Source organism: Grampus griseus, assembly GCF_964374135.1.
Source record: "Grampus griseus genome assembly, chromosome: 2".
Lineage (NCBI taxonomy): Eukaryota > Metazoa > Chordata > Mammalia > Artiodactyla > Delphinidae > Grampus > Grampus griseus.
In genome coordinates, this window is record NC_139018.1 from 91,994,645 (window position 1) to 92,138,823 (window position 144,179).

The 144,179-nt window shown below is 40.4% G+C and overlaps 2 protein-coding genes across 4 annotated transcripts in view; both read right to left on the bottom strand.

Moving 5' to 3' along the window:
• Positions 1 to 19,750, bottom strand: part of SHC4 (SHC adaptor protein 4) — a gene marked incomplete at its 5' end in the record, with an annotated part of 124,300 nt that extends 104,550 nt beyond the window's left edge. For 2 of the 3 annotated variants that reach the window (XM_082647512.1, XM_082647511.1), the window contains one exon: positions 19,133 to 19,717. In XM_082647512.1, the coding sequence (XP_082503638.1) occupies positions 19,133 to 19,717 (585 nt within the window). Of the gene's footprint in view, positions 1 to 19,132 lie in introns of all 3 variants that reach the window. The other variant, XM_082647513.1, reaches the window with a different exon arrangement.
• Positions 19,751 to 54,405: 34,655 nt separating this feature from the next.
• Positions 54,406 to 116,672, bottom strand: SECISBP2L (SECIS binding protein 2 like). The gene is made up of 18 exons (XM_082648219.1): positions 116,475 to 116,672; positions 109,048 to 109,226; positions 106,736 to 107,060; positions 105,033 to 105,168; positions 100,161 to 100,390; positions 99,842 to 99,866; positions 99,386 to 99,501; positions 93,522 to 93,656; positions 91,973 to 92,053; positions 91,262 to 91,429; positions 90,979 to 91,120; positions 87,511 to 87,680; positions 86,608 to 86,740; positions 84,659 to 84,821; positions 82,430 to 82,650; positions 72,398 to 72,552; positions 65,446 to 65,665; positions 54,406 to 58,731 (listed from the first exon to the last, which is right to left on the bottom strand). The coding sequence occupies exons 1-18, from the start codon at positions 116,496 to 116,498 to the stop codon at positions 58,049 to 58,051; spliced, it is 3,306 nt and encodes a 1,101-aa protein (XP_082504345.1). The 5' UTR covers positions 116,499 to 116,672; the 3' UTR covers positions 54,406 to 58,048.
• Positions 116,673 to 144,179: the final 27,507 nt, after the last annotated feature.

Here is a 144,179-nt window from a genome sequence, read left to right on the forward strand (position 1 = left end):
TCTGGGTCCCATTTACCTTGCATCCTTAGAGTCCCGCACAGTACATGGCACACAGTAGGCTCTCAATAAATGGTCACAGAATGTCTGATTATAATAACCAAATTTCAGGCCACCTAAGATTGAGTGTGATGCCAATTTCTCCTCATTCTTCCGTAAGTTTCCAAACAACACTTCCACCCGGTCCACTTCACAGACCGAAATAAATACAAGCTAAAAATATAGCCCAGGTCATGAATCATAAATGAGATGGAAAAGCAGTGACTCACCGAAGTTAATCTGCTTCCCAGGAGAGTGCTGCTGGATGTCCTTTGCTCCGAAGGTGAGGCAAAACGCCAGCACCATCACTGCGCAGATACAGCTAATGTAATTCCCAGGTCTGCCATTGGGTGCTCATCTGGTATTCTAAGGCTCCCATTCAGAGGCGCCAAGGGGCAGCAGCTCTGTGCGTCCCATACAGGGCAGCAGAGGGATGGGCCCTGGCACAGAGGCGGAGAGGGTACTCTGGGTGTGTGCTCAAGAAATGGTGTAGGCCCCTGTCTACTGTATCAATGGTCCAACATGTCCACCATCTTTCTGGCTATGGCCTTAATTTGGTTATTGCCACAGCCAAGGCAACACCTTCGCAGAATGGCTTAGTGGATGACTTACCGATATATTTGTATCCTTGTCTAATTAAGAACTTAATATAATCTAATAATGATGGCGTGTGTATGGTCTCTCCTGTAAACCTATAAATCCCCTTAAAATGCTACAGCTTTGAGCTCTTATGTCCTTATTTCTCAGTTCTGAGCATCTCAAAAAAATTAAAGTATAGCCCACACCCCCAAATCCCACAAATCTGACTCAGCCTTGAGTACTCAGGACATAGAGTTTTTGTAAAATTAAACACTTATTGAAGGAACACTACACACTCACAAATGAGAGCATCTGCAAGTACTACCACAAGGTAGACAAACTTTAGCAGCCCCATCAAAGTTTCTCTTCTTTTCACTTTTCTCCACCGAGCAGTGTCTGCACCCATCCCAGGAAAGACTCAAAGACCCCTAAACTTTTGCTCCTGCCCCTGCCTGTCAAATTGAATCTTACCCTCGATAAATAATCTGAAATCTCGGATAGCAGTACATCTAACTAAACTACTATGAAAAACTGGGTACCATTTAATTAAGTATTACTGGAAAAGGCCAATTGAAAAAGGCCAACATTTTTGTCATCAGTTGCCATGTTTAGTCAAACATGATGTCCGCAGTAGAAGCATCCACGTGACCGTGGTTTCCAGCTCTCTAGGACTGTAACCATGCCCAGTGTGTGGTCATGTCTGGAGGCCATGGTGGCCAGAGAACCTCATTCACGCCACCTTCCTTCCCAGTCACGGCACTGAAGTCCTATATGAATGGTCAGTTGTTCAGTTATGCTGAAACCACAAACCACATTTGTCAGTCTCCCACTTGGTGATAAACTGCTGAATGATGCCATACTAGTTTTCAGCTTTTATGATTTCTCTGAAAAAGAAGCAGCCAACAATGTGCCTTTGCAGAACGGCAGCCCAAATGTTAATAATCTCTCATTACACTTCTTTGTACATGAAACACAAGAGTTTTCTGTAGCTCAAGGCAGTGAATTCTGACTCCAGATAATATGACTAAAAGGATACGAGGGCTTGAAAGGAACTTAGAGATTATCCATTTCAACCCCTCTACTTTTCATGGATAAAAATATTAAGTGGTTTATCTGATGTCACTCAGCATTTAAAGCACAGGAAGAGGAAAGTCCACTAAAGACACAAAACGAAAGTCAGAAATGTACAAGGAGAACCAGAAGAGTATGATACAGTAGACATCGAGGGCACAGTGAGTTTTACAGAGGAAGAGATTGTTAACTGAATTCAGGGCAGCTGAGAAAACCAATAGGCTAGAGGCTGGAAAATGTCCACTGGAATTTGGCAATTATTGGTTTTAACTGTGGGTTTTAGTGGACCAATATCAACAAAGCAGAAGAGTAGAAGTCAGAGAGCAGGACACTTAGAGGGTGGTCTAGAGGTGAGGGAGTAAACCAACGAGCAGAGCGCTTTTGTTGTTATTTTTGTTTTGAGAACTTTCTATTTTAACAGAAGAGTAAAGATGAGCTAAGGGAGGAGGTCACTTTAAGGATGGAACAGACTTGAGCGTGTTCATGCTCATATGACAGAAAGGTTGACAGTAACAGAAGAAGGTGAGATCATGGTCCCCGGGAGGCAGAAGTGTAGACTACCCAGGAAATATGTAAGGCCTGATTCAAATAATTTCTTTAAACGAGTCAAAGTCTCCCGAGTACCCAAATTAAACAGCTTTCAAAGTTGGAAGAAACATTCTCCCTTTTCATACGTCTGGATGTTATTTGGAGATTCTTAAATATTCTTTTAAATAGTCAAGACCAAGCCTAAATTCGCCTAAGTGGAAACGCCGTTAATGTTGGACAGCAGCAAGATCTTACCACTTCAGCAACCACAGGGTTGCTTCAGAATTAAATCACAGGAGCATTGTGATTGGATCGAGTCAATGTTTGAAAGAAAAAAACAAAATAAAACAAAACCCTAGACTCATAAAACTTTTGCTTTGGAAAAGACTGTTTTTCCCCAACCCCTTATTTAAGTGACTTGAACAAGGTCACAAAGCTCTAAACAAGTATAGACATTTGCTGATCTGTTCATGATCATAGACATCATGTTCCCAATGAATTCTAATGTAAATTTGTGAATCAAACTCAAATAATGCCTTTAGACTTCTTAAAGTGACACCTTCAGAAAGCAACTCAAATAGACTCTCAGATTCAGTTTGCTTATTTTATAGCTTGTACTTAAAAAAAAAATATCTCAGAATTTTTAGTTGAGGAGAAAGAAAAGAGAGCAGGAAGATCTATACTTTCCTTTAAAGTCCATTACCATGAGGTGGCTCATTAGTACCATCGGTTATTAAATTAAGTAATGACTTTCTACAAGAATATATAGTTCATTGTAACGAATCAAAAAAAGGGAACAGAAAGTAAGATTCTAGAGGCAGGGAGAGGTCAATCAATAATAGCTAACTGGGCTTCCCTGGTGGCGCAGTGGTTGAGAGTCCGCCTGCCAATGCAGGGGACACGGCTTCGTGCCCCGGTCCGGGAGGATCCCACGTGCCGCGGAGCGGCTGGGCCCGTGAGCCATGGCTGCTGAGCCTGCGCGTCCGGAGCCTGTGCTCCGCAATGGGAGAGGCCACAACAGTGAGAGGCCCGCGTACCGGAAAAAAAAAAAAAAAAATACAGATGAGAGAACAACCTCATTTACCACAATCCGGGAAGTCTTTGCACCCGTAGGAGCACCAGGCAAATAAGAGTTAAAATATATCCATTTTGTTGAGTATGACAAATAGCTATGTAAAGCCAAATTGGTTTTTGGTAGAGCACATTTCTAATACTTAATATTGTTGCACCTGAGAAAGATACGTATTTTTTCCAAGTGACAAACAAAAGCTACTGAGAATAAATTACATCTGCCCTTGTTACAAACTTATTCTATTTGCTTAATGTTTACAAAATTACATGGAGATGCAAAGCTCATCCTATAAAATGCAGAACGTTATTAAGAGAAAAAAAAAGAGGGCCTTCTTAGTCTCAAGCTGGTAAAAATGTTGATAACAGTGAGGGGAACTCAAACCCCAAGTATTTTCTGGTTTTCTTTATAAAGGGAAAGGCTTAGGGCCATAGATGAGTTTCTAAATTTAAACTTCCATCCCCAGAGATACCCTCACAGTTGCTGATTCAGTTTCATCTCTTAAAAACAGGGTCTTGAATGGGATTCTGCATGGGTAGTCAGGATATCTGCCATATTCCTAGCTGTGGTTTTTATTTCCTAGTTTGCCTTCGGACACTCTCTGTACATCATTTTCCCTGAACAGAAACCATTTGGAGACTAAGTACGACAGAATTCATTAAATGCTGTTTGCTCTTCAAGGGCAAGATGTTGTTGTCAAGTTTAGTAGGAAAAAAAGTAGAATGGACAATATGCTCACTGATTACAACCATGCAACAAAGCGTTTCTATGTGATGACAAAAATTGGAAATGCATTGTGAGACATATCAACAAACCAAGATGCTGTACTGTTAACACACAATACTACAATAAAACTCTGCTAACTGGTTGCCACTTAACTAACTTGCTGCAGCCAGCAGGGTACTGGAATGTCCACATCTTCTGCTGCCACCATTTGAATTGTGGACTGACCAAGAACCCCATTGTATTTGTGCCATACCTGCATATGGAAGTTGTAACTGCTATTGAAATCACATCATCTAAGTAGATATTAAACAAAATGATAAAATATGATTTTTAAAGGTTATAATTTATCTGAAAATTAAGTCAAAAGCTTTAGAAAGACTTTATGAAGACAAAATGCTTTTAAAAATAACGTTGGGCTTCCCCGGTGGCACAGTAGTTAAGAATCCACCTGCTAATGCGGGTGACGTGGGTTCGAGCCCTGGTCCGGGAAGATCCCACATGCCGCGGAGCAACTAAGCCCATGTGCCACAACTACTGAAGCCCACGTGTCTAGAGCCTGTGCTCCGCAACAAGAGAAGCCACCGCAATGAGAAGCCCGCGCACCGCAACAAAGGGTGGCCCCTGCTCACCACAACTAGAGAAAGCCCGCGCACAGAAACGAAGACCCAACACAGCCAAAATATAAATAAATTAATTTAAAAAAAATAATGTGAAATTAGATGTGGATAAGACAACTCTAAAAGATTTTTTAAATAAAACTGATTCTGTACTCAGACTGATTTGAAGATGTCTCTGAGAACTCACCTCACTTTAAAAAAAACTGAAAGGAGGAATGTAGATGAGAAACTATATAAATTCTATGAGTAGAATTTATGCAAGAACGATGAAAAGGGATATTAATCGTTGTATGTATAAAACTGAGAGAAAAGACCTTGACTCTATAACACAAAAGCACATTTATATAATTTTAACTTGAGTCAAAAGTATATATGAAACATTTCATTACAGAAGGGACCTTCTACTATATAACATTAAGAAACCCTCCATTCTTTACCACTCTCAAAAATCACCTAAACTCTCTCTGCCTCACTGGGACAATTGTCAGATAAGGACGCCCAATTGCTTGGCTTGACTCACATAGCGCACACCAGGCCTGATGCTCTCCCCAGCTCTGCCCACCTGCAGGACACCTCCCTCTTGTCTAGATAACTCTCAGCAACTTCAAGCTTCATGTGTCGGCAATTGAACCTCTTACCTTCCCTCTCAACTCTGCTTCTCCTGTCATCCTCCGTGTCTTTTACTGGCATGTCCTCCCATTCCACCCTAAGCCTTTTACCTCAAAGCCTCAGGCAGGTTGGATTGGAATCTGCCCTCCTTCTCTGCCCTCTTCAAATTTTTCTTCTACAATGTCTCTACCAGTGTTTCTTTATTTCACTCCCTCTATCAAGACCCTAATATAGACACTTCTCACCTTGATTATTGCTGTAATAAACTTTGAAAGGGCTTCCCCACCTCCAGTCACTCCCTTCTCTAGCACAAATGAATCCTCATGCCTCTGCTTCAACCTCTAGACTCCTTAGCCTGATATTCAAGCCCTGCTCAAATAATAATAATCTGGCTCAAATCTCAGTTTACCATCTACTGGTTTTTCCCAAGCAGCCTCTACTCTAGCCAACCTGAAATCAGTGCTCTTTCTTATATATAACCTATATTTCCTTATCTACATCCCCTCATCTGGAGTAACTTTTTTAAAAATAGTCCCTGTGGTTAGACTTCTATCCAACCTTAGGGACCATCTCAAATGGCATCTCCCCTGGGAGCCTTCCCTGACCACCCAGCTAGAAGTTGTCTCTGCCTCTAAGAGTTCAGTACACTGATGTGTCTATTTTCTATGGGTGTATATCATTTCCCACCTTATATTACGATTCTTCATCTCCTAGTTTCAAGCTACAACAGTAGAGTTTCGCAAAGTGTGTCTCATAAAACAGTTCCATCAGAAGCTGATCATTGAGTCTGAAAACGCTCCACCTTAGAAACTGCAGTGGAGGTGGAGAAAAACGGATGTGCATGAGAAGCGTCTTAAAGGTGGAGTTGACCGGACTTGATAATTGCAGGCTGTGTGGAGTAGGACAGAGTGAGTAGCTCTGACTTGGACAAGTGGGAGATGCCACTCACTGCGAGGGCAAGGGGAGAGAGTGTGAGTGTGGGGCATCCAACGCCGTGCTTGGCGGGCAACACTTGAATCTGAATACCTTAGTGGAGAGGGGGAGGAAGAAGATGAAAGGACACACCATGGCTCTTTCTCAGTTCTTATCTTCCTTGAACCCTTCATGGGCTTGACACTCTTTCATTCAACCTCTCTCTCCTCGGAACTCTGTCCTCCTTCTCCCTAGGTGACCCTGTCCCCTCTCCACCCTGGTCCTCATGCTGCTAGTTCCGTCATCAAGGCCTGTTCTTCCTCCCCCTCCACAGAATACTTCAATGTGGCATCCCCGAAACCCTCTTCTCCCCCTGCTCTACACTCTCCCTTTGGTAGCCTTGTCCATTCCCTGGGCCTTGATGCCAACAGCAACAAAGATAATTTCTCCTCAGTCCTAACCGTTCTATTTTCTTTGGGAGATTTCCACCTGGAGGCTTTGAGGTCACCTTGAAAGCAGCACATGTGAAATGGAATTCACCCCTGACGCCCAAACCCTTCCGGCCTCCGCCCTCCCTCACCAAGTGGCTCTCACATCTTTCCTTGTTTCTATCGTTACTGCCTTTGTTCCCAACCCGCTTCTCACCTGGGCTTCCTTTCTTCAGCCTCCCTCCTTTTGGGTCCTCTCTGAGCACTGCAGCCCATAGAATCTTTCTAAAACATACCTCCGAGTTTGTCATTCCCCTATTCAAAAAACTTTCAATAGTTTCCTGTTGGAAAACCCAACTTTTCAGATACTATACAAATTTGTTATAGCACCAGCCCATGCTCTGATCTCCAGCATATACCTAACACACCGTCCAACCGAATCCAATTACTCTCTATTCCCCAAACACATCCTCCACTTTCCTGCCTCCATGCCTTCACCCCGTCATGTTCTTTGCCTATAATGCTCTTCCTCCATCTCTGTCTATGGAAACTCCACCCATTTCTCAAGACTCAGTTAAGATGTCTCGTCCTTCAAGAAACCTTCTATAATCACCTCAAAGGAGTCCCCTTTCCTCCCTGCACTCCCACACGTTTTACTCGTGTCACTTTGGTGTCATCTATTATGCCCTACCTTATATTACAGGAACTTGTGTGGACACCTTTGCTCTTCTTTCATACTGTAACCTCCTCATGCAAGGTTACATCTTATTCACAAAAGGTAGTGAAAAGAGCCCTGACCTGGGAGTTGGGAGACCTGAATTGTAGTCCTTGGTCGACCGCTCATGAGCCCTGTGAACTTGGATCACTTAACTCACTGTGAAACAGAACTTTGTAGTCAGTGAATCAGTCTGAGTCCTGAGTCCAGGGTTAAAAGAGCCATGCTGTAGCACAGGGAGATCAGCTCGGTGCTTTGTGTCCACCTAGAGGGGTGGAATAAGGAGGGTGGGAGGGAGACGCAAGAGGGAGGAGATATGGGGATGTATGTATATGTATAGCTGATTCACTTTGTTATACAGCAGAAACTAACACACCATTGTAAAGCAATTATACGCCAATAAAGATGTTTAAAAAAAAAAAAAGAGCCATACTGAGAAGAGAGGACAAGGAGGGACAATGTCTTTCAAGGACCTGGAGTTGGCACTAGGTAAAAAAAAAAATTGAATTATACATTTCACCATTTCCCAGTGAATGACTCATATAAATTATTCTCTGATGACACTGAGGGGAAAAATCTAATTTCTGGGGTTACACTTACAGCATATACAGAATTTTTGCTCAAGTTGCTTGCTTTCTGGAACTTCCTTCCCTCTAACTAGAGGAAGTTTCCAATCCCAGACAGGCTCGGTTCTTAAAATCTGCTTGTAAGTTAGCTGTTAAAACCCTGAAGGCATTTCCCTATAGAAATGAAGGTACAAGTAATGGTAGGATACCCTGGTGAGGATACCAACTTAGCCTATAAATGCCACTTGGCCCAGAGCACACCTGAGTGTCGAATCTGCTGCCAACGTGGACATACCTGATGTACAGCTGAGTCATAACAACGTAGCCCCCCCCCCCCCGCCCCGACTCTCATTCCCACCATCTGAGATCCTGATATGGAAGCCAAAGGAGTATTGCCTGGGTGGAGGTAAGAGAGTGAACTGTAATTTTAGAGACTCTGTGGATTTAAGAGAGGGTAAAGGAGAAAGCCTGAGAAAATTAGAACTACGTTAGGTTAGATTTTTACAAGTCAAATGCTGAATCAGGTGTTGATTCTTTTAGTCATAATTACCTCCTAATGCACAGCCCAGGTTTACGTGCTTCATCCCTCTGACTCAGGGTTTCTCAGCCTCAGTGCTGTTGACATGTCGGGCCTGAGAATTCTGTGTTGGGGGGGATCTCCCGTGCACTGTAGGGTGTTTAGCCCCCATCCCTGGCCTCTAGTCTCAAGACCAGTAGTGCCTCCTCCCCCTCCCCCGTTATGACAGCTAAAAATGTCTCCAGGAGTTGCCAAATGTCCCCTGAGTGGCAAAATCATCCCTGGCTGAGAACCACTGCACTAACTGGACTCAGCAGAGGTTCCCAAATTTTCTGTGCATCAGAACATTTGTGCATAGGAAGCTTGTTTAATATGCAGGTTTCAGGGCCCCAGCCTCAGATTCTGATCCAGCAAGTTCAGAATGGGGACTGGGGGGCAGAGAATCTGCACTTTTAGCAAGTATTTTTGACTGATATAGTTGGCTCTTGGCAAACTTTGGGAAATAATACAATGAAGATGCGATGAAGTAATAAATATTTTCCAAAAGCAAATGCTTTTCCCTCTGCTGCACTGAGGGAAGAGGAAGGCTGACTAGTAAAGGAATACTAGGCAACTTTAGAGAAGAGGGCAGGCCTGTCCTGGTGAGCACCGTAGGAAAGGCTTAGGGAAGAAAGTTCCATGGGGGTGGCACTGCTGGCCGGGAGAAAAGATGCCAAAGGGACATGGTAAAACGCCAAAGTTAGTCTATTTCAAATTTCTTTTGCCCAGAGGCACACCTAGACCTTTGAAAGTGCATTCTCCTCCCTCCACCTGGGACTTACCACGTGACAAGCTCTGCGCTAAGCTTTGTACATATATACCTTCATCTCATCCTCTCCCTAGCCAGATAAGAAAACTTTATCAACCTTTAACATTATTTCTCTGGGAAAATTCATTGTAACAAAGAACTGATATACAAACCAACCTTGCCTGACACATCTTCACAAAACAGGGACAGCCTGTACTAGTCCTGGAGCTCCACCGCTCTTGAAAACCCTGCAACTTCGTTAGGATGGGAAGAGGCTCTCTGAGTTGAGAAGGCCAGATCCCGGCCTCCTGGGTCTCACCCATTCCCAGTACTCTGTCCCATGCCCTGCATAAAAGAAAGAAGCCCTGCTATTTTGCCCACGAAGAAGCCATTCTCGGCTTCTCTCCCAGGTATTCTGAATTGGAAAATGAAAGATAACGTTACAGGTGGGTATGCAAACTCAGCCACCTTCGCGGCGGGGGGGGGGGGGGGGGGGGGGGCGGGGGGGCAGACAGGTGATGTAAGTGAGTGAAACTGGGTGGGACCGTGGCTCAGCCCCCAGCTCTGGTCATCCATGACATGTGGTCAGCCTGGTGCTGCCAGCTCTTCTAACAAGCCAGAAATCCAGAGTTTTATATGGAATGTCTTCGTTTTTAAACGTTGGCACTAATCCAAAGAAAATTTTTTTTTCTAATTTGGCCAAACAAAATACATCGCTAAAATGTTGCTTTATGACCTCTGTGTTCCAGATTCTTTTCTGGGTAGGCACTGCCTGTACTCTGCATTCTTTTCCCTCTCTCCCTCCCTCTCTCAATCTCATGAACCTCCCACGGGCAACAAGATTTCCAATTCCTCCCAAGAACTGCCTTCGGCCTCATTTGACAACTGCGGTGTCTAACCCTGACAAATGCGAGCAGCTCCTTCGCCTTCATTCCATCCTTCCTTAGCCTTAAATGTCTGCCCTCTCCTTCCTGCCCTTGTGCTGTGTCCTCCCACAATCACATCCCTTTGGTTGCTGGTTGCTTCTGGGTTTCCCATGAACTTGCTTTAGCCATCTGTCATCCCTGTTCTTCAGGGGCATAAATGGGAAGGTGATGGGTGGTAGATATTGGTGGGCCTTCTAAGCGTTACAGACCCCCAACCTGCATCCTGGCCAGGCTCCAGGGACGTACAAGGCCTCTGGAGGGGAACGGCTGGAGGTGCAGCTAGAGAGGCTGGATTCTCAGAAGGGGCTCCCAGAATGAGTAAAGATCCTAGTGGACAAATGGAGGTCTAGATGCAGGGGTGCTCCTGCCTTTAGGGGACCATCGATAAACAATGAACTGAAGCTCAGAGACCTTTCCCCAATTTAAGGGTGCAAAATAAGCCCCTTGATTCATTACGTGATCCTGAGATTGGGGAACAAATAGTGATCAAAATTGACAGTATTGTCAAACAAACAAGAGAGGGCTTGGTGTTGGATTTCATGTGATTTTAAATATATATATATATATTTTTTAATGACATCCCTTGTACGCCCGAGCTAATGGTTGCAAATTTATACTTCTTTATCATCATTGCTATGCTATCAATACATTTTCATATGATGCTCCCAACAAATGTTTTCAAAAATCCAGCTCCTTGAGGCCTCTTGACTTTTCCAAATACCCCTTCACAAAACTCTCCTGTTTCAGATGCAATCTTTTCATGTAGCAGCTATTTGCATGCAGCATTGAGGCCTGCATCTGTTGGTCACCATGATCTTAATACTTCATTGCAAATCTGACCAGACCTCCCTGAGATCCAAAGCTTGTATCTCTTAGGAGAGGGTAAGAGACCCCAGCTACCTCATACTCCTGCTCTGGGGAAGAAATTGTGAAATGGCCTTGCCCTGTGAGCTGTGTGTATCATTTAGATCACTCTCCTCATGATGGGACTGTCACATTGGGAAACAGGGTTGGTTCAATCCAACCCATGTGATGGCATGGTATTGGCTTTAAAGTAATATGAAAATGGAAGTGAAAGGAAAAGCCGCATTAGGGAAATGACCCCAAAGGGTTTCGGAAGATGAATGAAACGGGGCCAGTCCATGCATGTTGTACAAGTCCTGGTCCAACGTGGACACGTTGCCACCCACAGGGACCTCCATAAACAAAAGGGTAAAACTGGCAAAGCCACTGAACTTTGGCCTCCTTGCCACTCTTCCTTGCTCTCTTTTTCCTTCTCACTGCTTTTTAAAAACAGTTTTCCTATTAGAAGAAAGTTTTTATTCTTGTGTTTAAAAAAACACATACGCTCAACATTTCAATCAAGTAGACATGTTTGACATAGCACATTTACTCTGGGGAGTGAGGGAAGGTGAAGCAAGATAGGGGCAGAAAATAGAGTGTTGGACATACACACTGCAATATATAAAAGAAATAACCAACAAGGACTTACTGTATAGCACAGAGAACTATATTCAATATTTTGTAATAACCTATAAGGGAAAAGAATTTGAAAAAGAATATATATATATATCAGTTATAAACACACACACACACACATACACACACACACACACACACACACACATATATATGTATGTATAACTGAATCACTGTGCTGTACACCTGAAACTAACACGACATTATAAATCAACTATACTTCAATAGAAAACAAAAAGACTATTGTAGACAGAACTGGGAGCTCTTGTCTGGGCTCCACCAGTAAGCTGCTGTGTGGCTTGGGGCAAGTCACTTCACATCTCTGAGCCTCTTTCCTCAACTGCAAAATGAAGGTTTTGGACCTGGTGATCTCTGAAACTCTGTATTCCAATTAATGCTCTAGTGGTCAGGGGTGGTCAAGGACTGGTCAGATCAAGGGATGTGTGAGAGTTTAAAGAGAAGAGGAACAACAGGTCAAACCTACCAGGATTTTCCTAAGTTCTAGAAGAATCTACCTCTTCATCTACTTCAAGAAAGAAACAGGAAGGAAATATAATACCCTCCATGCCAAATTGTCAGTTTTAGCTGGAATTATTTCCTCCCACCCATATTACGTCTCTTTTAACCACCAATAACTTTGAAAAGGGGGAAATTAGTGGAGGCAGAAAGCACCTCCCTTAGCTGTGAGCACCTGATCCACACCACCAAGGTCTGCCTTTATTTTGCATAAACCATGGGACAGTCTCTTCAAGGGTTTCCCAGGGTTAGGAATCTTCCTCTTTCAAGGTTAGAGTTACCAGACTGTCTATGTGTGCGGCAGGGCCTTTTTCTCTTATCACTTTTGTCCAGAGACAACAGAGAAGGGTTAACTCCTGCTGCTCCTATAGACCTCAGATTGGACACCAAGCCCCAGCACGACCCGGCCAGCAAGACCACGTGAGCTAGGCCACGGCCCCAGAGTGCCGGCCACCATCATGCCCCTTGGCCTGCCCCCTGGACCTGTTCACCCTCCGCTCCTCTCTGGAATCCCACACTTGGATACTGTTCCATGTGACGCCTATCTCACCATCTCTGTAAACTTTTGACCACCTGCACCCATGCCAGTGCAATGTTTCTGCTTTCCTGGTGAAGCCAGCTCAGTGTTAGTAAGAGGGTGCTAAGGACATTCCATCTCTTCTCTACTAAGACAAAGATGTGAAAAGTTATTTCCTTCAGAAAAGAGATCCTGATAGAAGGAGATTTCAGACCAGTGGGAAAGGAGACCTGGGGTCTCAGGATCTTAGGCAGCATTCTATTCAAACTCTTGTTTTAAATATGAGAAAATGAGAAGGTGAAATGACTCATCCCCGGTCACACAGCTGGCTAGTGTCAGAGCCATTACTTTAACCCAGATCTCATAATTCCTAGACCAGTGCTCTCCTGCAGAAAAGACACTTGGGGCAGACAGAACATTGTAGTACCGTCAATCACATCTATTGTAGACAGTAGACAATACTAGTCTACAGCTTCAGGATGGTGAGACTATACCGTGAGATTTACAAAGGAAGTAAAAAAGATCATATTTGCACACAAAGCTGATGAGCCCAATACCCAAGAAAGTCTCTGTGGACAAACACATTGCAGTAAATGTTCTTGGGGACTGTTAAGGGTTGAATTGCGTTGCTCGAAAAGATAAGGTGAAGTCTTAACCCCCAGAACCTATGAATGTGGCCTTATTTGAAAGTTGAGCCTTTGCAGATATAATCAAGTTAAGATGAAGTCATAATGGAGTAGTGTGAGCCCTAATTGAATGACTGGTGTCCTTGGACACACAGGAGAGAAAGCCATGTGAAGATGACGGCGGAGACTGCAGCCAGGCATGTCGAAGCCAAGGAATGCCAAGGATTGCTAGCAGCCCCCAGAAGCTAGAAGAGGCAATGAAGGATCCTCTCTGAGAGCCTTCGGAGAGCTCATGTCCTGCCGGATAGCTCGATTTCAGACTTCTAGCCTCCAGAACTGAGAGAGAATAAATGCCTCTGGTTATAAGTCACTCAGTTTGTGATACTTGTTACAACAGCCCTAGGACACTAATACAGTCTGGGGAGACGGCTGGGCTGGGTGAGGCTGAAGTGAGGAGACTGAAATCATGCAAATGAATGCAAGAGGACAAATTCTATGGGTTGGTCCTATAATAAAGTTCTCCTGCCCAGCGTGGTCCTTCATCTGTGCTCCTCCATTTACGAACCTGCAGGACTGCCTGACTTGCTCAGAGGTGAGGGGAGTCGGTGGGCAGGAGACAAGCACTGGAGTGAGACAAACCTGGCTTTGAATTCTCAGTCTGCTACTTACGTAAGGTGTAAAGTGTAGGGTAGACGACAAACTCTTGGGGTCTTTGTGCCCTCACCTGGAGAAAACAGCCTTCCTCAGAGGGTTATTGTGAGAAATACTGTGCTTACCTGTGGTAGTTCTATCCAGGTTAGTTTCTTTGCCTCTACTTTACTTAGTCTTTGAATTAATTTGTAGGCAATCTATGGACTGGGTGTGGGAAAGGAAACGAACATTTAAATACCTCCCATGTGGAGAAAGGAGCCTTAGTGCGCCTTTAAATGCTGGTGATGGTACATTAGGTATGAAAGTGGTTAAGAGAGTAAATCCTACGACTTCTCATCACAAGGAGAAAGTATTTCTTTCTTTTTCTTTTGTATCTATGTGAGGTGATGGATGTTCACTAAACTTACTGTGGTGATCATTTCATGATGTATGTAAGTCAGATCACGATACTGTACACCTTAAACTTATACAGTGCTATATGTCAATTATATCTCAATAAAACTGGAAGAAGAAGAAAAATGCTGGTGATGGGGGCACCTTAAAGGCCATACGGACCAGTCCTCTCATTTTAGACACGCGAGCACTGGTCACGTTGTATATTTTCCACGCTCACCATGCACAGACCACGTTGGGCACCTGGGAGACCTCCACATGAATGTTTGTTGCTAGATGAAGGGACTTGGGAAGACCTCATAAAGAAATGAAACTTAATCTTATGGTGGGAACAAATGCCACATTTAACAGATTTCACCCACCTCACTACTTTGCCCAGACCCAGTCTGGCTGTCCATTTCTAACTTGATATCTCTCAAAGAATGGTTTGCTAGCCCACCTTCCTAGAGAGACCTTCAGGGGGTTCAAGTTCTGAGCTTAAAAGAAAGTTACTCAAAAATAGGTGCTCAGGATTCATCAAGTATTCTCAGCTGTAAAATTGATTCTACGTCATCAGACCAAAAGAAGAGTCCTTTTTAAAAGGATACTTAATCCAAAGTCAACTCTAACTTAGAGTAGATGGCAAATTAAGTCCCTAATGTGAAGATAAAAGATGCAAGACAAACTTAAAAGTAGCTCTAACTGTGCCATTTTTACCCAGAAAGAATACAGTATCCTCCATCTCTACCCAATAACTGCCTTGCTTACTTCCCCTGCTTTATTGCTCCCTAGCACTTATTACATGTGACATGTTATATTTGCTTGTTTATTCAATCATGGCTCAACTTCCCTCACTGGAATGTAAGTTCCATGAGGGCTCAGACCTCGTCTCTTAATTCACTGATGTATGCCCAAGGCCGGGAACAGTTCCTGTCACATAATTGGTTCACAGTACATATTTTCTCAATAGATGAGAGAATGAATAAAATAAATTTGGGCAAAGAGAGGAGCAGTCACATGATGTGGATAAGAGAGTAGAATATGTGGCTGCCTTTTGCCTAAAAGAGTTGCCCCTATGTCCACTAGCCATCAAGAATATCTCTATCACCTCATACCAGTCAGAAGGGCCGTCATCAAAAAATCTACAAACAATAAATGCTGGAGAGGGTGTGGAGAAAAGGGAACCCCCAAACAGTGTTGGTGGGAATGTAAATTGATACAGCCACTATGGAGAACAGTATGGAGGTTCCTAAAAAATTTAAAAATAGAACTACTATACAATCTAGAAACGTCACTTCTGGTATTTATCCAACGAATTCAAAACACTAACTCAAAAAGATATATGCACCACGATGTTCATCACAGCATTGTTTATATTAGCCAAGGTATGGAAGCAACCTCAGTGCCCATCAATGGAGGAGTGGATAAAGAAGATGTAGCATATATATATATATATATATATATATATATATATATATATATATACACACACACACACACATATACACACACAGACACACACACTGGAATATTAGCCATAAAAAAGAATGAAATCTTGCCATTTGCAACAATGTGGATGGACCTTAAGAGTATTATGCTAAGTGAAATAATAAGAGAAGGCAAATACCACATGATTTCATTCATATGTGGTATATAAAAAAACAAACAAACAAAAATAAACAAAGCAAAACATGTAGATACAGAGAACAGAGTATAGGTATCAGAGGGGGAGGGGCAGGCGGCGAAATGGGTAAAGGAGTCAACTGTACGGTGATGGATGGAAACTAAACTTTTGGTGGTGAGCACCCTGTAGTGTATACAGAAGTAGAAATATAATGTTGTACACATGAAACATATAATGTTATAAACAAGTGTTACCTTTATAAAATAAATTTTTTTAAAAAGAATGTCTCTCTTGCTTCTCTGCTCTGATTCCATCATCACCAAGAAACCTTTGATTTAAATCTTTCTGTGTGCATTTTCCTACAGATGGGATCACAATTTTGGTTTACTTGGCACAATATTTTTCACTGTAAATTAACAGGTTGGCATTTTGTCTTTTAAAATTGGTTCACATCACACCTAAAAGAATTCTGAGAAGGATCTCAACCAGGATGAAAAACTGTGGTGAAAAGAGCAAAGACTGGCACACAGGGCAATTGGGTTCTAGTGCTAACTCTCTTTTTGACTCACCTGTGTGGCCTTAAAAAATTTCACTTTTCTCGGGCTTCCCTGGTGGTGCAGTGGTTGAGAGTCTGCCTGCCGATGCAGCGGACACGGGTTCGTGCCCCGGTCTGGGAAGATCCCACATGCCGCGGAGCGGCTAGGCCCGTGAGCCATGGCCGCTGAGCCTGCGCGTCCGGAGCCTGTGCTCCGCAACGGGAGAGGCCACAACAGTGAGAGGCCCGCGTACCGCAAAAAAAAAAAAAAATTCACTTATCTGGACTTCAGTTTCCCCATAGAGGCATTGAACTTGATAACTTCTGAGTTCCTTCCATCTTTCAAAGTAGGGTTTTATAAAAATTAATACAGTAGGCTTTTCCATGTATTTTGACTTCCTAAAAGGGGTGTTAACTGGTGTCACGTCACTGTCTATTGGCAGCATAGTATGATTCACATGGATCATGGGGTCAGCACTTTTCCTGGGGTCAGTCATCATTGCCAGGAAAAGGCAGTCAGAATCTTTGTTAAAAATCTAAAATGCCAGTGGTGACACTCCCTAAGGAAAATGGAGATCACACAGCAATTCTTTCACATTTAAAATTGTACAGGTGTGTGGGTGTGGGGAGGTGGAAGGAAGTACGAGAGGGAAGGAAAGGCAAGGCAGACGGCAGAGGATGTCTAGGTGATGGGAAGGCAGGTGCCAAGTATGGGTTTGGAGAGTCACATTTTTCCATTAGAGCCTGGCAGATGCTTAAGCTTGACCAATGAGAATTGCCCACGAACTTTTAGTAGATACATGTAACTATTTCCATTTTGAGCTGTGTCACTGTGAGGGAGGGTAAGAGCTGAGTGTCCCATAAATGTATCTTCCTTGGAGATTTTTGTTATCAATTCACCTAGGCTGCCCTAGCCTGCTCTCACTGGAACCCTTCCAGTGTTCATTATTTGGCCTTCTTTGAGATCTTAACTGCCTGTGTGTGATACAGTTATTGGGCTATCTCTTAAATGTCTACTTTCAGATCAGACTTCTCACCTGAATGCTAGTCTTATACGATTGCTACCTACAAATTAGTACCACTTAGATATCATCCCTTTAAACATAACATGTCGAAAGCAAACTTAGTGTGACCCCCTTCCCAACTCATTCTGTTTCTATCACTGACATCTCCAATCCCATTCTGAGGCTTACATTTGAAGTTATTTTTCATTCCTCACAACTCCTTTATCAATAATCATCCACAACCTCTATAAATAGCAATAACACACTCAGCAATCTACCCACTGCTTAATAATTGTTCACCATTCTGTTATGTGTATTATGATTCGAAGTGATCTGCTCAGTCACCCAAGACTGTTGAGGCTTCTCACAGAGGCTCTTACATTCGTCTCCTTTCTCTCACCTTCACATTAATCCATGTTCCCATCCCCTGGTGCCTAAACTCCCAGAGTATCTTTCTTATCGGCCTCCAAATCTCTAATTTTTCCCTGCTTCAGTCCATCTAAAATAAATGCACAGACTGATCTTTTTGAAACCACTTTCATCACGTTATAGTTGGCCTACAAACCTATGATGGTTTCTGTTTATGAATCAGAGTGTTTACAAACTCCCTGTACAGCATTAAGAGCTTTGGGCAGCTGCTCCCTCTTCCCCAAGCTACCCGAGATCTGTATGTCTTTATTTGACTCAAATTTGTTTGAGCATCAACTATGTGCCAGCCATACTCTCTATCACCCACTACCCTCCAGCATCCCCTCTCTTCTCCAGTTAAGCCCAGTGTGATGCTCCCCTGCCGCCACCACAGTGATACCTGCCATTTGGACTTTGCTCCTATTCTTGCCCTGCCAGCAGTCTCCCCCTTTCTGCCAATAAAAATCTGATAGCTCTTCCAAGATGCACCTTCTCCTGAAGGTTTCCCATATGAATGAATCCCAGACCACAACAACCTTTCCCTTTTTCTGAATTCCCTCAGCATTCTCACACCAGATATCTATTGCTAAATATTGTCCTCTTATTATTTCACATGCATTTGTTGGTCTCCCCGATTGAAATGTGAGCTCTAGAAGGGCAGAGGCCAAATCTTCTATTCTTCGTTTACCCAGATCTGGAATGGAAAAGGGCAGATGCAAGGCCAGTAAAGACCTTGATTTTGCACATAGCTCATGGGCAAGGACCAGTGGGCACAGCGTAGGCAATAAAGACAAAAAATGTGCACTGAAGACCTAAGACTAGTTCCTGGCACAAGGTTAGAAGCTCAGCCATGTTCTGAGAAGTGTTTGTTAAATGTTGAATTAGATTTTCAGAGATAATACAAGTCCCTTACACACCATGTATTCCTCTAGCACAAAAATCTCTACTGAAGCACAGTGGCCAGTAAAATTTATGGGGTCTCAATCACTAATTAGATTTGAAATTCTTGAGTCTTCTTGGCCAGAATGATCAGTCCAGTGGGGACATCTCAGCTGTCTCTATGAGAAGTTGCCCCTACACCTGGCAACTACCTGAGTTAGCACCAGTTCATGCCCCTGAGCCAAAAGTTGTGTGACTCCAATACAAGCCAGATATCTGTAAGGAAACCTGTAAGCTCAGCCTCCCTCCTCCCCTCCCTCCAGCTACACGATGTCTTATCCAAACCTAGAACCCGGCCAGGTGATGTGCAGCCCCTTTCAGAAAGCAGAGAAGGTGCCCTTTGTAGAAGGGGTGCCGACAGGAAAATGGACTTACCCTCACATAGTAGTTCATGCCCATCCCCAACAGGTGCTGCAGAAAGTGCTTGTCCTGCCTGCTCCCGGGGGTTGGCTCCCCAGGGCCGGGAAGGGGGCAGGCATCAGGAGTTAAAGAGGTCGCCCTGTGCCCCAGGGCATCCCGCTGAGGTGGAGGTGCTGGCATGGCCCTATTCAGACTGGTTTCAGGGGAAGCCGGGCTGCTGGGAGCCGGGTCTTGGCTTTCCTGGAGCTTGAGTCGAGGTACCTCTTTGGTACCCAAGCAAAAGTTTTTCAGACTCAGCAAGGTGGCTGGGTTGGCCAGCTTTACGCTGGCCATGCGAGGGATCAAGGTGCACAGTGGGGTGGGGCTCTCCTGGGACGCCAAGGTGGCATCTTCAGCCGGCAGGTGAGGTGCCAGGGCGGGGTAGGGAGGCTGTGGCGAGCCCTTGTTCCCCCCCGAGCCTCCGGGGCTGCCTTCGTCCAAGGACGTGATGGACTCGTTCCGAAAGCGGCTATACTTGGCCCTGTGCAGCATCCCGGGGTGCCTGAAGAGTCCTACATACAGCACGAGTCCTGCCAGGCTGTCCGGACCGCGTTCTCGCATAGCCTTGGCAGTGCTGAAACAGGATACTGTTGCATAAATCGCCTCGTCGTCTGCTAGATAAACAGTGCGGAAAGCAAATGCCTCAACGCCCCGTGCAACTTGGCGGCTGCCACCTCTCCAACTCCGTTCTCGCCCTCGCCCTCGCCCGCTTCGGCTCCGGGTCCTCGAGGGTAACAGCCCAGGGGAAAACGCCTTCCCAGCTGATTTTAGTCCCTCCCTGGCCCAGCGGCGGCACCCGGTGTTCTCGCGTCGGGTTCCTTGCTGGGAAAGCCTGGACCCAGGCTCGCGGCGGCGCCGGCAACCGCTCACGGCCAACTCTTAGGCACGGAACGGGGCCGCGCGCCCGGCCAGCCGGTCCCGCCGCATCGCTGGCGGCGCGGGAGCCTTGCAGAAATATTTAACGCCCCCTACCCCCCAGCCTCCCCTTCTGCACACAGGAACTTTCAAACCTGCTCCCTCCGGTTCCCACAGGGCGGGGCAATGTCTGGCTCATTAACCCTTTACTTGTTCCAGTGATTGCTCATTTTTTAAAAAAGGAGCAAAGAAAATGTATATGTGGGCCAAAGGCCCTTGTGCCTGGGTTCGTTTCTTCTGATGGCTGCCCTCTCTTGGAAGATCTTGTCATGCATCCCTTCTGGGCCACAAGCCAGGAGTGCTAGTGACAGGCGCTGCTCCGCATTATTTCAGGGACTTGTGATCCCTCCGTGTTCTTCAGATCCCCTCCCAGCCTGCCCACCCTGGCTCCGAGCTTCCCTCCCTCCCCGACTCCCCTCAGAGCTTCTTTCAGGAGCCTATCTGCAACAGAAGGCTGAGATGTGCAGGATGATACGCAGAGTGTTGAAATTTTTATGAATGAACTTTGCTGAATGAATTTCTCTCTGTGTGTGCAAGCTAATAAATCAGTGAATGAAGCTGAGAATAGCTGTAATTGACTGATGGTCTCAGGGGTGCTTGGTTTTTATCCAATCAGGCGGCAGCTTGATGACTCATGCACCATAAATATACTAAACTAGTAGCCAGGAGAAATAAAGCTGGAGGGAGAGAAAGGGGAGATTTTATTTTGTGATATCTGAGGAAAGGGTTAAAGGGAAAGGCAATCTTTAGTGTAAGTCACCTGCAAGCTGGGCAGCGGGTTAAAAGGTCCATTTTCTTTTTTGTTGAGATGACTGGGAAAGCCAAGCAGAAGAGCTAAAAATTAGACCCATTGTTCCACGGATATTAGGACATATGGTACACAACTCCTGGGGGAAGACATGATGCATTTTTCTTAGAAACATAGTTCTTTTTTTATTGATTGCTGGTTCCATCTCCCGTCTGGTGCAACTTCCTGTACCTATCAAATGCATTCTGAAGACATGATGACAACTGCAAGAGGCTTAGCACACAGGAAGCCAGGAAGGGAGCTGAGAAAGGGAAATGCAGGTTCTTTTAGGAATGGAGAAGAGGAAACTGCTGAAGCACTGAGAGGATGTGAAATCACATATCAGAAGAGACAAGAGAATCTCGGCTGAAGGTTACATTTCTTGGTGGGCCAAGGCTCTTGCATCTGAAGCTGAACATTAATCCAAAACTCAAAACAAACCGGCAGCCACGGGAATCAGGGATGCCACCTTCACTGTCTTATTGCCCACAAGGCTGCATTAGGCTCATGTGTTTTTATGACTTTGGTGGCCTGAGTTCCCTTGAGATCCAAACACAGGTTCTGAATTAAACGGTTCCTTGTAAGCAGCTGAAAAGGCATCCTTGCTGGCTTCCTCCTCCCCACAGAAATTCTGCACCTTTTCACATCCCACCTCCCAACACTGTTAGGATGGTTTTTCCCTGGGAAGGCCTTTTGTGCATCTTCATAAATCTTCCCGTCAATGCTCACTGACCTTCCCTCTCTGCCCTCACACCTCCTCCTGGCAAAACTGAAGAGTGGCTAAGCCAGCTGGACTCCACATCCCTGGGGCTGAGGAGACAGGCTCTGGGCAGGACTGTGAAGTAACCTTCCTCATTTTCTTTCCTCCCCACCTCTCTCCTTCTCTCACAAGGGTCCCTTCCTTGGTGTCACAGACCCCATGCTATGCTGCCTTGAGAAAGATGGTTTACCTCTCTGTGCCTGAACGCCCTCACCTGTTAGGAGCAGCCATCATCTAATGGAGATGCTATAAGGGCTCATGAGCTAATCCTAATCCCTGTAAGGCACTTGGCACCGTGCCCCACACATGGGGCATGCCTCACCAAGCACATGGCTGGCAGTGTAAAGAAAGGCCATTGGAACTCGGGCTGCCTGCCCCTGAAGCTGGCACTCTTACCCCCTACAGAGTAGAGCCTACACCATCCAAGGCAGCTAAAAAGAAAAATTAGCACAAAGTAGGAGAAGCTGAGAAAGCCAACACTGTTCAGAGAAACAATTTCCTAACACTCGTGTGGGCCTGGAGAAGGAAGGATAAACAGGAGCCCGCCTGCTTGTGTGAGTCCTGGCTGAGGTCTTCATGCCTGGAGGACGGGGTGCCCAGGGGGCCTGCTCACCCAGGCAGGCACTGTGCCGGCCACACTCCAGGGGCTCAGACCAGCCCCGTCCCTCAGGAGGAATGAATCCTAGAAGGGCTGGGGAGGAGAGGGAGGGAAACCAAGTGGGACCAGGGAAGATAAGAAAGCAGCCATGGCCACCATGGGCTGCTTCTCTGTCCCTAGGGACCCTGGAGATCTTGGCTCTGGTAGGCATCTCTGCCGGGGCCTTTTATGAGGGTGAGAGAAACCAGATCTGCAACTGGGGAGTGGGGAACAGCCTCAGAGGCCCAGCCACGCCGGCTGGGCAGCTCTCAGCCCAAAGACAGAAGCTGAAAAACTACCCCAACAGCCCCAGAGCAGGCTCGTTAACTGAGTAAGATCTCCATTCCAGGTGGGTGGGTGGGTGGGCAAGGCCGATGGCTTCCTTTCTCCCAGGATGTCAGAACGTCCTCTTCAGTTAGTAATGATGAAAATACTATTAACAAGAGCTACTAATGATGGAACAAAAGACAGTTTACCTGCACTCACATTCAATCATTATAACAGATGTCGGGGGCCGGCACAATTTTCATCACCGCCTTACTGATGTGGAATACGGGCTCAGAGCAAGGTCAGTGACTTGGGCAAGGTCCCCTGGCTGTTGAACATGAGGCCAGGAGCCCTCCAGCAGCTCCGCCTGGCTGCAGAGCCCGTGCTGCAGAGCCTGTGCTGGTAGCCACTGTCCTCTGCTGCCACCCAGGACACCAGAGAGCTCAAGTCTAGATCCCAGGCCTGCCATCTCCACACTACAGGAGACACAGTCAAGGCTCCGAGTTTATAGTAAGCCACTCCAGCTTCCTGGCTTGTGCGAGCCCCACGGTGGGTCTCGTGTAGAACTGAGTGCTGGCTCACTTCAGGCACGTACCCTTCCCTGCTGGGAAGGGTGACAGCCAGTGTGCACAAGAACCTAACTACTCATACTTGGTGCTCACTAAATGTCAGCTTTTGCTCCCCTCTCCTCTTTGGAGATCATACCTATAAAATTTGCCTGAAATACCTCACAGGACTGTTAGGAATAAAAATATGAATAATACATAAGAAAAACCATTATTGTCATTAAACCATCAGAGTACATTAACCCCTCTCCTCACTGCCCTTGGAAAGCAGGGTTCTGCTTAGACCACTGTGTATGCCTCCTCCGCTTTGAGACACACTGCCCCCCTCCAAGGGAGCCTGTTGTGAATCAAAGTGTCAGTTTAAGGGACAGCCTGCCCTGGCTGGGCTACTTGGGTGGAACAGGCAGTTTCAAGAAAGTGCTGGGTCAGGCTGGGCCGTGATAGAATTAGCCAGGTCCTGCTAGGATTTCTTAAAGGAGTGGAGGAGAAGGGGACCTGGGCAAAGATGCCTGCCCAGCTTTGGAAGAGAACCCAGTGAGGGATTTGGGGTGGAGGAAGGGTGTGCTAGAGAGTATAGGGGGGTGGAGATAGAACAAGACGAAAATAACTCTGGGACATGGTGGACCAATTGCTACTTTGGAACAAAGCGGAGCAGGTGGCATCAGAGGCTAGGACTCCTACTCCAGCCACTGATACCATGTCCATCACAAAGCAGACCCACGCCTGAAGAACAGTCATTGGGCAATACCTACTCCTGAAGAATTTCCACTGAGGATGAGTCCAACAGCCTATCAGTGAGGAGTGAAAACACTGCTGAGGCTCTGTTTCAGGAAAAATTTTCCACAAGACAATATTCATAAAAAGCTCTTGGCAGAGACCAAATACCCTTTTTTAAAAAAATTTATTTTTGGCTGCCTTGGGTCTTCATTACTGCGCACGGGCTTTCTCTAGTTGCAGCAAGTGGGGGCTACTCTTTGTTGCAGTGCGCGGGCTTCTCATTGCAATGGCTTCTCATTGTGGTGGCTTCTCTTGTTGTGGAGCACAGGCTCTAGGCATGCAGGCTTCAGTAGTTGCAGCATGAGGGCTCGGTTGTTGTGGTGCACGGGCTTAGTTGCTCCGTGGCATGTGGGATCTTCCCATGTGCCCATGTGCCCTGCGTTGGCAGGATCTTCCCACGTGCCCTGCATTGGCAGGTAGATTCTTAACCACTGCACCACCAGGGAAGCCCCAGACCAATACCCTTTTAAACATGGGGTAGTGAGATAGTGAACAAGGGTTGAGTCTCCGAGAGTCACGGCCTAGCTTTGAAAAACGGAGGCAGAGTTTTCCCCAGAGTTATCATTAACTCTGAAAGCAACATCTTCTTTTTGCCTCCTGAACAAAATGTTTCCAGTTTTCCCACAGTCTTCAACTTTGGTAGGTAAGTAGCTCTCTGATGGTTGCTGTTGGCCCTCACTGGCTCTCATGGAACCAGGGCCAGCTAGAAACAGCACAGGAAAATGGATATTTTCCCATCTGTTGAAAATGAGATAATGTACCTAAAAGTGCTATGTAGAGTTAGACATCATGCAGATGAAAAATAGATGAGTTACTTAGGGTCAGGTTCAGTTGAAAATAACACAAAAATTCTAAAGAAGAGTGGCTTGAACAAAAAATTTATTTCCCTGGAGGTGGGAAGTCCAAGGAGAGTGTCAGCTCTTGGCCAACCTTAAAGTATATCTCTTTTCCTCATAGTCCAAAATGGCAGATAGAGCTCCAGCTATTTCATCTCCACTCCAGGCAGCGAAATGGATGAAAGGACAAAGAAGGACATGCCCACTCTCTTTAAAGAAACCTCCTAGAAGCCCAACACAATGTTCCACTTACATCACATTAGCCAGAGTTTAGTCACATGGCTGCAACTAGCTGTAAGAGAAAATGAAGTCTTCCTTATCTGAGAATGAAGAAGTCTTTTGTCTGGGTGCATGGCTGCTGCACATAAAATCATAGTCTGTTACTGAGGAAGGAGAGGAGAATGGATATTGTGATAGAAAATAGTATCTCTGCCATAGTAATATTTTCAGAAGAGCTTCTACCTAAATAGAATTTAAAGCTAGCATAGAATAAAAACGTCTTTGGTCAACGTGGCCTATTTCCCCTTTTTTCTGTATGCACATGCACCATGTTGCGCGCACACACACACACACACACACACACACACACACAAACAAAGCTTTAAAATGACCCATTTAAAAACAGGTGCTGTCAGAACAGAAGCTTATTTGTACATAGCCAAAGGGATTGGTGGAGTCTCTAGGCCTCTGAAAGGTGGCCAGGTGCTTCCAGGGCCAGCAGCAGACAGTGACAGGAAGTGCATCCAGATCCCTGCAGATGGCATTCTAAGTGGTTAACTGGGGTTAGGGATATCTTACAAAGAGTGTATGGGTGTTGGACAGGTGGTCAGAGCACAGTCATCACGAGGTGTCTGACCCAGGAGCAGGATTCCAATTCTAACTGTGGATTGGCAAGAGAAGAAGGCAAAGACAGGGTCCTGGACCCATTGAAACTCTGGCATTATGAGTTGGCTAATCCAAACTTCATTTCCAATCCTCTTTTCCTTTGCCCATCTCTACTGGGAAAAGCTGAATACCCACTTTCTCAGGCTTCCTTGCAACTGCAGGGTGTCAGGGCATGTGACACAGTTGTGGTCTATGAGATGTAATGAAAGTTTCATGGGGGCTTCTGAGAAAACATCTCCTTTCCTGACAAAAGGGGCAGAGAAAACTGGAGCCTCCCCTCCCTTTTCCCTCGTCTTCCTATCCTGAATGTGGTTGTGCTATCTGGAGCTGTGGCAGTCATACTGCAATCATGAAAGAAAGACCAACCAAGTTATCAAGCCAATGGTCTTGAAATCCTTGAATCACTGCAACAAGACCAGCAATCATCCCTAGATACATTGTTATATGAGAAAAATAAACCTTTACTTGTTTAAGCAGCTCAAGCAGCTCTTGGTTATCTGGTACCTGTTACTTATGGCCCAAAGTATTATTATCTGATACAAACACAGTGGCAAGAACAGGGGTACAAGATGAGCAGAGCCTCTGGGCAATTAGGAAATAACTATGGAGTCTGGTGAAAAAAGTCCAAACATAGACTAACCTGGGTTCAGATATGGGTGCTGACAGTATGGTAGGCAGACTAAAGACTCCCAAAGACATCCACGTCCTAATATCAGAAACATGGTAAAAGAAACTTTGCAAATGTAAAAGGTGGTCTAATCACCAGATTCCAATGTGTGCGGGGGGGGGGGAGGGGGGTGTTTCCCCCACACCACTAGGTGTCCTACAATTCAACTCAGTTCTGGCACTTTCTATCCAGAGATCACATCAGATTCCACATGTTACGGGCTCAGTTCCACAAGACTGCCCTCCACTTCAGATGCCAATCCCAAGCCCAGGTTGTTACTTGTGCTTCTGACCGACAGGCTATAGATTGGAGGTCTCAACAACCCCCTCCTTGGGTTCGATTAATTTGCTACAGCAGCTCACATAACTCAGAGAAAACATTTTACTTATTAGATAACTGGTTTATTATGAAAGGATATAGCTCAGGAACAGCCAGCTCAAAGAGATGCATAGGGCAAGGTGTGCGGAAAGGGCATGGAGCTTCCGTGCTCTCTCTGAGTGTACAACGCTCTCTGAATCTCCAGGTGTTCACCAATCTGGAAGCTCTCAGAACACCATACTTTTGGGTTCTTATGGAGGCTTCATTACATAGGCATGATTGATTAAATTGCTGGCCACTGGCAGTCTATTCAACCACCAGCCCTCTCCCCTCCCCAGAGGCTGAGGGCTAGAACTAAAACTTCCAACCCTGTAATGACATGCTCGGCTCCCTTGGCAACCAGCTCGCATTCTTACGTGTGCTTTCCAAAACTCACTTCGTCAATATGACAAGAGACAACTTTGATGCTCTCATCACTTGGGAAATTTTATAGGTTTTAGACCAAATATATATTTCTTACTATAAATCACAATATCACAGAATGTGATTAAGATTACAGATCTTGAGATGGAGGAAGCCACCAATCTAATCACATGACGCTTTCAAAGCAAAGAACCCTTCCCAGCTGTGGAAAGAGCTGGGAGATTTAAGACAGAAAAAGGAGGAGAGATTTGAAACCTGAGAAGGACTCAACCTGCCGTTATTGGCTTTTAAGAAGGAGAAGGCTGACCATGAGTCAAGGAAGCTAGGAAGGGCCCTCAGTTGACAACCAACAAAGAAACAGGGATATTAGACTTACAGCTGCAAAGAACTGAATTCTAACAACCCAAATGAGCAAAAACAAAAAACAAATAAACAAAACTCTCGATGAGAGTTTTGTTGAGAGAGGAATGCAGCTGTGCCAACACTTTTTTTAAAATTTATTTTATTTATTTTTTATATAGCAGGTTCTTATTAGTTATCTATTTTATACATAATAGTGTATATATGTCATTCCCAACACTTTGATTTTAGCCTGGTAAGACCCATGGCAGATCTCTAACGTGCAGAGTAGTAAGTTAGTAAATTTACGTTGTTGAAGATAAGTTGGTGGTAATCTGTTGTGGCAGCAATAGAAAACTAATACAGATTTTGATACCAGGTGTGGAGTGCCACTGTAGCAAATACCAAAAATGGAGTGGCTTTCAGACTGGGCAACAGGCAATGGCTGGAAGAATGAGTCTAGATTTCTTTTGAGTGGATTACTATTAGAAATATGGACTTTAAAGATACTGCCTATGAGGTCTCAGAAGAAACTATAAAACAAGCCCTTAGAAACTGAAGGAAAGAGAATCCTTGTTATACAGTGGCAGAAAGTTTAGTGGTGGACTTCCCTGGTGGCCCAGCGGTTAAGAATCTGCCTGCCAATGCAGGGGAGATGGGTTCAAGCCCTGGTCCGGGAAGATTCCATATGCCACAGAGCAAATAAGCCTGTGAGCCACAACTACTGAGTCCATGTGCCACAACAACTGAAGCCCACGTGCCTAGAGCCCGTGCTCCACAAGAGAAGCCACCACAATGAGAAGCCCGCACACCACAATGAACAGTAGCCCCTGCTCGCCGCAACTAGAGAAAGCCCGCACACAGCAACGAAGACCCAACACAGCCATAAATAAATAAATAAATAAAATTTTTTTAAAAAGAAAAGTTTAGTGGAATTGTGTCTTGCAGTTGTGTGGAAAGCAGGATTTGTAAAAACTAAAATTGGACATTTAGCAGAGGAGATTTCCAAGCAAAGTGTTGAAAGCGAGTTCTAGTTTCTTCTTGCTGGTTTAGTAAAATGTAAGAGGAAAGAGATAAATTGAGGGAAGAACTGTTAAACAAAGAAGAACCAGGATTTTTATCATTTTGAAAACTCTCAGAGTATCTGGATGGCAAGGTGCTAAAATTAAAAGATTCACTGTTGGAAATGTGCACTCTACAGAAAAAGCTGAAGGTGTGACATATTGGAAAGATCAAAAGGTCAGAGAATAAAGTCACAAAAGGCCCTTGGATTAAGGATGTGCCTCATAAATACCCTCAGTCACACTAGAGAGTTTAAGGTCTGTTCTCTCAGCCATATAAACAGAAGCCAAAAATAGAAATGGGATTACCTAGGAAAGGTTTGTGAATGAGCCTCTTGTCTAAGGGAGTAAATCCCCATTACATACATGGGAGACCCACAAGGTTCTTGAGAATGTCATGCCAGCAGAAACCCTTCCAGCTTGAACTGAAATGGACAGAGAAAGTCCAAAATTAAAGAAGGTTGTCAAACCTTCTAGTTGAAGGTTGTCAAACTCCAAAAATTCTATAGGTAGGAAACAGGCTGATAAAACTACTCCCAGCTGCAAACCCATGCTACCCTTCATGAAAAAGGAAAGATGACAGAAGGCAGAGCCATGAGTCCAGGGGACAGAGCCACAGGCCACAAAGGATTATTCTCAGACCTTGAAACCTAATGGAATTTGTTTAGCTGGATTTAGAAATACTTGAGACAAATGACTCTTTTTTGCTTTCCACTTTCTCCCTTTTTGAACTGAAATACCTATAACTGTTATCCTATGCCTGTCCCACCATCATATTTTGAAAGCAGGTAACTTGTTTCTTTAATTTCACAGGTCCACAGGTAGAAAGAAATTGTGCCCCAGAATGGATCACTCCGAGAGCTTCACCCATACCTGAGTTGATGATGAGATTTAAACCTTTTGAGCTGATGAGATTTTGGACTTTTAGTTGATGCTGTAATAAGTTGAGACTCGGGGGGAATTTGGGATGAGGTGAGTGTATTTTGCACGTGGGACAGATGTGGACTTTGGTGGCCAGAAATACATGTACCTGTGGGAAGTTAAAATAATACATTTGTGTCATTTAAGCTGCTAAATCTGTGGCAATTTTTTTATGGCAACAATAGAAACAAATACAGACACTTAGTATTAAGAATCAGGGGGGAAGAAGCATTTTGCACACAGAGATTAAAAAATCAACAACAACAATAACCTGAATAAATAAGTAAATAAATAAATGGTAAAAAAAGTTTGCCCCATCTAATTCTGATATCAGAATTAGATGATATCGTGAGCCTTTCCTGTAACTTACACACTCCCTACCCAAACTGCTTTTGCAATACTGATGAGTGAAGATATGTGATGGCTTCTGCAGATGTGATAATCACAAGAGAAAATCGGTGTTCTTCCACCATGAGTGGACTAAGTGCAAACCTGGTAACCTTGGTAATTTTGTGTTATTCTCTTTAAATATCTATTTAAATTTCCCCTTAAATACCTGTTCAGCCTTGGTAGCGTTCAGTTCTTCTCCTCCCTCTGGCCTCTGTTCTAATAATAATGGCTAGCTCATAATGATGGCCTACTCTGTGTCACACACCCACTTAGTCCTTACAGTAATGCTGCATAGTAGACATTTATCTATCTATCTATTTATTCATTTTTGGCTGCCTTGAGTCTTCATTGCTGCACGTGGGCTTTCTCTAGTTGGAGAGCGGGGGCTACTCTTCATTGCCATGCACAGGCTTTTCATTGTGGTGGCTTCTCTCGTTGCGGAGCATGGGCCCTAGAGCACGTGGGCTTCAGTAGTTGTGGCATGTAGGCTCAGTAGTTGTGGCTCGCGGGCTCTAGAGTGCAGGCTCAGTAGTTGTGGCCCACGGGCTGAGTTGCTCCGCGGCATGTGGGATCTTCCCGGACCAGGGCTCGAACCCCTATCCCCTGCATTGGCAGGTGGATTCTTAACCACTGCGCCACCAGGGAAGTCCCAACATTATTTTTCTTATACATAAAGAGAAACTGGGGCTAAAACTGAACAGAAACTTTTTTTGTGTGTGTGAGCTAAGCTTTCAAAAGCCTGGGCTCCCTTACAGAACCTCCTTAACAAGGTAAACAAGTTTTTCTTTTGACCAAAAAATGCTTTGGTCTCTAGTCTTCCCTTTATACCATCTATGTCATTTTGGCAAGTTACTTCACCTCTCTGAGCCCCAGTTTCTCTTCATCTGTATAAAAAAGATAATGTCTGTCATATACGTAGCATTACTGTAAGGGCTAAATGGGTGTGTGTGACATACAGCAGGCCATTGTTATGAGATAGCCATTATTATCAGAGCAAAGGTCCAAGGGAGAAGCAGAGCTGAACAACAGCAAGGCTGAATGGATACGGAGCCTATATACTCTAATCTAGAACATCTTAAAATTTTCCCTAAATTATGTCCCCTTCAAAAGTCCTTATCTTTTAGAGGTACATATGAAAGTATTTAGTGATGCAGTGATATGATCATTGAAATTTACTTTAAAATAATCTAGCAGGGGAGAAAAGTAGGGGGAATGGGGCACAAATGAAGCAAAATGGTTGTGTGCTGATAATTATTAAAGCTGGATGAGGGATACATGGGAATTAATTACACTTTGCTCTCTATTTTTGCAGCCTGGAATCATGTTGATCCTACAGGTGGGGCATGGAGGTCAAGAGAAAGCACTGCAGAAAGCAGAGCTGGGGAGGGACAAAAATAAGGTAGACAAATTGTCCCATACTCAGCTCTGCTCTTATCAGGCTTGTCAACAGACAGGAAGGCATGAGGGGTGTAAAGTTTGGGTCAGATCACCTGTGCTTGCCAGGACTGCAGCATTACCCCTAGGAAGTGTTTCTAGTCTAATCTTCCATTCCTGCAACATACACTTAAGAAATGTGCTTTGTCTTCCTAAGCCTCCAATTCCACAAAGTAAAATGGCTGTGGGAAATGCATATTTTTTGCCAAGGTGGTGGACAGTGAACTCTTCATGGCTCTGAAAAGCCATGGACTATTCACTGTTTGTTGCGCAGCTCTGTTCATGGCAGTAGCGTACTATAATTGAAGAGGATGCCCTCTGGTGAACGATGCAATTGTTCCCTAGCCAGTGAAGTAGTGGAGAGGTTTCCCAATGATATGTTTTTCTTCAACACTCATATGCATGTCCATGGCTTCGATTCATAACCAGTGAACTGCTAAACTTCGTTTTCTTTCTAGTCCAAACTCTTAAGTTCAAATTTCTGGCAATCTTCAAACTCAGCAGGTCAAAAATACAGACTTTGATCAACATCACCATCCTCCCATCCATCCAACTGTCATCTCAGACTCTCTCCTCTCTTCATTTTCTACATCTCATCACTCACCAAATCTGTCTGTTCTGCCTTGGAACTGCCATTTGATTTTATACTCAACTTTCCATTCATATATGTTCACATACAAGTCAAACCCTGGTCATCTCTCACTGAGATTCTCCCTCCACCCATCCAATATACTGTTATCAAAATTATCTTTCTTTCTAATTCAAAACTACGATCCTATCAGTTCTTGGATTAAAACCTTTAATAATTCCTATGATTTACAGGGTACAACTCCAATCTCTCACCATGGCTAACCCCAACTAGCTTTTCAACCTCTTCTCCAGTCATTATTCTTTGTAAATCCTGTTTCTCGCAAGGCATGCTTACTGGCCACTGCTCAAGGACAAAGGAACTATGTGAAAAAAGGAACTATGTGAAGGTATTCTCGTACAACTGTCCTGAGAAGTTTAGCTAATCTCCCCTCCCCCCAATGCACCCTCTCCCTCACCTTCCTCACATCCCAAATACTGTATCTTTCAACTTCTCAAAATGTGTTCTCAGATTCTTCATTCACAGAGGCAAATAACTGATAATATTTTAAAGTGGTATAGGTGGTAACTGCCTTTAAATAGATTTTATTCAGCTCATCAAAGAGGGATGAAACCAGCAGTATGGTAAAGCTGTTTCAAATGGGAATTGGAGGAACAGGGATTTATATAGTCTACCAGGAAAGGTGTAATGAAATAAGTCTGCCAACCTAGGGACAAAACTGGTTAATGTTCTACAGGGCCATAAAACCATAACCTTTGGGGTTATCTTTTCTACTGGACAAAAATAATTTGCCTCTATTCTAGACAAAGTCTACAAGTTAACATGTAACTTCAGAGCCTGAGCCCTTAATTAATAGTAAAAAGTAAAGTGAGACACAACTACATTCCCTGGATAATTAAAGAATTCTTGGTTGAGTCTGTTAAACAATGCTTCACCATAACATTGAAAGGATATACTATTCACTTTTTTTTTTTACTTTATTCCCAAGTTTTTAATGATATTCTTTTTCAAATACATCAATGGAGATGATTGAACTGGAGGAACTTCAGGCATCAGTCAGTAGATGTATACGGGTAGATTAGAATTCTAATATGTGTTCCTGCCCTTGAAACCAACTGTAAGGATAGTTTTGCTGGTAAAGCAAATAATGAAATTAGGGAGGAACTTCTCAAAGGCTAATACCATCTGATGAGCTCAGTGATTTTTGGATCAAAGACAAAATTTGATCCACTGGGCTTACTCTGGTGACCCAAGTCTAGCCAAGACTTTGAAAAGCAAATCAGGCCTGTTTTCTGTCAACTATTTCCTGGAAGAACCACAAAGCAGCCTGGTTACACAGACACAATCTGGAACAGGAGAAAATCACTTGTTCTGGAGCAGACAGACTTGAATTTGAATCCTAGTGCAACCACTTATGAGCTGATGATCTCTGAAACTCAGTTTTCTCACTTGCAAGTGGGTGATTGTACATATCAAAAACGATGGAGAAATGGTTCCCAAATGTTGGTTCCCAAACCAGTGCTTGTCTTTAAAAAAGTTTTTGCCAATTTATAGAGAAATAGTAATAATATCCAAAGTACATAGACGTGAGAAGATAAACAAAATAGATAAACCTTTAGCCAGACTCATCAAGAAAAAAAGGGAGAAGACTCAAATCGATAGAATTAGAAATGAAAAAGGAGAAGTAACAACTGACACTGCCGAAATACAAAAGATCATGAGAGATTACTACAAGCAACTCTATGCCAATAAAATGGACAAGCTGGAAGAAATGGACAAATTCTTAGAAATGCACAACCTGCCAAGACTGAATCAGGAAGAAATAGAAAATATGAACAGACCAATCACAAGTACTGAAACTGAAACTGTGATTAAAAATCTTCCAACAAACAAAAGCCCAGGACCAGATGGCTTCACAGGCGAATTCTATCAGACATTTAGAGAAGAGCTAACACCTATCCTTCGCAAACTCTTCCAAAATATAGCAGATGGAGGAACACACCCAAATCCATTCTACGAGGCCACCATCACCTTGATACCAAAACCAGACAAGGATGTCACAAAGAAAGAAAACTACAGGCCAATATCACTGATGAACATAGATGCAAAAATCCTCAACAAAATACCAGCACACAGAATCCAACAGCACATTAAAAGGATCATACACCATGATCAAGTGGGGTTTATTCCAGGAATGCAAGGATTCTTCAATATACACAAATCAATCAATGTGATACACCATATTAACAAATTGAAGGAGAAAAACCATATGATCATCTCAATAGATGCAGAGAAAGCTTTCGACAAAATTCAACACCCATTTATGATAAAAACCCTGCAGAAAGTAGGCATAGAGGGAACTTTCCTCAACATAATAAAGGCCATATATGACAAACCCACAGCCAACATCATCCTCAATGGTGAAAAACTGAAAGCATTTCCACTAAGATCAGGAACAAGACAAGGTTGCCCACTCTCACCACTCTTATTCAACATAGTTTTGGAAGTTTTAGCCACAGCAATCAGAGAAGAAAAGGAAATAAAAGGAATCCAAATCGGAAAGAAGAAGTAAAGCTGTCACTGGTTTGCAGATGACATGATACTATACATAGAGAATCCTAAAGATGCTACCAGAAAACTACTAGAGCTAATCAATGAATTTGGTAAAGTAGCAGGATACAGAATTAATGCACAGAAATCTCTGGCATTCCTATACACTAATGATGAAAAATCTGAAAGTGAAATCAGAAAACACTCCCACTTACCATTGCAACAAAAAGAATAAAATATCTAGGAATAAACCTACCTAAGGAGACAAAAGACCTGTATGGAAAAAAATTATAAGACACTGATGAAAGAAATTAAAGATGATACAAATAGATGGAGAGATATACCATGTTCTTGGATTGGAAGAATCAACATTGTGAAAATGACTATACTACCCAAAGCAATCTACAGATTCAGTGCAATCCCTAGCAAACTACCACTGGCATTTTTCACAGACCTAGGACAAAAAAGTTCACAATTTGTATGGAAACACAAAAGACCCTGAATAGCCAAAACAATCTTGAGAACGAAAAATGGAGCTGGAGGAATCAGGCTCTGACTTAAGACTACACTACAAAGCTACAGTAATCAAGACAGTATGGTACTGGCACAAAAACAGAAAGATAGATCAATGGAACAGGATAGAAAGCCCAGACATAAACCCACGCACATATGGTCACCTTATCTTTGATGATAAAGGAGGCAGGAATGTACAGTGGAGAAAGGACAGCCTCTTCAATAAGTGGTGCTGGGAAAACTGGACAGGTACATGTAAAAGTATGACATCAGATCACTCCCTAACACCATACACAAAAATAAGCTCAAAATGGATTAAAGACCTAAATGTAAGGCCAGACACTATCAAACTCTTAGAGGAAAACATAGGCAGAACACTCTATGACATAAATCACAGCAAGATCCTTTTTGACCCACCTCCTAGAGAAATGGAAATAAAAACAAAAATAAACAAATGGGACCTAATGAAACTTCAAAGCTTTTGCACAGCAAAGGAAACCATAAACAAGACCAAAAGACAACCCTCAGAATGGGAGAAAATATTTGCAAATGAAGCAACTGACAAAGGATTAATTTCCAAAATTTACAAGCAGCTCATGCAGCTAAATAACAAAAAACAAACAACCCAATCCAAAAATGGGCAGAAACCCTAAATAGACATTTCTCCAAGGAAGATATACAGATTGCCAACAAACACATGAAAGAATGCTCAATATCATTAATCATTAGAGAAATACAAATCAAAACTACAATGAGATATCATCTCACACCAGTCAGAATGGCCATCATCAAAAAATCTAGAAAGAGTAAATACTGGAGAGGGTGTGGAGAAAAGGGAACACTCTTGCACTGCTGGTGGGAATGTAAATTGGTACAGCCACTATGGAGAACAGTATGGAGGTTCCTTAAAAAACTACAAATAGAACTACCATATGACCCAGCAATCCCACTTGGGCATATACCCTAAGAAAACCATAATTCAAAAAGAGTCATGTACCAAAATGTTCATTGCAGCTCTATTTACAATAGCCCAGAGATGGAAACAACCTAAGTGCCCATCATCGGAGATATGGATAAAGAAGATGTGGCACATATATACAATGGAATATTACTCAGCCATAAAAAGAAACGAAATTGAGCTATTTGGAATGAGGTGGATAGACCTAGAGTCTGTCATACAGAGTGAAGTAAGTCAGAAAGAGAAAGACAAATACTGTATGCTAACACATATATATGGAATTTAAGGAAAAACAATGTCATGAAGAACCTAGGGGTAAGACAGGAATAAAGACACAGACCTACTAGAGAACGGACTTGAGGATATGGGGAGGGGGAAGGGTGAGCTGTGACAAAGCGAGAGAGAGGCATGGACATATATACACTACCAAACGTAAGGTAGATAGCTAGTGGGAAGCAGCCGCATAGCGCAGGGAGATCAGCTCGGTGCTTTGTGACCGCCTGGAGGGGTGGGATGGGGAGGGTGGGAGGGAGGGAGATGCAAGAGGGAAGAGATATGGGAACATATGTATATGTATAACTGATTCACTTTGTTATAAAGGAGAAAGTAACACACCATTGTAAAGCAATTATACCCCAATAAAGATGTTAAAAAAAAAAAAGTACATAGACGGAGAGGTATACTTTATATAGTTAGAATTTTATAAAGTTAAATTTAAATGCTGGGTTTTTTTGTTTTCTCGAGATTATTCTTTTTATTTTGTATATGTGGTAAAATGTCTTTTCTGTTATGAAGTAATTGTAATCATAAATAGTAGATTTTAAATGATTTTACGTGGCAAAATAAACTTGGCAACCCTATGTCCATCTCCAAATGACTTTTGATACTGCTCTGGAACCACTGTAAGAGAATGTATGAATTTACTTTGTGAGCTAAAAATATGTGTATAGAGTGACTCTTATTGCTGTTGTCTCTGAAACCGCCATTTTTTGTATGGTGATGAAAATATTATCCAGCTGGTCCTAAAGTTTCCTGAGGAACCCAAACTAAAGCAGAGCTTCTCCTGGGAGTCTAACTGGGGCCAGGCTTCTCACAGAGAAAGAACTCAGGGGCCCACAGGCAGCATACAGCCCCTGGGTTAGGCCCTGGCCTTCTCTTGAAGAAGAGGAATTTCATCCCCCAGGACTTTTACTTCCAGGGGGCCAAGTGAATAGCATGATAGGACTCTCACTCTCTAGTGGCTAAGAACCTCTCTGCCTACGAGTCAGTGATGAGAGGGATAAATCCAGTTTGCTGCAGGAGAGCAGGGACAATGAAGGAAAGGAGAGGCTGGTGCTCGTACTTGGGAACCTGTGTCAGGCTGGTGGAGCTCTAAATGGCCAGGACCAGCGATGCAGTAATGTTTGCATAGGAGACGGAACAGCCCAGGACTCCTGTCACAGTAAATGGTGCTGGAAAATCCCAGAGAGCCATGTCGGCCTCTTGTTTTGAATCCATTTTTCCATACATGTTTTAAATCCATGTTTTCACCTTATAAAGAAATACTTCATTGAAAGAAATAAAAACAAGCCAGAGATGAAAATCAAATTCACTAATATGCTAATTTAGACACAATCCTGTTAATATTATAATATATAACCTCAGGGTGGTTTTTTTTCCTTAGTCATGAACATTTTTTCAAACAAAAATAACATAATATTGTGCATACAGTTTTCCACCTTTTTTTTTCTGTTAGCAGAAAACCCACATTTTTCCACGTCACTAAATGTACTATGTTATTTTAATTGCTATGCGGTACACTGTGCAAATGTGCCATAATTTAACAAACGGGGTGGGAGGGGGTATTTGGATTTCTACACACACACACATACACACACACATACACACACACCCCATAGGGCAGTGCCAGCTCTTATAGCTAACCCTTCCATACAAAAAATGCTAATTGCAGACTCTAGGTAATGGGTATATGAGTATCCACTTTATCATTTTTTCAACTTTTCTGCATGTTTGAAACTTCTAATAATAGGATTATGGTGGAAAAAATTTAATATCCTCGTATACATAATGAGTTGGGTCAACGAGGATGCCTGTTTACAAGTTCTGGAAGGAGAGCTGGACGACCAGCTTCCCGGATGATCTCTGGCACGGGTGGGCTCGTCCCGCGCTGCCAGAGGCCGGGGGCTGAACACCAGTCCCGGGAAACCCGGGGCCGCAAGAGCGCCCTGTGCGCGCTTTCGCACGGCCTCCCTGAAAAAGAGCAGCTGAGCGCCAGGCTGCCAGGCGCTCCGCATCTAAGCTGCAGGCGCCCGGAGAAGAAAAGGGCCAGTGTGCGCTCGCGAAACTCAAAAGCCCTTCTCCAGGCCCAGCGACTCACGGGGGAGGGGGGGAGGGATACGAAACTGCGCTTTAACAGTGTGGGCAGTCAGGCCGTGGGTGCCCCGCAGGACAAAAGGGCCTCAGTGCTGGAGAGAAGGCAGCCCCCGGGGCCTGGCGGCAGCATAAAGGGAAGCTATGTCCCCAACAGCACTCAAGTTCACCTTTGTCTTCTGAGTCCAAGTCGAAGGAAGGGTACAGAAGGAGCCCACAGGCTCACCTCCCTCCTCAGGGATCCGATGATAAGAATGGTCAAGCTCTTTCTCCAAGATGCTGGGAATTCAGATGAAAATAGCAATGAGCTTGCCTGCTAGCTGGGACAGGGGTCAGTGTTTATGTCAATAGCTGCATCCTCTGGCCAGGGCCAATGAGGAGGAGGGAAGCCAGTACAAATTACTTGAACCAGTGGCCCTGGAGGGGCCCAGGCAAACATGTTACAGGGCAATAAGAATTTGCCCTTGTTGGGGTGTTGAGGACAGGAGTGGGAGATGAGCAGACTCCTTTCCAACAGACCCTAACCAGCTATTGGCAATACAGATGCTGCCACTGCCTCTTCCCAAAAGAGAGAGGCCACCCCTGTATCCTGGCCTGACAGTTGCCGCCCATTGATCAGCAGGGGAAGATCAATGGTGGAAGGTTAAAGGCTACCTGCTCTTACACCTGACCTTTGCTGAGTTTTCACCTGGAGTTGGCACAAGATCAGCCATTGTGGGCCAGGTCTTTGTTGGCACTTAAGGAGGAAAAAAGGCTCTTAGCTGAATTCCTAAATAATTTCAGTGGCTTGAAGCAGAGTGAGGAGTGGGTGTAATGAAGAGCAATTCATAAGCCACTCCCAACGCCATCCCCCCGCCACACACACACACACACACACACACACACACATACACACACACTCTAGTTGTACCTAAATTTTGTAATTTTACTTTTTGCTCTAGAGAGGTGAGATACTTAAAACAACAACAACAAACAAACAAACAAACGAGCTGACACACAAACTGTGAATCTCAGACTGAGTTTCATTCCTAGCCTTGCCACTTACTGTCTAAGACTTTGGACAACTAACTTAACCTCATTCAACTGCCTCATCTATAAAGTGGGCATATGATATCTACCTTACAGAGTTGCTGTTGGAATTAAAAGAGAAAGTATATGCAAATGTACCTAGCATCGTAGTAAGCTTTCAAATAAAGTTTTTTCTTCATTTGTTTTTTAAAACCTGATTATTCCTAATATTGTTCCAGATGAATTTGAGGCTGCTTACACAAATATAGACAGTACCACACCACAAATAATAAATGAATACTTTCAAGTCGTGCTCTGCATAATTCTGAGTTCTTTTTATCTTTACAACAAGAATTTATTCATCCATTAACTTGTGAAATAAACACACTGAAGAACCAAGTGAAGATAACAAACAAGGAAATTAAGGTGACAGCAGTGGTGATAGTATATAAAGTGTTTGACAGAAGGGCAAGTACACTTGCTAGAAATAGGCTGTCAATTTAATTCCTGGCTCCCAAGCAGCTAAGACAAAGAGGGAAACATGATCATTTCCACGATTCCTGGTGTTCACTGATGAAAACAAACCTGCGTCTCAGGATCACAAGCTATTTCTCTACACATTTCTCTTGAAAGTTTTTGTTTAAATAAACACAGCCCTTTTGTGAACATCAGCAATGTTCTTTAAGAGTTTCACAGGGATGTTTTTCATAATGCTCCTCAGTGATGGCCTAATGTCCACGCACAGATCAGTGAGGGCGCTCTTCCAAGCAGCTCACTTAAACCACCTTCGCCTACACCACCAACTACGATAGCACTGCGCCACTGACTAGCACTTCACAACTGGCGCACCCCATTCGAGTACACTAATCCATTTACTCCAGCAATCCTGAGACTTGATCAAGGCCCTCTGCTAGAAGATGGTAGAGCCGAGACTCCAAATCATATGTTTCCACATCTGTACATATGGTTCCACCAACACGGAATAAGTCATGGGCAACTGTAAGAGAATCAAAGAAGAAAAGAGACCTAGTGTCTTACAAGGATAATATCTAGCGGGCCAGAGAAAAGCTGATAAGAAACAGAATAACAGAGGGCCGCTAAGTTAGTCCAACTAACTTGAAGGTGAAGGATTTGAGCTTAGAAGGTGAGAAAAAAGAGACAAAAGAGTTTACACAGTAATGGGGAAAATGCTAGGTGATCACTTGTGGAAATCACATGGACTCCAAGCCTTATGGTGAAGATGGAGGGTGGAGATTTGGTCACGGGAGCTGTATTAGTGTGCTCAGGCTGCCATAACAAATATCACAGACTGGTGGCTTACACACCACTTTATTTTCTTACTGTTCTGGAGACTAGAAGCCCCAAATCAGGTGCTGGCAGGGTTGGTTTCTGGTGAGACCTCTCTTCCTGGCTTTCAGATAGCTGCCTTCTCACTGTGTCCTCACGTGGCCTCTCTTTTGTGCATGCACGGAGAGACAGCATGCTGGTGTCTCTTCCTCTTCTTATAAGGACACCTATCCTAACCGATTAGGGCCCCGCCCTTATGTCCTCGTTAAACCTTTATTGCCTCTTTAAAGGCCCATCTCCAAATATAGTCACACTGAGGGTCAGGGCTGTAATATGTGAATTTTGGGGGGAACACAATTCAGTCCACAACAGGAGCCAAAGGTTGGGTGAGGGGAGTGTCCCTAGAACATGGAAAGGAGAAAATTCCAGATCTGCCAATGAGAACCTTATTCCTTCAGGCTGTGGGACACAGGTTAGTCCCAGCTGGTAAAGAACGTAGAACCCAGAGGCCCTTTGGTACAGGGCGGAAGCTGTGCAGGGTCTCACAAGGGATCAACAAGTAGCATCACAGCATGTTAGCTCGAGAACCCTGCCGATCAACCCCCTGGCTTGGCCACATACAAGCTCTGTGACCTCGGGCAAGACACTTAAGTGTTCACATTCTGAGTGTCCTTATTGCTAAAATGGGGCTAATAATACCTACTTAATCTACTGCAGAAGGTAGAAAATTGGAGACCCATTCCCAGTCTCCCCACACCAACACATCCCAACTGTACATACACCTTGTAATCAATTATGAAATAAAGTGAAATGGTGGGTATAAAAGTGCTGGGGAAACTAGAAGGTACCATATAAACGATGCAAACGGTAACATCGACAGCAGTGATGACAGCAGCAGAAGCTACCCTCTGGCATTTTGCCAACTCAACAAGGGCCTGGGCTGCCTCTGTGTGAGCCCTGCCGGTGCCGCTTGAGGCCGGCGCTCATCACAGCAGTGGCACCAGGAGCCCCTCGAGAGGACCCCCCGAGATTGCCAGGCCAAAAGGGCCCATCCTCCCCCTCCTTCAATAACATGCCCAATTACTCCCTCCCCTACTCCTTGTCTCTGCCTCACTTCCCTCCAGTCTCCCCCCGGAACTTAGATGTTGGTAAGGCGAGAGCAGGTACAGATAGAACCCCAATCCTCCTGAACCGCGTGGGTCCGGGGTCTGGCATGTCTTCATTGTCTATCACAACTGTGAGTGGCCATGGGTGCACGCTGAGGGTCCCCAGAGGTTGCTGGAGTGGCCACCTTGTTCCTGCTCTGGCCCAGGCCCAGAGCCACAGCAGGACTTGGTACACGCTGGAGAGCAAGGAGAGGTCCACCCAGGAAGCACCCTGGGTCCCCGACGTCCTGGTCTTAGTGACTCTCTTCTGTGGGGAGCCAGGTGGCAAGAGGAGGATGAAAAGGAAGTTGCCATTTCTGCCTCTGCCTTGGCAGAAGTTCTCGAAGCCTTGGTTTCCTTCTGTGAAAAGGGAGTAATGCCATCCTCACAGCGAGGCTGCGAGCATTAAGTGAGAGGACCCAGGTGAAATGCCAGCAACAGGGCCCGGCAGGCGGGAATCCCAATGGAAGGGCTACAGCCATGTTTCTCGTGTCATTGTAATGCTCCCCTTCTCCCCCTGCTACCTTGACACCTGGTACGTATTCCTACTGTGGCATTTATTCATATGTGGAATTAGATACTATAACTATTAAAATCACTCTTTATGGAATGTCTATCACATGCCAGGCACTGTTTTAAGTGCTGTGCGTTATTTCACTTAATCCTCACAACTCCTGTTTTGTAGACAAAAAAGCTCAGGGTGAGGTAACTTGTCCAAGATGGGATTTGAACCCCAGAATGTCTGAATCTAGAGTCTGTACTCTTATCCTCTAATCGATTGAGTGCTTCTGGTCATTCTGCTGTACTATAATTTGTTTATTAGATCTCCTTCCCCTATTTTAAATGATAAGCATTTGAAGGGCCAACACCTCGTTTTATTAATCTCCTTTCTCCTGTACCAGCACAGGGTCTGCCACACAGTAGGCACATAGGAAACAGCCAACATTTACTGAGCACATGTATTATGTTCTGAACACATTACAGATGCTGCCTCACTTATGTGTTAGGAGTTTGTCTGTTTTGGTTTCAATATTCATTTATTTATTTGGCCACGCCAGGTCTTAGGTGCAGCACGCGGGACCTTCATTGCCACGTGAGAGATCTTCGTTGCAGCATGTGGGATCTAGTTCCCCAACCAGGGATCGAACCCAGGCCCCCTGGATTGAGAGCTTGGAGTCTTAACCACTGGACCACCAGGGAAGTCCCTGTGTTAGGAGTTATTACATCCATTTGTCAGATGAGAAAGGTTATGTTACATGAACGTGATCAGTGTCAGCTCTGCCCTAGATCTGCCTGATTCCAGAGGGCATGTATTTAACTCCCCCCAACCACAGGAGCGATACTGATCCTTAGGGAAGGCAGCTTCACATGCAGAAGTGGAAAATACATTTGTTTAAGTCAATAAAAGCAGTCCCTCCTTTATGTTTATACACACAAATATATGTGTTTATTAACATGTAGCCATATATATTGCTGGTATGTGTCTAGTTTAGCTCTGGAAGCTGTGTCTCTAGGAAGTTGCATTTTGGGGGTAGGAAGAGCTGATAAGCAGGGAGAAGACTTACTTTTCACTGTACACCTTTTTGTACCTTTCGAATTTTGAATGATGTGTAAGGATTTTCTAGTTAAAAACAATTAAAATATCTTAAAAGACTGCTCTATTTTTGATGGAAAAGATACTGAATCCAGGAGACCCTGGTTCTAACCTCATCTCTGCCACTGGATAAATCTGAATAATAATCAGATTTATTTTCAGTTTCTTCATCCATCAAATGGGTACAGGAATAACTGCCCTACCTTCCTCACAGGGTCAAACAAGATCACCTGCCCAAAAGCATTTTGTAAGGCGCGAACCACCCTGCATATCCCACACATTACTAACATCATAGTTGAACATCCAGAGCACGTCCACCCACTCTGGACACCTGAGGCCCTTGCAAAAAGCAGCATGGCCTTGAGGGGGATAAATGGCATTTCCAGGTTAGAAAAGAGATTTGAAGAGTCCAGCAGACATCTGCGGCTAGAGCAGCATGAAACACCAGAATGAAATCTCTCAGCAAAGCGCTTATATTTCCCCTTCTAACACCATCGCACACCCACAGGAAGTGGTCTCACTGCTCTTGGGGCTTAAGGACATATACAGAGGTAAGAAAATGGCCAGGAGAAAGGCAGCCCCTCTGCAACTGGTGGAGGTAAATACAGTGATGATGGTAGAAGCTGTTGGTGGTTGGTGGTGCTGCCCTGTTGCTATTTTCTGCTTGGCTAGAGAAGATTCCAGGTGCAGGGAAGCTGTAAGGTCTGCAATGTCATGGGATAGTAAAGTTTGGCAACCTCTTCCTCAGGAGTTCTATCACCCCCAGCTCAGCAAGCACAACTATTTTGGCCAGAAAACAAAGCTTTCCTTAGAGAATTTATTTTCAACAGTAGAACTGGGGGCTTCCCTGGTGGCACAGTAGTTAAGAATCCGCCTGCCAATGCAAGGGACATGGGTTTGATCCCTGGTCCGGGAAGATCCCACATGCCGCGAAGCAACGAAGCCTGTGTGCCACAGCTACTGAGCCTGCACTCTAGAACCCGCGAGCCACAACTACTGAGCTCACGTGCCACAGCTACTGAAGCCCTCGCACCTACAGTCCGTGCATCACAACGAAGAGTAGCTCCCGCTCGCCACAGGTAGAGAAAGCCCGCGTGCAGCAATGAAGACCCAAGGCAGCCCAAAATAAATAAACTAGGGGATTTCCTAGTTTCTGAGGCAAAGGGTAGAGTGGCAAGAGCCTGGGGATTTGGAAATCTGGGTTCTTTTAATATGCCTCCAAAAGTCTGTGACCTTGGGCAGGTCCCTTCACTTCCCTGGGCCTCAGTTTCCCCATCTGTATATGAGGGACTTGAACTGAATCATCTCTTTGGTTCTCTCCATACCAAAGATCCTATGTCCTGGAAACTCTGCCTTGGGCTCTGCTCGCGATGTCCTCACCCACATGCTGCCAGCCCTGTGTCTCTCTCTGACAGTCTCTAGGGCGTCTGCTGGGTTTCCCCATCCCAGTCATCAGCATCTGGAGGCCACAGATAGGCCTCCCTGAGACGTGAACACCCCAGCAGAGGAAAGTGCCACTGGCTTGACATCACACCAGGAAATCTTGATTCTCACACTGTCACACTGGGGTGGGAGTTTGGGTAAGAAACAGACCACATACATGATCCAGCAATCCCACTCCTGGGGGCATATATCTGGACAAAACTATAATAAAAAAGACACATGCACCCCTACACTCATAGCAGCACTGTTCACAATAGCCAAGACATGGAAACAATCTAAATGTCCACTGACAGATGAATGAATAAAGAAGATGTGGTACATATATACAATCGAATACTACTCAGCCATAAAAAAGAACAAAATAATCCCATCTGTAGCAACATGGATGAAACTAGAGATTATCATACTAAGTGAAATAAGTCAGAAAGAGAAAGACAAATACCATATGATATCACTTATATGTGGAATCTAAAATATAGCACAATTGAACCTATCTACAAAACAGAAACAGACTCACAGACACAGAGAAGAGACTTGTGGTTGCCAGGGCGGGTGGTTGTGGGGAAAGGGGAGGGATGGACTAGAAGTTTGGGGTTAGTACATGCAAGCTACTGTATAACAGTTAGAATGGATCAACAACAAGGTGCTACTGTATAGCACAAGGAACTATATCCAATCTGCTGGGATAAACCATAATGGAAAAGAACACAGAAAAGAATGTATATATGTGTATAACTGATGTACAGCAGAAATTAACACAAACATTGTAAATATTTTTAAGCATTCAACTCTACTTCAAAAAATTAATTAAATTAACTAATAAAGTTACTGACCATTATCTTTACTGAAAATTTTGTAATCTATTATTGCTCAAAATATTTTTAAAGGAATGGGTAGAGTACTGATGTTCACACAACTGACAATCTTCTCCTATAATAAAAGCTCATTAATTTAGGTTTCACTAAAAAAGAATAAGAGAAACAGAGCTCGTACATACTTGTGTATGTGTACACACACATGTGTATTCACTTGCATGTGTTAGGAGGAGGGGCCAGGAAATTGTGACTGTGCACCTATCATCCTGAGTGATAGGCACTTTCTCCTAGAAACAAGGGGAAATCACAGCAGCAATTTCAACCCAGGTAGCTGAAACACTGCATTTCCAACCGCTTTGCTTCCTGTAGTTGTGGTGGTGGTGGAAGGGGGTGAGGTTCCTATCATTTCAACTCTGAGTTATATTTTAGGGCTTCTGGGGTTTAGCTTGGAAGTATAACCAGCACTTTAGTGTGGTTTCTTTGGGAAGATGTTCTGAGTTCCAAGCAAACTGTCTACACACTCTCAGCACACAACCATGTGTGGGTCAGGACTACTGTGCTCCTCTCGACTCCACCAAGGCACCTAACTCAATCACGGGCACATAATCATCAATACTCCACTAATCCAATTAAAATATCAATATAATAAAGGGTCCTCTTTTCGTGACTTAATAAGTCTCCCTATGTCTAGGAACAGTAGGGTGACCAACTCTCCCTAGATTAGCCAGGACGGTCTCGGTTTTAAAATTAAGTCCCACATCCGGGGATCTCCTCACTCCAGGGAAAACCAAAATATGACTTAAAGAAGAGAGCGAGGGGCTTCCCTGGTGGTGCAGTGGTTGAGAGTCCACCTGCCGATGCAGGAGACACGGGTTCGTGCCCTGGTCTGGGAAGATCCCACATACCGCGGAGCGGCTGGGCCCGTGAGCCATGGCCGCTGAGCCTGCGTGTCCGGAGCCTGTGCTCCGCAACGGGAGAGGCCACAACAGTGAGAGGCCCACGTACAACAACAACAACAACAACAAAAAGAGCGAGTCTTCTGTAGGCAGGGGTTTTGCGCTCTATTCTCCTCTCCGGGAATATGGAGGCTGCTCACGCATTTCCAAGCCCCTGTCCAGGGATCCTCCTGAGGGGCGTGGCCTGGGCAGCCGTTCCCTGAGAAGGAGTTTAGAGTAACAAGCAGAGGCTTTAAGGTCTCTGCCCCAGGGACACTGCTCACCAGGGCAGGTGACTGGATTCCACTTTGTGGTGTTGTCCTCACCACTCGTGCTTGAGTCCATTGTGTGGTCAGGGCCAGACCAGCTCATACCCTAGGCCTTCCGTGAGCATCTGACTCATGCTTTTCTTGGAGCATTCACTGAGCAGCCCTTACCAGACGTGCCTTCCTGCCCTTTCGCTCCTCACATGCCTCCCCATGTGATGGGAGAAAATAAATAGGAGGCGTGGGAGGGGGCACTGGCATGTGATCAGAAGCTCTGGGTGAACTCTCCTCATCCTCTTCCCCAGGGTACGTGGGAGAGAAGGGCCTGTTTTATCCAGAGGATCTGGATGCGTCTGGTTAAGTTCACTCTGGAACATTAGAGAATGTCTAAACATGTGCCAGAAACACAAGTCAAGAGCACGGATTGCACAGTGTGAGTCTACTGGGGGCCCTGAACCCACTCAGGACGAATCAAGCATCCTGACATTGTTAGTTCAGTTTTTCAACCTCTGTATTGTTGACATTTGGGGGGCACTGTCCAGTACATTGTAAGATACTTAGCAGCTTTTCTGGTCTTAACCCACTAGATGCCAGTAGCACTCTCTCCAGTTGTGATAATAAAAAATATTCCAGACATTGCCAAATGTCCCCTGGGGAGATAATCACCCCTGGTTGAGAACCTCTGAGTTAGAGCAGTCCAGGAGTCCCTGTGTGTCCCATCTTCCTGGACCTTCATAGCTTAAGCAACATGCTTTTATGCACATTACATGAAAAGCTAATTCCCCAGGAAATCTGAAAACTATGAACTCTGAAGCAGATCTCACCAATGCTTGCTCTGAGCCAGCCAACCAGATGGTGAAATGTGACCCTTGCCATAGTAAATACGTGGCTGGCTTGCTGCCTGTTGTACCATGGCGACATGGTTTCCGAAGATGTCAATGCTGCCACTGCCACCATCAAGACCAAGCACAGCATCCAGTTTGTGGACTGATGCCCCACTGGCCTCAAAGTTAGCATTAATTACCAGCCTCCAGGATGTTCATAGTTTTTCCACAGAGAAAGCTCTCTATGGCCAAGTGAATAATCACATGTTCCATGGTCCAACATGTTGAGGAACTGCTGCCTGACATATAATAAATATTTCCCCTCATGGAGAGTCAAAATGCATTAGGATATTAGAGGCTATAAAAAGTCTGATAGTAAGGAAACCTGTTCAACTCTGTTTGACAAGACAGTAGATGCTTGGCCACAGTCCTTTAATAGCAATTTCCTTTAAAAGTTCTTTTCTTTTTTCCTTTGTGCTTTTCCTAAATGTTTGGGCAGCTTCATCATCTTGATTCTTGCTCAGATTTCATGGAAACTGGTGGCAGCCTACCTAAATTGCTGCAGAAGTTGCGAGGACATGGAAAAATTTTCTTCAATTCTTGAATTAAAAAGAGAATTTGGTCAATATTTCCAGGGATTGTAGATGGGGGCCACTATAACTGGCAAGGGTGAGTTGGCTATGGACACAGGTCCAGAGTGTTTGCTATGATTATACTCTAGGTGGTTGTCCCTTTAGAGTTTTGCTACCTGAACAGGTGTGAAAGAGTCTTTGAAGAGGTAAAGCAGCCCTGAGCAGACCCAGGGCACCAGGATCAGGCTTACTTAATTTCTATTCTGAGCAAGGGAAGCCATCACTTTAAATACTGTGTTCTCGTTGCTAAGGAAACCAGATAAGTGGGTTGCCAACACAGTCTTCAATCTTTCCATGAAGATTAAAGCACCTGGTTCCAGCTGGAGAGCAGATGGGAAAGTCATAGGTGTGAGCCATATTTCTCCTTACCTGGGGGAGGGTTAGGCCAGGTGATGGATGAAGTGAGACAGTTTCTGGTTCATGGGGAAGAAGATAAAATTTGTAGCTATTGGCTCTTAACAAATTGTAACTATTTGCTAAATCAATCAAGATAGGGATTTAATCCTGACTTCTAGTTCCATTTCTACCACTAATCTTCTTTGTCAATGTACTGAAGGCAGACTCAGTACAAAGTGTGGGAAGTCAGTTACAGAATAGAAAGTGGTTGCATTTTAGTTGGCCTGTTCCTTTTGTTTATTCTAATTAAATATCTCAAGCATGTAAAAAGTATATAAAGAATAATATACCACACTCTTATGTACTGATCATACAGCTTAAAAATGAAACGTTACAGATACACTGGAAGTTGCTTGTGCATTCTTGCCCCCTCCCCATTTAACCTCATAGAAATGTCTCACATATGTGTCACCTCCACGTATACAGGAATCATTAGGTACTAAACCTACCGTATGTTTTGAGTTATAAGCAACACAGGACCATTAAATACAGAGTAACTCTAGGAGCCCCCCTATTCTAGGGTAAGGCTTTTTCCCTTTGAGATTTAGGTTAGTTTTTCTTCCAATCCCAGACCATGAACAAAAGGGGAAGTAGGGGTTGTCAGGAAGTCAGAGAGTAGGAGTGGCTGCACAGAGCACGGCTGCACTGCAAATGCTGATTTCCTTGCTTTAGCCTTCTTTCATTCATTAATTCGAAAGATTTATTGAGTGCCTATTTTGTGCCAGGCATTGTACTAGGCACTGAGGGTAAGCAGAAACAAAACAGTCCTAAGTCATTGCCTGCACAGGGTTTAGCAGGGGAGGAGAGACAAGATGAATAAAATCTAGAGGAAGTTAGAGCTTGGTAAGTACAGATGGGTGGCGGAGGGGAAGAGCAGGTTTGGGCAATAAAATGACAAAGGAGTGTTCCATTTCAGATAGGGTAGCCCCTGACTCCCCTGAGGCCTCACTGTAAAGGTGCACTTGAGCAAAGACCCAAAGAAGGTGCGGGATGAATGGACTTTCCAGCAGAGGGAACAGAGAGTGCAAAGGCCTTGAGGCAGTGGTATGCTTGCCATGTTCCAGACCTAGCAAGGAGGCCAGTAGAGTGAGCGAGGGTGGGCGGAAAGGTGTGGCAGAAGAGGAGGTCAGAGGAGGTCTCTGTGTGAGTGCACAGGCATGTGGACCACTGTAGATAAGGAAGAAGTCGTCTTCTTCTCCGGGTGAGATGGAGCCATGGGAAGGCTTAGAACAGAGGAGTGACATGATCTCTTAGGTTTGTAATAGGATTGTTATGGCTGCTGTGTTGAGAATAGACCACAGGAGCACAAGAGTGAAAACAGTATGACCAGGGGAGAGATGGTTGCAAGAATCCATGTGAGAGATGGTGAAGCCAGGAAGGAGTGAAAAGTCATTGAATTCTGGTTATATTTTGGTATGAAACTAACAGAATTTCCTGATGGACTGGACGTGTGGGAAGAAGAGGGCTCAAGGATTTGGGCTAGTTGGTTCTGGACACCCTATCTGAGTGTAATGGAGGTGGTGGTGGTTGGAGAGGCTGAAAGGCTTCCACACCTACAGCTCTGCCTGGAGAGAGCACCCTCCAGGTGCTCTTGCGTCCCCGCTGCAGCCCTGGTACCACTCTTTATGCCCCCAGCCACCCACCCTGACACAATGCTGGTTCTTGCCACATGTAACCACAAAGGTGGAAAGTTCTCAAAGCATTTATGGTGAACGCCTCTCTTCACAGAATCATAGACCATTTGGGTTTGAAGGAACCTTAAAGATCACCTATGGAAGACTCTGTTGGTTGTTAAAAACAGACAAGCTCTCTACAATTAAGAAAAAACAGTAGTGATCAAAGGCCTAGGAACGGGCTAAAAAGGCAAAGCTGTCAGCATAGAAGGCAGATCCTTGTTCTGTTGCTCTCATGGTGAAACTGAGCAGAACCCTGAGGGGCTCCTGGGCACAAAAGCCTTTCTGTGTCCCCTGTTTCTCGTTTGTAGGGAACAGCCTCCAGCCTCCATGACCTTCCCTGAGTTCCACAAGACAGATTCGAACAGTTGCCAATCAGGGAAGGGAGGGGATGCAGAGACAAGGCAGGAGCAGGCAAGAAACAATAGTGCAGCCTTGGGGCAGGTCCTGGTTCTGCCTCAAGGGATACACAGAACAATCTCTTTGAGCTCTTTACAGAACTAAAACCCCCAACAAATGGAAGATGTCAGCATTCTTCACTCCAGAGAAGATGACAGTTTGATAACCTTGAGAAGCTTATCAGACCACCTGAGACCAGATTACAGGAGTGAAGACCCTGCACACACCCTGATCCTTATCAGCAAGCCTGCCCTTGAACCCTTGCTATAAAACTCCTCACCAGGGGCTTCCCTGGTGGCACAGTGGTTGAGAGTCCGCCTGCCGATGCAGGGGACACGGGTTCGTGCCCCGGCCTGGGAAGATCCCACATGCCGCGGAGCGGCTGGGCCCGTGAGCCATGGCCGCTGAGCCTGTGCGTCCGGAGCCTGTGCTCCGCAACAGGAGAGGCCACAACAGTGAGAGACCCGCGTACCGCAAAAAAAAAAAATTCACCAAATCCTCCTGGGTTGGGACACACAGTTTTTCAGGGCACGACTCCACTGTGTCCCCCTTTGCCTGCCAAAGCAACAACGTTGTGCTTTTCTACTTTACATAAAACTCCGTCTCTGGGATTTGATTTGGCACTGGTGCACAGAGGCCAAGTTTTCGGCATCAGGAGCCTCTCTACTGTCTTGTCACACCCACTCCATTCACTTCCTGTGGCCTTCAGTTCAAATTTTTGAGGAAACTAGGGTGATTGACTTAATTACCATGGCCCATTCTGGGTACCAAGCTGCTTTGAGGGGTACTGGCAGCCTTTGGCTATGGTGGCCTTGGAAAGTGCCCAGCCTGGTCCAACTCAGGACCACCCCTGACCAAGGAATGGACTTGCTGTTTCCCCAAGGAGGATAACTGACTCAACCGGCACATCCCTCGTTGATAAAGGTGAACCAGAGAATCAAGGGACTTGGCCGATGGTCCAGAGGGAGTAGAGAATGAGAAACATGAGCCCAGGCCTCCCAAAGCCCTGTACGGACAAAGCAGCAGGGCTTGTTTCCAATGATGCTCCTCCCAGGCAGCCACATGCCTTCTACCACTGGGTAGAACTTTATACTATTTCTAGTACATCCATGACAGATGTATCATCCCTAGAAATAAAGGGAAGAACTGGGGAAAAACTACACAAGTATCAAGTGCTGTTGGACATCATCATCAATTTAAGAGGCTGGCAAACTTTCTGTGAAGGACCAGATAGCAAATATTTTAGGCTTTGAGGGCCAGATGGTCTCTGTCACAACTATTCAACTCTGTCAATGTAGCACAAAAGCAGTCATGGACGATATGTAAATGAATGGGTGAGGCTATGTTCCAAGAAAACGTTATTTATAAAAACAGGCCGCTGGCGGGACTCCCCTGGTGGCGCAGTGGTTAAGACTCCACGCCCCCAATGCCGGGGGCCCAGGTTCGATCCCTGGTCAGGTAACTAGATCCCACATGCATGGCACAACTAAGAGTTCGCATGCCACAACTAAGGAGCCCGACTGTCGCAACTAAGACCCGGTACAAACAAAACAAACAAACAAACAAAAGGCTGCTGGCTGACTTGGCTCACAGGCTGCATGCAGTTTGCTGATCCCCTTAACTAAAAGGTTATGAAATAGTTTAAATGGTGCACCTTGAGTACTAAGGAACAAGTAAAAATTGACCAGTTGAATCCTTTTTCTTGGCCATCATTGTGTTTGAATATTTGTAAAGTAGGAACACAGATCTTTCTTACCTTCCTAATTACAAACATTAGAGCATTTATGAGAAATCACCATTTGCCTTACAAGACAGGTTTTAGGAAGGGGAAAGCAAGGAAAAAGTACAATGACAGGGATAATCACCTCTAATATTTCTCCTCTGATTGAGAAACCAATAATTTTCAAACTTTCTCTTATTCCTCCTTAACCAGAGCTAACACACAAAATTAACTGCTTAAATTTCAATCATTATCCTATTCTCAAGCAGAGGGTTTACAAAGCAATGAAAATGCTCCAACTCAGGTAAACAAAGAAGCAAAGATAATCTGGGGAATCTGTACACCTAAGTAGGTACCACTTTTACTCACATCACTCTTCCTCTAATAGATAAGGGTGCAACCAACACTGCCTTAAATCAGAATCCCACCATAGGAAGGCTGTGGTTATTACCTGTGCCCTCTAGTAATTCAAGGCTATGACCAAGCCTGATGCTTCTGAGAAGACAAAGCACTCATTCCTTCCACAGAAACCTGTACTACTCCAGGCCCCAAACCACAGCTAAGTCACAATTGCATTCTCTGGTTGCTCAGCTAGGAGCTCCAAACTTCATGCAATTCAGTATCTTATTTGCTCTAACCCTCTGTACCTTGAATACAGGCAGCCAGGTTATAGCCACACAGTTACCCAACGCATTTCTGCAAGAATAAATCTCTTTCCTTACCAGAGGGTTGCCAAATAATCACTCAAAGTGTCAGAGAGATGGGAGGAGCAGGGTGAGGGGAAATAAAAGAGATTGAGACAGGGTCCAAAATAGAAATATCTCCCCCTTTTCCAAACTCTGCATTGTGGGAGCTCCGGCGAAACATGCTTTGGCCCTGTGATCCACAAGGCTGCCATTATTACCTATAATGTAATATTACCTATAATGTAATATTATAATGTAATAAGCCAGGTGTCATATTTCATACGTGTCAGAAGAACCCATGTTAAGCTAAAATACTGAATTGCTAAGATAACTTAGACATTTCAAATAACTGAACTACTTAACGTGTGATCTAAATGTCTTTTGATGGTGTTCTCTTTCTAAAATGAAATACTTATGTGTATGGCTCCCAAGTTCTGAGCTTAGACTCAGAACTAAACACCTTTCATGGTCAGGCCCATAGTTCAGGATACTTCTCTTCCCTCTCTCCTCACTTAAAAAAAAAGTTATTAATATTACATGGTAGCCTTTGACTGTTTTCAGGGGCCATGCACACCCTCTTCTGGTCACTTCTAAGAAAACCTGATCACTGTTAGGGAAGGAACTCTGTCAGCAGTAGTACAAATTTTGGTCCAAGAAAGGGAACTATCCTGATAACAACTGAGAGGCATCCCTCCTTTCTCTTTGTGATCATCAAAACTTAATTTTTCATTATGAAAATTAGTGAACCTACTATTTTCTAACAGATGAGTTTTCAGATTTCCTCCACTTCATTGTGATACAGTGACAAGGTCTGAGACAACTCCAGGCAAAGGGTGATCAGGTGAGGCTCAGTAAATCCAGTCTCTGAGGCAATCAGTTCAGTCCCGGCAGATCTCACACTGCAGAAGACACATGAAGATGAGGGGAAGCCCTGCTTAGTTTGCACACATTGAGCATTTTGTGCTGACATAACATAGAAGACATAGTGAATAAAAGCATAGACTTGACCACAGGACTGAGTCTGAATCCCAGATCTGCTAATTTACCAGCTGTGGAGCTTGGGCAAGTTACTTAACATTTCCATGATTATTTCATCATCTAAAAAGTGAGAAATTATAATAGTATTTCCTCATAGGGCTGCTGTGAGGATTAAGTAAGTTAATATTGGGAAACGGCTTAGAACAATGTCTGGCACAGAGTAACTAGCATAAAAAGGAGAAGGAATTGGTAGGAGCCTTTTCCTAACACTAAGATGGTCTCTGGTGAGATGGTTAGACCCATGCCACAGATCACACCAACCACAGAGATTTTTACTAATTACTCCTTCCTGCAGATTATACCTTCTTTGGGCAAACCCATGAGAGCACTAAGGGATACCACAAGCTGGACTCTTCTTTTCTCTATCCTACATGTTGGGCAAGTCAGGAATTCCTCAAGCACCTATTCTGAAATGATAGACTACATTTCAATAATCATTTTATTAGTTACAGAAGAATTTCCACTAGTATTTACATAGTGCAAAAAAGCTGTTATTACCCCTATAATGTGATATAGCAATCATCCTTCATACAGCAAAAGACCTATCAAGATGAAAATCCCTTCATGTTATAATTCACACTAACTTTGCTAGTTTTTAATTAGAGCATTACGATTAAGACAGTAAATTATAAATTCATGTGGTATACTTAGAAATTAAATTACAAAATAATACAAATCCTCTTAAGGTGTGATGTGCCAACAAAGTTTAAATTTTTATCATTAATTAGAATTCAGATTTCAGATTAGGCAAACAGTCTGGCTGATTCTGTGATGTGTGTAAAGGTTGGAAGGAACAAGGGAGGAAGAAGATATATTATTTCACAAAAAAAATTTAAGTCAAAAAAAGATAAAGTGTTTAAATGGATAAGTTAATGTTCTACTTTGTTGACACAACGTACATAAAATACTTAAATGACAGGTCTTTTTCTTTTTAAGCAAACAGCAGCTTTACAAACAGTAATACTTCTTTATATATATATATTAAAGTAACAATGTGTTAGGATTGAACAGTTTTGTGCTAAAGAGTTGAAAAATGAATGTGGAGCTCACTACTCATTTGCACACTGTAATTCCCATCCCACCCACCTCCCCCAGCTTATTAAGAAATCAGACAATTACATTATTTGGATATTAATTTCTCAATATTTGAACTATGTGAATTCCTTTTGACTAATTCTTTTCCAAATACTGGAAGCATATAAAATACCATCTCTGCAAAAATGACATCCATTCAGAGCCTTTAAAAACTTTTCAATGTATAACACATTTTTTCCAACGTTTAGTCAAAAGAAATATATTACAACATTTACAAACATATTTAAACCAAAAGTTAAGCTAATATGAACATTGTCTTTTGAGAAGTAATCTTCACAGCAAACAAACCTACTGAAGCAGAAATCTAGTTTTGGGAGTGCAATTCATATTTTAATTAATATATTTATGTATTGAAATAGAAATCTAATATTAATTATTGCCACTAAAACCACCTCTACACATGAAGAAAAAAAATCACTATGGTTTTTATTTCTTGTGATGATGAACCTTTATTCTTAGCATTAGATCTCTCTAAATCTCCAAAGAGCTACTCACCCCAGATCCAAAAAACACTTTCCTAATTTTCACACCTCTGCCTGCACATAATATACACAAATTCCAGAATTTATCAAAAGGAAACGAATTATAAAGACATTACCAATACTTATTTAAGCATACGTTCTACACAGTAGCATTTCCTTTAATAAATTTTGGGTTGTCCTCTAGAGGTGACCTGTCTCATATAAAAAAGGCCATGGTCCCTTGGGTTTGCTGACAGAAGATACTGCACGTGCAAGAGCGTTTATCAAACACATAACTGAACACTTCTGAAGTCTATAGCAAAATTCAAAGTTACTGGTGTTCTGAAGATTTCTTCAACTTCCCTTTTGATACAAATGTCAAAAAATCGAAAATGACAATTCTCATTCAGTAGAGATATAAAATATAAGAAACCTTTGAAAAGCCACTCATTACCTTAAGATCAAGAGTTATTTGAATCACTGACACCAGGCAAAGGAAATTTACACCATTAAAAAGTATGCAAAATTTTTCAATATACTTTTAAGATTGTCAGTAGTTCAAAACCTCTATCATTTCTTTAAACCAACTAACACTTCCAAAGGTACAGAGACAGTAGGATCTGCCACATATAAATCCATGATTACTATTTCAGAGGCTTCATTCCTTACATGCTACATACCTTTAAGTACTGGATACTTTGTGCCTAAGAAGTCTATACTGAAGAACAGTTTAGGCAGGACAGTACAATAACGTCCCCTTTTAGCACGCTAATAAAGTTGATAGACTTGACATTTCCCACACAGCAATGCTCCTAAACTTTCACAATTCACAAATAACTAAGTCATCAACCAAGAATCTGGTCTCTCCAGTAATTAATGTTGGGATTATCAATAAATACATCAATACTAGAACAGTAGTCCCAATGCATTCAGTAAAGAATCTGCCCAATTCTTCCCTCTCACCTCTGTGAGGCAAAGCTCTGCCCCATAAAACCTGGGCAGGGAAAATACCCCTCCCTCTTCAGTTCTGTGCCTGCTTATCGGAGTTGGAAGTGTAAAGCTGGCATGCGTGTGTGTGTGTGTGTGTGTGTGTGTGTGTGTGTGTGTGTGTGTACACGCAGACACGTGTGTTGGTTAACTGGAGGTGGTGGGTGGTTGAAGGGAAGACAGAAAAATAGGTAATTTGTAATTCTCCCACCGTTATACACTTGCAGAGGTCACTACCAGGTGGTGACTGACTAGCAAAACATTTAGCTGAGTAACTTTAACTTCACCCAAGGAGGTATAAACATTCCAGGAGAAGGGTAGAGATAACTAACAGTGATCAAGAATTAATACCTGTGCCTATCTCCACACTCTAAAATCATCTAATAGTTTCAGCACAATTAGAACTTTCTCTTTTCTTCAAAACTTCCTCTTCCAAATCTTGATTATCAGGATACATGTTACAATTGCATAAAGTTCCTTTCCCTGGCTCCCGTCAGTAACTGTGGTCAGTGTTACCTGGCAGGTGCTCAAGGTTAGGGACAAAATATTCTTCTTAAAAGGTGCAACGGTTTTTCACTCAGGACAAAGTATGAATACTCAATCTGATCCATATTTTAAGTCCAGAGAATCCCAAATCAGAAGCATGCAAGAGAACACACCAGTATAAGACTCTGCTTCTGGATAGTTTACAATTAAGTGCTGCAGTCATACAACCGGTTACAATTATTCACCTGTCAAAATTTGCCTAATTTTATGCAAATACGACTATGTACAAGAGCATTCCTGAGGTAAGTAAGAAGCAAATGTGAAACAGAACCCAGAATGTCCTATCATGGGTGACTTCTCACTATCAAAGACAAACATACCTAACTTTCCACAAATAAGGCCAGCTCTAATCTACCATGGTGGCTCCTTTGCTAGCCTAAGTATTGGAGGCTCTGTCTTAGCCCGTCCCAACTTTAATCAATGACCATGATCAGTGACTTCTGAAATAAGCATTTGTGGACTAAATAAAAGGTGCATCCATTTTTAATACAAAACACTTTGCGAACTTAGTTACCCTCAGCCATTTTTTTAGTTTTCTAACTCTACCTCCAGTTCTTTTCTAAAGAAGCCCAAACAACTTTTTGGTCAGACAAATTAGAGTATAGGATGTATAGTCTTGAAGCAAACACTGGTAACTGCTCCTTTTCTTAGAAGCTTAGCCTTTAACCTTCAAAATGACTAAACAGGCATTTTAAATTTACTTTCTTTAAAATCTGGTCTTCTTTTTAAATCGTGATTTTCCATAACAAAATAAGCTGAAACAATTCTGAATTTTCCATACAGTTCTTAGAAAGACACTTAGATGCTAATTAAAAGCTAAGCTATGGATCATAACAAGTGAAAGACAGCTACAAAAATATCTGTCAGGAATTAAGTACATATATTAAATACTGGACAGTGCAAAATGTTGAGATGAAGCATGAAAGATAATGGCTGCAACCCTTACATAGTTGGAGATAGATAGCTGACATTTCCTGAGTTATAGATTTGGGGGCGTATAATTAGAATCAGAGTGCTCCTTGCTCAGCGAGCTGCAGTTGCTGGGCTTCTGCTGTTCCTGACTTGCTTGATGGTCAGTAGTCCAGGCCTCGCTATCCACCCCTGGCTCTAGCACCTCAGCAGCCTCTGCTTCCTCTTCCCCACTTTGCTCTGCATTGTCTTCCTCAGAACCATTAAGGGTTTTTCCAAGCTGAAGAGTTTCCATCGTTCTCTGAGTCTCAGAGACCCAAGACTCAATTCTACTATTGAGCTGCACTTCTACAGATATGGGTTCATGAGTATAATCTTCCTCCTCCTCCTCGTCTTCATCATCCTCTTCTTCCAGCATGCCAGGTACAAGAGTGCTGGTGGTGCTGGTGATGGAGGAATTCAAAAGATCCCGGCCACTGCCATCCAAAGAGCCGGTCTCTGTACTCTGCTGTGAGGCCCATTCCAGGTCATCTGGCTTCACGTCCTCTTTATCACTCACTGTTGGTTTTCCAGGGTTTGTAGCTGAGGTAGTACTGCCTGCAGCCACTGAAGATGGCTGCTTACCAACAGGGGCTGTGTCAAATGCAAGTTTACTGGGTTTTTCAGATGTGCTGTGCTTACAAGAAACTTCTCTCTCATTTTCTGATGTCTCCAATGCATCCGAAGTTTCCACCATGTTTCTCCAATTTGTTTCTGCAAATATCAAACAGATTTTTTAAAAACCAGAACACTGTTTCAGAATCGTGCAACTCTTACAAGAGAGAAGAACAAACTACAGAAATCTGTTGGCTCACCAACTGACTGGAATGTTATAAATGGAAAACAGTTCTCAAAAAACCCCAGCACATTTAACATAAAGAAACAAAGAGGCCAAAATAAGTACATTAATGCTTCAGAATGTAAAAGACCTAATACTAACAGGAGCTCACTCACTCTAATATATAAAATCCAGGTATTCATAAAAACCAATGAATTGCCTAACTTTTTTTGGCCCTGAAGTGTCCTGGGCTCAAGGATCCACAAGTCACAGATGGCAGAGCCAAGATGTCCATCAGAAAAAAAAAGAGAAAGAAATAGTTCTGATTTAACAGGCTTATATTGTGCTCCTTTAGCAAGTCAGAGCTGTCTTCTGGCCTGTAATGGAACTTGTGTTTCCATTTATAAGCAAAGATGCCATGCATGTACTTTAATATTTGTGAAAATGTGTTTTATAACATATGTATGTTGCCTGGCTTACCAAGTGACTTTGAAGCCAAAAAATAATGAAGTGTTATTATATAATACAGTGGTGATAATCTAAATTATTTTTAACAACAGGTAGTCAGTTTATAGCAAAAAATGTACTAGGAATCAGGAGATGAAGAACAACTCTCCCACCTGTTTTTTTGTACGTTTTATTTTATTTTCCATTTAATTTTTTTATCACTGAGGTATAATTGACATAAAACATTATATTATTATAGTTTCAGGTGTACAACATAATGATTCAGTATTTGCATATACTGAGAAATGATCACTACAAGAAGTCTAGTTAACATCCATCCCCATTAATAATTACAAATTTTTTTTAAGATCTACCCTCTTAGCAACTTTCAAATACACAATAATATTAATTGTAGTCACCATGCTGTACATTAGATCTCCAAGCCATATTTATTTTATAACTGGAAGGTGGTAACTTTTTACCCCCTTCACCCATTTTGCCCACCCCCAGCACCCCCTGCCTCTGGCAACCACCAATCTGTTCTCTGTCTCTATGAGCTTCGGGGATTTTCTTGGGGTTTTTTTTGTTTATTTTTTGTTTTAAGATTCCACATATAAATGAGATGATACCGTGTTTTCCTTTGTCTGACTTATTTCACTTAGCATAATGCCCTCGAGGCTCATCCTTATTATCACAAATGGCAAGATTTCATTCTTTTTAATAGCTGAATAATATTCCACGGTGTGTGTGTGTGTGTGTGTGTATATATATATATACACACACACACACACCACATCTTCTTTATCCACTGATCTTCTTTACCGATTTATCCATCAATGGACATTAAGTTGTTTCCGTATCTTGGTTATTGTAAATAATGCTGCAATAAACATGGGGGGTGAATACCTCTTTTTTGAGCTAGTGTTTTTATTTTCTTCAGATAAATACACAGAAGTGGAATTGCTCGATCATACGGTAGTTCTCATCTTAATATTTTGAGGAACCTCCATATTGTTTTCCTTAGTGGCTGCACCAACTTACATTCCCATGAGCAGTGCACAAGGGTTCCCTTTGCTCCACATCCTTGCAAATATGTTATTTTTTGTCTTTTTGATAACAGCCAACTAACAGGTTGTGAGCTGATATTTCACTGTGGATTTGATTGGCATTTCTCTGATGACTGGTGATGTTGAGCATCTTTTCATGTACCTGTTGGTCATCTGTGTGTCTTTCTTTGGAAAAATGTCTATTCAGATCCTCTGCCCAATTTTAAATCGGATTTTTTTTTTTTTTGCTATTGAGTTGTATGCGTTATTTATATATTTTGGTTATTAATCCCTCATCAGATACATGATTTGCAAATATATCTTCTCCCATTCAGTAGGCTGCCTTTTCATTTTGTTGATGGTTTCCTTTGCTGTACAGCTGTCTGATTTGGTGTAGTCCCACTTATTTTTGCCTTTTCTTAAAAAATAAAAATCCCCTTCTATTTGCATTGTAGCTGCTATTTGCATTTTACAGGCATAATGATCAAGCTGTAGTGATAAAGCAGGCCTATTCATACAAAAATACTTAATGTGATTGCCCCCCATCAATTATACATTGCTACAGACCATATTTTGGCCACCTGAAGTCAGGGCGCATGGTTTGGGGGGAAAACCTTCCTTTCCTGCAGCTACTTCTAATGTAGAACAGGTCTTTCCACTTGCATTCCTACCACATGACAAAAAAATCTAGTCCTCCTCCTTTATTCTTTCTCAGTTAATAACATCCTTTTGAGTCTCAAAGCAGAAGAAACCTTATAGTAATCCTTAATCCTATCTTTCTCCCTTACTATATATATCCCTTCATTCCACTGAACTCATAACTATACCCTGTCACTTCTAGCCCCAAAACTATTAAATTTGGTCACTACTGCCTTAGCTCAAGCCTCCTTTATCTTGCTGTACATCTACTATACCTTTCTAATTGGTTTTGTGAATTGACCACATCACTGTCTAACTGGCTTTTTATTACCCTAGTAATCCAAACTCCTTAGTTTAGTAACCAAGCCCTTCATAATCTATCCTTCTGGTCCCATTCATTTTAACCCCCAGCCATGCATTCCATGCTCAAGGTCACTTTGAATTCTCACTGCTCACAGAAGTCATCCCCTTTCTGTTTACAATTCTTTGCTTTGCATAAGCTGTTCTTTCTGTATGAGATGTGTTTTCCTCATTTATCCTTCACACTCCTACTCATTCTTGACAACTTTTAATGCCAGTTCCTTTGTGAAGCCTTTCCTGATTTTCCTAAGACCGTCACTGACCTGAACTCCCACAGCACTTTCTGTATATTTGGTTCAAAAGCATTTGTTTTTTGTTTTCTGTTCTACTCCCTCCTCCCTCCTCATTCCCACTCATCTCTGTGTTCCTGTGGCTGGCATACAGTATGTGCTGGGAAAATAAGCCTTTACAGTAAATGGAAATTTTCACCCATATATATAATTATGCAGAAAATAACTTTCAAAAGCCATACAATTTACAAAATTTAGGTACACATATTTCCTTCCGACAGTTTTTTTCCTCTTTCAAAAGTACTATAAGAATTCATGTGGGGTCTTAGAAAAAGTCCCACCTCTCCCTTAACAGGGAGTCAAAGGAACAGGAAAAAGAAAGGTGGTCAGAAGACTGAGCAGGGCTGATCTCTCTCCAGGTTCTGTCTTGGGCATTCAGCTACTAGGTAGGTGAGCTGAAAGCCAGACAGGTCCTTTGGAAAGGAAAGGGAGATATGACCTTGGAAGCAGAGACAAGGGACTCTGTGATTAGCCATCAAGAGACCTGTCACAATGATCAAAGAGCCACTGAGGTCACATATCCACGGGGAGGGTCCAGGGTTCCACCTTAAAGTAATAGGTGAAGCTTGATCAACAACTAACGAGCACACAAACACATAACTGTGATGGGGAGAAACAAAGCGAGTATGAAAATGCCGTCTTTGGTTGGAGGAGCGGGCAGGGGATGGGAGGGGGTTGGGCTGAATACAGGAGTCTAAAGCCAGAATAGCACATCGAGAAGCCCACTTCTGAAGAAGGGATTAGGAAGCAATGTAAAGGCAGGGTCAAAGATCTCAACAAACCTGGAAATGTTACTGATCCAAACCTACCCTGATCCTGAATTCTTTACTTTAGCAGAATTTAGTCAATAAAGCTGCTTATTAACCCCTCTATGCTTTCCTGTTTTGTTAGTTGGTTCTTTGTGAAACTACCTTTTCAACTTTGACACTAGTTGGTTTGTCAGAGGATGAGGTGTGTGTATTTCTCCCATCAGTCAGTACACAGAGGGAAGCTGTCCATCTTTAGATAGTTGTATATAGTAGAGGAACACAGAGATGAGTTCAAGACCCTACAGAAGAAGGTATGGTGGCAGAGAATGAGCCGGAAACTCAAGATAGATAGAGGTAGTCCTCCCCTCACAAGGGGTTACTGAAAACCTACTGTATGGTCCTACTGGAAATTCATTCAACACACAAGGAATTCACATCACACTGGCTAAGAATTCTAGAGTCAAACTTAGCAGTTCTGTGACACTGGCAAGTGATTTACCTCACTTCATTTTAGTTCTCTCATCTGTAAAATGCAGTACAGTATTTCTTATCTCCTAGGACTGCTCAGAGGATTAAATGTCTTAATAAAAGTGCCTAGTAAGAATTCAGTAAGTGAGCTATTATTATTATATGTCAAGTGCCCATTAGGTGTCAGGTTTCTATCTCAAAGAACGTACTGCTTAGTTGGGATTTATGTTTGAAACTATCTGTTTCACGTAAGTATGACAAAATTGAGACTCAGCTCCAATGGAAGGAAAACATAAGCAAAGAAAACAATTACGGTGTACACAAAGAACAGTAAGACTGAACTATCATAGGAACCTTTCTATTCTACCAATGTTTAGCATCCCTTTCCCAGCTTTGTTTTCTCTTTAGACTGTGGAAATCACAAGAAAACATTTTAGAAATCTTGCACCAGAATGGCATAGGAGACACTATTTGTTGTCTACCCAAGAGTCATTCCCCATTTTCTTCCTGGCTAACAGAACCCCCAAACCTGAGATGGACTTGAACACAGTTCCATGGGAGGAATTAAAATAGTTCTTAGACTATCATGACTATCCCATTCCCCTTTGCCAGATAATCTCTTGCCCACATCTCCCTTGCAGCTAAAAGCAGTCACATGGTCGGCTCTGGCCAAATGTAACAAAAGGCAAAGTCTTCTGAAAATTGTTTCCTTCACTGATAAAAAGAGCATACTGCTTGAACCTCCTGCCTGAACTGTTGTGATGCCCAGGGCCACTGCAGCCATTTATGAACATGAGATGATAAGCACAAGAATAAGAAGTCACAGACTGAAAATGGAAGAATAGAAAAAAGGAAAGAACCAGGGACATTGACAACATTGTGAAATAATTAAATATCCTAATTTCTCAGGCCACATTAGTGGGTTGTTTTTTGTTTGTTTGTTTCTGCGGTACGCGGGCCTCTCACTGTTGTGGCCTTTCCCGTAGCGGGGCAGAGGCTCCGGACGCGCAGGCTCAGCAGCCATGGCTCATGGGCCCAGCCGCTCCGCAGCATGTGGGATCTTCCCGGACCGGGGCACGAACCCACATCCCCTGCATCGGCAGGCGGACTCTCAACCACTGTGCCACCAGGGAAGCCCCATTAGTGGGTTTTATGTCTGTTGCTGAATACATCTGATACTGACAGAGTAACTTTGTGCTTTACTCTCAAAGCAAATTATTTATGATTATTTCCACTTATTTTGTTGGCGTCCTCATAAATCAGATCATAGGCCAGAAACTTTAAGGTTCTGTCTAAATCCCTTCTTAGAATTCAGCCATTAGCTCACAAAACTTTCGCTCTGAATGAAACATTATACATGATCTAGACAAACCCTTCTCACTTTACTGAAGACAAATCTGAGGCTCAGAAATTAATCAATTATGCCTAAATACCCTAGGCAGACTGTGGAAAAGCCAAGGCTTCAATCTTTGAACACTTTAAATCTGGTGTTTTGAAAACATCTTCTAAGTCTTTGAGAGGTTCTTTTTATAACTTTTCTTTTTATGTGCCCAAATGAAGATCACAGTCATTTCCCCAAATCCACAGCTTTAGGAATTTATCTTGCAGTTTACCTTTGAGATCTGGCATATCACTAATCACTATATAGAGGAATGATTTTATTTACAAAGTTGGCCCTTTATCTTCTTTACTTTCAACTAGTATCACTTTAACCAAAGAAACATCTCTGCCTCTAAGCCAGAATCACCTTTGCCTGACCAACAGTTTCTGAAAGGTGCACAATAACTTGTTAGTTGCCTCTGGTCTGCAGCTTTGTCAAAAGCATTCCAAACATTTAACTACAATCACAGACAAGGAGAGCAGGAAAGAGAAGTGTGGGAAGAAAGGAAGAAAACGATGACTCAGTTTTTTACATGTTACATTTTAGGTGGCAACAAGCTATTTGATAAACTTTCAGATACGACTAAAAAGAGAAAAGAAAAACAAGAAGCCAAGGTGAAGGAGGTGGCTGCACTATTTTTAAAAAAGAACAGGGGAAATGAAACAGAAACTAGATCAAGAAAGTAATCTAGTATTCTAGTACTAGTGTTCAAAGTATTATAGAAACATTGCAAGGAAACTACTAAAATGCAGAGTACAGTAACTGTTGTTACTTTAAACCTTATACATAAATACTGTTTTTAGTCTATAAGTCCTTTTCACTACCATCAGATTTAACTCAAGACAAATGTCACAAGTCTACGTTTGTTAAGTTTAGATTGAATATTCAGGTCTTTTGTTTACACAGTAAATACAAAATTTTAATAATCAAGTATAAAGTATTAGAATAAAACTTCCTAGAATTTATTTATTTACTTAGTGATAGGTCAGAAGAATGGTACATTTCGCTTTTTAAATCCCTTTGGGATTTTCTTTTTAAGATTTTGGAAATGTGACTAATTTCAGGGTCTCACAGAAACTCTCAGCCCCAAATATTCTCCTAACTTTCAATGGACATGTGTAATACAATTTTTAAACCAAAAATGTGAGCAAAATTTGAATAATCAAGAAGATAAAAACAAAAGGTAGCATGGAGAGTCATTTTTAAAATGACATTAATCATTAAATTATTTCAAAATTTCAGTCATTTAAAATGGTATGTAATAACTTACCATATTCCTTTTCATTGACTTCAGAGATGGGTTCAGAAATAACACTGCAGAAAGAAATGGCGCTTGCTGCAGAGGGATTCCGAGAATGCCCCATGTGGTGTGGCACCTTTTTCACGTTCTTCAAGGCTTCCTCGGCTTGCTCCTGTTCCATTGCTGCAACCATATCTTTATATGCTTTCCTGGCTTCTTCAGTGAGTTCTACTAACTTATTAAACAGGCTCTAAAAAGAAAGAGATTTTGCCCAGTCCGTTTTTTGGTATACTCTTTATTACTACCATTAGCAATAAATACCTCTACTGTTTCAGGACTGGATACACTTTCTATCAGCACAAAATCCAAATGGTATGCAAACCACAGAACCTTACAAAATACTCTGTAACTTACATATATTGTTTAGTTAATTCTCACAAGTCTGAGGCAACTTCTTGATTCAGTACTAGCCACTAAATATGCTATATTAAAGTTCTTACAGAGTTTATCAATTCAACAACTGCACCCTTTAGCATGTGGCACTACAGTGGGTAGCAAGACTACTGGAACCACCCCTCTGCTCTCAAGGAACCTTCCATATGGCTGAAAGGAGAGGACAGGAGACGATGATTCAGGGGACAATACCTTAAATGCCTTGACATGTACAAAGTGGTTTAGCTTTGGGAGGAAACATCTAACTGCTGGGCATCAGTGAAGAATTCATAAAGGAATATGACACCTGATGTAGGCCTTGAAAATCTGGTATAGTTTTGAGGAGTGGAGACAGTACATTCTTAGCCAAGCATGCAAAACCATAAACCAAGGTACAGACTTAATAAAGTTCAAGGCTTGTTTGGGGAGCAGTGAAGAATCTTATATGGGTTCGAATATAAGGGAATGAGTGTATGTATGCAGGGTGATATCAAAGGATGCAGAAGCAGATGGCAGTCTCCACAGGAATGAAAAGTTCCCTATCATGTTTGCTTGCTGAAAGAACTCTTTACAATAAGACCAAAAAGAAGTGATGGTATGGCTAGCTGCGGCCTTGAAAATGATGAAAGCCTAATTATAAAAATAGAATAAAGAACCTGGAAATAGAATGTGGAGTTAACCAGAAGTTCTTCCATCAGCAAAAGAGAATGAACATGAATGGAATTAATAACCCCAATGAAACTGTAAATGACAGAGCACATTTGTGTTAATAAATGGCAAAAGTCGTTAGACATTAAAGCTGTACTTCAATAACTATGACATCTAGCGATGTCTAAAGAAAACTGAAGTTTTCACAGTCACCAGAAAGACAACCAAAGAATGACTTTTAGTGATTCTTACATCAAATGACTTTCAGTGATTCTTACATCACAATTCAACACAATTCAACAACATTCTACTCCTGTTTAATGTCTTGATTTAGTATCAGAATGCAACATACCCACACATTAAGTAAAAAATTTTAGATGGTAAATATGACCTGGCCACCTGGAAGAGTATGTTTAATTATATATATAAAATTACGTTTTCAGACAATGGAGAAAAAGTACAGCATTTTTTTTTTCTTAACAGGGCACTGTCATTTAAATATAAACCATAACAACACGAACGCATGGCAAACGTGTCATATTACTATGGAATAATGTATCTCTAAAAACTAAACTTAAGCAGGAAAAGCATAAGTAATGTGCTTTACCCGGCTGCAGTTTAAAGTACAATACAGGTACAATAAACACTGCCGCTAACTGTATTGATTTTTGAAAAGGGGTGGGTGCTAGTAGTATCAAAAATATATTCAGGATTTACTTATTTTTACTTATTTTTAAAAAGGAGGATGGATTCTGATAAAAAAAGCCCCCATGAGTTACATGTAAGAGACTTCATAAATATTTGTTTGCAATAAACCATGCACTTAAGTGCAGCCAACGAAAAGAAAATAGGCTTATGGATATGCAATTCTGAGATTAACATTGGTTTTACAATATAAATAAAACACAGAAACTGTTGGGAATAAAACAATACACAAGAAGAAGAGAAAATAAAATTGAAGAGAAAAGCTATTAGGGAATAAAAGCTTTGAATATCAGGGTAAGGACCGAAAGCTTAATGCAAAGGTTAGCATTATTACATGGTAAATATAGGGTAGGTGCACTACATTACTATGAGTAGACACTCTGGACAATATAGCAGTACTTTCTTTACCTCCGTTTTATGAATGTGTTTTGGTTTAAACAATAACTTACTACCTCAAAATGGAGAAGGCAAGAAAAGCAATGTACAAACAAAACTGCCAAACATTTTATAATATAATATCATACATATAACCTAATATACATAGTTCAGTAAGAAGTCAATACAATTAAAAACAAACACATCCCCTTTTCCTGACCCTGATCCCATTGCTATTCCATAAACTCTAATAGTGAACAAAAGAGTACATTGTTATTATGTGTCTTTATCACAGAGCTACTTAGCACCTAAATTCTCACATGAAGTTTAACGTAACAGGCAGTTATACATCAACCATATAATTAATTAAAGAAACATTTATTACCTGCTCATCCTCGAGTAACGTAAAAGGTTTTCAGGGATATAAAGACAAGGGAAATCAAAGAGGAAATCAAAAGATACCTAGAAACAAATGACAATGAAAACACTACGACCCAAAACCTATGGGATGCAGCAAAAGCAGTTCTAAGAGAGAAGTTTATAGAAATACAATTCTACCTCAAGAAACAAGAAACATCTCAAATAAACAACCTAACCTTACATCTAAAGCAATTAGAGAAAGAAGAACAATAAAACCCCCAAAGACACCAAAAGGAAAGAAATCATAAAGATCAGATCAGAAATAAATGGAAAAAAAAAGAAGGAAACAATAGCAAAGATCAATAAAACTAAAAGCTGGTTCTTTGAGAAGATAAAGAAAATTAATAAACCATTAGCCAGATTCATCAAAAAAAAAGGGAGAAGACTCAAATCAATGGAATTAGAACTGAAAAGAGAAGAGAAGTAACAACTGACACTGCAGAAATACAAAGGATCTTGAGAGATTACTACAAGCAACTCTATGCCAATAAAATGGACAATCTGGAAGAAATGGACAAATTCTTAGAAAAGCACAACCTTCTGAGACTGACCAGGAAGAAATAGAAAATATAAACAGACCAATCACAAGCACTGAAATTGAAACTGTGATTAAAAATCTTCCAACAAACAAAAGCCCAGGACCAGATGGCTTCACAGGCGAATTCTATCAAACATTTAGAGAAAAGCGAACACCTATCCTTCACAAACTCTTCTAAAGTATAGCAGAGGAACACTCCCAAACTCATTCTACAAGGCCACCATCACCCTGATACCAAAACAGACAAAGATGTCACAAAGAAAGAAAACTACAGGCCAATATCACTGATGAACACAGATGCAAAAATCCTCAATAAAATTCTAGCAAACAGAATCCAACAGCACATTAAAAGGATCATACACCACGATCATGTGGGGTTTATCCCAGGAATGCAAGGATTCTTCAATATATGCAAATCAATCAATGTGATAAACAATATTAACAAATTGAAGGAGAAAAACCATATGATCATCTCAATAGATGCAGAAAAAGCTTTTGACAAAAATCAATATCCATCTGTGATTAAAAAAACCCTCCAGAAAGTAAGCATAAAGGGAACTTACCTCAACATAATAAAGGCCATATATGACAAACCCACAGCCAACATCACTCTCAATGGTGAAAAACTGAAACCATTTCCACTAAGACCAGGAACAAGACAAGGTTGTCCACTCTCTCCACTATTATTCAACATACTGTTGGAAGTTTTAGCCATAACAATCAGAGAAGAAAAAGAAAGAAAAGGTATCCAAATTGGAAAAGAAGAAATAAAACTGTCACTGTTTGCAGATGACATGATACTGTACATAGAGAACCCTGAAGATGCTACCAGAAAACTAATAGAGCTAATCAATGAATTTGGTAAAGCAGCAGGATACAAAATTAATACACAGAAATCTCTTGCATTCCTATACACTAATGATGAAAAATCTGAAAGAGAAATTAAGGAAACACTCCTATTTACCATTGCGACAAGAAGAATAAAACACCTAGGAATAAACCTACCTAAGCAGACAAAAGACCTATATGCAGAAAACTATAAGACACTGATGAAAGAAATTACAGATGACACAAACAGATGGAGAGATATACCATGTTCTTGGATTGGAAGAATCAACATTCTGAAAATGACTATACTACCCAAAGCAATCTACAGATTCAATGCAATCCCTATCAAACTTCCAATGACATTTTTCACAGAACTAGAACATAAAATTTCACAATTTGTATGGAAACACAAAAGACCCCGAAGAGCCAAAGCAATCTTGAGAAAGAAAAACGGAGCTGGAGGAATCAGGCTCCCTGACTTCAGACTATACTACAAAGCTACAGTAATCAAGACAGTATGGTACTGGCAGAAAAACAGAAAGATGGATCAATGGAACAGGATAGAAAGCCCAGACATAAACCCACGCACATATGGTCACCTTATTTTTGATAAGGGAGGCAAGAATATACAATGGAGAAAAGACAGCCTCTTCAATAAGTGGTGCTGGGAAAACTGGACAGCTAGCTACATGTAAAAGAAAGAAATTAGAACACTCCCTAACACCATACACAAAAATAAACTCAAAATAGATTAAAGAGCTAAATGTAAGGCCAGACACTATAAAACTCTTAGAGGAAAACACAGGCAGAACACTCTATGACATACATCACAGCAAGATCCTTTTTGACCCACCTCCTAGAGAAATGGAAATAAAAATAAACAAATGGGACCTAATGAAACTTAAAAGCTTTTCCACAGCAAAGGAAACCATATAAACAAGAAGAAAAGACAACCCTCAGAATGGGAGAAAATATTTGCAAATGAAGCAACTGAAAAGGATTCATCTCCAAAATTTACAAGCAGCTCATGCAGTTCAATATCAAAAAAACAAACAACCCAATACAAAAATGGGCAGAAGACCTAAACAGACATTTCTCCAAAGAAGATATACAGATTGCCAACAAATAAATGAAAGGATGCTCAACATCACTAATCATTAGAGAAATGCAAATCAAAACTACAATGAGGTATCACCTCACACCAGTCAGAATGGCCATCATCAAAAAATCTACAAACAACAAATGCTGGAGAGGGTGTGGAGAAAAGGAAACCCTCTTGCACTGTCGGTGGGAATGTAAATTGACAGAGCCACTATGGAGACAATATGGAGGGTCCTTAAAAAACTAAAAATAGAATTACCGTATGACCCAGTAATCCATTACTGGGCATATACCTTGAGAAAACCATAATTCAAAGAGTCATGTACCACAATGTTCACTGCAGCTCTATTTACAATAGCCAGGACATGGAAGCAACCTAAGTGTCCATCGATAGATGAACGGATAAAGATGATGTGGCAGATATATACAATGGAATATTACTCAGCCATAAAAAGAAACGAAGTTGAGTTATTTGTAGTGAGGTGGATGGACCTAGAGTCTGTCATACAGAGTGAAATCAGAAAGAGAAATATAAATACAGTATGTGAACACATATATATGGAATCTAAAAAACAAAAAATGTTTATGAAGAACCTAGGGGCAGGACAGGAATAAAGATGCAGATGCAGAGAATAGACTTGAGGACATGGGGAGGGTGAAGGGTAAGCTGGAATGAAGTGAGAGAGTGGCATGTACTTATATATTCTACCAAATGTAAAACAGATAGCTAATGGGAAGCAGCTGCATAGCACAGGGAGATCAGCTCAGTGCTTTGTGACCACCTAGAGGGGTGGGATAGGGAGGGTGGGAGGGAGACGCAAGAGGGAGGAGATAAAAACTGATTCCCTTTGTTATAAAACAGAAACTAACACGCCACAGTATATTAATTATACTGCAATAAAGATGTCAAAAAAAAAAAAGACAAGGGTCCTACCCTTGAGGAATTCACACTTACATGAAGAAACACATTAACTATGACAAAGCAGTGTGATATCTATAACTGAGGAAAGCATGGGCTTCTAATGGCAGGACAAATATCAATTACATGATTGTAAAGAGTAGGTGGGTAGACAGATAATTTAATGGGTAGTGGGAGAGAAACTGAATGGATAGGGGAATGGGGGTATTCAATATGGTGACTGGATAGGAAAGATAGACACTTAAATATACACAAATAGTATGGCTGAGAAGAGGGAAAATGGTCCATCAGTTGTGTCACAAAATACTTTAGAATCAACTTCATAAAAAAGTTATTGTATGCACAGATTGTATACAATTTAAAACAAGTACAACTGAAAATGTTTCAATGTAAAAGCCACAAGTCAAATGATGTTCTAAAAAGAACCCCACACATTCAAAAAACCCCACCAATCTTAAAATGTTATCAGTTAATAAGCATTACTCTAAATAAATAACATTTACTTTATCATTTATCAGCTCCTATGGGCAAAGTTTGTATTAGTCGACTATGAGAGGAAGACAAATATCATGGGTGTAGAATTATTCTCTCAATTGGTTTAGGAATTTCATTTTCAAAGGAAAATCCTCTCCAAATAAAGGATTCTTTTCTCTCTTGACTCCTAGCAGCACAAAATATACCCAACATACAGACTGAAGAAATTTGTTTTACTTTGTACAATACTGGATACCTTTACCCAGCAGTTACATATATTGTCAAGTAGTACATATCTGAACCCAGGAAAAAAAAAATCACTGTAGCAGAAATACGAGCTAAAATCTTTTCACAATGCTATAGGATTGACTTATGCAAATGTTTTCAACACGAAAAAAGGAAATGTAATACTCAAGAATTTTCCACTCATTCCAGGAGAGTCATCATATCACTTCTCCAAATGCTCAAACATAACAATGGCACATGTCCAAAGATGTACTATGGCGGGTGGGCAGTGAGGGACTGCATCTTCTAAGTCTTACCTCAGCACCAAAGTAGTTGAAGATTCCCACCACACTAACAGGAACCAGCTTGTTCACACAGCGTCCTAGAGCTTTTCTTCCAAGGGCAAACACAAAAGGAATTTCTTGTTCCCGTGCCATGGCTATAACATTATAGAGAGCCTCATCCAGGCCACCTGAGAAATCAACATGTATAGAAGTTTTTAGTTATTTCCTAAATGGAGCTATTTTAGCACCCGACAGCATAAAACACAGCAGCAAAGGAGTCCATGAATGCTTGTGGCACTTAGGCTGTTCACCACATTTTCCTATCTGAATCTGTACTTCCTATCTGAATTTGTACTATATTTGGATATTACGTACATATTTTCTTTCTCCCAGTTAAATACTATATTCCTTTAATACGAGTATTTTTGTTTCTCCACAGGGACTAGTATAGCAGGAGTCAAATTTCAATATAATAAACATTTTCCGTTTTTTTAAATTAATTAAAATTGTTAATAGTGGCTGATTCCTTTATCTAATCTCTCAGCTCAAGTAAGCAACCTATCACATGCAATAAGACCGATTATACATTACTGTTTTTACTGGTATTTTTCCCCTCTGCCTGCTACTGCTGCTTGATGCCTCTGTCTACTCCAATCACCTGAAATGGCTCCTCCATGAAAAACGACAAATAACGGTGCACGACATAGTACAAAAGCCTCTGTTACTGCTGGTTTCTCAGAGACAAATCTCCACCATAAACAGAGGCAGAGACATGTATCTTTTTTTTTTAATATTGTATTTAACTGATTTTAAGATGCAAAATTTTTTCCACATACTAACAACTCTGAACTAGGGTAGCATTTTACAATCAATGGAATCTTTGGATTGATAGAATTTTTCTTTCTTAGTGGAATATAAAATATTGCTGCATCATACAATCATCATGTTCTATCCTGAACACTAATTTTAGGATACAAAAATTACAAATTATATATTTTTTTCTGAAATAGGGTAGGATAACTGTCTAGAGAGCCCATTTTCATTTCTGACATCAGTCACTGATGTCATATTGTTTCTACCATCATGTTGGCTTATATTAAATAAGAGACAGGAGAGTTTGACTTCCCAATTGGAAAAACTCAATGAACTATGGTTAAAAATGCATATATCATAACCATTATGTAAGAACTGATCTGGAATTTGGGATTTATAGGAGATGTTTAGGTATTGTTATTAATTACTACATAGTTTGAGAAAGTCTTTCAACTTCTCTCTTTCATACAATGGATGTAATTATTTTTGTCTCTCTGGCAAGATCAGAATGCCCCAATAGTAAAAGGAAAAATATTTGAAAGTGTTTCTTTGAGGAGCATTAATTATGTTGTTTAATATATTTAAAATATACCCCTCTGATGACCAATTCAGTACCCAAGTGTTCAGGACAGGAAACTGATTTTGAAATTGTTTTAAATATAGTGGCAAATAAATAGTTATAAGGGGACAATGGAAAGCAGACCTTCAAAATTAGATTGTATTTCTTCCTAAAATAGAAACATTTTTTAATAAAATTTTGATTGATATCATAAAGTCACATAGCCCAAATGTTTTCAGGTTCATTCAAAATAATTATGATTTGGAAAGGTCAACCATACATCAATTAGAAGACAGAAATGTTTATCAAAATAATTTCTTTATTTTTAGAATAATTGATTTGTAAACTTTCTAGGATGATTAGAAAGTAGGGCCATTTATTGTTAAGAATGCCACAGACCATGATCACATAAATCCATATCCTCTTCATAAAAGAAAATATTTATCTCTCATTTATCTAGAGAAGCAGGGAAGGCATTCAGCTTATTCAAAAGTAGCATGATCATTAAGGAACACATTCAAAAAAAGTTGGTTAGCAGAGTCTATCCTTTTTATCGACAGTGGAAACTATTAACTGGACCTTTAAAAGACCACTCGTAATGACCTTGGCTTCAGAATCAAAGCACTGTACTATGTTTGTATGGGCCTACATAACCTAGGGTCTATAATGAGACATACGTTTTGGCCTACACTTGACTCCTGTCCACAGTCAAAGACCAAGAAGGAGAACTGTACCTTTTTCCTAATTTTTTTAGAGAAAAGAGCCATCAAAGGAGGGTAATACAAAAATTTTAAAGTAGAATAGGCCAGAAATGAGCCATCCAGCTACACGGTAGCACCTCCGGGAACCAGCTGCCAGGTCGCCAGTGCTGGGTTTTTCACTTGTTCCTTTGTGGGGCTAGTGCCCCTGCTCCAGGCCTGCCTGAAGAGCTGTGGGGGAGGGTGCACCAGAGGAGACCTTCAAGATGGTGGAGAAGTGAGATGTGGAGATCACCTTCCTCCCCATAGATACATCAGAAATACACCTACATGGGAAACAACTCCTACAGAACACCTACTGAACACGGGCAGAAGACCTCAGACCTCCCAAAAGGCAAGAAACTCCCCACGAACCTGGGTAGGGCAAAAGAAAAAAGAACAAAAAACAGAGACAAAAGAATAGGGACCGGACCTGCACCACTGGGAGGGAGCTGTGAAGGAGGAGAAATTTCCACACACTAGGAAGCCTCTTCACTGGCAGAGACGGGGGGTGGAGGGGGAGAACTTTTGGAGCCACGGAGGAGAGCGCAGCAACAGGGGTGCAGAGGGCAAAGTGGAGAGACTCCCACACAGAGGATCGCTGCCGACCAGCACTCACCAGCCCAAGAGGCTTGTCTGCTCACCCGCCGGGGCGGGCAGGGGCTGGGAGCTGAGACTCGGGCTTTGGAGGTCAGATCACAGGGAGAGGACTGGGGTTGGCTGTGTAAACACAGCCTGAAGGGGGCTAGTGTGCCACAGCTAGCTGGGAGTGTGTCCAGGAAAAAGTGTGGAACTGCCTAAGAGTCAAGAGACCATTATTTCACGGTGTGCAAGGAGAGGGGATTCAGAGCACCACCTAAAGGAGCTTCAGAAACGGGTGTGAGCCACGGCTATCAGCACAGACACCAGAGATGGGCATGAGATGCTAAGGCTGCTGCTGCAGCCACCAATAAGCCTGTGTGCAAGCACTGGTCACTATCCACACCTCCCCTCCCAGGAGCCTGGGCAGCCCACCACTGCCAGGGTCCCGTGATCCAGGGACAACTTCCCCAGGAGAACACACAGCGCGCCTCATGCTGTTGCAATGGCACGTCAGCCTCTGCCTTCGCAGGCTCGCCCTGCATTCCGTACCCCTCCGCACCCCGGGCCTCAGTGAGGCAGAGCCCCCTAATCAGCTGCTACTTTAACCCTGTACTGCCTGGGCAGGAAGAGACATCCTCAGGGGACCTACACTCAGAGGTGGGGCCAAATCCAAAGCTGAACCCCGGGAGCTGTGCGAACAAAGAAGAGAAAGGGAAATTTCTCCCAGCAGCCTCATGAGCAGTGGATTAAATCTCCACAATCAACTTGATGTACCCTGCATCTCTGGAATACCTGAATAGACAATGAATCATCCCGAAATTTTGTTGGTAGACTTTGGGAGCAACAATATATATATTTTTTTCATTTTTCTCTTTTTGTGAGTGTGTACGTATATGCTTCTTCGTGTGATTTGGTCTGTATAGCTTTGCTTTTACCATGTGTCCTAGTGTTTTGTCTGTTCTTTTCATTTTTTTTTTTTAAATATAGTTTGTAGTGCTTGTTATCACTGGTGGATGTGTATTTTCATTTGGTTGCTCTCTTTGCCCGTTCTCTTTTTTTTAATTACTTTTTAATTTTTCTTATTTTTAGCACTTATTTTTTATTTTAATAAATTTACTTTCTTTTTTTCTTTCTTTTTTTCTCACTTTTCTTCTGAGTTGTGTGGCAGACAGGGTCTTGGTGCTCCAGCCAGGTGTCAGGCCTGTGCCTCTGAGGTGGGAGAGCCAAGTTCAGGACATTGCTCCACCACAGACCTCCTGGCTCCACGTAATATCACACACCAAAAGCTCTCCCAGAGGGCTTCCCTGGTGGCGCAGTGGTTGAGGGTCCACCTGCCGATGCAGGGGATGCGGGTTCGTGACCCGGTCCAGGAGGATCCCGCATGCCGCGGAGCACCTGGGCCCGTGAGCCATGGCCGCTGAGCCTGCGTGTCCGGAGCCTGTGCTCCACAACGGGAGAGGCCACAACAGTGAGAGGCCCACGTACCACAAAAAAAAAAGCAGCTCTCCCAGAGATCTCCATCTCAAGGCTAAGACCCAGCTCCACTCAACGACCAGCAAGCTACGGTGCTGGACACCCTATGCCCAACAACTAGCAAGAAAGGAACACAACCCCACCCATTAACAAAGAGGCTGCCTAAAATCATAATAAGGTCACAGACACCCCAAAACACACCATCAGACAGGGTCCTGCCCACCGAAAGACAAGATCTAGCCTCATCCACTAGAACACAGGCACTAGTCCCCTCCACCAGGAAGCCTACACTACCCACTGAACCAACCTTAGCCACTGGGGGCAGACACCAAAAACAACGGGAACTACGAACCTGCAGCCTGCGAAAAGGAGACCCCAAACACAGTAAGTTAAGCAAAATGGGAAGACAGAAAAACACACAGGAGATGAAGGAGCAAAGTAAAAACCCACCAGACCAAACAAATGAAGAGGAAATAGGCAGTCTACCTGGAAAAGAATTCAGAGTAATGATAGTAAAGATAATCCAAAATCTTGGAAACAGAATGGAGAAAATACAGGAAACGCTTAACAAGGACCTAGAAGAACTAAAGAGCAAACAAACAATCACGAACAACACAATAAATGAAATTAAAAATTCTCCAGAAGGAATCAATACCAGAATAACTAAGGCAGAAGAATGGGTAAGTGACCTGGAGAATAAAAGAGTGGAAATAACTACCACAGAGCACAATAAAGAATGAAACGAATTGACAACAGTCTCAGAGACCACTGGGACAACATTAAACACACCAACATTCAAATTATAGGGGTCTCAGAAAAAGAAGAGAAAAAGAAAGGGACTGAGAAAATATTTGAAGAGATCATACATGAAAACTTCCCAAATATAGGAAAGGAAATAGTTAATCAAGTCCAGGAAGCGCCAAGAGTCCTATACAGGATAAATCTAAAGAGAAACACACCAAGAAACATATCAAACTATCAAAAATTAAATACAAAGAAAAAATATTGAAAGCAGCAAAGGAAAAGCAACAAACAACATACAAGGGAATCCCCATAACGTTAACAGCTAATCCTTCAGCAGAAACTCTGCAAGCCAGAGGGAGTGGCAGGACATATTTAAGGTGATGAAAGGAAAAAACCTACAACCAAGATTACTCTACCCAGCAAGGATCTCATTCAGATTTGACAGAAAAATTAAAACCTTTACAGACAAGCAAAAGCTAAGAGAATTCACCAAATTCTTTGCTTTGGTAAAGCACCACCAAACCAGCTTTATAAGAAAGTGCTAAAGGAACTTCTCTAGGCAGGAAACGCAAGAGAAGGAAAACACTTACAATAACAAACCCAAAACAATTAAGAAAATGGTAACAGGAACATACATATCAATAACTACCTTAAATGTAAATGGATTAAATGCTCCAACCATTTACTTAAATGTAAATGGATTAAATGCTCCAGTCAAATGCTCCAACCAAAAGACAAAGAATGGCTGAATGGAAAAAAAACCAAGACCCGTATACATGCTGTCTACAATAGACCCACTTCAGACCTAGGGACACATACAGACCGAAAGTGAGGGGATGGAAAAAAGATATTCCATGCAAATGGAAATCAGAAGAACGCTGGAGTAGCGATTCTCATATCAGACAAAATAGACTTTAAAATAAAGACTATTACAAGAGACAGAGAAGGACACCCCATAACGTTCAAGGGATCAATCCAAGAAGAAGCTGTAACAATTGTAAATATTTATGCACCCAACATAGGGGCACCTCAATACATAAGGCAAATGCTAACAGCCATAAAAGGGGAAATCTACAGTAACACAATCACAGTAGGGAATTTTAACACCCCAATTTCACCAATGGACAGATCATCCAAAATGAAAATAAATAAGGAAACACAAGCTTTAAAGGATACATTAAACAAGACAGACTTAATTGATATCTATAGGACATTCCCTCCAAAAACAAGAGAATAAACTTTCTTCTCAAGTGCTCATGGAACATGCTCCAGGATAGATCATATCTTGGGCCACAAATGAAGGCTTGACAAATTTAAGAAAATTGAAATCGTATCAGGTATCTTTTCCGACCGCAACGCTATGAGACTAGATATCAATTACAGGAAAAAATCTGTAAAAAAAATACAAACACATGGAGGTTAAATAATACACAATAACCAAGAGATCACTGAAGAAATCAAAGAGGAAATCAAAAAACACCTAGAAACAAATGACAATGAAAACATGACGACCCAAAACCTATGGGATGCAGCAAAAGCAGTTCTAAGAGGGAAGTTTATAGCAATACAATCGTACCTCAAGAAACAAGAAACATCTCAAATAAACAACCTAACCTTACACCTAAAACAATTAGAGAAAGAAGAACAAAACACTCCCAAAGTTAGCAGAAGGAAAGAAATCATAAAGATCAGATCAGAAATAAATGAAAAAGAAATGAAGGAAACAACAGCAAAGATCAATAAAACTAAAAGCTGATCTTTGAGAAGATAAACCAAATTGATAAACCATTAGCCAGATTCATCAAAAAAAAAAAAGGGAGAAGACTCAGATCAATAGAATTAGAAATGAAAAAGGAGAAGTAACAACTTACACTGCAGAAATACAAAGGATCTTGAGAGATTACTACAAGCAACTCTATGCCAATAAAATGGACAACCTGGAAGAAATGGACAAATTCTTAGAAAAACACAACCTTCTGAGACTGCACCAGGAAGAAATAGAAAATATGAACAGACCAATCACAAGCACTGAAATTGAAACTGTGATTCAAAATCTTCCAACAAACAAAAGCCCAGGACCAGAGGGCTTCACAGGTGAATTCTATCAAACATTTAGAGAAGAGCTAACACCTATGCTTCTCCAAGTCTTCCAAAATATAGCAGAGGGAGGAACACTCCCAAACTCATTCTACAAGGCCACCATCAACCTGATACCAAAACCAGACAAAGATGTCACAAAGAAAGAAAATTACAGGCCAATACCACCAATAAATATAGATGAAAAAATCCTCAACAAAATACTAGCAAACAGAATCCAACAGCACATTAAAAGGATCATACATCACAATCATGTGGGGTTTATCCCAGGAATGCAAGGATTCTTCAGTATATGCAAATCAATTAATGTGATACACCATATTAACAAATTGAAGGAGAAAAACCATATGATCATCTCAATAGATGCAGAAAAAGCTTCTGACAAAATTCAACAACCATTTATGATAAAAACCCTCCAGAAAGTAGGCATAGAGGAAACTTACCTCAACATATATGACAAACCCAAGGCCAACATCACTCTCAATGGTGAAAAACTGAAACCATTTCCTCAAAGTCCAGGAACAAGACAAGGTTGCCCACTATCACCATTATTATTCAACAGAGTTTTGGAAGTTTTACCCACAACAATCAGAGAAGAAAAAGAAATAAAAGGTATCCAAATTGGAAAAGAAGTAAAACTGTCACTGTCTGCAGATGACATGATACTATACATAGAGAATCCTAAAGATACTACCAGAAAACAACTAGAGCTAATCAATGAATCTGGTAAAGTAGCAGGATACAAAATTAATGCAGAGAAATCTCTTGCATTCCCATACACTAATGATGAAAAATCTGAGAGAGAAATTAAGGAAACACTCCCATTTACCACTGCAACAAAAAGAATAAAACACCTAGGAATAAACCTACCTAAGGAGACAAAAGACCTGTATGCAGAAAACTATAAAATACTGATGAAAGAAATTAAAGATGATACAAACAGATGGAGAGATATACCACATTCTCGGATTGGAAGAATCAACACTGTCAAAATGACTATACGACCGAAAGCAATCTACGGATTCAGTGCAATCCCTATCAAACTACCACTGGCATTTTTCACAGAGCTAGAAGAAAAAATTTCACAATTTGTATGGAAACACAAAAGACCTCAAATAGCCAAAGCAATCTTGAGATAGAAAAACGGAGCTGGAGGAATCAGGCTCCCTGACTTCAGACTACACTACAAAGCTACAGTAATCAAGACAGTATTGTACTGGCACAAAAACAGAAAGACAGATCAATGGAACAGGACAGAAAGCCCAGCGATAAACCCATGCACATATGGTCACTTTATCTTTGATAAAGGAGGCAAGAATATACAATGGAGAAACGACAGCCTCTTCAATAAGTGGTGCTGGGAAAACTGGACAGCTAGCTACACGTAAAAGAAAGAAATTAGAACATTCCCTAACACCATACACAAAAATAAACTCCAAATGGATTAAAGACCTAAATGTAAGGCCAGACACTATAAAACTCTTAGAGGAAAACATAGGCAGAACACTCTATGATATACATCACAGTAAGATCCTTTTTGACCCACCATCTAGAGTAATGGAAGTAAAAACAAAAATAAACAAATGGGACCTAATGAAACTTCAAAGCTTTTGCACAGCAAAGGAAACCATAAACAAGATGAAAAGACAACCCTCAGAATGGGAGAAAATATTTGCAAACGAAGCAACTGACAAAGGATTAATCTCCAAAATTACAAGCAGCTCATGCAGCTCAATATCAAAAAAACAAACAACTCAATACAAAAATGGGCAGAAGACCTAAATAGACATTTCTCCAAAGATATACAGGTTGCCAACAAACACATGAAAGGATGCTCAACATCACTAATCATTAGAGAAATGCAAATCAAAACTACAATGAGGTATCACGTCATACCAGTCAGAATGGCCATCATCAAAAAATCTACAAACAATAAACGCTGGAGAGGGTGTGGAGAAAAGGGAACCCTCTTGCACTGTTGGTGGGAATGTAAATTGATACAGCCATTATGCAGAACAGTATGGAGGCCTTAAAAAACTAAAAATAGAACTACCATACAACCCTGCTTTCCCACTTCTGGGCATATACCCTGAGAAAACCATAATTCAAAAAGAGTCATGTACCACAATGTTCACTGCAGCTCTATTTACAATAGTCAGCATGGAAGCAACCTAAGTGTCCGTCGACAGATGAATGGACAATGAAGATGTGGCTCATATATACAATGGAATATTACTCAGCCATAAAAAGAAACGAAATTGAGTTATTTGTAGTGAGGTGGATGGCCCTAGAGTCTGTCATACAGAGTGAAGTAAGTCAGAAAGACAAAAACAAATACTGTATGCTACCACATATATGTATGGAATCCAAAAAAAAAAAACAAAAAAACAAAAAATTTTTATGAAGAACAGGGGCAGGAGAGGAATAAAGACGCAGACGTAGAGAATGGACTTGAGGACATGGGGATGGGGAAGGGTAAGCTGGGACGAAGTGGGAGAGTGGCATGGACTTATATATACTACCAAATGTAAAACAGATAGCTAGTGGGAAGCAGCCGCACAGCACAGGGAGATCAGCTCAGTGCTTTGTGACCACCTAGAGGGGTGGGAGGGAGACAAAAGAGGGAGGAGATATGGGGATATATATATATGTATAGCTGATTCACTCTGTTATAAAGCAGAAACTAACACATCATTGTAAAGCAATTATACTCCAATAAAGATGTTAAAAAAAATAAAGTAGAATATATTTGCAGAGGTAAAGAAATGCCTACTTAGTAGTTCCCACTCTGGTCTATCACAAGACAGCGGACACTTGGTTGGCCCCAACTAAATCCTTCACTAATGTTCATAAATGGGGATCTTCTTTACAATCTGATCTCAATTTTATTACTCTACCTCCAGTGCTGAAACATTTCATTTTCTTTCTTCATGTTCAGTATTATGTTTTATACCTAAACTCTGCTAAAGAAGACATATGGCTTCCACTTTAAAATTCACTGCATATTCTACAATTATACTACATAAATATCAAAACACTTCGAAAGTAAAATGTTCATACCTTTGGACTGGATTTTTTCACAATTTGGAGAAATTATAACACATTTGATCTTGTTTAACTTCATATGTTTCGTAACCTCTCTTAGACCCATGACCAGCCGTCTCCTCGCTTTTGCTCTTACAGGATCCTTTTGGTAGATGCGTTCCTGGAAGCTGACAAGCTCTTGAAGAAGAAGAGTCACACATTCATCAATCTCTTTACAAAGAACCTGATTACAGTACCTGTAAAGGAACCCAAAAGTAGGTAATTATAAAATTATTTTAGGAAAAAAATACATCCAGTAAAGTTTTTCATTAAAAAATCAAGTCTTGAAAAATCTCCTAAATCCTTCAGTCAATTAGAGAAACAGAAGAGTTTTCCTGAATTACAACAGATCAGCTTTTATGCAAAGGATAGATTAACCTCGGGGAAGTACTAATCAAACACCCAATTATTAAATTCCTAAAGATATAAATCAAATGTTAACTTGCTATTAGATAAACAAGTATAATGTTTTTGGTAAGGAGATAATGTATAAAGTTATTTCATTCCAATGAATACTAAAGATGCTTCTAATAAGAAACAAATTAATTTCATAAATGCTAACTGAATGCCCTAATACCAACCATTCATCCTCCACACTTGGATAAATCAGTCTCCAGCACTGGCTTCCTCAACCATAAAAATAAGGAGTTACGGATGACAGTCTCAATCGTCCCTCTACCTCTGAAAATCTATGGTTACAGCGGATGAATTCAGTAGTTAAACTGAAGCCAAAACCAAAGAGGTCTTGAGGTAAAAGTCATATGGCTTTATATCAGGCAAAGTAATTGAATGAGGCTCTTTGTGAGATCATATATGGCTACAATGCAAAAACCAGAAAGCAAGTAGTGTGAGGCCACTATAGTACTTAATTTCAAGGATAAGGAAGTCATTCATTCTAGTTTAAGTAAACTTACCTATTCCACTTTGCTAGTTTTCATCCATAATCTATCTCTACCATAAGCAGGTACTTAACAAGGAAAATTGGTAAAATTTCTAATCTAGGAATGCCGGGCCAGCAAATTACCAGTTCTAAATTACTGATACATTATATGGTGGGAAAATCTAGGTCTGCCTTTCTTTAGTGAAAAAAAATGTTCTGCTTTGGAAATTTTGTTAATGTTTATGTGAAAAGTGTTTAAATAAATGCAAGTATGACATTACTTCAGAACAGAAGATATAACTGGACAGGCTGAGGAAAGCTTATCATAAAGTATACAAAATTAAAGAATGCAATTGAAGAATAAAACATCAAAAACGCAATTTTCTTCACTCTGCTTTTCTTCCAAGCTGTTTATTTCACACATATGTAAGATTTTATTCTCCAAGTATTTCCTTTGTCACACATCTGTGATATTTAATTAACTTCCCAAACCTAGGCAATAAGTATTTGCTCAAAAACAATAAAGGAACAGAACAAACCAATGTGGTTTGGATTCACACACATTTTACCTTCACCCTGGGATTCTTTCATAGGTAAACTTAATTTCAAAGATGGGCATTTTCAAACTTAGAAATATATGCTTAAAAACAAATAGGTTTAGGGCTTCCCTGGTGGCGCAGTGGTTGAGAGTCCGCCTGCCGATGCAGGGGACATGGGTTCATGTCCCAGTCCGGGAAGATCCCACATGCCACGGAGCAGCTGGGCCCGTGAGCCATGGCCACTGAGCCTGCGTGTCCGGAGCCTGTGCTCCGCAACGGGAGAGGCCACAACAGTGAGAGGCCCGCGTACCGCAAAAAAGAAAAAAAAAAAAAAAAGAACAACAACAAAAACAAATAGGTTTATGTAACAGGTTCACTACATGTAGGAGGATCTTAGAAACTTGTTATTAATTGGTTAGAGAGGTTTTTTTTGAAGGGCCAATAATATAAACAAAAAAGCAAAAGCATTTGGAGAGGAAAAATGTCACAGTATGACATTTTATATAATACATAAGCTGTAAGAGGTAAAATTTCATGGGTATAAACACTAGCTGATATAAAAAGAATGTATTTACTGTCAAATCACTTTTACGTGAACACTGACAGCTGACGGAAGGCAAATACTTTCCATATAATAAAACCCGTTGTTAAACAGAATCTGAAGGAACTTAAAGATCTTTGGTATTCTATCTGTTCAACCCACCAAGAAAGAATGACAGTATTATATTCAGAACTACAGTCAAGATACCTAAGCTATTCAACCTCAATAATGAGACTAAAACTTACTCTCTAAATCTTTTGCTGTGGATTTTGGTTATTGTCGAAGATGCCATTGGACTGCCTATCCCAGAACTAGCCGGAGAGCCTTGTGACACAGGTGTCATACAGTACGGAGAGTTCTGACTTGCTGGAGAGAGGGATGCATCACTGGGCATGCTCAGTCCAGCATCTGTGGAGACGTGGGGTGAGGGGAAAGAATTTAGAAATTCTGAATGCTGAAAAGCTCTATACTCTTCAACATAATTTAGAATGGCAGTTACCTTTTGTTATCACTTCCAAATTCTCCAGAAGCTACCAAGTTGGGCATTGTTCGTATCACAAACATTTCTCATATACTACAAAAATCAAATTTTCCTATTATGTCTTAAAATATACTCTGAAAAACATCAAGCATATCCTACAAGTCTCCACAGAAGAGATGCAAGAAGGCCAAGTTATCTAAAACATGTATTCCCAGGGGATCTAAATTGAAGAACAAAAGACGTATGTATCCGCTCCTGCACTCTTTCCAGATCATATTACCCATCTCCTTCATCTCTATTTTTCCATCTATTTCTTAGAAATAATTTTTTTTAACTGTCTAAAAATTCCCATTGCTGCTGGCAATGATGAATTCTACCTCACTCATTCTCCCCACACCACTCCCAGTTCTCCAGGCACCACCCCAGTTTCTCTTTCATTTGGTCTTTGCTCCTGTGCTCAGGCAGCCACGTTTGCAGATGCCACCTCTTGACTCACCTGCCACCTTTAGTTACTGCTTCTTTTCTAAACAGCTCTAAAACTCAGGAAATGAGTTAGTATTTGTCCAGTCCATTAATCTGCAAAGTTACACATATATCTTATCTCTCTACTGGACTGTAAACTTTTTGTAACAGGGCCAGTCCACTATATATCTTTATGACATTTCCTGACCTTCCCATCCCTACCCCACTTACTGAAGTACATATGATGGATGTTCAACACACACTTGTTGAAGGAATGCATAAACAGATACACCTGAATACAAAGGCAATGATACTTAATTGAGAGTAAAGGAGAACCCTAACCGAACAATTCTTAGAAGTAGTAAACTTATTTTCTAAACACAAGGGAACACTGCTACTAAATCTATATGTAAATCAGATTTAAATGTTTTGCCAAAAGTTGAAGAATAAATACCAGGAGAAATAGGGACCTAGTCAGGTTTCTCTTAAAATCTTTCTTCCACAGTAGTATAAATTTTAGAAGGCATCTGCAGTTTTGCTGAGGTCCCATCTGAAATCATGTGCTGGCTACCCATTGTATGGGACTGAATCTTACTGACCAACTGGACTCTACACTACAACAAGCTTTGCAATTCTCTACTCATTGTGGCATATGTATTAATTTCACAAAAGCAAGGAAGAAAATCAACAAAAGCAATTCAATAAAATATACAGGTGACCCTTGTACAATATGGGGATTTAAACCTCATATAATTTATAGTCCGCCCTCTGTATCATAGTTCCTCTATCATCTGTGGATTCAACCAATCATGGCTGAGTAGTACTGCAGTATTTACTATTGAAAAACATCTGTGTACAAGTGTACCTGTGCAGTTCAAACCTGCGTTGTTCAAGGGTCAACTGTAGTCCTGCAAAGAAAGTCAATTGTGTTCTAGATATAAAAGAAGGCAAGATGAAAGAAACTGTGACAGTTACAGAGGATGCATTAGTAAGATCATAGTTATGAGGGTTTACAACAAATTCAGGATTTAAGCTTCAAAAATGCCATAGACCTACTATGTAACACCTGCCTCCCTGCCCTTTAAGTATCTCCCTATAGAAGCATCTTCAAAAGAAACCACTCTCAAAGATTAAAAAATTTAGATAAAATATGGAGCATATTTAGGAGAGTAACTAGTGATATGTTGTTACCTACTAATTAAAATACTTCAGACCATTTTATAAGAAGAAGGGGGAAAGAGGTGATCTTACCTTCTTGGGAAACAATCTCCTGCGGCAAATCATCAATAAAATCTAAGTGCATTTCTATTGGTTCCTCAGATCCCAAAAGATTGTGGTCCACAGTTAAACGGCCCTTCTTTTCCTCTCTTTCTTTCAAAATAACCTAAAAGTCATTACCAGTCTTTAATTACTAATTACTCTTTAAGTATGTACTGAATGATTAAAATGGTCACTATTACACAGGAATAGTAGTGTTCACTTAAAAAATGGATGTAAGGATTTTGGTTGGCTATGTAGAAACTGACTGGCAAAAAGGTAAATGTAATTTTAGGCACTGCAGTTGAAGGAAGTACTATATCCAAAATAAAGGAAGGCAATATAATACTAGAGCTATCAAACTACATTTGCTTCATTCTTTAAATCCTAGTAGACAAACTAGGGTTTCCCCCAAAATGGATAAAATAAAACCTTTGGAAACCAGGTCACATAGTTACGTTAGATTTATTTGGTCATAGATCATCTCATTCACTCCTCCTAATAACAGTACTGAGTTAAACAGAGCAGATATTATACCCAACTTATAGATAAAGAAGATGAGGATAAGAAAGGTTTGCTAAAACTACACAATAAGTACTGAAGTTAGTACTAGAATCCCAGGCTTCTGATACCTAGGGTCTCAAGTTTTTGGATACCTAAATGTTTAACTTTTTCTTTTAAACTTATAGACAGAACTCGTTCCCCAGGGCCTTGGTCAACACAGAAAGATAGTCATGATGCTGAGATCCCCAACCTTAAATTAATTAGTCATCATAAAGATGCATGTCTAAGAACTTTTCACAATAATCAGTTGGCCAAAACGCCACAACTACTTTTGCAAAACGATTTAAACCCTTTTTTATACTGTAAAATAAATATCCCCAGGTTTTGTTTTACCTTTTTAAGTGCTGTGGGCCGTTTTAGTTTTGCAATTTCCTTTTCTTTTCCTTTTTTCGCTTTAGAGGAAGTAATGTCCAAAGAATTAAAGGATGTCAAACAGGGCTGACCTTTGGTTAAGGGTTTTCTGTTAGTAGAGTCTTTAGTGTGAAAAGAAGCTGCAGTGACCACTAAAAACAAACAAGAACATTAGTTTTACTATTATGGCCAACTCCACATATTTTCAAAATTTCTAATAATAAACCTATAAGAACAACAACATCCTCTTCTTGTGGAAAACAGACATCATAACAGCAGGAGCAGTATATGGCCGTGCAGTATCCCTCAGATACAGCTCCAAAGAACCATTCTACCTCTGAAATTTCAAAACTCTGTACCTCTCCTTATTCCTAATGAATCTAACAATGACCCTTACATAAGATAAGTAGTCTATCACTCCTCTCCTCATTTCAGCCTGTCAGTAAAGAATGATGATTTCCCCCTCTTAGCTGCACTCTCAGTACTATTCAGCAATTCCTTTACGCCTGATTGATTGTTACCCTCATTCTCCCGTGGATACCACCCATCCTTCAGCAGACCTAGCGTCTAATCTCAATTCTCTCACTCTAGCAGAAAAGCTTTCCTGCTACTTCCCTAAGATGCTTTCCAATATAAACTTCTAAGCCACCTGAGAGGAGGCAGCAGGCATCCTTACTCCCACCGAAGGCTTACCAACCACCTCTTCTCATAATTCCATCTCAAGATTAATTCCTCAAGGATTTTGCTCTATTACTTTCCCCTTGCATCTTTCAAGTTCCTCCTTGACTTGACCCCTGACTCTTTTCCCTAACTCCCCAAAAGAAGTTAAAAATCTCCTCTATATAAAAGGAAGAAAAAACAGGCAAACTAACAAAACCTCTCCCCTAACAGGCTTCTAAGATACCATCACTCCCCTTTCTTCCTCATTACTTCCCAAATCATTATAATCTGGCCTCCGCCCTACCCACTCTCTTGAAACTGCTATTGCCAAGATCACATAAAACCTTGCAACTGCCAAATCTAACTCTGATTCTTTGCTCTATTCTAGAGCAAAGCAGCATTTGTTACCAAAGACCACATCCTCTTCCTCAAAATTCTATCCTCACCTTTTGTGACATTACATTCTATTTTTCTCACTCTTTCTCAAACCTGTTTTTCTGGTTCTTCTTCCTTCTGTCTTTTAACTCTGAGCATTCTACAAGGCTTTATCCCTGAACATCTTTTTCCTAATTTTTCTTTCCCCTGACAATCTTATATATTTCCACAGCTACAACAATCATCTCTATTTGAAATTCACTGACTTCTAACCTGAACTGCACATACCTAACTATAAGTTAAATAGGAACCACCAGGACCTCCCTAACCAGCATTTCAAATACAACAGGGCCAGAGTCTGTTCTTCCCAAGAAAATTCTTCTTCCGTGATCCTTATCCTGTTTCGTATCGTCATATACCTAACCCCCACCACAGTCCTCCAAGTCAGAGAGTTTGGAGTCATCTTTGACCTGTTTCCACATTCCATCAATTAAAAAATCCTATTAATTCATTAAAATCCTTTTACATCTCTGCCATAGTCCCGTCCTTCTTTTGGACTTCCCAAGAAAGCTGCTTTCTTTGTAATCAGCACTTCCCAATTTAAACACTGGTGATAGATTAGAGATTAATCTCACTTCCATCTGTCAAGAATCTTACTCCCCCTTTAAAGCCCAGTCCAAATGCTATCATATATGAAGGCATTTGTAACATACATCCCTGTTGACATAAATCACTCTTTCTTCTATAAGTTCATAAAACTTTGCTGGTATCTTTCCTAAGGCACTGCTTTTTATTAGTTATGTGGGTATGTCTTTCTCTCAGACTAGATTATAAACTCCTTGACCACAGGTATATCTTAATCCTATCTGTAATCCCACAGTTCTTGACACCACACTTTGCATGTAGATACCTACATTTGTATATATTAATGTGCTAAACAAACCAAAGTTGTAATAATAAGCCACTTGAAATTATCACAGGCTAACAATCTCTTTCCCAAAATAACTGGCTAAACTTTATTGAATGATTATAACCCAGACGCTCTTCTAAGCACTTTACATGTATCATCTCATTCAATCCTCAAAACAATCTAGAAGCAGGTACTGTATTATCTCCATTTTAATGTAAGGAAAGTGAAGCACAGGAAGATTAAATAACTTGCCAAGGAAAAACATGGAAGAACAGGATTCAAGACGCAGCTCAACTCCAAAGCCCCTGCATGCAGCCACTAGACCACACTGCCTCTGGAACACTAACTCAGTTCCATCCCCTAGAGTCCTTTACTCTTAGTGAGATGTTACTGCCACGTCCCTCATCTCAACAGCATGCAACTCTAAAGCTCAGTATGCACTCAGTATTATTTTTACTAACAGTTACTCAAAGCTAAGGTTCATACCGGATGGTAACTAGCTATAGGTTTAAACATTTTGCACACACGATTAAAGTTATAAACTGTTACTTATATTTTTGTTTAAAAACAGTAGACCCTTTACATAGGAACCGAGGAAAGAAAATTCCATTCTTCCCCTCAACATCAGTGCTTTTTGTTGGTGCCTTTCCCTTTCCTTTATCTTATTCCTCATCCTCTAAATACAAAGACTATGAAAAGAAATGAGGGAGCATGTCAAAGGTGCTGAGCTGTAACTCTGACGAGGTTTGTTAAAATATAAATTACTGTTTCAGCAGAAAGCCAGCTCATTTTCTCTCTCCCTCCCTCCCCTCCTCGTCCTCCCTCCCCCCACTTCTCTCCCTCTCTCTCCCTCCCTGTCTCCCTTTCTCTCTCTCTCTCTCACACATACACACAAAATCTGATTAACACTCCTATGTTTTCCATTTGCTTTTAAATTGGATAATTTAACAGTTATAGAGCCAAATTACTTGTGATTCTTATTGACGCCTTTGAAGAAGAAAAATTTGGTTGGTTCATAACATATACCAACCGACATTTGAACAGAGACCTGGAGGACCTGATGGAACAAACTATACTGATGCCTGAGGGAAGAGAGTTCCAGGTAAAGGAAAGAGCAAGCACAAGGACACTGAGCTTGGAGCACGTTGGATGTGTCTGTGGAACAGCAAGGGGGCTAACGTGGCTAGAGCAGTGAGTGCCGGGGAGAATGGTGATGAGGGCAGAAAGGTTAACAGGAGCAGCTAAGATATGACTTAGGACCCTGGCTTCGCTCCAAGTGAGATGACGAGCTACTAGAGGATTTTGAACTTATATTTGAAAAAGAGCGCTCCTTTTAAGACAGACTGGGGGTTAGGGGGAATGAAAGGTAGGTAATAGTTAGGAGGCTACTAGTGGCAGGAGAGAAGCTGCTGAGTAATCAGACTCTGGATTTTTGTAGGTATATATAATTAAGATTAACAGTTTCCAAAAGCCAAATAGCAAATTGCCAGGATTAATGATATCACCTGTATATGACAGAGGTCTGGTATTAGTAATTTGTCGTGCTTTCATGGCTTGTTGTTGTTTTTCCAGAGCTGCTAACATGTCCCCCAAATCTAGTTGTACAGGTGTTTTATTCTTTTTCCCAGCTGCCTTTGATAAAGCTTCCTGCAAGGTAAACATGAAAACATTTTTCATTTTAGTATGAAAATGTGACAATTTAAGATAATTATATTCGTCAGTCTTCCATCCATCCCCCAAAACCTACCAAATAAACTATCATATTTGTTCATAAAAATGAATACATACCTGTAGTTTTTTTTGCTCCATACTTATTTCTGAATATTCTTGAGCTGTGGCAAGGGCTGCTGCTAAAGCTTTCTTCTTTTGACTTTTTGCACGTTTAGGAACTGAGGTTGTAATGGGAATTGGTGTCTGAACTATATTGATTGGTGAGTTCTCAGGTAAATCATCCAACTACAATAACCAGAGAAAAACATTTGTTAGTGATTCCATAAAAGTCTAATCATAAGGAAAGACAATCTAGAATGTGAGATGTTCTACAGTATAACTGGACTAGACTCTTCAGAAGATTCAATTACATAAAGAACAGAGTGAGATGGTGGGATCATTCTAGACAGGGAGACTGGAAAATAATAGAGACAAAACAGCAAAATGCAATAGGTGATAACTGACTGGATCCTGGACTGAAAACAAAATAACTCCAAGGTAAAGTTTTGCAACAACTGGGGAAATTTTAGCATGGACTATATGGTTTATGATGTCATTTAATTAATGGTATTTCCTTGTCTGTAATGGAACTATGGATTTCAAAGGACAGTGTCTCTGTTCTGGCTATGCTGAGAAGAAATACTAAAGATCAGTACTAAATACAGCGCTTCTTCTATACCATGCTGCCCTACAAGTCTTTATACTTAGCTGTAATATTTCTTTTCAACATTGCCATAGCTCAAAAGATGTTCAAATATTTTGCTTATTTTTTTTAAAAGAGTCACTTACTACTTTTGAAGAAAGTTTCTGTTGAATATTCTCATCTTTAGCACTTCCATTCTCATTTAGTTCTCGAAATCCATCTTCATCCTGAAATAGTTCCACGTTTTAAGTAAAAACAGAGTTCAAAGCAATAAACTCTTAAGAACAACATTTATAATGCTTAAGAGTAATGAAATGACAGGGAAGTAATTTTTTAACTCAATATTAAACTATTTAAAGTCAGTCTTAAAAAGGAAATCTCATTTCTCACATGCTAAAACATAGCTAATTTAATTATTCAAGGATGGGGATACATCCACACGTGTCCATCCTTTAGATTTCTGCATCTACTATTCCATTTTTATTAATAATTCTACCCTAAGGTGGGTAAGTAAATGAAAAGAAATTCAAAAAGGATTTTATCACATTTCACATAATTTTGAGAAGATTTTAAACAAATGGCTTAGTATGAATTTCATTAATATATTCCCTGTCCCATTACTACATACACCAGTCAATAACATTAAAAGTGAAAAAATAAAAATAAATTCCCTATTCAAAGTAATTTCTTAACCAATATCCTCCTTTACACTGAAATTTATATCTATTATTTTTAACTAAATATAAGTATGGAACCAATCATATGATTAAGTGCAAATAAAAAATCTGCCACATGTACTGTTCTTGATACACTACTTGAACTGAAGCCTCAAGTCCTTTAAGTCAATTACTAAGCTTATCTAACATATTATTCATCTGAAGCCTCTGGCCTCAAGCATATTTAAACTCCATCTATTAACTCATTTTATAGAAACTATATAACAAAAATGAGTTGCCTGGGATGTTTGTTCACCATCTTGACGCAATCAAATTCTACTCATTCTTTAAAACCTATTCCAAATGTTATCCCTATCCTGCCTCAAACCAAAGGGACTTATTTCTCCTTTCAACTTCAACCACACCCAAGAAGTATCAGGTGTGTACATGTCTACATTCCTCTATTACACAGCAACCTCCCTAAGGGTAGTGTGTTTATTCACCTTAATGTATCATGCAGAGCATCTTACTTTAAACATACAACAGGCCTCCAATGAGCACCAGTTAGATGAATAATAGAAACATTGCAATTAGAATATAAACTGTCTGCCTATTAGAAAAAGTAAAATAGCCTTTTATCTTCCTTCTTCAAGACTCCCCCGGCTAGCAGCACAAATTGACTAGATTGAACTGTTCAAATTTGAAAACTTAACAAATAGATTCAACAAACATAATAAAAGTTAGGAAGAAAGTTTCAAACTAGGTGAAGTCCACATAAAACTAAGTTCTACCTCCATATGTTACCTCAAAATGAATACTGACGACAAAAATTTATGAAAATAAACATTAATAAAGTTAATGTTAGACTAACTATATATAACCAAGACAAAAATGATAAGACAAATACATCTAAGTAACTTACAATCTACTTGCAGTCACATGTTAAGACATAAAAAGTACTTATCATAATGTAAGAAAAATTAATTAATTTCTTAATGGCAATAATTGTACTATACCAATATACAGTTTGAAAAAATACCTCAAAATATAAAGACTCGGAATTTGGGTCGCCTCTATGACATTGACTGGGGTTTAACTGCTTATTATCTTGTCTCTTTTGCAAATTCTGTCTTCTTTCTGAGGAAGTACTATGTCCTCGGCATCTGAATCCAACCTAAATAAACCCCGGGGGGGGGGGAGGGAATATGTTACTTTTAAGTAAAATGTTTTATTGAAGTATGACATACAGAAATGTACCCCAAAGTATACAGCACAATGAATTTTCATAAAGTGCATAACTTATTACAAAAAGTTAAAACTTTTGACAAATAAGGTCATTATAATGAAAATACAAAAATGTGATAATTAGTGCATGTTACTTTTTTCCCTTGTGCATGAACGTTTATATCAACTTTATTTGTAACGCCAAAAACTGGAAACCCAGATATCCTTCATTGGTAGAGTAAACTCACTGTAGTATATGCATCCTATAAAACAGCAGTCAGTCACGAAAAGGAACAAACTACTGAAATACCCAATAATCTGTATGAATCTCCAGAAAACGATGCAAGTGAAAAAAAGCCAATCCTGAAAAGACTGTATGAGTTCATTTATACAACATTCTTGAAATGACAAAACCATAAAAAGGGGGAACAGATTAGTGGATTCTAGGGGTTAAGGAGAGGCTGGTGGGGAAGGGAAGGGGGAGTTTGGCTATAAAAGGGCAACATGAGGGATCCTTGCAGTAATGGATCTGTTTTGAATCGACTATATTGATGTCAATATCAGGGTTGTGATACTGCACTATAGTTGCAAGATGTTATTACCATTGGGAGAAACTGAGTATTACCTTTTTATAAAACTATCGTAGGTCTTTTAATATCTGTAGTTTTATTGTTTTTTAATTCCTAGGAAATATTAAACATTTTAAATCTTGTTTATAAGAAAACAGATTTAAAAGAATAAAATTGTCATTCAATCACATAAATTATTATTATTCTATTGACCCATTTGCAAAATGTTCAACTGTCATAAAAGCAAGAAAAAAACACATTAAGCACTTTAAGAATCTTAAGACAATCAAGTTCCCTCTCTTAAGTACCTAATGCAACTTAGGTGAAATGCCTCTGAACCACGACACCTAGATAAGATGTGAAAAGTATGATCCTCTTTACCAGTTACCCAAGAATTCTAACAATATACAGAACTTGAAGCAGACCTGGACTGAAGGTGCTGTTGTATAGACTTTGGATTATTAAATCAAAAATATGCACACAAAGACCTAGAAGCACCTAGCAATTCCCATGCTAAGCAACTGGTCTAAAAAGACTTGCTGATAAGAAACATAATTTTTTTTTTAAGAAACAGAATTTTTATACTTTCTTGGGAAGTAGGCTGTATGGCAGAACTATATAGGCCAGAAGATAGTCATATAGCAAATGTAATCTTCCTTAGAATATGCACAATGGGGCTACTTCCTATAACCTATAAGTATCTGTTAAGAAACTTGATAATTTGTCAGGCACCCAACAGTTCCATGGTTTTAAATATTTACCTCATTTTAAAATAAACTCATGAACATGGATAGAGAGAGAGACAGAGGAATACATATGTGATGAAGCAAATTTCTGTAAAATCTTCGATAGCATCAAGCTAGTAGCTATATGAATGGTCTCTATAAAATTGCTTCAACTTTAAGGTCTGTTTAAAATTTTTCATAATAAAATATTTTTTAAATTGGCTCATAAAAAGCAGCTCATACAAGGATGCTAAAACAAACGCAATTTACAATGTCTAGGTACTAAAGAAACAACTGAATTCACATAAATTATTAACACTGAAATGAAAACCAATAATCAAGCCCCAATATTGGGATGAATAGAAGCAAGAGAATAATTCTTGAGTAGAACTCTTCATTTCTTTGTACAGTCACTATCACGAACAAGTAAATGTAAACCTGCCCTCCAAACAGCATTATAATTATATCAAAATGTAAGCCCTGGGCTTCCCTGGTGGCGCAGTGGTTGGGAGTCCGCCTGCCGATGCAGGGGACACGGGTTTGTGCCCCGGTCCGGGAGGGTCCCGCATGCCGCGGAGCGGCTGGGACCGTGGGCCATGGCCGCTGGGCCTGCGCGTCCGGAGCCTGTGCTCCGCAACGGGAGAGGCCACAACAGTGAGAGGCCCGCGTACCGCAAAAAAAAAAAAAAAAAAGAAAAGAAAAAAATGTAAGCCCTGTTGTAAACCAGCCTTAGTATATATGCATTAATGTTGTTACAAACATAAAAACAATTTTTTAAAAAAATAAATGCAACTTGATTCTTGTACTTGGACACATAAAGTTCCAGGATTAAGTTAAAACCCCCAAGCTAATGGTCCCAACAAAGTTCATGAGGACCAAATATGCAAGTATTTCAATTACCTCCTGGAATGAACTAATAACTCCCCCTTTTAAAAAAATTCTTCTAAGAAAAAAGAGTTTTGTTGCTAGAAAGTGGGCACAGGGAAGAAAGCAGAAACTACAGCTACAACTACATATTAAGATTCTTAAATGACTAGCACAAAATCAGTATCTAAAGATTCAGGTGTTTATATTCCACTTACATAACAAAAAAGAAAAATACTAGGAACTGACAAATGAGGAATATGTACAAATTTATTTTCAGAAAATTATACAATACTTCTGAAGAACACAAAAAGGTAACTCAAAAATAAGAAGACAGGGGACTTCCCTGGCGGTCCAGTGGTTAAGACTCCTCGCTTCCAATGCAAGGGCCCTGGGTTCAATCCCTGGTCTGGGAACTAAGATCCTGCATGACGCACTGCACGGCCAAAAAATTAAAGGAAAAAAAAAAAAGCAGGAAGACTTTTTTTTTCTAGAAAGATGCCATATCATAAAGGCAATCCATTCTCCCTAAGTTGATAGATTAGTTTAAAAACCAATGGAACAAAACAGAAAATCTGGAAACAGATTTCAATATATATGGAAATTTAATAGGTGATAACGGTAGTTATCTCAAATAGGTGAAGTAATGGACTTGTCAATAGATGGTGCTGGGAGATTTAGGTAGCCACTTGAAAAATACAAAATAGGACCCATATCTCACAACACCCACCAAGACAAACTCTAAATGGAATAAAGATTTAAATGTAAAAAAAACACAAGAGCATAAACACATTGGAGGAAAACAGGCAAAATCCTTTATAAAAATAAACTTCTTAATGCTATTTAAAAGAAACTTGTATATGGCAATAATAATAAGCAAAGTCAAAAATGAAAATCTAGCAAAATATTTTCAACTCATATTACAGACTACCGGCTCCCAGAAATTAAAAAAATTTGATAAGAGCTTGATCAAATTGATTTAAAAATGTACACAGGGAATTCTCTGGCGGCCCAGTGGTTAGGACTCGCACTTCCACTGCAGGGGGCTTGTCTTCAATTCCTGGTCAGGGAACGAGACTCCCACAAGGCACACGGCCCAAGAAAAATAAAAATTTCTAAATTAAAAAAAATTTTTTAATGTACAAAAACAGAGAAATAGATCAAGATACAAAACATGGTCAAAGAGTATGACAAGTTCACAGAAAAGTACAAACGGCCCTTAAACATATGGAAAGATACTCAACTACTTTAATACACTATTCCTCCCTCACTGGCACAAATCCAAAATCTTGAAAACACATGATTACTGAGGCTACTTGGAAATAAGCACCCTCCACATTATCGGTGAGAATGCAAAATGGTACAATCTGGTGTTATTTACCAAATAACAGAAATGACTTTATCTTTTCACTCAGCAATACCTTATCTAGGAATTTATTCTATTGCTATACACACAGATTTCTAATTAATACTGCAGCACATCTATTAACAGCAGTAGTTTACAAATAATTCAAGTGTCCAACGACAGGACTTCAGAAATTAACAAGGATATATCCATACAACATTAGGAGTTGTTAAAAAAAAAAACTCTGGGAAAATACACAGATATAGGGAAGAGAAGACGACAAGTGGAGACGGTAAAAATGAGATTGTTCATTGTATAACCTTTTTCATATACTTTATTTTTCAACCTATTCACAAAATAAAGCCATTTTTAAAAACTTAAGTTTTTACATTCTGTCCCTCATTTACAATTAAGGGTACATCACAGTATAGAAAAAATCTGCTGTTTCAAATGTTAAAACACTGGTAAAAACATTAAAAAGCACTGCATTGTACAGTAGTTAAAGCAGCATGGTACAGGTGCAAAAATCTGAAAAATGGAACAAAAAAGCCCAGAAACAGGACTCAAGACATAAGAAATTAGCAAATGACTAAAAGGGCAGCACAAATCAGAAAAAATAATGGATTACAATGTTAAGACAACTGGTTTACTGTGAAAATAGACCTCATTATGTTGTACCATGCATCAAAAAAAAACCTCAGATAAAAAAGGTTTGAAAACATTACCCTGTAAAAAAGAAGCAGAAAATACAAGTGAATATTTACTAGATTTCTAAAAGACTTTTTAAGCCTAAAAACAATCAGAAATTGCAAAGGGGGAAAATATTTTGACTTAAAAGAAAAAAAAGGTTCTGCATATCAAAAATCAAGCTACACACTTAAGAAAAGTATAACAAAGCCTCAGAAGTAGAAAAGAAAACACACACATTGTTCAACATCTGGCTCCAGTTCTTTTGGAATGAAGGGAGACAAAATAAACAAACGTTTATGCGTTTCTATAATTGAAAGTTCTGTGTTTTTTCACCATTCTGCATCAGTTTAGAGGCAGAGATAAAACGTTTTTCTGTATCAGTATTATTTCCTCTCTAGTGGGCTACTGATACCAAAAGTACCAATAATGAGACTGCAAACTTGGCAGGTCTAGCAGTTACGATTTCAATATAAAATTTCAGTCCTTAACCAAACATTCCGTAGATTTTGTTTATCTAATCTATACGAACAAGTCTTGTTTTAGCTCTTTTGTTTTTAATCAAATAAAGCTAGACTGCCTCACAAGCCTGCCACAAACAACAATGACTCATTTTTGCAATAACCATAGGGAAGAGGGCATTATTCTACTTGCTTTCCCGACAGCCTAATTAACATTAGGGTACATCTGAAGTACTTCATTTCAGGGAAGCAAAGGCACACCAGCAAGTATTCGGTTTCCTCAATCCATTAGTAACTTACTCTCACTTCAGTTCATCCAGATCTATTCATATGGTAACTTTAATTCCTTAACTAGATTTAAGGAATCCAGGAACTCTATCTAAAAATTAAAAAGGAAAAATACTGACCATTTAACACCTCCCTGATTTCACAGACAACCAACACAGGAAGACAATTATTGGAAATTCGTAGCAGTATGTAACTCGCTCTGCTGTACTGCAGCTAGGTCTTGCTCCCCAAGACCAGGAAGCTGCCCCGTCTGGCCACATTATGGCAGAGGCAGCCATCACTATGGTACTGCAACAAGCACCGAGTATGGCTTGTGGTGTTTATAGTCAACTAAAGACACGTGGACAAGGCTACAGTCCTAAAGTTCAAAGAATCAGTATTTGAGGTATTAAAATGCTTTAAATTTTTTATATGGATAAGAAACAGTCACAGAAGATGAAGCAGGACTGGAGAATATTCTTTTTTAAAATTATAAAATATACAAATATATTTCTTAAATATAGAAAAGTAGAAAATGGTACAATATACATCCCACCTACATTCAACATCTTGCCATTTTGTTTCATTATTTAAATAATAATTTTATTGGCTAAGCCATTTAAAAGTTACAGATATCATGTTATTTTAAACACCACAATATGTATCACCAAAAATTAAGGACACTGCCCTTCAAAACCACTATACCATTTATAATAATGCATCTCACACTACTCAAATTTCTCCAACCTAATCCAAATTACCTGTGAATTATTTCTTTGTTCAGCCTGCCTTCCACCTCTAGAAAATGTCTGATTTTTTTCCATCCAAGGTTTTTTCTGAGTTGCCTGGCAAGTTACACTGGACCAATTTACACCACCTGTAATAAATGAGATTTTAAAATATAAAGATGTCAAAACCTAAAGGGCCCCCTAACTTCACATACTGAAACTCAGTTACTATAAATGTAATACTGAAAATTTTTCCATAAACTTTAAGTGGTATTCCAGTTCTTAGTAATACAAGTTGTCATCTTTCAGAATACCTCTAGCTGGAATTTTCTCAATTTCATCAACAAAACTATACTTTCAAATTAACTTGAATTTCCTTGGAAGATTTCTAATTTTTCTGCAGCATCAGCAAGCTTCATGCTTAAAAACAAAGCTGTGACATGGACAAAGAAGAAAGTATAGCAAAAACACTATGCAGAAAGTAAGTACCTGCACATATAGATGATTCCACATGCTAAAAATAGAAACAAAAAAGACAATTATTTTCCGCTTAAGAGTAAACACCATATACCTTGCAAAACATTTCATAATTCCATCTAGTGTGAAGCATGCTTATTATAATCTTCGAAAAAATACTTCTACATAAATGAGTATTCTTATATTAATAATAAAACATACAAAATACATTTTTAACCATCCTATTATTATAGGAATTGTTCATGAAAATAGATACTTCAGCTTTAGCAGAGGACACAAAGATAATACTGACACAGATGACTGATGAGGAAATCAAAGTAATGCCACATACACTGATGGTGCTAGAATCAGGATTTCTCAAAGCCCCAGCTGCAGGTTGGTTGTTGCTGTGTTTGGGACTGCAGTAGCCACTATCACTGTCAATGTCAGCTTCACTAGCCCCCTGCTCACTAGAGGATTCAGCAGTAGGGTGGGATGCTCTTCTCCTCCTGCCTTTGGCCTTCCAGAGCATCGTGGCAGAGCTCTCTGAGAGAGATTTGTTAGCGATGTCTGATGGGAAATCTGTAAGGCAAGGAAAGTGTGACAACTCTTTTCGAGGACAAGTTGATCAATTCTTGTTATCATTAAAATTGTAAGAAAACAAAGATACCTAACTTTGTAAACAGAGAAAACAGGTGAAAACTTTTGAAAAGATCATCAAAAGGTAAGCTGTTCCTGAGAAGTTGGTTTATAAAATGTGTTTAGTATGAAAAGAGAATATTTGTATAACTAAAATATTTGCATAATTAATATTACAGAATAATTAAAACAAACCACCATTACCTATTTTAAGAAATAGAACATCACCAATCCTTTGAAGTCCACTGCATGCCTCCTCCACCACTGCATTCTCTTTCTCCCTCAGAGGTCGCCACTATTCTGAATTGTGTTTACCATTCCTTCACTTTTTAAACTAGATTTACCAAGGATTTTTGTATTCCAAAAACATAAATCATATACTTCTGCAGTTTTAGCTTTATTAAAATGAAATCATACTGTCCATATTCTTCTATGACTTGCTTCTCCCTGCTGCTACCTCCTCCTCCAAACAGTGACTGGTTTTGAGATTCTGATGCATGTGGCTGTAATTCATTAAGGTCACTGGAATCTAAAATGTCTGTGTATGAATATACCAAAATGCATTTATCCTTTGTACCACTGATGGGACACCTGGGTTGTTTTGGGGTTTTGCTATTAACAACAATACTGCTGTAAACATTCTTATATAGACATATAAGTGTGTGTGTGTGCACGTGAAGTTTCTCTAAGATTATTACTGCTAGGCCTTAGGGGATACACATAATATTCAACTTTGCTTGGTAATGCCAAATCATTTTCGAAGGTGGTTAAAACAGTTTACACTCTAACAGCAGGATATATATATACCCACTGATGCACATATTCACCAAATACTTGACACTGTCCTCTAGGCTATAATTTTTGCCAATTGTTGGGTATAAAAAGATGGCTCATTGTGGGTTTTAATTTGCATTTTTCTGCTTAATAACGAGATTGAGAATCTTTTCTCATGGTTTTAGCCACTCACATTTTCCTTTCTGTAAAATACTTGTTAATTTTACTTTTGGTTTGTTTGACTTCTGCCTATTTTTCTACGTTGCCTGTTTCTCATTTTTGTATTTCACAAATTGTAATTACAAGACATTAAAAAACCTCTTACAATCTCCTAACCTATCACAAATATTCCTTTTTCCACAAGACTTTTTTCACATACACAATTTTTTCCATATATAATTTTTATACAGAACCAATATAATTTTTGAGTTGCACTGTTTAATATTATGTTCTTCATTAATTATAATATATGAAGGCCCCAAATTATTCCACTGAGTGGATGTCCTGGAGACTTCTTTTGACTTGTTGCCCGTTACTGGACATTGAGAAGTTTTCAGTGGTTTTTTTTTTGGTGCTGCTGCAGTGTACACACCTTTAATCAAACAGTTCCTTTTCTTTCTAGGGGAAGATTCCACTTGGATACATTCACCTGAGTAGGACAACTGGGTCCAAATATTCCTATAGCTCTACCAAACTGTTTCAGCCCCTTGGCAGCACTGCATTCCAGGGGCCCTGAGCACAAGGTGGGATCATTTTCTTATTGATTCCTATGAATTCTTTATATGTCCTCACACTAATCCTTTGTCAGTTACATGCATGGTAAAAATCTTTTCCAAGATTTGTGCCTTGTTCTTTCACTCACGCTTGATAAACAGAAATTCTTAATTTTAGAAATAGTTCTCTCCATGCAATCATAAAGATATGTGCTATATTTTCTACTACATGTGGTTTTCCCATTTAAGCCCTTAATCCATCTGGAATAGATTTGCATGATGTATATGTTAGGGGTCTGTGATGCTATCTTTGTCATTTTCCTTATATGTGTTTCTGGGCTCTCCGTCCTGTTTGATTTTCACATACTGAGTTTTACTATATTTTTGTATAAGCCTATAAAAAATAAAATGGCTTAATAGGTCTTGATATCTAGAGGAAAAGTTATTTTCCAGGGATGTCTTGGCCAGTGCTCCTTTATTTTAGAATTAGTTTGTCAAGTTCCAAAAAACTCCCCACTGGAATTTTTTTTTTTTAGTAAATTTATTTATTTTATTTTTGGCTGCATTGGGTCTTCATTGTTGTGTGTAGGCTTTCTCTAGTTGTGGTGAGCAGGGGCTGCTCTTCGTTGTAGTGCACGGGCTTCTCACAGCGGTGACTTCTCTCATTGCAGAGCATGGGCCCTAGGCGCGCTGGCTTCAGCAGTTGCGGCGCAAGGGCTCAGTAGTTGCGGCTCGCGGGCTCTACAGCGCAGGCTCAGTAGTTGTGGCACACGGGCTTAGTTGCTCCGTGGCATGTGGGATCTTCCTGGACCAGGGCTTGAACCTGTGTCCCCTGCATTGGCAGGCGGATTCTTAACCACTGCACCAGCAGGGAAGCCCACCATAGGAATTTTGATTAGAACTGCATTGAATCTATAGACTAACTTAGGGGAAAAATGCCATTTGCAACATCAAATTGTCCTGAATGAGCATGCTATTTATTTTTTTAAATGTCCTATAATAAAGTTACAGTTTTCTGCATCAATGTCTTATTATCTTTCGTCAGGTTTATGCCAGAAACTGTATTTTTGTTGCTACTGTAAATAATATCATTTCTTAAATTTTGTTTGTTGGCAGCACACTGAAATGGAATTAATTTTTGTATATTATCTTATATCTAGCCATGTTACGAAACTCTTAAATAATATGAGCTTGTGTTCAAGAGTAAAAAATTGTTACAAATTCCTTTAAAATTTTCATTCTACCTATAGTTGATACCAATTAATCCTGATAACTTAAAAACAAACTAAAGAATAAGAATACTGATAGAAGGTATAATCTTCTACTCAAATTATATCTTCATCTTTTCACTTTCTAATTCTTGTGCTTCAGAAGGCTGTCTTTGTGGACACTTAATGAGCAAACCAAAGATGTTAGGGTAAATTTTTACAGCAGTTCCAGGGTTCAAAGCATGTAGAAATGGGTCACTATGTCTAGGAACAACCAAAACATAGAAAATTTTGTCATATATTACCTTGTGACTCTTTTCCATAGCCACTCCAACCATTTGTCAGTCTGTTAATCTCATCGCTTTATGCCCTACAAATCACACAATGACTGCACTATCAGCAAGATTGTTTTTTAACTGATTCCCAAATCCTTTCTTGCCCCAACAGACCTAAGCAATTGTAAAAGGAAACTGAATAGACGTCCAACAGAAAAGGTACAGTCCAAATGAAAGAATGTATGTGCCACCTAATTCATTTTAAGCCAGACAGCATTTCTGTGAAAACTATAGGGGGTAAAAAGCAAATACGCCTTTGAACAGATCTAATTCCTAGCCTTGGATCATTAATAAGGATTTCCTTAATCACAATGGGTGTAGAGTAGAAGACGGCCATCTACTCTACAGCTATTAGGCTGAGACCTGAGATACAAAATGAAATTTCACAATATAAACTGGAAAATAGCAAGAATATTTTAAGACTATTTATTAATTCCTATCTATTACCAGGGTAAAGCTTTTTAATTTAATGCTTATACAGTCCTCTAAAACACTTTTGACAAAATGATATCCAACTAGTCCAAAATATTTACTTATTTGAGGATATATATAGGTATCACTCATACATGTGGTTCAGATCTACACTAAAATACGGTGCAGAAAACTTCTTCTATAAAGATATTATAGGATGTTAGGATGTTCTAAAAAGGATTTTAATCTAGTTATAAAACACGTACAATTCTGATTTCTACCAAAATGAGTCCCTCAAATTTCTATAATATCTACAAAATTCCATCTCTGACTTCTGAACTGCTCCACTACTATAAGGGGATAAGGAAACATCAAATCCTGCCCAAAATTGTATATAAGCCAGCATGCAAGTTGAAAGAACATTAAGGACATGGACTGTGAGAATTTCACAAAGTGGCAGGATAAACGGATGAAAGCCTAGAATCCTAAGAAGTGGCAGAGTCCATGGAGTTCCCTTGTGGCCTACTGGTTAGGATTTGGAGCTTTCACTGTGGAGGCCCGGGTTCGATCCCTGGTGGGGGAACCATCCTGCTTGCTTTGCAGCATGGCCGAAATACAAAAAAAAAAAGTGGTAGAGTCCACAATTATAAAGTCAATGCATGACAACAGATGAAAATCAGTGATGTATACAGACACAGAGAACAGACTTGTGGTTACCAAGGGGAAAGGGGGATGCAGGAGGGATGGATGGGGAGAGTTTGGGATTAGCAGATGCAAGCTATTATATATAGAATGGATAAACAACAAGGTCCTACTGTACAGCACAAGAAACTATATTCAGTATCCTGTGATAAACCATAATGGAAAAGAAAACAAAAAAGGATGTATATGTATATATAACTGAATCACTTTGCTGCACAGCAGAAATTAACACAACATTGTAAATCAACTATACTTCAATAAAATAATTTTTTTTTTTTTTTGGCCTTGCCATGTAGCATGCGGGATCCCCAACCAGGGATCAAACCCATGCCCCCTGAAGTGGAAGCGTGGAACCCTAACCACTGGACCACCAGGGAATTCCCTCAATAAAATAATTTTTTTTTAAACCTATAACGTATATATGTAAGAAATCTTGCCTTACCAGTTTGTTGTGAAGCGTCTACCAGTAGCACAATTTTTGATCGGTTATCAGGACCTGCTGCATTTGTCTCTTTCTGAGTCGCTACATTTTTCACCAGTGGCCTTTTGCTTTTTATGTGCTGTTGTAAAAGCTGTTGCTGATTGAAGTAAAAAAAAAAAACAAAACTTAAGATCTTATTCAATGTACTAAACATTATAAAATACACATCCTTTATAAAAGATACTTAAATGTAGGCTACAAATTAGTGACTCCCAACCCATGAGGAAACAGGGTTACTGTGTTAGGATTTCATGAAATTATCTGCAGCCAATGATAACAGGGTAAATAATGTATTATACACACATTTATATACTACTTTCAAATAACCATTAATATTACTATAATAAAATATAAATTCATTTTGTCATTTGCATTTTTAGTTTTCTCAATCAATATCTAATAAACAATAAGAGTATAATCATGTCAAATTAGGGGTTGCAAATTTTTATTTAAAAGGGTAATAAAAAGGATGGTAACTTATCCAAAAGAGAAATTTTAGCAATGAATTATAAAAGAAATTTCTGCTTGAGAGTTTAAAAAGAAAATATTAAAAAGCTGATCCTTTCCTTCATTTTTAAAAATATGGGTATTCATCACTTAATAGTAATTTATACAATTCCAAATTTAACTTCTTAGATTCAAGTGCTGGAAATGCACTCTGAGAAATCATGTTACTTCAAACTCTGAAAGTTATATACTATTGTCTTCTTTTCATTCTCAGAGGTCCCAAAAGGATTTCCCTTGATCCAGAATGTTTCCATGAACAAAGACTAAAATGCTTTTCAAAGCAACTTCTAATGCTTGTTTGTATTTTAATCTGTTAAAAGTATGCCAGAAGATAGCAAAGACTTTTCACCAAAGAGGCTAGGCTAATGGAATCTAGGAAAGCATCAACTCCTTGACAAAAACAGTCATAAAATGCATCTAATCCCTCTGCCTTCTATTAGCTCAAAAGTGCTGAAAAGAAACATGGTTTTTCTTCTTATGTGCTTTGATATCATGGCCTCAATAGAAAAGTAACCTTTTAGTTAAAAAACAGTCACCTAGATTAATCCTCCTGTGATTTCAAGGCCTTTGTGTCTTTTTTTTTTAATTTAGTCAAAGGCTGGTGCTGACAAAAGGTCATTTCCCACATTTATCTTTAATTTTCTTTAGCCCTGGGAGACCTTGTATTCACATAATAAAGCATCCCTTGAATAACAAAGTGCTATTCCCACTAAAAATTGACAGAACAGAAACAATGAAGTTGAAGAGACAAATGTTCTTTTCCATAATATCTCCTGCTTATTTCTGAAGACTGAAATGTCTTGATGTGCATTAGCCACTCAACACTGCTAGCAAAGGACCCAAACTAATCACTTATTAAAACTGGTGTCACTATGCAATTTTTATCACTAAATTAAAATACTTTGGAAATATCTGTGCATTATGCTTATGTAAACTCTCTGAAGGAAGTGGAAGATGACTGTAAATCATATCACCATTTAAGAATGAGGACCAAAACTAATGGAAAAAAGATTATTTTATAAATGCTAACACCATTGACTGTTTTCTAAAAGGTAAATTCAGGATTAAAGGCTAATCAATACAAGTAGCAAATTACTTATACTATTACTAACAAGAGAAATATCAAACACAAAAGCCAATCAAATTCAGTCACTTACTTTTGGTACCACTGGTCCTCTATTACTGTTTCTGTTTCGATGACCAGATAACGGGAAGACCTGTCCAAGCTGATTTGGACGCTCAGTGCATTCTGCAGTTATAGTATTGACAGTATTTGCAGCCTGAAAAGTGTTGGAGTAAGGTGCAGGAAAAGGATGATAGAAACCCATAACTTGGGCACATGGTGCTGGCATCAGCTGATAATATGTATACTCTGTAGAAACAGGTGGCTGAGCAGATATAATGGGGTAAGCAAGGTATGGTCCAGCAGGGTTTGGATTAGGCTGTTGCCATCGTATATCATTGTTATATAATGGAAACTGTCTGTAAAATCAAATCAAAAAAGAAAAAAATCTATTGACATGTATGTCTAAAAGTAATGCTAAAACAAAATCTCAACGTGTTTTAATAAAAGAAAAAACAGTACAAAATAGTAGCCTCATAGTAATTATGAAAGAGATAAAATTACCGTTTTATAAATTTCCTTGCTATAACTAGAGATTTTTATGTACATGTAATAACAATTTAATTGACAGTAAAAAGGAATTCAACCTGATAGCTTACTGCATTCCAAAATTTAAAAATTTTGGTACGGACCTTTCTCATTTGTAACTCTCCCCTCAACCTCCTCAAGGTATTTCTGCTTAAAAGTTAAAACACCTAGTTGCTGAATCTGCCACTAAAGGCAGTCCAAAGTTCCCATCCAATGGTAACAACTGTGACAGTCTTCTGCAAAAAGCAGGGTAAGGTGATCATTGTGTAAGGTGATCTTTACAACGGGTGTTTGATTCTTCCACCTCCCATTCTTTAGCTCAGGCCCACAGCCTCCTACTCCTCTACCATACTCCCCTAACCACCTGGCCAAGTCCAGCTCTTTCCCTGGCTCCCCTCCTTGGCAATGGAAGCAGGCACCAGGTCCAAGGGAAAGAAGAGAAGAAAAAGGCAAGCTTGTTCACTACCATCTATCTCCAGCATTAGAGTTCTCCTAGTGCAATCCCTTCCTATAAAGCACCAGTCCTTCCTGTCTCAGCAATTCTCCTTGCAGACAGTTGCTGTTGACAAATGAGGGGTCATAGGGGGCTGGAGTACAGAGCTTTTCCTCACTATTCCATGACAAAGCAAAAGGGAAAAATACTCCCTGCCACAATTCTAAAAATATTTTCAAATAATCTGATGGCTGGCTTACTCATGAATTCTCAAAGATTATTTGGTAAGGTAAGAAAAATTAAATTTATCATACTGTACACTTGGCCACTTTGTCAAATACAGAATAGTATTTTTAATCTAGTTTACAAATCACTTCAAACATAATCCAATACAGGTCAAAGGTTTTTAATATAATGTTAACTTGACTCAATTGAGAAGACTCCTTTAGCTTCTACTGTTTGCCTAATGCCCAAAACTATTAAGAGTTTTAGACTATTAACTTGAATATTTAATATCTGAGACAGTAATTTAGTGATCCGTTATCTCATACAACCAGAATTTCTCAAAGAATGTGCCTGGGCACACTAGTGTGCCACAATGGTTATAGACGTGTAGAAATATTGATTGCCTTAGCCCTCAGGGGTGGCTGGGCAAAGGCTAGAGTCTAGTCCCCTCATCCATTTATCCCAGAGTGCTGGAGAAGTACAATTTTTTGTGTGATATAACTTGAAAGAGGCTGAAAGTACTTTTATACAGCAATAAAATGAACGACACCAATGAAATGCTAATCATTCAGACAGTCTAAGCAGGGTTAGAAAGGCTATCATGACTATCACAAGGTACACCCTAAACACTAGGTCACACATTATCTAAACTGTAAGCATTTTGCTACATCACCCTGTGACTACAGCACAGAAGCTAAATTTAAACTACAATCAGAGTCTAAACACATATATGCTACCTAGACACAAAAGCTTCAAAGTTAAGGGCTACCCCTTGATATATTCTTCTTATGCCAGACTGTCTTGGCAATTATGATTAGATGCCTATCCTCAAAAAAGGATTTTTGTTCACCCCTCTTTCTGAATAATTCATTTCTCCCTTTGAGTCAATTTATTTCAAACAAATTTCAATGACTTCTCATAGGAGACACATACAAAGAACTCCATTTTCTCTTAGAAAGAATGAGAAAATAACAATAATCCATGTTAACAATTTTTAAATTTTTACATCATTTGGTTTTATTTACTCCTCTTAGAAAACAGAGAAATGGTTAATGTTTAAAAGTTACAAAAGAAAAAATTAAGAAGTATCCTTTGCCAACTTCTATATTTTCCTACCCCTTTCTTCCCCCACCAAAAGAAAATAATAGTAAACAAATTACCTATTGGACTGGTTTTCCTGAACAAATGGATAACAAGTAATCAGGTAGCTGGGAATTGGAGTTGGTTCTACACCAGAAACACTGCCGTTATCATTTGGGAGTGCCATAGGGATCATAAATGTATCAGGATTCTTCTTCTGGGGAATAAATGGTTCTACCTCAGCTGACAGCTTGACATTCTTCAAAGAGAAAGTGAAACACATTACTAACAAACGAACAAAAATTTAAATAATACAAATTCACAATTTAACAATAAAAGAGACAGTCTTTACAAACAGTAATTAGGTCTCTAATGTCACAAGATATTCAAAGGAATAGCAAGGTCAAATTAAAATAATTAAATATGATTACGTTATTTAAACAAAGCCATCAAATAGGAGAAAAGTTATCAAAGGTTACTAGATTTCAATGAAGTCATTCCTTACATAACCAAAGCTGTTAAAACAATCAAGAATACAAGGAAATTGTACCTCACAGTCCAAAAATAAAGCTGGTAGTAAAAAAAACAAACTAGCTCTTCAGACAAAACAATGTGTTTTTAACTAATTTTGTTAGGGGAAAAAAAATTACTCAACAGAGTTCTGAAGGATACTTTATATTTGTTTGAATAGTCTAAAAAATAGTCTATTTCTGTCCATTTCAGGAAATTAGATTAGTATGGTTAAATTAAAAGGAAGGAAAATGTCTACAATAAATGAAAAAAAAAATAAGGGAGAAAAACTTTTGCCTCACAGTTAAACTGGGGAAAAAATGAGTACTTCAGCTTCCCAGAAGACAAGCCGAGTAAACTAAAGTAATCCAGTCTACGTACTCCATTTTAGTTTATTTTGTATCTCTCCTTATAAATCTATAGAGGTTTAACAGACATAATAAACTACAATACTAAGGATGCAGAAGTTGGTGACAAAACTATAAAGAAAAGTAAATAAGAGCCATGAAAATTAGGATAGGAATTACTCTTAGGAAAGAGGAAGCTGTGATTGGGAAGAGGCACCTGTACGGTTTCTGGGGTACCTGGCAAAGTTCTATATCCTAACTTGGGTGATACGAGGTATTCATCCAATAATTCATTTAGCTGTACACTGGTTTTATGCAGTTTTCTTTCTATATTTGTTATATTTAACAACAAATTTTTAAAATTTAATTATACAAAGAAATAATCTATAGGCACATTCTGTAAAAGCAGAATGTTAAAAACCACAAACATTACAATCTAAAAAGATATTAAACACTTCTTAGCAAAACCAGTAAGTGGAATGCAATCCAATTTTTCAACAACTCAAATCAACTACCTGAAAGCAATAGCCCTAACCAGAACTTTTTCCCCACCAGAGTGGCATTCAGTAGAAACTCCCATCAAGGCATATTTCTCAGAATAAATTTCATGCATGTTTCTCACAAAAGTAATCAGTAGCAAATCCAAGAAAATCTAAAGAAAAGACTTGATATGCTAAATATAAAGCCTTTTTCAGAAAAACTGTTCTCCAAAGAGTCCACTGTAAATATTCAGTAATATGTGTCTGGGGGAAGAAATCTGAACTATATAGCAGTATCAATTCAATATCCTTCCTCCCCACCTGATTTAACTTTGAAGCCTACTTCTGTACTACTAACCAAATCTGAAGTTGATAATGTCATTGAACTCACAAATATCTGTGAACTGGAGTTGGTTTCTTGAATTTCAACACAAGAGGCAAAAACAAATGTTAACAGTGTAAGTCAGTGATTGTCACTGTGATAGTCAACATGATTCAAAACTTATTTACATAAGGTATAAAATATCAACCTTTGAACATATGAGAACCTGAATAGTTTTATAAATCTGGACTAGAAGACACCAGGATTTTTTTTTAATGCAAGGTATGCAGTTATATTAAATTCTCAGTCCAATATGAAAAAAAGGAATAATACTAATATAAAGAAATAATTTAAAAATAACTTTTCCTGATCCCCCCAAGTAATACCAACTCATAAATTACTCTGGTAACAACAAATTCAAATTCTTGCTCAAGTCAAAAGGTGCAGGGAATTCCCTGGCAGTCCAATGGTTAGGACTCCACTTCCACTGCAGGGGGCACAGGTTCCATCCCTGGTCAGGGAACAAAGATCCCGCAAGCCAGGTGGCGCGGAGGGGAGGGGAGACAGTGCCACAAATTTTTTATGCCTAGTCTCATTTGTACTCTATATGTTTTATGAATTTAGGCAACCCACTATTCAAAGTGTCATGCATAATTTATAACTAATATCTGCACATATACACAGTATATGTCCTTAAAAATTAAAGTCTGTATTGGTTTCTATTCTAAGTGCAATTCTAGATATTGGCATTCAACAATAAAACTCACAAACACTGAAACGATCCTTTGTTTTTAGCAAAAAAGAGAAGCTGCTGTAGTCAACAGCTGCACATCAGAAGATGTCACTAGTAGGAACAGACTGGCAAACTTTCTCCTATAGTTACAACTCCGTATGGTTTTATAAGTTGTTTATTGTGACTTTGGGGCCTTCAGTGTCATATATCAAAATGCAGCCTCAGTTGTTCTCAGGCCTGAAAAGTAATGTAAAGATCCCAAACTATTTTTTAAATTCCATATAATAAAGCCCATAGAGACAATATGTTAAGCAAGCAACAAATTCTGGCAATATTTCAATTATATTAGCATAGAGATCAAAGGAAAAAATGTTTTAACATAGTGGACAACAAAATGTTATGGAAAAATTAGACTAGTTACTTCATACAATGATATGCCTCAGTCTGAATTTCTGTTTAGTCTCTCTACTTTTGCCATGATCTGGTTTTTAGAAATCAAAAATTTTATAGCAAATTTTTGTCTCCTTAAATAAAATATAAATATGAAAGAAGTCTAAACACAGAACAAAATCTATTCCTGTACTTCTCTTTGTTAAAAAAAAAACTACACAATAAAATTATCTTTCTCTTTCAGAAATTATTTCAGAATTTTCCAAATTAATGAAAAATCATAATCCCAGAAACCTGTATTTGAAAAAACAAAACAAGCTGTTTCACATTCATTTAAAATTCTGCATATAGTAAAACAAACATCAATAAAATTTCTTTGATGTGAATAATCTAGAAAACCCAAGAATTTATCAGAACAAAAAACTATAAAAACCTTATTTAAAAGTTTATTGAACAAACGCATTCAGATCACTGAGAGCCTATATATAATTCAACAAACATGCATTGAGTTCATGTTCTGAAGAGAGAACCACACGAGGCTGGTTTAGGGAAAATGAGCAAACATTACTACAAAGCACACATCAACAGAAAATGCATACTAAACTCCTCTGAGACAGAACATTCAGAAGAGTGCGAATAATTTTCCCAAATTAAGCAACAGAAAAAAGACACTCACTTGAAATCAAAACTGAAGTAGAACATAATACGGCACGCTCCCACAGTGAAATGTCAGTATGTACTACACACCTAGAGAAAAAATATGACCATGGAAACCCTCCACATTCTTCCTATGTTAAGGTAAATATGATATATCAAACATTATTTTACATATCATGGCCAAAGATAAAATGTCTTCTGAAGGAAAAAAATGCTTCAGAGATACCTGCTGGCTTTATTGTTTTCTGGTTGGAATGTTTTATACTGAAAGTAAACCACTTGCCAAAACAAATCACAGTAGTTATACATATGAGTTCTGCCAAGACTTTAGAAAATAGTGAAAAAACAAAAAAACCGTTTACCTTAGACTCTGACCATTTGCTTTCCTATCCATACATTTTCCCCCTTTTTTTAAAATAGACCACATTTAATCCTGTTAAAGTCTGGTGGTACTTTTCTAACATCCAACTTTCTAAATTTAATACTAGTTTTTGGAATATCTAATTAATTAATTCCTGCTTTTCCTTTTTTTTACTCTCTTTCTTTGAAGGGTTTACCCCCAAACTTCTTGCCTTGGATGCTTAATTTTTAATTTCCTTTTAAAATGTTGAATAATGAAAACATTTATGACTATGCATTTGCCTCAGAGTAAGCTTCAGCCACATCCCATACATTGTCATGTGTAATATTTTATTACTTTTTCAAAAATCTAAAATTCTACTTTATATTTCCTCTTTGACTTAAAAGCTTAGGGAAAAATGCCTTTTAAAATTTCCAAATGGTATTTTCAGTAAATGAGCATTATTTACCTTCTTTTTAATTACAAAAATATTATTTTTAAAATTTGTTAAGACAATCATTTACTTAGATCTATAAAAGCTAACTGTAAGTACTGCTGAATAATAAACATTTTAGAGTAACTTATCTAGAATATATTTAGTTTGCAGTGCTGATATTATTTGAAGTTTATAAATTATTTAAAGAAAAAAATTATAAACCGAATAATTTTATATCTTTATTGGTAATCAGCACTTTGCATGAAGCCATATGCATTTATTACACATTTGCTTTTCTAAGAATTAAAGACATCAGTGATCAATAATTTTGTAAATTATTTTAAAAGAACTTATCTAACGTTAATGTACTAAATATCAAGCCAATGTTTAAATTATTTGATAATACAAATGAGATAGTAAACCTGAAGTGTTCTGTTACTTCTAAGGTTATTGTTTATTAAAAAAAAAAATCTCAAAACACTGTCCTAAATTTACTAAAAATAGAAACACTAAGACTTTATAAACAAAACGAACTCCATGATTTATGCTTCACATCCCTTTATACCAGCTTTTTTTCCCTTAAGAACAAAAACAACAAAAAGGCACAATACCAAGTAGTTCTTAGAACTAACTCTGGCAATTAAAATTAAGCTACTTGTTTTGATTTAATATAGTCTTGGTAAAAGAGAATACTCCTGAGACTCCCTTCTGGTTATAACATTCTTTCAAATAGTCATTACTACAATTAAGACTATCAGCTAGCATGTATTCCCAGTAACTTATTTTTTAAAATCTCGATCAACGCACACACAATTTATCCTTTTATACAAAGATTTTATATTTTTTTTTAAAAAGGGGTAATTCAACAACAGCAACATGAATGCCTTCAGGCAAAACATGCCGAGTTTTTTCTTAAGTTACACTTGTGCAATACTACAAGGATTTTGCTTAGATTAAGACAAAATGCAGAAAGTGTGTATTAGTACTATTTTTTAAAAATCAAACTTCTGTGAATTGCTAACCACTACAATATAATAAGTTTTAATGCTGTAGACATTCCCAGAAATTCTAAATATAAACCAACAATTGTTTAAAATGAAAAAAAAAATGTTTTGTGAGAAAAAATGGGAATTCAGCACATATGGCATCTGTTTTTAATGAATTTACCTATTAAATTCACTTCGTTATTAAAAATATAAAAGTACATTCCAAATAACTTGGAAAAGCCATGGCATTACTCAGTGGTATAGTGAAAATAATCAAGAACTCCACCCACAAAGTGGACAAATCTCAGTTCTAGCCCCTAATCTATCATGAAATGAATGATTCTGTGCCTTTTTTCAATGATGAATATGAGCATATGATGAAAATAATGGAGTCTTGCCCCAGAAAAGTGCTAATTAAAACGAAGAAGACTCCTTCCAGGTCATCCATGGATCCCTGAATTAACTGCCTACAGCACGAACCAGGCATCACTTCCTGGGGTCTCAGCTTCCTGTGAGCATGTGGGGGGAAAGGGGGATTGATTCAAATTATTCTCTCATTTAAGGTTAGGCTAAGGGAAGAGGCAAGAGGTATTGGAGGGAAAAAAAAAGAAAAACTCTTCAACGGAAAACCTACATTTATGATTTTTCTCTGAACCTTAAATTTCTACAAGATTTTAATAGGTTGTGGACTTTGGAAAGATACAGGATGAAAGATGAAGAGGCTCTCTAAATAATTTGCTCATAGCACTTGCTGTTAAGATAATCACACACAAATAACTATGCTAAGGGTTACCATCTAAATAGTGCATTACATTTCCTCTGGGATGAAGGGAACCATAAGTATACATATGGCAGCATTACTAGTTACAGTTCTGTCATCACAGAGAACGACCAAAATGTTTAACCCTTTCATTAGTGACACACATACAAAAAAATCAAGAAAATTTCCTATTCACTTGTCAGGCTTTCAAATCTCAGACACTTTTGATAGATACCTTGAAAAATTGTTTTTCATTAAATTGGATATAGGGTGTATATAAAATACCCGGGGTCACAGGAAAGCCTGTATGTATTTGCCAAGGGGCCCCAATCAATTTTGCTTCGGTAAATACACATATTGTTTCATAAAACTCATTTGTGTTTTCAGAGGCATATTCACATAAAGCTTTTTTTAAATAAAGATTTTGTAAAAATAAAAATACACACACACACACAACCAGGAGACTGCTCTTTGCCTGCTAAAAGAGCCCGATTTAAAATCAGAACTGGCTCTCACTAGCTACAGATACAGGAATTTGGGAAATCTTGTCTCATTATTCAGGTGTTAATTATCCATTTGTAAAGTAATTAGGCAAATCCCTAGTCTCTCTTTTTCCTTCATCTATTTGCCTAGTTCATCACTGGGCAAGGCCTTCAACTGAAGAGGGGAATGGAGAGTGAGTAAACTTAGATTTCATCAAATTAAATCGTTTCACACAGGTCTCAGGATAGAAAATACCGAAACTTCTGTGGGGGAAGAAAACTATTATTTTAGATTATTTTTTTAACACTACCACCATCCCAGCCTCCCAGCACCTACTGGCTTCGATAATCAATAATTTGATGCAACTGAAAACACTAATGGGACTGCTTTGTGAATATGAAAACGGGCTCGGAAATGAATTCGCGCTTCGGTCCTACACCTTTAAAATATAACATCGACTTTTTAAAAACACTTATTTTTGCGAAATAGTTGGCTAGAAGGGCAAAGGGAAACCGTAGTATTTCATATCTAAAAGGGAAGACCTCCCTAAAACCACTGCAAAAACAACGCTTCGCTCAAGGAAACGTAGATCTTAAAAAAGCCCATAAACCTCCCCCCGCCTTCGTCTGTAGTTATCACACATTCTCTGACAGTTTTTCTAAGTGAGAAACCTTCAAAAGCCTTTCCACCTTGAAAACACATTCCAGAACTGAAGGGAAGGGAAGGGGGGGAGGTGGTATTCTCTGGAAGTTATAAACCCTCTCTCGGGAGAGCACGGACAACTTGGGAGTCTTCTGGCCCCTTTCACCAAGCCAAGGAGGAAGAGCAAAAGCGAGTCCCCAGCCCGGGGGGAACGGGGCTGGAAAAGCCCCCAAGCTCGAGACAGCAGCTGGAACAATGCAGGAGAGTGGGGCGCCGCCAGGCTCCCGGGGAAAGGAGGTCTGCGCCAGCAAAAACCCGAAGGCTTCGGCCGTTCGGGCCCACGCTCGGAGACCAGGGCCCGCCCGGGAGGAAGCAGCGACCCCCAGCTCCCGGCCCGGCCAGCCCGGCCCAAACCCGCGTACCTGGTCTGCGGGGGCTCGGTCCATGGCGCCTGCAGCCGCAACGGGCCCGCGTTAGTCGGTGTCGTGAGCGCCTCGGGCCGCTTTCTCCATGGCCCCCCGCTCGGGTCGAGACCGGGCTCCAGACCTCCGCCCCTATCTATCTGGCCCCGACACAGAGTCCGGCTACGCCACTGGCCGAGGAGGTGGCTCCAGCTTCGGGAGGAGGAGGCGGCGGCAGCCTCGCGAAGGGATCATCTGGGACGGAAGCCGAGGAGGGCCCAAATAGGAGAAAGCCGTAGGCGGAAATGGCGGTGCGCAAAAGGGAAAGAAGGGGGAGGAGACCGAGGGGGGCAGTGGGCGGAGTGACCGCAGGCGGCGTGAGCTGGCAGTAAACGAGCCAGAGCTGGCTGATCTGGATGCTGAGGCCAGGTGGAGATTCTCAGGAGCAAGTGCCCATAACCACTCTGCACTTTACGCGGGACTTAACGGCCCCTCTGGACTGCTAAACTAGAGGAGCGTGGGACCATTTGGGACTCAGGACACCCGGTTTTTAGTCTTCAGGGACCTCAGAGACCACTTACTTATCTCAAACTACCTCTTAGTGATACTGGAAGAGCTTTTAGCTGCCTGTGCATGTGATCCTTTCTTATGTTATCCGGCTAAAGGGAGTCTTGACTGTAAAGGAAAACACCCCAGAACGGCCACCACTGAGAAATGGAGACAGGAGGCTCCACAAATACTGATTTGGTAATTCACTGTCAAGGTCCAGGTCCACTTCTAGGCTCACCTTCAGGCTGATTTGCCCTATGTCAGAACCCCTCATTTTACCCAGAGTCTGTATCCCACCACCCAACAGGTAACATACCCAACTCTGGTATGTTGCTTTTTTCCAGTGTGCCTATTAACTGTTCCTTGAGGAAAGAGACTGCCATGAAATTGGACACTTGGTAAGCATAGCGGATTGCCTCTGGGCATCTCCTCGAACACACCCTCCAGCACAAACCCTGAAAGTTATTGCTTGCTGGTCAGTTCCAGGGTGAGGAAGAAAAATAAAAAGCTACATAAGCTAACTCACACTTAAGTGAAGGGAGAGAGTAGAGGTGGCTCCTGTGTGGGAGAGTGGTGCGGAGATTCACAGCTGGGAAAGAATTTTAAGAAGTTTGCTTTGTTATGCTTCAAGAGACATCAGTAAAAACTTGCATTGCCTTTTCAGTTAGGCTGACTCGGTAGTCTGGTTTTATTTGACTAGGACTCCAAGAAGAGGTGGTCTGTGGAGCCCCTAACTGTACTTAAGTTGATACTATATTTTGACCTGGTGAAAGGAACTATAGTAGGTTAATAAGACTTACATCAAGGCTGGCAGCGGAAACCATTTCTAAGGAGAAACATTTATATTTGTATGTAGAGCTCTCTCATTTATTTAGGTTTAACTCTGCTGCCTCCTCAAATTTTACCTGTATGTGTGCATGTGTGTGTATATATATAAGATCCCGCATGCCACGCAACCAAAAATAAATAAACACATACAAATTATAAACTAACAGATTATCATACTCCTTCACAACTGAAAGATAAAAAGAACTCTGAATTTTCAGGATGTTCCCCTATGGTCTCTAGCCATAAGATACCCCCATCTGAGTAAAAAGATAATAATAATGCAGTAATAATACAGTCATAAAAATACCATAGTACTTTGATTTTCTTCCTTAAAGGATGACCTGAGGAAATTTTTTCTTCTTCTTCTTTTTTTTTTTTTTTGGCTGTGCTGCTTGCATGCGGGTTCTTAGTTCCCAGACCAGGAATAGAACCCGTGCCCCCAGCAGTGGAAGTGCAGAGTCCTAACCACTAGACCACCAGGGAATTCCTGTGAGGAAATTGAAATATAGGATCTCTAAGGATCATTCCACACTGTAGGATTTTTATGGCTATGAAATAGTTCTTGCTGAGAATCTTCTATGTACAAGACATTGATTTAAATTTTCAGAACACAATTATAAGAACAAAAATGTCACAATGCCCTTCTAACTTAACACAATCCTGGGAAAGATTGCAATAGCTATTAGAATAAAAATTTAAACCTATGAAGAAAAAGAAGACATTTTAAAACATTACATTTACAGATGATGTGATCGAATTTTAATTAATGCTTTCATTCAGCAACAAATATTTAATGTGCCAGGTGCTATGCTAAGTACTGGAAGTACAGCAGTTAATAAGACACTGAGGGCAGAGACCATGTTTGTCTTGAGGGCAAGACATACATAGAACAAGTAAATACAGGTGAGCTGAGTGTCATGAAACAGGAAGCTCAATAGGTTCTACCATAGTGTGGGATGGAAGGTCAGGGAAGTCATATCTAAGTAAATAGCATCTAAGCAAACACCTGAAGGGTGAGTAGGGGTTATGATAAGTGAGGGGGAAGAAGTAGGAAAGTTGTTCCAAGGAAAGGAAATGGCATGTGTGAGGACTCTGAGGTAATAGAGAGAATCCAGCATTAATAGTTAAACAAGCTCTCTCCTTGGAATGAGAGTTCTGGAGGAGAGGGTTAATTCAGTAGAGCAAGGCCTCTGAGAAGATTGGGAGGGATAGGATGCAAAAACCGGGGGAAGAAATTGACCTCAGATGGGAGTAGGGATATGTTGTTTACAATGACAAAAGGAAAGGAAGAAAGGATAGATACAGCTACATTTATAAGTTGAGGGAATTCCTGTCAAATGGCTTCTGTTTTCTCACTGAAATGGCAGGCAGGTTATCTGCTGACAGAGGAGGGAAGCAGAGCTGTGATGATCATGCACTTGTCAAAACTCAGCAAGCCATTTAGACTTGTGCACGTTATTATGTGTAAATTTTGCATGAAAAGAAACTATAAATAAATACTGAGCTCTAGTTTTAACAAATGCATGTACCTATGTAACCCAAATCTCTATCAAGATATAGAAGGTTGCCATTACACTCAATGACTTTTAAAACTTCTCTACTTTCCTAGCCACATCAGCCACATCAGACAAGAAAAAGAAATAAAAGGCATCCAAATTGGAAGGAAAGAAGAAAAGCTGTGACTATTTACAGATGACATGATATTATATATAGAAAACCCTAAAGTCTCTACCAAAAGATTATTAGAAGTAATAAATGAATTTAGTAAAGGTGCAGGATACAAGATTAATATACAGAAATCTGTTGCTTTTCTATACACGAATACTGAACTATCAGGAAGAGAAGTTAAGGAAACAATCCCATTTACATTCACATCAGAAAGAATGAAGTACCTAGGAATAAACTTAACCAAGGACGTGAAAGACCTATACTCTCAAAACTATAAATCATTAATGAAGGAATTTGAAAATTATACAAAGAAGTGGAAAGATATCCCATGTTCTTGGATTGGAAGAATTAATATTTTTAAATTGTCCATACTACCCTAAGCAATCTAAAGATTTAATGCAATCCCTATCAAAATACCCATGACTTTTTTCACAGAACTAGAACAAATAATCCTAAAATTTATACAGAACCACAAAAGGCCCTGAATTGCCAAAGCAATCCTGAGGTTAGAGAACAAAGCTGGAGGACATGGAAGAACCTAAATGTCCATCGACAGATGAATGGATAAAGAAGATGTGGCGGGCTTCCCTGGTGGTGCAGTGGTTGAGAGTCCGCCTGCCGATGCAGGGGACATGGGTTCGTGCCCTGGTCCGGGAAGATCCCACATGCCTTGGAGCAGCTGGGCCCGTGAGCCATGGCCGCTGAGCCTGCACGTCCAGAGCCTGTGCTCCACAATGGGAGAGGCCACAACAGTGAGAGGCCCGCGTACCGCAAAAAACAAAAACAAAACAAAAAAGATGTGACACATATATACAATGGAATATTACTCAGCCATAAAAGGGAACAAAAGTGAGTTATTTGTAATGAGGTAGATGGACCTAGAGTCTGTCATACAGAGTGAAGTAAGTCAGAAAGAGAAAAATAAATACTGTATGCTAACGCATATATGTGGAATCTAGGAAAAAGGTACTGATGAACCTAGTGGTAGGGCAGGAATAAAGATGCAGACATAGAGAATGGACTTGAGGATACAGGGGGAAGGGAAAGCTGGGACGAAGTGAGAGAGGAGCATTGACATATATAAACTACCAAATGTAAAATGGGTGGCTAGTGGGAAGCTGCTGCATAGCACAGGGAGATCAGCCCGATGATTTGTGACCACTAGAGGGATGGGATAGGGAGGGTGGGAGGGAGGCTCAAGAGGGAGCAGATATGGGGATATATGTATACATATAGCTGATTCACTTTGTTGTACATCAGAAACTAACACAACACTGTAAAGCAATTATACTCCAATAAAGATGAAAAAAAAATTTTTTAATTAAAAAAAAGAACAAAGCTGGAGGGAATTCCCTGGTAGTCCTGTGGTTAGGACTCTGCACTCTCACTGCTGAGGGCCTGAGTTCAATCCCTGGTTGGTGAACTAAAATCTCACAAGCCACACGGCATGGGAAAAATGAAAAAAAAAAAAAAAAAAGAACAAAGCTGGAGATGTCATGCTCCCTGACTTCAGATTATACTACAAAGCTACAGTAAGCAAAACAGCATGGTACTGGCACAAACACACATATATAGATCAATGGAACAGAATAGAGAGCCCAGAAATAAACCCACACAGTTATGGTCAATTAATCTATGACAATGGAGGCAAGAATATGCAATGGAGAAGAGAAAATCTGTTCAATAAGTTTTGTTGGGGAAACTGGAAAACTAAATATTAAAGAATGAGATTAGAACGTTTCCTCATACCATATACAGAAATAAACTCAAAATGGACCTAAATGTAAGAACTGAAAACATAAAACTCCTAGAAGAGGACATAAGCAGAACACTCTGACATAAATCATAGCAATATTTTTTTGATCTGTCTCCTAAAGCAAAAGAAATAAAAGCAAAAATAAACAATTGCAATCTAATTAAACTTACAAGCTTTTGTACAGTAAAGGAAACAATCAACAAAATGAAAAGACAGCCTATGGAATGGGAGAAAATATTTGCAAATGATATAGTCAATAAGGGGTTAATATCCAACATATATAAACGGCTCATATAACTATATATAAAAAAAACAAACAACCTGATTTTTAAAATGGGCAGAAGAACCTGAATAGACATTTTTTTCAAAGAAGACATACAGATGGGTAGCAGGCACATGAAAGGATTATCAACATCACTAATTATTAGAGAAATGTAAATCAAAACCACAATGAGATGTCACTTCACACTTGTCAGAATGACTATCATCAAAAAGCCTACAAATAACACATGTTGGCGAGGATGTGGAAAAACGAAACCCTGTAAACTGTTAGTGTGAATGTAAATTGGTGGAGCCACTATGAAAACAGTATGGAGTTTCCTCAAAAAACTAAAGATAGAACTACCATATGATCCAACAATGCCACTGCTGGGTATATATCCAAAAAAACCAAAAACACTAATTCAAAAAGATACATGCACCCCAATGTTCATAGCAGCGTTATTTACAATAGCCAAGACTTGGAAGCAACCCAAGTACCCATCAACAGATGAATGGATAAAGAAGATGTGGTACATATATACAATGGAATATTACTCAGCCATTAAAAAGAATGAAATTCTGCCGTTTGCAACAACACGGATGGACCTAGAGAGTATTATGCCTAGTGAAGTAAGTCAGACGGAGGAAGAAGACAAATACTCTTATGTTATCACTTATATGTGGAATCTAAAAAATAAAGCAAATGAATGTGTATAACAAAACAGAAACAGACTCATGGGTATGAGAACAAAGTAGTGTTTACCAGTGGGGAGAGGGAAGGGGGAGGGGCAAGATAGGGGTATAGGATTAGGAGACACAAACTATTACATATAAAATAAATAGGGCCTTCCCTGGTGGCACAGTGGTTAAGAATCCACCTGCCAATGCAGGGGACATGGGTTGGAGCCCTGGTCTGGGAAGTTCCCACATGCTGCCGAGCAACTAAGCCTGTGTGCCACAACTACTGAGCCTGCGCTCTAGAGCTCACGAGCCACAACTACTGAGCCCACGCACCACAACTACTGAAGCCCACGTGCCTAGAGCCCGTGCTCCGCAACAAGAGAAGACGCTGCAATGAGAAGCCCGTGGACCCCAAAGAAGAGTAGCCCCTGCTCGCCATAACTAGAGAAAGCCTGCTCGCAGCAATGAAGACCCAACTCAGCCAAAAATAAATAAATACGTACATACATACACAAATAAAAATAAATAAACAAGTAACAAGGATATATTGTACAGCACAGGGAAATGTAGCCATAATTTCATAATAGGTTTAAATGGAATATAATCTATAAAGTATTGAATTACTATGTTGTATACCTGAAACTAATACAATATTATAAATCAACTGTACTTCAATTTTTTTAAAGAAATTAAATAAACAAATAAATCTTCTCTACTTATATCAAATGATTGTCTTATTCACTGTTGTATCCTCACTACCTAAATCAATGCCTGGCACGTAGCAGGTGCTCAATAAATATTTGTTGAATAAGTGAACATGTGATATGATATTAATTAAATCAGTATTCTTTCATCCAGGGTTGGGTTTTGTTAGGCTTGTGCGTTTTATTACATGATCAGGATTCAGTAATGTGTGAGCACAAAATTCTGTTATTTTTTACTTCACTGTCTTTGCAAATCCTCTGAGGGCTGCTTCTTTTTCTGCCCTGGATGAAATCTCATGAAGGTCAAACAAACTTCATTCCCGGTTAAAGCTTTTCCTTTCCCCAAGCTCAGTCCTGCTTCAGGTTGGAAACCTGCAATGGGGGTAGTGGCACAGACTACTTTTATTTTGTTTTCTATGTTTACATCTCCACCTCCTCCTCCTTAACTACTTGCTGGTCAAGCTTTTAGATTCCTCCACGTTTGGGTTGTGAAGGGGAAGGTGACAGAGCTTCTCAGATGTCTCAGATGTATGCCATGCATGGTCAGTTCCGGACAGTAATGATCCTAGCTTTCAGCCCTTGGGTTTCTGAGGTTTCAACCCTCAGCTGGATCCTCTGGGCGCTCAGCCAAGCAGCCTTCTTGCTGGACTCTCTTTTAAAATGGCTTCTAGGGCTTTCCTGGTGGTACAGTGGTTGAGAGTCCGCCTGCTGAGGCAGGAGACACGGGTTCGTGCCCCGGTCTGGGAGGATCCCACATACCGCGGAGCGGCTGGGCCCGTGAGCCATGGCCGCTGAGCCTGCGCGTCCGGAGCCTGTGCTCCGCAACGGGAGCGGCTACAACAGTGAGAGGCCCGCGTAAAAAAAAAAAAAAAAGTCTGGTAAAATGGCTTCTATCACCAATCCTGGGAACATTTTGCTGCACTTGATTTATCACACATCCATCCATCCATCCATCCATCCCTCTAGCATCCCATTAATCCATCTTGTTTTTGGTGCATAACAAAGTAAGTTGCTGACATAAGTACACTTTCTCCTGGGAAAGACTCACACGTATCCACAGTTGGTGAACGTGCAGCTGGTTTGCAGCATTCTCTGTCTCTAATCGCCTTTGGTTTTCTCAGGAAAGTATCAGATCCCAGTTCCCTGTATTCCCCCAGACTCCAGACAACATATATCAAGTTCTCCAAGTGCTTCCCTGAAAGCTCCTCTCACATAGCTTGAGGTAAGGGGAAGCATCTCTTTTTTTCCCTGTGGGAGGTGTGGGTAGGTTTCAAGTATCTTCAAAGCAGTACTCTGCATGAGTCATCAGTCCCCTCACTCACACCCCCTCTATGTGCTGGAGATGAGTGACAAATAATACTGAGCCACCATTCCTTGGCATATCTTACATGGTGGACCAACATCTGACTTTAGATATACAGGTATTTGGCATCTATCTACTGTCCTTTGGGGACCCAGTCAAAACAAACAGCATGAATGTCATTTTACATGTTCATTTATTTAACAAATATTTTTTGAGCACCTGTTCTGTGCCAAGCACTAGTCTAGGTAGTAAGGATACAACAGTGAACAAGACAAAGTTCCTGCTCTCATGGAATTTACTATTTAGTCTGGGCGACAGACAATAAGCATATTTTTTTAAAAAAAGAAAAGAAGATAATTTCATGTAGAGATGAATGTTATTATAACATGTTATTAGTTTAAGGTATACAGGGAATTCCCTTGTGGTGCAGTGGTTAAGAATCTGCCTGCCAATGCAGGGGACATGGGTTCGATCCCTGGTCCAGGAAGACCCCACATGGCACAGAGCAACTAAGCCCGTGCACCACAACTACTGAGCCTGTGCTCTACAGCCCAAAAGCCACAACTACTGAGCCCCAGTGCTGCAACTACTGAAGCCTGCATGCTCTAGGACCTGCGTGCCACAAGAGGAGAAGCCACCGCAATGAGAAGGCTGCGCACTGCAATGAAGACTCAATGCAGCCAAAAAAAAAAAAAAAGTGTACAACATAATGATTGATATATGTATTGATATATCGTACAAAATGATTACCACGATAAGTTCAGTTAACATCCATCACGACAGAGTTATTTTTTTTTCTTGTGATGAGAACTTTTAAAATCTATTTTCTTAGCAACTTTCAAATATAGAGCACAGCGTTGTTAACTATAGTCACATGCTGTATATTACATCCCAAGGACTTAATCATATACCTGGAAGTTTGTACCTTTTCACCACCTTCACCCATTTTGCCTACCCTCCTCTTCCCTTCTCTGGCAACCACCAATCTGTTCTCTGTATCTATGAGGTTGGCGTTTTTTCAGATTCCACTTATAAGTGAGATCATACTGTATTTGTCTTTATCTGACTGACTTATTTCACTTAGCATAATGCCCTCAAGGTCCACCCATGTTGTCACAAATGGCAGAATTACCTTTTTTTAATGAATAATATTCTTATATATGTATATCACATCTTTATTCATTCATCTGTCAATTAACACTTAGGTTGTTTCCACATCTTGTCTATTGTAAACAATGCTGCAACAAACGGGGGTATAGCTATCTTTTCTGTGACAGTGATTTTGTTTCCTTCGAATAAATACCCAGAAGTGGGATTGCTGGATCGTGTGGTAGTTCTATTTTTAATTTTTTGAGGAACCCTTATACTGTTTTCCATAGTGGCTGCACCAATGGGAATTTGACATTTTGGCCAAATAACAAGGCTAGAACATAGCTGAAGTTGAGTGTATATCTCACTTTTTTGCAGGAGAGTAACATGACCTAATGGCAAGAGGGTAGTTAAGGTGACAGACCATGGAATCATAGCTGCATAAAGATTGTATTAACCAAAAATTACTAGAGGTAATACCTGCATATTTTTAGCATATAAGATAAATCCACCAAAATTCCTAAATATTAGTGGCAAACTGATAGGAAAAAAAGGTCCCATTGACAATATCAGTGTGTGATGGAAAGATCGCTGCTAGACTAAGAGTCAACAACTTGGGTTTAAATCTTAGCTATACCCCTTCCAGGCCGTGTGTCCTTGAAAGTCACGTAAGCCTATCTGAGCCTCAGTTTCCTCATGTACACATTGCACAGAGTTGTTGAGAGACTCAAGTTAAGAGAATGAATGAGAGAACATATTGCAAGCTCTAGAGGAGTGGTTCTCAACCTGGGACACTTTTAAAACGAAGATGCTCAGGCCCTTCCTTAAACCAATGAAGTTAGACTCTCGAGCAAATAATCTTCCAGTCACCCAGAGTGGCTGTAAGATCTTAAGTCAGATCATGACACTCGACTCTTTAAACCCTGCAGTGGACCTTCCCATCTCAAAGTCCTTAAAGTGGTGACTGAGGCCCCATGATCAGGCCCCACCTCTGACCTCATTTCCTCCTCTTCACCGTCACTCACCCAGCCCCAGGCACACGGGCACCTTGCAGTTCCCCTAACATTCCAAACATATTCCCACCTGGGAGCCTTTGTTTTTGCTGCTGCCACTCTTGTCCCAGTTATCCCACAGGGATCAAGCTCTCACTTCAGGCCTTAGCTGGAAGGCTAAAAGGCTTCGACTGAGGCCTTCCCTGATCACCCTCTCTACAATATCAGGCATGCACACAATCTCTTTCCCCTTCTAGCTTTTTCCATAGTACTTATCACTACCTAAAATGCTACATACTTTATTTGTTTTGTTGGTTTATTGATTATCATTTTCTAGTAGAATATAAGCTCCATGAGGTCAGGGATTTTGTTTGTTTGGTTTGTCCACTGCTGGGTAGTCCCAGTGCTTAAAAATGTAGAAGCCCTCAGTATATATTTACTGTTGCTATTCCAAATGCATCCTCTGAGCATGTACCTTACCCAACCTAAAAACTTCAGTAATGGCTCATTGCCCACTCTGAATGTATTCTGTGCTTTCCTACCTCCTTGACTTTGCTCATGTGGTTCTTCCTACTCTGTATGCCCTTCCCATCTTGACACTCATTTCCTCCATTTCCTGGATGAAAAAGATCCTCCTCAAAATTCCTCTAGCTGGTTGTGCCACATCCTGCCTTAAATTGTCTGCGTACTGTGTATAATTTTTTATGTAATTATTTCCTTTCTGAGTGTACACTCCTTGAAAACAGTGTTACTCAGCAATGTTTGTTGAATGAATGAATAAACTTACTTTTGTAGCTGACTCAGACATTCACCAAAAGAAGGAAGAGAGGTAATTAAATGGTAGGTTTAAATGGCAGCCCCCCACCCCACCCCGCCTAGCTCTTGCAAAAATACAGGTTGCATGTGAGTAAAATAGAAACAGAAGATGATAGCACCCAAAAATAATTTGTGGATGGTACGGTCAACCACGCGAAAGATCAACAACTATAAACTGCCTTATGAATAGTTTAGGTAAGAGCGAGTTGAAAAGGAATGAATTTATTGCATAAAGGGACTCGGAGAGCCAAATAAAAATCAGACATGACATTCATTTTTATGGTGGTGAGGTCTTCAAGCCAAGCCAGCTAAAAACAGGAAATAACCTCCCAGGTTTATTATGATGTCCTTCAGATTATGTTCATGAACTATTCCAAATCTCAATCTTTTTAGAGGATGTTCTCTTATGATAGTGAAAACAATAAATCTCTGACATTTCCCCTTCATTTGGAAGTGCTGTGTAATCTGAAATTGAAAAATCTCCTTCAACCCAATGTGGAGTTTTTTCCCCTGACTTTAAAAACCTTTGTTAACAAGCTATCTAGGTTTTTCAAATCAGTGACTCACATCCTCAGCTCCCCAAACCTAGGTTCTTTCTGGAATGTCCTTTCTGAACAAGCAGGAGCTCACCTTATCAGCAGGGCTTGATTTTTGGAGACAGGAATTTATGAAGCTCAATCTGTGAATACATAACTCTTGTTCACCTTGGTATGTTACCAAGTTTTCCTAAGGCTTCCACCAACTTGACTGAGTAAGACATGTATCACCAATCTTGGAAGGGAAAATAAGAAGTGCTAGTTAAATAACTAAAGCTGGCAGAGATAAAGCCTCTGAAAAAAATCCCACTCCACATACCATCAAAAGAAATACATGTTGTGGAGGAGAGAATTTGTTTGTGTTTCCTTTTCTTGAGTTTTAAATGTTTTTACATAAATAATATCATAGCAATAAGAGCAAAATGAAAAAGAAAAAGATCACTCAGCACCTCACCTTTTTAACAGATGAAGGATTTTTTCTCTAGGCTCCATGCATCTACATGCATAGACATCTACATGACATAGTTTTAATTCATGTAACCTAGAGGCTCTCAGGACTATTGTACGATGGAATGTTGGCCCACTCTCTAGAAATGAGGTAGGAAGAAATAACTGCGCCGCCCCGCCTCCCCTGGGGCCTGTATAAATGAGATCTGGGAGCTTGGGAGGAACCAGAAGCAGACTGGGGGAATCTGAGAGATGAGGCCCATGACTGATCCCAGAGTACGCTTCACTCAGCCTGAGGCATGACCCAGGAGGTTCAGACACCTGTCACTGACCCTAGAACACAACAGGGTTTTTGACAATTACATCAAATCAATACTCCCTTGCCAGACCATCTAGGCCCTGTATTAGCTTGGCCTGTGGGTAGAAGGTGGTATTCCATAAAGGCTGAGAAGAAAAAAGGTAATAATGTAAAATTCCAAAATTGTGTTGGAGATACAGGAAATACTTCCCTGTAGTGATTTCATCCCCAAAGACTCAACACCAGAGTCAACAAGAAACTACACAGGCAAGGTGTTTTTTTGTTGTCTCACCTGCTTATAAAACCCCAGCCTCCTTCTCCAGTCCTTCCACAACCTGAGATGGCAGAACTCTTAAGGAAGACAACTGTAGCAATCCTGGGCTTGCTGCTTCTGGCTGTCTGCCCTGTTTCTTCATGTTGACTTGTAACAGGCCAGCCTTTCACCGCCTTTCACCTCTCTTTCATCTAGAGACCTTGGAGTCTCTAGATTCCCAGCTGTGCAGAACCCTAACAAGCTGCATTTCACAGGCTTAGAGAAACAATAGGAACCGCAGTCCCTGGCAGTCAAGAATAAAGGTCTGTAAAGGCTGTTCATAGTAACCCCTTGCTCAGTAGTAATAATAACAATAGCTTAAGTTGATCGTGCCAGAAACAGTGCTGAGCCCCTTCCAGAAAGCATCTCATTTAATTGTCACAACGATCCTTGAGGGAGGGATTATTGTCTTTTTTTTTTTTTTCAGGAGGGGAAACTGAGACATATATCTAAATTAGCTTACATGAGGGACTTCCCTGGCGGTCCAGTGGTTAGGACTCTGTGCTTCCACTGCAGGGGGCATGGGTTTGATCCCTGCTCGGGGAACTGAGACCCCGCATGCTGCAGGGCCAAAAAATAAAATAATATAAAAGCCACTACACAGATATTTAAAAAATAAATAAGTAAATAAAGTAGCTTACATGAGATCCAGTATAGTTAGAAAGTGGCAGAACTTGAATTTGAATACAGCAAGCAAAGGAATCTAAGGAGACCACACTTTCCTTATAGTGAGATGCTTCCTGAGAACTCAAGCCTGAATGGGGTCCAGGGGAGTCTGATGGAATCCCACACACACCTACCCTTCCCCCGTCTCCACCCCAGCTCACCAAGTCTCTCTTTCTCTCCTGCTCTTCTTTCCCATTCTGCCACTCCCTTTCCCTGCTCTCCATCCTTTAGTTTTTTCTTCTCTGCCTATTTTCTCACCCTGTAAATGCTCTACTCGGAAGCATGCAGCCCTAAAACAGCTGCCAACCCTGGCTCTGGAGTGTGACTCATTACTACGTTGCTAGACCCAGAAATGAACTGAGTGAGACACGTTAAGTCCAAAGCATCCAGTATCCCTATGCTCACTGAAGCCAGGGCCTGTGGGTTAGCAGTTGATAGCATTGCAGCACTTTCAAAGGTGTAACTCAGTCCTGACTCTTTGCCTACTCCACCCATGACCCTGTGGCATCCTTCGAAGTATGTCTCGTGTAACATCTTGCGATTCCACTGCTGCAGGGGAAAGATGTTTGCAAGCAGTGGGAATCTGTGACGCAGTGCTATTAATTCTTATTCCTTCTGATATCTAGGTTGGTGTTTTTTTGCCTTTATGTTCTTGAAATTTTATGTTAGTATGGTTTGTTTGGACTCAGTTTCAAAAGCATTAAGGTATAGGTTTGAAAGGATGAAGGTATTCTTTCTACTGCCAGAGCAAAATGTGTTCTGAGAGAAACATATGCACTATATTCAGAGGAAAACATTCATAGCCGTTATATATTGTAGAAAGTTGGACAATGTTAGGTGATAAAATTCACTCCCTAGCACTCTTGGTAAGAGTGCTACACCATTCATTCATGCATTCAATGTATATTTAAATATGTCAGAAGTGCTACATGCTATAAATAAAATTAAAGTTTGGTAAAGGAATAGAAAATGTAGAAGGGCTATTTTAGATAGCATGGTCAGGGAAGGCCTCACTGAAAAAGTGACATTTAAGCAAAGCCCTGAAAGGATTAAGGGGATGAGCCATGGAAACATCTGGGGAAGAATATTCTACACAGAAAGAACAGCAAATTCAATGGCCGTGAGATGGAAATGAGCTTGGTGAGCTTGAAGAAGGGCAAGAAAACCAGTTAGATTAGAATGGACCCCGGAGGAAAGAAGCACTGTCACAGAGGTTTGCAGAGCCTGCTGGGCTATAATAAATAGCTTTGACTGGATTGTAAATGTGATGAGAAATCACTGGAAGAATTTGAGTAGGATAGTGAGAAGATCTGACTTGTTTAGAAAGATCACTCTGGCCTCTGGTTAAATAATGGACATTGGTGAGTAGGGGTGGAAGCAGGGGAGCAAGTTGAAAGGTTCTTACAGTAGCCAGTGTAAGAGGATGAGGGCTCTTGGGTGTGAGATATATTTTGTAGACAGAAATAAGAGGATCTGAAGGATTTGGATGTGGGTTGTGAGGGAAAGGGAAGATTCAAGTTCACCTCTAGCTTTGCAGCCTGAACCATGGGTGAATAATGGAGCCATTTACTAAGATTGGAAAAGTCTGGGAGGAAGATAGTATACGAAGTGTTCAGTTTTGCACGTATTAAGTTTGAGATTGCCTAAGACATCAAGTAGAGATGCCAAGTAGGTAGTTGTGAAGCAAGTCTGGAGCACATTGAGGGGTGATATCTACTGTGATGTTGACTAAGACACTTTTCTTACCACCACTGTTATTCAATAGAGATTTGAATTTCAAAAATGGAATTCACCTCCTACAAGGGCACTGCACTCCATCTTGCAAACATTTGTTCTCTGTCTCAATGCTACATGTAAGGGAGTATTAACTGAGATGTTAAGGCTTATGCTGTTCACCATCAAATCCTCCAATAGTGCCCCTTGAGCAATTAATATTTGTCATTTCCAAAGGGCCTCAACTAGTGAGACACTGTGCTCCTTTACATACTCTCCTTAAATAAAGCAGAAACTCTGGCCAATAGAAGTAGCTGAACACAAGAAATGCATGTTCCATAATGTGTGCAGATCATTTTCAGGCATATTAACTACTTTTAGAGGATGCGGTGAGTCACAGAGTTAAAGTTGTGGAGCGTGGATTATGGATGTGGAAAGGCCACCTTGAAAGCACATACTATTCAAATGCTGCTGGATGGAAGCCCAGAACTTATGCCATAGGGTCACATCACCTCTCATCAGTTGATCTAGATTATTCACAGAACACTGGAGTCCAAGGATTGCATCATAGTTAGAAGGTTGAGGATATATGCCTCAGGGTACTTCAGAGTATTTAACAGAATTAATAAATAGCCACGCATCCAAACATGGAAAATTTTTCTCAGCCACAACATTTTAAGAATCAATAAAGACTTTGCCCACAATGTTTTCTCATGAGGTGTTCTTTTTGCCAGAATTACTGAATAAGCCAGGAGTTCTTCAACATGACAGTGTTCACACAGCTGATCTGGCCGAGAACATCTGTGTGGAGAGTGTATCACCTGTCCTTTCTAGAGATGAAGACTTCTGGGAAGGAACACAGGGACCTGGGTGCACAGCATCTGTGCCATTAGAAAGTCTGACTGAAAAAGGCATCAGCAGAATTCTCAAGGTATTTCCCAAGAGACTGGGAACTTACAAGGTCCATTCTGGCTTTGTCCCCTTTAATTGGGTCAAGTCTGTTCGGCATCTCTTCTTTCAAGGGAGTTGCTCACCAACTAGACCCCATTATTGCATTCATTCACTTGAAAACTAGACAGGTATATTTTTGCTATTAGAAAAACATATAGAGAGCTTGGTTATCACACAAGGTCTCTTTAGATCAGTTGCATGTACCACTGTGTGCTGTATCAATTGTGTAACCAGAGACATTAACAACAGGTATAGGTTTTGAATGGGACAGGTCAGTGTTTTGAGTCCAGCTTTGCCACTTACTGCTCTGGTGGCCAAATTCAGGTAAGTGTAAAATTGGGATAATCACAGTACCCATCTCATAGGGTTACTGTGAGAATTAGATGAGTTAACGTCCTCAGAGAGGTTAGAAGAGTACCTAGAACATAGAAAGCACACAATAAACATTAGCTCCTATAGTTATTAGAATCATCATTTTTAAAGACCATTGGCAAAGAGATTTTTTGGAACTATAGACCCAGTATAAATAAGATACTTAAGTAGACCCTCATTAAGTTTCTGCAGTTAGATAACACCATGTTCTTTGTAACTTCAGAGAATGAAGTTTGATGTATATCTTTTTGTTTTGTTTTGTTTTGTTTTGTTTTTGCGGTACGCAGGCCTCTCACTGTTGTGGCCTCTCCTGTTGTGGAGCACAGGCTCCAGGTGCGCAGGCTCAGCGGCCATGGCTCACGGGCCCAGCTGCTCCGCGGCATGTGGGATCTTCCCGGACCAGGGCACGAACCCGTGTCCCCTGCATCGGCAGGCGGACTCTCAACCACTGCGCCACCAGGAAAGCCCAGATATATATCTCGACCTAGCTCAAGGTTATCAGTGACTCGTATTCTTTTTATTGAAGTGAAATTCACAGAATATAAAATTAACTATTTTAAAGTGTGCAATTCAGTGGCATTTAATGCAGTCACAATTCTGTGCAAGAATCACTTCCATCTAGTTACAAACCATTTTATCACCCCCAAAGGAGGCCCATACCCATAAGCAGTTATTCGCCTTTCGCCATAGCCCCCGGCAACCGCTAAACTGTTTCTGTCTCTATAGATTTACCTATTCTGGATATTTTAAATAAATGGAATCACATAATATGTGACCTTTTGTGCTGGCTCCTTTCACTTACAGTGACTTATTATTGAAGAGGAAACTGCAGATCCCCAAAGAATCACCATCTCATCATCCCATCATCTCTGATATGCTTGGAATTTTCCAATGCTTAAGGGAGACTCTGATCTCTAGGATTTCAGATTCTGTCCTCTGTTAAAGAAATGCTTGAATCAAATGCTTGAATCAACAGTGGGTGGATTTGGGGGAAAACTCCAGGAAGTTCTAAATCACTTCAACACATCAAGTATCTGAGAAAAATGATGCCCTCAACATGAGGAGATTTTGTCAAGGGTGCATTTTAATTCTGTCATTTTATAGAGAAGGACTTTGTGACCTAGTGTTGTTTTCTTTGGCTGGTATAAGACACATACAACCCTTGATGCACTTATTACAAAAACAGTTCCTTTAAGGAGCATGTATAACATGCTAGGGCCTAATGCAAGACACAGTCCCTGAGCTGTGACTAAGCTGCTCATGGTCTACTGGAGAGAATAGACAAACAATCAGACATTAAAATATAATAAATGCTGTGACTGAATTAAGCACAGGGGGCCCTGGGAGCACATGTGCAAGTACCTAGCCCTGCAGGAGGCATTGGCGGGGTACTCTGTACACTCTTTCTTCCACACAAGGCTAAGTCATTGTATTGCTGGTGGAAAAGTAAATTTTATACATCACGAAGCAATACTTTTCAGAATGTTAAATGGTTGTTGACTTTGGAGCCCGTGTTAATTTATTATCACAAAGAAAGAACACTGTTACCATAGGTACTTCTTACCTTACTGCTGTTCTGTTTAGCCACCACTGATGCCATGTGGCATTAAGGTACAGATTGCAACCTAAGGTTAACGTTCCTTACTGTATGGAATTAGACATTTACTGAGTAAGAAATCCTTGCTGGTATTGAGGGAGTTATTTTCTACTTAATCTATTTTACAACTTAAACTTACCACAGTTTTTTTTTGGGGGGGGGCGGAGGCTATTCTAAGAGTAAGTATATTCTCTTAATTATATTCTGTCTCAACCCTCTGCTACAGTCATGACCCTGTCCCCATTATTTGAAACATACAAGTGTCACACCTGGCCTTGTTGTCTATGCTCAATATCACTCCGCAGCTGATGGTATCACCAAGTCCTCCAGCATTATGGGCACACCGCTTCATAATATTTAATTAAAAATGACTCTGAGCACCGTTTCATCCCTCCTTCTCCCCAGAGACTCTTGGACTTCCATTTCTCCTAGTTACTTCTGATTCTGAAATCCTGCTTTTGCTGAATTCTCAAGCCTCGCCCTGGTTCCTGCCTCCTGCAAGTGCCGTACCTTTTCCACATCACATCACCCCATACTGGACACATGTGATCCCTCCGCTCCCCAAAATACTGTTGACCAAAGCAAATATCAAAATGTTTAGAGACAAATGCAGCCCAGGAGAGCAAAACTTAAAATTAAATTTTAACTTAAAAAATTAAAAACTTGGGGCTTCCCTGGTGGCGCAGTGGTTGAGAGTCCGCCTGCCGATGCAGGGGACAAGGGTTTGTGCCCCGGTCCGGGAAGGTCCCACATGCCTTGGAGCGGCTGGGCCCGTGAGCCATGGCCGCTGAGCCTGCGCGTCCGGAGCCTGTGCTCCGCAACGGGAGAGGCCCCAACAGTGAGAGGCCCACATACCGCAAAAAAAAAAAAAAATTAAAAACTTAACTTAAAATTGAATATTTTAGTCATTTCCAAAGTCCCTTTGGCCATTTCTCTCTAGCTGTTTTTTCCCTACCTCTTTTTTCCTCTCTCCTACTTTCCATCAGAGCTCAGATTTTCTCCCACTCTTATTACTATGCAGAGCCCTGCAGGTCGTTCTGATGCCTGCTAAAGTTTGAGAAGACTTAAACAAATTTTGAGTATACACTTATGCTATGCACACATTTACAGATCTACTTCATCATTTTTAATGGTTGTATGAATTTAATGACTCCATTAAATGGACATTCAGATTGCTTCTAATTTTTATATATGAACATACACTAGAAAAGCATATGGAAAAATCAAAATAATTATGAGAAGATCTAGCTATTTAAAAAAAAAATGTTTTTTGGCCACCCCATGCAGCTTGCAGGACCTTAGCTCCCCAACCAGGGATTGAACACAGGCCCACGGCAGTGATGAAAGCATGGAGTCCTAACCACTGAACTGCCAGGGAATTCCTGTAGACCTAGCTATTTTAGACGAAATGTTTTTCTTTAAAAATTCCTTTTATGATGTAATATTGTTTAACAACAAATCAAATTGGAAAAGAGAACAATGTTGGGTAAGCTAAAGGAGGGAGGCAGGTATGGATTCTCCATAGAGGGTAAGGGAGCACACTGTAGTAGGCTAGAAGCTTCTTGAGGCCAGGGACCATGTCTGATTTGTTTACTTCTGTATGTCCAGTGCCTTGAACAGCACCTGACATAGAGTGGGTGCTTAGTAAGTATTTAATGAATGAATGAATCTCAAAATAATTACACTGAGTAAAAGAAGAGTACATGCTATAAGATTCTATTTATATAAAATTCTAAAAATTGCAAACTATAGTGATAGAAAAGCAGGTAGGTATTTTCAGTTTATTTTTATTTATTTATTTATTTATTTTTACATCTTTATTGGAGTATAATTGCTTTACAATGGTGTGCTGGTTTCTGCTTTATAACAAAGTGAATCAGTTATACATATACATATGTTCCCATATCTCTTCCCTCTTGCGTCTCCCTCCCTCCCACCCTCTCTATCCCACCCCTCTAAGTGGTCACAAAGCACCGAGCTGATCTCCCTGTGCTACGCGGCTGCTTCCCACTAGCTATCTACCTTACGTTTGGTAGTGTATATATGTCCATGCCTCTCTCTCGCTTTGTCACTTTTCAGTTTATTGAAGTATGTCTATTATACCTCAATAAAGCTGTTTTAAAAATAAAAGGACATTGCCTCGTGTTTCTCCTCTGAGTAATTATTGGTAGTTCCTCAAAATGGAGAACGATGAGTTCTGTTTGGGACATACTGAGTTTGGGGCAACAATGGAATATCCAAATAGACATGTGAGTAAGTTTTTGGATATGAGTCTCTCTGAGGAGGAGTATTTGAGCTAAAGCTGTTCTTTCAACAGCTGAAATGTGCACATCGAATTTTGCGACATCAGCTATTAAGGTTGAATGATGACAGAAGCCAGACTAGAGTAGATGGAAAGAGAAATAAAGAAATGTAGAGAGAAAAGTAGACAACGGTAAGTCTGGCTGTTCTGGAAAAAGAGAAAAATAGGGCAATTACTGGAGGAGGTGCCTTCTGAGGATGGTCCTCAATGATACCTTGGAGCCCCAAACCTTCTCCCAGCCGCCTTGCCATTGGTTTACATCACTTTTAGTTGAGTCCTCTGTTCCTTGGGCTCAAAGCACCCTGACTAGTACTCTCCTTTTTCCTTCTTTCTCACCTCTTTCAGTCAATCACAAAGTCCTTTTACTCCTATTTCTTTAATGGTGCTTAAATCTGTTCACTTCTCTTAACCCATCGCCAACGTCCTAGGGCGAGCCGCCATTACCTGATTACTGCAGAATCCAAAGGTTCTGCTCATAGAGCCGAAGCCAAGTACATCTCTCCTGGAGTCACTGGGTTCAAATCCCAGCTTGCTCCTTAGGAGCGTAGTGACTTCTCTGTGCCTCAGTTAAAAGTACCTTCCTGCCAAGATTTTGTGAGAGTTAAATGCAATAAAATCTGTGCAGCGTTTCCTGGTTTTTAAAAAAAAATTTATCTTTTATTTTTCTTTACTATCCATTTAATTGCTTTTGTTGTTTGTTTTGTTTGGAAAATCTTCCCTAGACATCACCAACTGGATAAATCCTATGTGTTTTTAAACTTCAGTTAGGGTGCCAGCTCCTTAAGGGAGGATTTCTTTTTTTTTTTTTTTTTTTTTTTTGCGGTACGCGGGCCTCTCACTGTTGTGGTCTCTCCCGTTGCGGAGCACAGGCTCCAGACGTGCAGGCTCAGCGGCCATGGCTCACGGGCCCAGCCGCTCCGCGACATGTGAGACCTTCCCGGACCGGGGCACGAATCCGTGTCCCCTTCATCGGCAGGCGGACTCTCAACCACTGCGCCACCAGGGAAGCCCTAAGGGTGGATTTCGTGATTGACCTACACTTTACCTTGCTGAAGCACTCTGTCAGAGTGCTTATCATACTTTTTGTCTCTTATTATTATTATTATTTTGCTTCTGAATCCCGCACTACTTAATGATGAACCCTTTGAAGGCAAGGATGGTGTTTTTAGCATTGAAAAACGTTTATTGGCATAAAGTCCCAGGAGGAGATAAGTGTTAGTTAAAACTAGGAGCCTGATATACTGTATGATTCCAACTGTATAACATTCTGAGAAAGGCAAAACTATGGAGACAGGAAAATGATCAGGGGTTGCCAGGGGTTTGAGAGGAGGGAGGCATGGCTAGGCAGAGCACAGAGGATATTTAGGGCAGTGAAACTACCCTAGTGCGTAATGTATGATCATTACATGTCCTTACATGTTTGTCGAACCCCACAGAATGTATAACACCAAGAATGATCTTAATGCAAACTATGGAATTTGAGTGATTATGATGTGTCACGGTAGGTTCATCAATTGTGACAAATGCACCACTCCGGAATGTAGCTCGGGAAACTATGCATGTGTGGGGTAGGGAGATATATGGGAACTCTCTCTCTCTCTCTCTCTCTCTCTATATATATATACACACACACACACACACACATATATATGTGTATATACATATATAAAGATAGATATATCTTTGAAGAAATATTCATCCCTGCCTTCGTGGAGGCAGACATCAAACAAATAATTATGCAAACTATCATTTATTTAACATTAAGAAGCACTATGGAGCATAGGGTCTTCCCTGAGAAAGCAAAACTTAAGGCGATGCATCACCTTGAGGTCTGCCCTCAAGGACAGGGAGCAGCTAAACCAATTAAAAACGCTCTTTAAAGAGCCTAAGGGCCAGAGTGAACAGTGTGTTCCAGGACCAAAGGAGGCTAGGTACAGGCAGGTCAGACTAGTTGGAGCACAGTGAGCTAAGGAGGTAAAACCGGGGCGGTGAAAAGAGGGCAGACCTACAGGGCTTGCAGTCACAGAGCTGGAAGCTGTGTCCTAGGGACAGTGGGGTACCATCAAACGATTTTAAATAGAAGAGTGATATGGTCAGATTTGAATTAAAAAAAATCTCTCTGGCCGCTGCATGAAAGAATGGATCAGAAGGAACAACGTGAAAGTGGCTAGATCAGGAGGGAGAGTACTGCAAGAGTCCAGGGGAGGAAGAGCATATTGCAAATGTGAAATACTTAGCTCCTTGCAGGCATGCTCCACGTGGCCGTGAGCAATGCAGACAATGCGGTGGGGGAAGACAATGGGGAAAGAGGAAAAGCATGTGGAAAAGGCAGGCAATGTGAGCAGATGGTTCATGGAGCAATAAAGCTGAATAAATGGGCTTAGATCGTGATATATAATGCTTTTTATTTTCTATAAATTTATTTAGTTATTTATTTTTGGTTGTGTTGGGTCTTCATTGTTGGGTCTTCGTTGCTGCGCAGGCTTTCTCTAGTTGCGGTGAGCGGGGGTTTCTCTTCGTTGTGGTGCACGGCTTCTCATTGCAGTGGCTTCTCTTGTTTCAGAGCTCAGGCTCTAGGCACGTGGGTTTCAGTAGTTGTGGCACGTGGGCTCAGTAGTTGTGGCTTGCGGGCTCTAGAGCACAGGCTCAGTAGTTGTGGCACATGGTTTACTTGCTCCACGGCATGTGGGATCTTCCCGGACCAGGGATCAAACGCGTGTCCCCTGCATTGGCAGGCGGATTCTTAACCACTGTGCCACCAGAGAAGGCCCCAATGGTTTTTAAATAACATCACTTTTATAACAATGATAATAAAATAATAACCATAGTACTCGAATTTATTGAGTAATTACTATGCGCTAGGCAATTTTTCTATGTTCTTTATACAGATTAATTTCATCCCTGTTCTAGTTATCTGTTGCTTCATAACAAATCACCTTAAAACTTAGTGCTTAAACCAACCTATATGTGTATATATGTAATCTGTAGCTTGGACAGAGCTTGAGGGTTGGGGGAAGCTTGTTACTGCTCCTCTTGGTGTCAGCTGGGGTAGCTCAAAGTCCGAGATCTAGAATCTCTGAAGCTTGCTCACTCACCTGCCTGTAATTGACGCCAGCTGTGGGCTGCAACTGTCTACTCTTCTCTTGTTGCACTCAACACGATCTCCTTCAGTGTATTTTCTCACATGTCCAATTCTTTGCTGGACTCTGAGCTCCTCCAAAACATAAAACATGTCTTTTTCTTTGTATCCCTTCTGTTTGGGGTACCATCTACAAATGAATAAATCCTGAACCTGAAAATAAGAGAATATTTTCCTTTACCAAATTGAACACTCTTAGTGACTGGAATTTTATAACTTTGCAAGACTACAATTTTGTTAGGAAGTTTTTCTTTAAGCTTAGCCAAAAATCTACTTTTGTGTAACTTTTACTCAGTGGACTTTTACTTAGGACTTGTGGAACTCCACAGAATGAGTCTAAGCTAACTTCTGTAAGACATCCATTCCCTCGGTGATAGCTATCAAATTACATCTAAATCTCTAAGCTTAACACCCCAGTTCCTATTATTGTTCTTCCTGGTTGTGGTTTCCATGGTTACCTCACTCTTGATTCATTCTTAGATAATCACTGTGGTTCATAGAGATCCAGAACGAAATGCCTGGATAAATATTAATGGTGAGTCTGTGAACACAAGTGAATGAAGTGGGATAGAAAACCATGCTGAGACCATCATAAGCAAGTGGGCTCCAAAAAGAAGTGCAACATGGGACTGAGGGGTGAAGACATGGATTGGGAGTTGGGGACTACATCCTATCCTGGACCTTCCCTGGTAGGCTGATCCTGATGAGAAGCAGATGGAGAACCTGTGGGAAGGTAATCTGAGACCCTGTCTGATTGGAAATGGAGAAGGAAAAACAGGAAAAGTGGAGTTGAAACCCAGTTGAAACTCAGTTGCCCACTTTTATCTTAAAATTGTGTTTCTTGGGCTTCCCTGGTGGCGCAGTGGTTGGGAGTCCGCCTGCCGATGCAGGGGACACAGGTTCGTGCCCTGGTCCGGGAAGATCCCACATGCCGCGGAGCGGCTGCGCCCGTGAGCCATGGCTGCTGAGCCTGCGCGTCCGGAGCCTGTGCTCCGCAACGGGAGAGGCTACAACAGTGAGAGGCCTGTGTACCGGGAAAAAAAAAAAAAATTGTGTTTCTTGAAGCATAGTTTATTGTTCATAAGAATTTCATAACCTGCTGGTAGACATGCGTTCCCTGTGCTCAGCCCCACACCCACTGAATGTGTACTCTTTACAAACTCCAATGTAATTCTTAAGTACACAGAGAATCTTGTTTTAAGGGCCGGAATAAGATAGAAACTGCTCATATTCAGAGTTAGAAAAGTGTTTTTCAGACCATTTCACAAAGCTAAAGAATCTCATGTTCTTCAGAAATTTCTTTGAAATATAAAAAAATCCCAGCTCATGTGTTTAGTCTCTATGGTTCCATCCCCATAAGTCCTTATCCCAACCCATAAGGGTCTGAAAAACAGTAGAAAAGAGCTGCCTTTGTTAGAGGATCCTATCACAATAACTCTTAGAGAAAAGCCTCCCACCCCCGCAAACTCCCACCCCCAGGAAAAAAGCAGTCGAAGAATTCAAACCCATTATACATTCTTTCCATTCCCTGTCCCCAGCTTCACTGAAATATTAAATCCTTTCCTCTTTTCTACGGATGGATTTTAAGGTAGATTTTCCAATGAATTTTTAGTTAAATAATGAATGGAAAGTGTCAAGTATAGCTGTAGCAAATGCAGATTTTTTTGCTTAGAATAAGAGAGAAACTAAAATGAAATTTCTCTAAATACATGTTTTTCCCTCTTTTAGGAAAATGTTTCAAGTACATTTACTGAGTGCCCAAAGGAAATATCAGTGTATATCTTTTATGAAGTTGTAACAGGTAAAAATCTAACATTACTAGACAAAAAATACAAGGGTCAATTTTTCACACGTCGAGTCTTGCTTTAATAAAATGATTTTGCAGTAAGCATTTCTTTGAATAGAAGCCTTTGCCTTTTAGCCTATCTCCTCCAATTATTAAAGCGTGTATTTCCAGAGCAGAAGAAAGATCACTGAAAAACAGATTCTTTTAATGAGATTAATGCCAAGTGAAAAGCATTCTGAAATGGGGAGAAAGGGTGAGTGATAATTTCACCCTAAGTCCTCAGAAAGAGAAAAAGATGGATTCAAAATGATTAACCTACAGCCTTTCAGAAGCACTGTTTAAAAAGAAACAGACTATGATGCTCACTCACTGACTCCTCAAATATTTATTCAGATCACCTACAATGTGTCAACTGGGGTTAAAGAGGGGCCCAAGACAGGCACAGTCCCTCACTTCAAGATAGAGTTCCAAAACGCCCAAGGCATTTAATTCCAATTGTAATATAGTGATGAATACTATAAAGGAAATGCTTTGAGAATGAATTTATCATCATTTGAAAGTCAAGTTGAAGTTAACCTTAAATGAGGGGACAAATTTTTAAACTATTTCTTTCCAAGCTTCAATTTGGACAGACTTCTTTGCTTCAACATTTTGAGAGTTATTTGGGAGAGTGATTTTTAAAAAAACATGTATTGAAAAAAAAAAAAAAACATGTATTGTGTGCCAATACATGTGTGTAGTTACCTACAAGCTCCTTCTTTGAGGGCAAGGAAATTCACACTTACTGAGTGCTGACTTTGCCGGAAGAATTGGACCTATTTTGCCCAACAACCCAAGATATGTGTGTTGCTGTACTTCCTTTGCACAGGAGGACACTGAGGCTCAGGGAGATGAAATAATTTGTTTCAAGCCAGCAGAGTTGGTCCTTGTCACTGCACTTAGCTGGAAAGTGGAGGAGGGCTTCCCTGGTGGCGCAGTGGTTAGGAATCTGCCTGCCAAAGCAGGGGACACGGGTTCGAGCCCTGGTCCGCGAAGATCCCACATGCTGCAGAGCAACTGAGCCCGTGCGCCACAACTACTGAGCCTGTGTTCTAGAGCCCGCAAGCCACAACTACTGAGGCCTGCGTGCCACAACTATCGAGACCCACGTGCCACAACTAGTGAGCCCACATGCCACAACTACTGAAGCCCTCGCGCCTAGAGCCCGTGCTCCGCAACAAGAGAAGCCACCGCAATGAAAAGCCCGTGTATCGTAAAAGAGACCCAAAAGCAGCTAAAATAAATAAATAAATAAATAAACAAACAAAAAAGAAAGTGGAGGAGGGGAGAGGGTGACAGATAAAAGGCTAATTTCACTGACAATTAGTCTATTGTTAGTGTCGCTAATGGGTTGAGCCAAAGTAAAAAGAGCCCACAAAATACTGCCTTTTTATCAAAAGTAAATGCAGGATCTGTAGATGAAAGGACAGCTGTAGGTTCTTGAGGGAGAAATGGCAGTTAAGATTTTATGCGAAATATAGTTTGTAATAAAATTAGATTGTACTAAAATACATGAAGGAGACTGTGCATTGCACTTCAAATGCTTTGTTAAGATGTTTCTTTTACCTTTAGCAAAGTTTGTAATAGATAATAAGGTGAGATTATAGAGAATTTATTTCTTGAAATACAAAGAAGTTGCACAATGTCAGTTTACACAATGACAAGGCTTTTAATTTTAAGCAAGAAGTGAAGGAAGAGCTAAAGTAATTGGATCAGAGAAATCATAGAAAGCCAGAGTTAAGATTTGTCAACAACAGTTATGTGGAAAATCAAGATTTGCTTCCCCTGGAGGTCGCGGTGGGGGGGGGGGAGGGAGAGGGATGGACTGGGAGTTTGGGGTTGGTAGATGCAAACTATTACATTTAGAATAAACAACAAGGTCCTAATGTAGAGCACAGGGAACTATATCTAATATTCTGTGATTAAACCATAATGGAAAAGAGTATAAAAAACTAAATAAGTAAAATAAAATATTGGCTCTAAAAAAAAAAAAAAGATCTGCTTCTTCCAGAAGAATAATTGGTTATAATAACAAGAAAGCAGCAACAACCAAGATTAGTGAGCTGTAGTCTTAGCTCTGCTTCATCTGTCCAATGAGGTCCAGAGGCCAGTTACTCAGAAGAGTTTGAAGACTTAATATTAAGTCCCAAAGCGGGTGGTAAGAGTCAACATATAATTCATTCTAAATTCAAACCCACCAGGGCCTCATCATCCAAGATGGCTAGCAAGAAGGTGGGAAGGTAGGAAGGAGAGATAGGGGTGCAGTGGAGACACATTGAGATTCGCCTTGAGTTCTTTTTTTTTCAATAAATTTATTTGTTTTATTTATTTATTTTTGTCTGTGTTGGGTCTTCGTTGATGCACACGGACTTTCTCTAGTTGCCGCAAGCAGGGGTACTCCTCATTGCGTTGTGCGGGCTTCTCATTCCGGTGGCTTCTCTTGTTGCAGAGCATGGGCTCTAGGCGCACGCAGGCTCAGTAGTTGTGGTGCACGGGCTTAGTTGCTCCATGACATGTGGGATCTTCTCAGACCAGGGCTCGAACCCGTGTCCCCTGCATTGGCAGGCAGATTCTTAACCACTGTGCCACCAGGGAAGCCCTTGCCTTGAGTTTTTATTCTCTACCAAACTATCACCCCTTTTCCTTAACTTGCAGCCCGTTTATCAATATAAGTAAGGATACGTTGGTGTGCATAGAAATATATGTTATACACTCTAAATAATATTATAGATAATGTTCAGTAATACAGTTTTGTTGATCTGGTTATAAGACATTCTCTTCAGTGATAATTTTGGTAACAAGTTATCTTACAAAAGCATTCCTTTACTATAAGAAACATGTCTGATTTTTACAAACTCTTCACGGTTCTTTAATTCTACCACCAAGTAGCAATGACCAATTACTCTTTCCCCTTTCCCCA

Bases quoted from the DNA above. Each gene is read 5' to 3' on its own strand.
- SECISBP2L (XM_082648219.1), bottom strand. From the start codon at position 116,498: ATGGACCGAGCCCCCGCAGACCAG. The intron at 105,169-106,735 runs GTAAGTGACTGA...TACTTCAATCAG, and splicing joins GAGGACCAGTGGTACCAAAA to CAACAGCTTTTACAACAGCA. The intron at 58,732-65,445 runs GTAAGTTATTAC...TGATATTTGCAG, and splicing joins AGTCAATGAAAAGGAATATG to AAACAAATTGGAGAAACATG.